Raw genomic sequence first — 144,179 nt, forward strand, 5'->3', positions numbered from 1 at the left:
CAGTAAAAAACAAGGACTTCTTGAATTTTTCATACAAATGGATGGAAATAGAAAACACTATCCTGAGTGAGGTAAGCCAGACACAAAAAGAGGAACATGGGATGTACTCACTCATATTTGGTTTCTAGCCATAAATAAAGGACATTGAGCTTATAATTCATGTTCCTAGAAAAGCTAAATAAGAAGGTGAATCCAAAGACAAACACATAGGCATCCTCATGAATATTAACCTTCATCGGGCGATGAAAGGAGACAGAGACAGAGACCCACATGGGAGCACCGGACAGAAATCTCAAGGTCCAAATCAGGAGCAGAAGGAGACGGAGCACGAGCAAGGAACTCAGGACCTATTTGCCTCTCTTAATAGGTGCTCTCGGTACCAAGGTATTCCCAGTCTCTGAGAGGCACACATTCTGTCTGCACAGCAGGCTGACCTTTGCAGAAAGGAGTGTTTGTAGGCTAAAACACAAAGGAAGAGGAAAGAGTTCGCTGGGTGGCTGTGTGCAGGAAGGAAAGTCATTAAACCAGCAGCCCTGAATCTTCTTCGCATTTCTCCGTTCCTCTCTGGCATCACTGGACTGGCCATATTGCTGTTCCAGGCATGGAGATGATCTTCTCAAGCTCTTTGCCATCCTAAAACTCTCGCCCGGTCTGTTCATTTCCTGGGTCAGGGGGTGCAGAGAGGAAGCAATAGATGGCGCCCAAGCTGTGTGAAATACAGCCCCACTGCTCCCGGGGAAACAGCCTGCTTCTTCAGGAAGGCAGGTGACCTGGGTTACCCGTCCCTGCCTCCAGGTCACACGCATACTATTTTTCTGTGATTATAACCAGATGTCCTCAATTCCCCAGGCTCCAAATACACTTAACCTTTCTTCCCTAAACTGTTCTAAATTCTATACTCTTCCCTTAACTTAAAAAAAGAAACGGCACAGACGGCACTTATCCATAGTCTGACTTTTTACTGCAGCTCTGCGTGCCCCTTTTATATTATTCTCTTTCTTTCTCTGTTCTTTTTCATCTTACAATTTTGCTTTAACCCACCAAAGAGTTCAGTGTGTGAATTAAAAGAAATATTACAAGACAAACCTTCTCCCGGTCCAAGTGCTGTGGAATTATTTGCATATGTAATCTCTTCATGAGCCTTCTGCTAGCATGGGTCTTTTCATCTCCAGGCCTCATGATGTAACAAAAGAATGAATTATGGTATTACTGAAGGAACACTAAGCCCACAATCTACTGAGGCTCCAGCAGTTTTAATGGGAACCAAAGAAAATTCAAATTATACATTTTTTCATGAATTTATTTCTCTTCCCTGTTTCCCTCTCCTCTATTACCAACTTTCTTATCTTTTTGTTATTCCGTTTTCTATCTGCCCAGTAACAACCCTAAAGCTACCTTTGAAGCAGTCTCAAAGCCAGCCAGTATTCATTGATAGAGACATAAAGGATTGATGTATTGCTTTGTAAGGTGGTTAGGTTTATCACTAAAGATTTATTTAAATTAATAAACTACCAATTTCAAAAAGATGAAATGGATTGCCTTAGTGGTTTGTGTTTATATAGCACCATCTAGTGGCAGATAGATTAAAAACCCATTACATTGGGTCTGGTTTAAATCTCCAAGGTTTTGGGGGATTTGGGCTAGTTGGTTAGTTTGGCTTGGTTTCTCCATTTGTTTTGGCTGGGATTGTTTTTTCACTTTTCTCTCCATCCTGGGGTCTTTTTTTATTGTCATCAGGAGTTTGAAAGTCTACTTTGTTTTGTGAAGTACGGAAAAGACTAGTCTATTTTAATATTTAGAACTTTGGCCTTTCCTATCCTTTTACTCCTGCCCTTCAGAAGTATATAAAAGACATGCTTTGCTAATATTAGGGGAGAGTTAGTAATCCGACAAAACAAAAGCTATTGCTACGCTGGTCTGTTTTAAACCCTTCCGACTTAAATCTCTCTTCCTTAACTTTGACATGCATTGGAGTCTTTAAAAGGTGTCTCAATTATATTTATTAAAGAGATGCATCTATGAGGATGATAACCAGGTTTTAGAAGCTGGCTCACTATTAGCAAGATTGGAGATCTTTACTCTGTCCACATGGAAAGAAAACATTGACAATCGTACGCAGACCAGAAACTTCTTAAGATTTGATCTTCTAAGAATTCATTTGCCCATTCAGAGACCTTGAGCTTGTCCTTGAAGATGGCTTTGCTTCAACTAGGAGGTGCTTCTAGGATGAGATCTCTCTCTTTTCCCACCTTCCTGGCTGCAGGGTCTGCAAAGCCCTTCCACCTTTCCTAGGGCCTCTCTTCCATTGGTTCTCACTAGCCACTAGCCAACCAAATCTGCCAGTGTCAGTTACCACCCACACACATGTGCGCGCGCGCACACACACACACACACACACACACACACACACACACACACACTGCTGGTGTGTTCCCTTTGCCCCTGGAGGGCTAGACTTTCTCAGGATCTTTTTCATCCTGTTATTTTTTTTTCAAGGCAGGGCTTTTCTGCTTTTATGCCTTCTTACACTGTCTCATGGTCTTGTAGATAGCTGATAGATATGAAAGCAAATTAAAACATAAAACATGCTGGGAAAGCCTTAAATGTCTTGACTAGTAGGAGAAAATTAAAGAAATGACTTTTAGACTCCACGTGATGTCTGTTAACCTTCCCAGTATAACCCATCCGTGGAATCTTCCTTTTTCAATTTTATCTTCCTCTCAGGGTTCTGTGACCATGGGAAAAGGCTTCTTTGTCTTTTTTTTTTTTTTCATCAGTATGATACAAAAGTGAGTATTCTTTTTCAGAGTGGCAGGTTTTCAGGCACGTGCATTGTGTGCAGTAGGTGGGTGAGGTGCATGGGTCCAGAGGCATTTCTGTTTAAAGGACTCCCACACCTTGCCTGCGATTTCTGCTAACCTACTCCAGCGGTCTCCTTTCAGAAGTGACATTGTGAGTTCTCGATCTCTCCCAACACCGCCCCCAGACTCTTAACTCAAAGGCTCTTATTCTGTAGATGGCATTGGCCGTGATTTCATAATTGGTGGTTAGAACTGACAAGCCGTGGAGTTTAAACAGTTGTTGGGATCCTCGTTGATTAAAGATTTTTAAATTAAACACCAGTGTTATTTGAAGGGGCCAATCTTCCCCAGCAGGAAGTTCTGTGGACGAGCGCCAGGCAGCATTCACTTTCAGCCTTCTCTGCAAGTGCCAAGTTTATTATATGTTAGAAACGGAACGGGATTAAGCAGCGTATTCCTAGAATGTAATCATTTAATTTTCCCATCAAGATATGAAGGCAGTTTAATTATTTTTTAATTGCATAACCAGATTCTGTTATGATACAAGATCCCGATGTGATGAATACACAATCTTGCAACCTTAACAATGGCAAAAAAAAAAAAACCCAACCAGAAACTAAAAAAGCTCCTCTCTTTCTCTTTCTCTCGTGTGTGTGTATATGTGCACGTGTGCAATACACTTAAACTATATACAGAAATTTATTTAAAGTAATAATAATCTATAATCCTTTGTTGATATTGCTCCTTTTCGAGAGGCCATTCACTCAAACTTTTCCTAGGGAATCTTTTCTTTTAAGAGGAAGAGACTTTCTTCAGTGTTGTTCAGGCTATGTAGTTTTGGGGCTTTCTAGAAACCTATTAGATACTTTGTTGGTCAATTTTTTTTGTCAATTCGACATAAAGCAGAATCACTTGGGACAATGGACCCTCGACTGAGAAAACGTCTCCATCAGATTGGCCAGTGGGCAAGTCTGTGGGGTATTTTCTTGTTTAATGATTGACGCGGGAGGACCCAGCCCACTGTGGATGGTGCCTCTGGAGTACACCAGAGTACAAAAGGGAAGTGGGCAAAGTCATGGAGAGCAAGTCAGGAAGTGATGTTCCTCCACCAGTCCTGCTCGAGTCCTGCACGGACTGCCCTCACTGATCCACTGCTATCAGGATGTGTAAGCTGTATAAACCCCTTCCTCCCTGAGTTGTTTCTCATCATGGTGTTTATCACTGCACTAGAAAATGAACAAAGGCAGCTTATGGTACTGTTCGAACAATGAGACTCAGTAAGAGAGAAGAATAACTTTATTTGATAGTACCTTCCCCCTCCAGGAATTCACCTGCTCATGGCTGGCCTCTGTGCCTGTTGGCTGCCTGGAGACTGAACACACATAAAGGTCTCAGGTGGGACTTTACGTCTTCTCCCCACTTCAGAAGAACACAACCATCTTTTTTTTTTTTTAAGTGAGTCATTGTATTTATTTCTAAGTATGAAAAAGAATGGAATGTTTGGGTTTTTTTTTAACTTTTTTTTTATTGAGAAAAGAGAAAGAAAAAAAAAACAAATTTCCTCCTCCTCCCAGCCTCCCATTTCCCTCCCCCTCCTCCCACCCTTCTCCCCCTCCCCCCACTCCTCTCCCCCTCCCTCTCCAGCCCAAAGAGCAGTCAGATTTCCCTGCCCTGTGGTAAGTCCTAGGTCCTCCCCCCTCCGTGCATTTCAAGGAAGGTGAACATCCAAACTGGCTAGGCTCCCACAAAGCCAGCACATTACGTAGGTTCAAAACCCCGTGCCATTGTCCTTGGGTTCTCATCAGCCCTCATTGTTGGCCATGCTCAGAGAGTCCAGTTTTATCCCATGCTTTTTCAGTCACAGTCCAGCTATACCACTATTGCACCAGTGGGCAGGGCTTGCTTGTCAGATCTGTATGCAGGGTTTCACACTCAATAAGAACGCCAAGGAAGCACCACCTTCTGGTACTGTGAAAGCTAACCAGCAAAGACAAAGTTTGCTGCTCAGTTCCAGACTGGTTTATTCATGTTCTACAACCAAAGTATGTGGCATCTTCAGGAGCAGTGTCTTACCATCTAGTTGCGGTGAACAACCAAGATCAATGGCGATAGTTTATGTTGTTTGTGTGTGTGTGGAGGGAAGGTTCTAGGCCTCCCTCACCAATAATTGATAAGGAGGTATCCTAGCACTGAGATTTTCATTTAACTAACGCCTATCTTCTGGCATTGTTTACTCATTCAGAACATCTGTTTAAACTTCTTTTTTTTTAATATCTTTAGTTAACTTATAAAGTACTGGATTTCTATAAGGCTTGGTTGTATATCCATAGTTCTTAGTTTTTTTTCTTTTTTTTTCCATTTTTTTTATTGAGAAAAGGAGAAAAAAAAAAACAAGTTTCCACCTCCTCCCAGCCTCCCATTTCCCTCCCCTGCCTCCCACCCTTCTCCCCCTCCTCCCACCCTTCTCCCCCTCCCCCCACTCCTCTCCCCATCCCTCTCCAGTCCAAAGAGCAGTCAGGGTTCCCTGCCCTGTGGTAAGTCCTAGGCCCTCCCCTCTCCATCCATTTCTAGGAAGGTGAACATCCAAACTGGCTAGGCTCCCACAAAGCCAGCACATTATGTAGGTTCAAAACCCCGTGCCATTGTCCTTTGCTTCTCATCAGCCCTCGTTGTTCGCCATGCTCAGAGAGTCCAGTTTTATCCCATGCTTTTTCAGTCACAGTACAGCTGGCCTTGGTGAGCTCCCAATAGATCAGCTCCACTGTCTCCGTGGGTGGGTGTACCCCTCGTGGTCCCGACTTCTTTGCTCATGTTCTCCCTCCTTCTGCTCCTCATTGGGACCTTGGGAGCTCAGTCCAGTGCTCCAGTGTGGGTCTCTGTCTCTATCTCCATCCATCACCAGATGAAGGTTCTATGATGATATGCAAGATATTCGTCAGTATTGCTATAGGATAGGGTCATTTCAGGTTCCCTATCCTCAGCTGCCCAAGGAACTGACTGGGGACCTTGGCTTGGGCATCTGGGAGCCACTCTAGGTTCAAGTCTCTTGCCAACTCTAAGGTGGCTCCCTTAACTAAGAATTGTGCTTCCGTGCTCCCCTATCCAACCTTCCTTTATCCCAATCCTCCTTTGTCCCCAAGTTCCCCCCATTCTCCCCTTCTCCCTTTACTCTCCCCATCTCCCCTTACCACCATCCCACCCCCCCCCCAAGATCTCAATTTTCTCCCCGGCCATTTTGTCTACTTCCCATAGCCAAGAGGACAACTATATGTTTTTCCTTTGGTTCACCTTCTTACTTAGCTTCTTTGGGATCACCAATTGTAGACTCCGTGACCCTTGTTTATGGCTAGAAACCAATTATGAGTGAGTACATCCCATAGTCATCTTTTTGGGTCTGGGTTACCTCACTCAGGATAGTGTTTTCTATTTCCATCCATTTGCATGCAAAATTTGAGAAGTCATTGTTTTTTACCGCAGCGTAGTACTCTAGTGTGTATATATTCCATACTTTCTTCATCCATTCTTCCATTGAAGGGCATCTAGGTTGTTTCCAGGTTCTGGCTATTACAAATAATACTGCTATGAACATAGTTGAAAAAATGCTCTTGTCATATGATCGGGCATCTCTTGGGTATATTCCCAGGAGTGGTATTGCTGGGTCCAGGGGTAGGTTGATCCCGAATTTCCTTAGAAACCGAAACACCAATTTCCAAAGTGGTTGCACAAGTTTGCATTCCCACCAGCAATGGATGAGGGTACCCCTTCCTCCACAGCCTCTCCAGCAAAGGCTATCATTGGAGTTTTTTATTTTAGCCATTCTGACAGGTGTAAGATGATATCTCAAAGTTGTTTTGATTTGCATTTCCCTGATCGCTAAGGAGGTTGAGCATGACCTTAAGTGTCTTTTGGCCATTTGAACTTCCTCTGCTGAGAATTCTCTGTTCAGTTCAGTGCCCCATTTTTTAATTGGGTTAATTAGCATTTTAAAGTCTAGTTTCCTGAGTTCTCTATATATTTTGGAGATCAGACCTTTGTCTGTTGCGGGGTTGGTGAAGATCTTCTCCCAGTCAGTAGGTTGCCTTTTTGTCTTGGTGACAGTGTCCTTTGCTTTACAGAAGCTTCTCAGTTTTAGTAGGTCCCATTTATTCAATGTTGCCCTTAAAGTCTGTGCTGTTGGGGTTACACATAGGAAGCGATCTCCTGTGCCCATCTCCTGTAGGGTACTTCCTACTTTCTCTTCTATCAGGCTCAATGTGTTCTGACTGATAGTGAGGTCTTTAATCCATTTGGACTTGAGTTTTGTGCATGGTGATAGATATGGGTCTATTTTCATTCTTCTACAGGTTGACATCCAGTTATGCCAGCACCATTTGTTAAAGATGCTTTCTTTCTTCCATTGTATACTTTTGGCTCCTTTATCAAAAATGAGGTGTTCATAGGTTTGTGGGTTAAAATTCGGGTCTTCTATACGATTCCATTGGTCAACTTCTCTGTTTTTATGCCAGTACCACACTGTTTTCATTACTGTAGCTCTGTAATAGAGTTTGAAGTCAGGGATGGTAACGCCTCCAGACAATCCTTTATTGTTATTATTATAGGATTGTTTTGGCTATCCTGGGTTTTTTGTTTTTCCATATAAAGTTGATTATTGTCCTCTCCAGATCTGTGAAGAATTTTGATGGGACCCTGATGGGGATTGCATTGAATCTATAAATTGCCTTTGGTAGAATTGCCATTTTTACTATGTTGATCCTCCCAATCCAAGAGCAAGGAAGTTCCTTCCATTTTCTGGTATACTCCTCAATTTCTTTCTTCAATGCCTTAAAGTTCTTGTCAAATAGATCTTTCACTTCCTTGGTTAGAGTTACCCCAAGATATTTTATGCTGTTTGTGGCGATCGTGAAAGGTGAAGCTTCTCTGATTTCCCTCTCTGCTTCCATATCCTTTGTGTATAAGAGGGCAACTGATTTTTTGGAGTTGATCTTGTATCCTGCCACATTACTAAAGCTGTTTATCAGCTGTAAAAGTTCTTTGGTGGAGTTTTGGGGGTCGCTTAAGTACACTATCATATCATCTGCAAATAACGAAAGTTTAACTTCTTCCTTTCCAATTCGAATCCCCTTGATCCCCTTATGTTGTCTTATTGCTATTGCTAGAACTTCAAGTACTATATTGAAGAGGTATGGCGAGAGTGGACAGCCTTGTCGTGTTCCTGAGTTTAGTGGGATGGCTTTAAATTTCTCTCCATTTAATTTGATGTTAGCTGTCGGCTTGCTGTATATAGCTTTTATTATATTTAGGTATGACCCTTGTATCCCTAATCTCTCCAATACTTTTATCATAAAGGGATGTTGAATTTTGTCAAATGCTTTTTCAGCATCATATGATCATATGGTTTTTTTCTTTCAGTTTATTTATATGGTGGATTACATTGATAGATTTTCGTATGTTGAACCAGCCCTGCATCCCTGGGATGAAGCCTACTTGATCATAATGGATAATTTTTCTAATGTGTTCTTGGATACGGTTTGCCAGTATTTTGTTGAGGATTTTTGCGTCGATGTTCATGAGTGAGATTGGCCTGTAATTCTCTTTCTTGGTTGAGTCTTTGTGTGGTTTTGGTATCAAAGTGACTGTAGCTTCATAAAAGGAATTTGGCAATGCCTCTTCTGTTTCTATATTGTGAAATACATTAAGGAGTATAGGTATTAGTTATTCTTGGAAGTTCTGGTAGAATTCCGCATTGAAACCATCTGGTCCTGGGCTTTTTTTGGTAGGGAGGTTTTTGATAACCTCTTCTAATTCTTCGCGACTAACCAGTCTGTTTAGATTGTTCACCAGGTCCTGGTTTAACTTTGGTATATGGTATTTATCTAAAAAAGTGTCCATTTCCTTTACATTTTCCAGTTTTGTGGCATATAGGCTTTTGTAGTAAGATCTAATGATTCTCTGAATTTCCTCTGTGTCTGTGGTTATGTCCCCCTTTTCATTTCTGATCTTATTAATTTGCAAATTCTCTCTCTGCTGTTTGATTAGTTTGGATAGGGGTTTGTCAATCTTGTTGATTTTCTCCAGGAACCAGCTTTTTGTTTCATTGATTCTTTGGATTGTTTTCTGTGTTTCTATTTTGTTGATTTCAGCCCTCAGTTTGATTATTTCCAGTCTTCTACTCCTCCTAGGTGAGTCTCCTTCTTTTTTTTCTAGAGCTTTCAGGTGGGCTGTTAAGTCTCCAATGTGAGCTTTCTCTGTTTTCTTTAAGTGGGCACTTAGTGCAATGAACTTTCCTCTTAGGACTGCTTTCATAGTGTCCCATAAGTTTAAGTATGTTGTTTCTTTATTTTCATTGAGTTCTAGGAAGACTTTAATTTCTTTCTTAATTTCTTCCTTAATCCAGGTATGGTTCAGTAGTTGACTGTTCAGTTTCCATGAGTTTGTAGGCTTTCTGGGGGTAGCATTGTTGTTGAATTCTAGCTTTAATCCATGGTGATCTGATAAGACACAGGTGGACACTGATTTTTTTTTTGTATCTGTGGAGGTTAGCTTTGTTACCAACTATGTGGTCGATTTTTGAGAAGGTTCCATGAGCAGCAGATAAGAAGGTATATTCTTTCCTCTTTGGGTGGAATAATCTATAGATGTCTGTTAAGTCCATTTGCTTCATTACCTCCATTAATTCTCTAATTTCTCTGTTAGGTTTCTGTCTGATTGACCTGTCCATTGGTGAGAGAGGAGTGTTGAAGTCTCCTACTATTAGTGTGTGCGGTTTGATGGCTGCCTTGAGTTTTAGTAATGTTTCTTTTACGTACGTGGGTGCTTTTATATTAGGGGCATAGATATTCAGGATTGAGACTTCTTCCTGATGAATTGTTCCTGTTATGAGTATAAAATGTCCCTCTCCATCTCTTCTGATTGATTTAAGTTTGAAGTCAACTTTGTTAGAAATTAGTATGGCCACACCTGCTTGTTTCTTAGGTCCATTTGCTTGATAAGCCTTTTCCCAGCCCTTTACTCTGAGTAGGTGCCTGTCTTTGTGGTTGAGGTGTGTTTCTTGTAGACAGCAGAATGTTGGATCCTGTTTTCTTATCCAATCTCTTAGCCTGTGCCTTTTTATAGGTGAGTTGAGCCCATTGATATTAAGTGATATTAATGACCAGTGGTTGTTAACTCCGGTCACTTTTTAAGTAGTAGGGTTTGTGTGTTTTCCTTCTTTGATTTGCGCTGGTGAAGAGTCTCTAGATGTCTGAGTTATTGTGGTCATTGTTGGACTCCTTGGTTAGTGATTTTCCTTCTATTACTTTCTGTAAGGCTGGATTTGTGGCTACGTATTGTTTAAATTTGTTTTTATCCTGGAAAATTTTGTTTTCTCCATTTATAGTGAATGAAAGTTTGGCTGGATATAGTAGTCTGGGCTTGCATCCGTGGTCTCTTAGTTTTTGGAGAACATCTATCCAGGACCTTCTGGCTTTCATGGTTTCCATAGAGAAGTCAGGTGTAAGTCTGATAGGTTTACCTTTATAAGTAACTTGGCCTTTTTCCTTTGCGGCTCTTAATATTCTTTCTTTATTCTGTATATTTTGTGTTTTGATTATTATATGGCGAGGGGATGTTTTCTTTTGATCCAGCCTATTTGGTGTTCTGTATGCTTCTTGAACCTTCATAGGTACATCTGTCTTCAGGTTGGGAAAGTTTTCTTCTATAATTTTATTAAGTATATTTTCTGTACCGTTGAGCTGCACTTCTTCTCCTTCTTCTACTCCAATTATTCTTAGGTTTGGTCTTTTTATTGTGTCCCATATTTCCTGAATGTTTTGTGATGAGAGTTTGTTGGACTTGCTGTTTTCTTTGATCAGAGTGTTTATTTTCTCTATGTTATCCTCAGAATCTGAGATTCTTTCTTCTATCTCTTGTATTCTGCTGGTTATACTTGATTCTGTAGTCTCTATTCGTTTACCTAGATTTTCCATGTCCAGTCGGCCCTCTGTTTGTGTTTTCTTCTTTGCCTCCATTTCAGTTTTCAAGTCATGAACTGTTTCCTTTATCTGCTTGATTGTTTTTCCTTGGTTTCCTAGGGTATCATTCACTGATTTACTCAATTCCTCGAACTTTCTATTATACTTCTCATCCATTTCTATAAGGGCGTTTTTTATATGCTGTTTAACGGTGTCAATCACTTTCATGAAGTCAGTTTTTTCTACTTCTTCTTGATTAAGGTGTTCATGTCCTCCTGTTGTGGGGTCACTGGCTTCTGGTGGTTTCGTGTTGTTTTTCAGATTGTTGGGAGAATTCCTGCATTGGCGTCTGCCCATCTCTTCCTCCCAATACTCCCCTTTGGATCTTCTTTTTTAGGATCAGGTCTTCTTGCCCGCTGATGTACCTTCCCAGTGATGTCACTCCCCAGAGATGTTTCTCCACAATGATGTTTCACTCGGTGCCCAGATCGAAACTCTGAGCTGCTTGGTTAGCTCGCGAACAAAGGGCCCACCCCGCTCGCTGCGGGCAGGCTATGGGAACAAAGGAGCTACCGGCCACCCCTTTGTCCTCCCGGTTCAGATTCGGTCCCAGCGCCCTAGCAGGCTGGGCAGGGAGGCGCTATCCATAGTTCTTAGTTTTGATTAGCCCTTCATCCATCATTCCCTCGCTCCCATTCCCCATCTCTGCTCAAATGTTTAAACCTGTGCTCTTCTTTCATGTCAAATATGCTCTCCTCTCCTCTCCCCGATTATGGCTTCTTCCCTTCCCTCTCTGAGAAGCCCTGCTTTCTGGATTTCTGACCCCCTAAAGATCCTACAAGTTAAACATACAAATCTAAAATTCAAAGCTAGGCTCTACAAATGAGAGAGGAAATGTGGTGTTTGTCTTTCTGGACTTGGATTTCTCACTTAGTATCCATGAAGGCAAAATTACTCATCTTCTCCTTTGTTTTTCTATCTTTGAACCTTTGAACTTTCATCCAAACTCTGAAGTTTGAGGTACATATTAAAATGTTCAAATAAAGGCAGAAGGGAAGAGATATGTTATTTATTATTTGAGAATTATGTGCACATGAAAAGTACTAACATTAAAGGAAAATATTTTAAACTAGAAACATTCATGACTCTCATACAAATGTATAATTACACAGCTTATACTAACCAGGGAAGTACTAAGAGCCTACAACTGATTCATAGGAGGATTAAATTGATACACATATTGTAAATGTGTTCCTCACACTATCTGAGATGGGCACTGTGGTGATTTGGATGAGAATGACCCTGTAAACTCACATGTTGGAATGCTTGGTTCACAGTTAACGGACTGTTTGAGAAGATTTAGGAGGTGTGTTCTTGTTGGAGGAGGTGCATCACTAGGGGTGGGTTTTTGAAGTTTCAAAAGCCCATTCAGGCCCCCTCTCTCTTTTTCTCCGCCTGTTAACTGCAGATCAGAATGTAAAGCTCTCAGCTGCCTCTCCAGTACCATGCCTGTCCGCTTCCTGCCATGGAGATCATGGACCAGCTCTCTGGAACTGTTTGTAAGCTCCCAATTAAATGCTTTATTTTATGGAAATTGGATAAAGGCAAGTTTCTCTCTCTCCTTCCCATCCCCCTCCCCTCACCGTGTATCCCTCTTCCTCCCTCCTTTCCCTATCACATGGCACAATACAACACAATAAGGAACCCCTTGCCACATGAAGACCCCCTTGATTCAGGGATTTCCAGGTTCTAGAATTATAATTTTTCCCCCAAAGACAGTCTTTCTTTCTTTCTTTCTTTCTTTCTTTCTTTCTTTCTTTCTTTCTTTCTTAAGTATACAACATTGTGCCTCCATGTAGGCCTGTACACCAGAAGAGGGCAGCAGATCTCATTACAGATGGTTGTGAGCCACCATGTGGTTGCTGGGAATTGAACTCAGGACCTCTGGAAGAGCAGCCAAAGCTCTTAACCACTGAGCCATCTCTCCAGTCCAAGACAGGGTTTCTTTGTGTAGACTTGACTGTCCTGGAACTAGCTCTGTAGACCAGGCTGGCTTCAAACTCATAGAGATCAGCCTGCCTCTGCCCTCTAAATGTAGGGATTAAAGAAGTACACCATCACCACTTCAACACAAGAAATAAATTCTTGCCTTTTATAAATGACATGGAGTGACAACAGAAGCAAGAAATTATAGAGGGGAAAACAGGATACTAAAGATATGAAGTGGGAACTGAAAGAGTGGGGAGGAGGGCCTCAACTGGGGAGTAGGGAGGGAGGTAAATACCTAAGGAAAGGAGGGAGGAGGGACAAATAACACCAAGGTTGTTTGATAAAGCCTCAAGGAATCTTACTACTTTATACTTACCAAAAACCATACAAAATAATATAAGTCTAGGAGTGTGTGTGTGTGTGTGTGTGTGTGTGTTTACACATGTATGCATACACATATATATTAAAGGCATTTGAACTACTAGGGCTAACAAGGCTCTCCACAAGAACTGTAGACTACCAAAATTTCTTAAGTACTAGGCACGAAAAACCTCCTTTAGAATGATTAATTTTTATATCTCAAGTGACTCACAAAACATGTAAACTATGCTTGTTGCCCTTGGTTGCCACTCAGTAGTTGAAGGTAAGCACCCTTGTTGTTGAAGGCATTGCAGAATACCAGGAAGCCTGCTGTGGAACAGTCTCCTACAGAAATGACTGAACAGTGAGATCTCAACAATGGCAATCTTCCTAGACATGCTGACTTGGCAGGAGTAAATAATCTCCAGGAGAAGGAACGATAGGCAACTGATGATTATTGAAAGAGGGAAAGTTATCCTTACCCAGGAATGAGTCCTCTGGTTGGTTATCTAATACAAAGTGGTCAGCTCTAAAACTACATACACACAAACAACAAAATCAGATTCATAGGTGATATATATTGTACATACATAGATATATAGATGAATATATATGTAATCATAATAATTGAGGAAAAAGAGATTACCATGATATAGGATTCCCCTTTGTATGTTGTGAACATATTTTATTGCCATTGGTGAATAAAGAAGCTGCTTGGGCCTATGACAGGGAAGACTATAGTCATAGTTAGGCTGGAAGAGATATAGTGAGAGAGTAGGTGGAGTCAGGGAGAAGCCATGTAGCAGCTGCAGGAGCCAGACACTGGATGCCTAACAGAACCATATGGTGATACACCTATTAATAGAAATGGATTAAGATATAAGAGCTAGCTAGAAAGATGCTTAAAGCCAAGTAATGTTGTAATTAATACAGTTTCTATGTGATTATTTCAGGTCTGGGTGGCCAGGAAATGAACAAGCAGCCTCTGACTACAGAATGGTACCCACCGTCTGGAGCATAGATCCACATAAGACCTAAAAAAAAAAGCTTAAGAAAAAAAAGAGGGCTTCTATACCCACAGAAATAGGAGTCAATTGGAGCTTGTTGGTAGCCACATATTTTTAGATAGGCTGTTTGCTGGGAGAAGTCAGAGTCAGGGCTCCTTTAAGAGGTTTCCTGACTCAGTTTTAGTGGCAAAACCTGCACAGCTTCTTTAAGGGAAGGGTTTCTGGTTTGTGCTGGCAGCATGAACTCTGGCTCTTCTGGGATGTTTTGTATTTAAAGGGGTTTGTGAGCAGAGTGCTACAATTTGCTTAATGGCAAGATAGACTCACTGTGTGCCTGAAAATGGGATGGTGAGCATGGCTCACAGAGATTTCACTGAGTAGACCTCCACCATGTTGGACTGGGCAGAGCCTAAAGGCAAAGCAGCCTTAGTCCTAACCATGCAGTCTAGGATTTTAAGAAGTTCTCCTGGACAAAAAAGGATTATAGATACCCAATAGGACAGATTCAGACATAAAAGATATCTAGACAAGACACAGTGTGTTCAAAAAATGTATGTAGGGTTGGGAGAGAGAGAAAAAAAGAATATGGTTAGTTAAAAAAAGTAACTAATTTAAAAAAATAAAGTCTTTAAAGAGACAGAGTAAGACAAGTAAGTATTGTGTTTGTGCAGCTCATTTAAAAATGTAATGTATAATTAAGAAATTAATAGTCATCTAGAATAGACCAGCTTGTAGTCATGTTAGATTTTCTAGATGTACAAAGATATATTTTAGATATATTCTTCAAATCTTTCAAAGACCAACAGAGTATGGCATTTAAAATGTTTTAAAAACTTAGGATTTTTCATGATTGTGAGACACATCTGCTCCTGGCAGCATCAATCTACTTCAAGAGGATGATGTGCATCAAAGAGGCTCCTTATGGAGTTTGCTAGCCATTGGGGCAAGAAACTGCTCTTGCCTGGACTGCTTGATGTTATGCTGTATGTCCTGGACATTAAGGACCCACATTGAAATGACTGCTGAAATTATCTAAAGAAGATGAGGCAGTACTTAAGGGTTCCTGCTTCATGAAAGAGTCTGCCAGACATTCTGTAGGACACAGAAGAAAGTGAATGACAAATTGTCAATATAGGTGGCACTGTCTTTGAAATTTACTGTTTCATGGAAAAGTCTGCCAGATACTATGGGCCTATAGACTGAGGATTGATGCAGAAATGTTACAGAACTTTGGATGACTGTCCAGGTAGCGTGATGTCTCTGTTAATTCTAGTTGGAAGTTGCTTACAATGCACTTCCTGTTTACTTAGGTAATATTATGTCCTTCTGGAGTCTTTGATGGTGTTGACGAATATATAGTTATAGTTTTTCTTAGTTATGATAAAAGATAAGTAGATATAAATATTGTAACTGTAATTCTTGCTTGATATCTATTTTGCTATATCTAAATTTGCTATGTTAAATTAAAAACCTTCCTTATTATTTAGAAAGAAAAGGGGAGTTGATGTGGGATTCCCCTCTGTATGTTGTGAATGTGTTTTGTTAATGAATAAAGCTGCTTTGATCCTATAGCATGGCAGAATAGAGCTAGGCAGAAAAACTAACCTGAATGCTGGGAGAAAGTAGGCAATATCAGAGAGATGCTTTGTAGCCTGAGGAGAAAGATGCCTTTGTTCTGGTACCGGTAAACCACAAGCCTCATAATAAAATATAAAATAATAGAAATGGGTTAATTTAAGATATCTAGATAGAAAGATGCCTAAGCTATTGGCCAAGCAGTGTTACAATTAATTCAGTTTCTGTGCAATTATTTCAGGTCTGTGCGGCCAGGAAACAAATGAGCAGCCTCTGATTACACTAACAATTTGAGAGAGATGGAGAACATGGAAGATGGAGGGGACTTGAGAGGTAGAAAAGAGAAGAAATTATGTAATTATATATTAACTAATTACATAAAAATAAAAACATAAAACTACAAAAAGTAAATTCATGATTCAAAAATTTATGTATATGTGTCTATATGTGTGTATTCCACATGTGTGCAGGTACCCACAGAGGTTAAAAGAGGGCATCAGATCCTTTGGAGCTGGAGTTTCAGAAGGTTATAAGCTGCCTAATGTGGATATTGGCAGGCCTTCTGGAAGAACTACAAGCACTTTTAACTACTGAACCTTTAGACGACCAGTGCTATTAACTACTAGCCCCTGCATTTAAAATTTTTAAGCCTCTTATATTTTGAAACACAGCTTAGATCATGTGTGGCTTGATATTATACTGAAATTTCTCCCTCTCCCTGTTCTGCTCCCTCTCCCTCTCTCTCCCTGCCCCCTCTCTGTGTGTGTGCGTGTATGTGTGTGTGTACATGCACACACGTGCACATGCATGCATACATCTGTGTGTTCTCTGAGGCCAAAGGAAAATGCTAACTACTGAGTGTTGTGAAGAAGATGTTGAGTGTCCTGCTCTATCACTTTATACATTTTTCCCTTGAGACAAACTGTACCCAAAGCTTGCTCGTTTGGCTTGACCAGAAAACCTTCCTGTCTAGACTGCCAACAGCACTGCGTTACTGGCCAGGCATGTGCACATGTCCAGTTTTCTGCATAGGTGCTAGGCATTGAATTCAGATCCTTAGGCTTCTGAAGCAAGTGCTCTTAACACTGAACCATCTCCCAACCCCTACACTGAAGCTTTCATGATATCATTAGCAATGTGAATAGACAGGGGGAGTTTAAAATATTTCTGTCAAAACTAGAAATAAGTGCATTGGAACTCAGAAATGGTGGGCATCCCTGCATAAAAGATGCTTGATGTCAATTATTTGTGCACTAAATGGATCTAGAATTCCAGATTAAATTATTCACAGTTTGAGTCAATTAGCTTTGATTCAATGCCTATATCTTTAATGACAAAGTTTTTCCAGGAAAAGTTGAGCACTGGAAAAGTTTTTCCTACCTAAGATTTCCCTGAAGGGAAGATGTGAGTCACTCTGTACTTACATTAGCCAATAAAACCACAGTGCATAGCTGCTCCCTGCAGATTTTAATTTGCAGCAACAATAAACTGCAAGTAATGGGCCTTAGGTTAAATGGTTGAACATGAAGTTCAAGCCAGAACTGGAATAAAAGGTGTCTTGACAAAAGGTGAGGGAAATGTCATAGGCCACATGGTCTGAGACGCCTCAAAGAAGTTCTTCTCCCATCAGGTAGCTGATATTTTCAGTCCCCACCCCAGATGGCATCATTTGTGCTTCCACTTAGTTTTTACAACTAAGTTTCATTGCTCACAGCCTCTGGAGGATAGAACAGAACCAATACATTTTTGTCCTTTCAAAATAATGATTTCTCTTCAATGCTCCCCCTTTTAAGTTACACTTTGATCTACAAGTATAGTGTTTGGGCTGATTTCTCCCATTTATTTATTTGCAAAATTTAATGTTTTTTTCTTTATTATGCTCAATAATTTTAGATTTTTATTTATTTTTTTAAACAAGCACCTATTGAGAATCTATTGGTTTCTCAATGGATGTAACACTAGTATTTTTCAAAAGAGAATCCTTGGTAATAGGTGGTCTGTGATATTTCAAGATGGTATGTGAGTATGAATCAGGAAGAAAGTGAGTCAAGGTGCTATCTTTAGCTATCTCCTTTCCTGGCGCCACCTTGAGAGACATGAAGTTCAAAGTGTCAGCTTTTCTGAGACAAAAGACAGGTTGCTGGTTAGCAATACCCTACAGATAAGAAATTAAAAAGTTTACAAAGCAGACAGGGTTCAAGTAACATACAGGAAAATCTCCAAAGTGTTGGCAACTCATTTTTAAGCTGTGGCTTTTATTGATGAGAAGTTGAGCAGGCCTGGCTGTTTAGTGAGTGATAAAAACTGAAAGCCAAGTATAACAGCTGCATTAAAAGTCATTAAGGCCTTAAGCTGACCCAAAGATAACATGACTAGAAGAGAAGCTGGCAACAATAAACAAAACTAGTTTGTTATTATCCTTGAATTATAGGAAGCAACTTCTAGCTAACAGCCAGACTAAATAATACTATGATAAATCATTTTTACCATGATTCATCCAGGAGAATGGGCTGTTGCCTTTTCACCTAAGACTCAAGTACCAGAAGAGGAGACCAACTGTGCTCCTTCAATAAGGAATAAAAGAAACAATGTCCCTGGGCACTGGTTCCTTTTTTTCTGGGTATGCCCATCTGATCTACCAAGGTATATCTTTTATCTTGCACTATCTTTGTCAGTTTTCCATCTCCTTCTACCTGGAACTTGCCAATACCACCAGCTTGTATGCCTTGCTGTGTTTTTTTTCAATTCCAGTAAACTGTCCTTGAGTTTCCTTTTGTGCCTTTGCTTTAATTCTTTTACCAAGGAGACAAAAACGTGAAAGAGGACCCTGTGCCCCACTACCAGGGCACAGACATGGATTATCCATGGGCTCCTCCTCAAAAAAGCCTTCAATTCCTGAACAACCTGCCCTCTTTGCCTTGCTTTCACCTCCAGAAATTGCAAAACAATTCACTTCACAGTTTGCATTTCCAAACACTGCTGAGGAACACTGGGTAAATAAAGTCCACTGATGGAGGGTATCAGGATGAGTAAAATAAGATTCTGAACTTCAGGAATCTCACAGGAAAAACACATAAGTAAACATACTGCAGGGTGATTTAGGCAATCCACAGCACAAAACACTGACTACCAAAGAATTTCAAAGTGGCTTCTTGGAAGAAGAAAAATTTGAGCAAGAGACTAACCAAAGTCTTGAAGAACAAATAAAGGTTATCTAGACAGAGATTTCCAGACTCAGAAAAGGCAAAAAGATGAATCAAAGATCAGACAAATGGTTTAGGAGAGTCACAAGCAAACTGATCAAACTGGTCATTGACACTGGAGTTGGGGAGATGATGCCTGATAGACAGTTGGAGAACAAACCAGAAGCTATCACTGGCAAGAACGTATTTTGAAGCAATTAGGGCATAAGATGATACTACCAGATCCAAATCTCAGAAATACAGTTCTAGAAGGGACTCTAGGATGTGCCTTGGAAAAAAGAAGTCTGGATACAAGGAAAACCATTTTCTGAATATTTAAGTAATTAATAAAAATTAATGTGAAAGGCACAGGTATGGATTTTAGAAAGTACCTTGATATAGTAAAGACAAAAGTAACACTTCTGGCAAGAACCAACCAAGAAAATATCTTTAATTAAACAAACTGCCTTCATTGCTCATTGCAACATGGAAGCTTCTCATCTTGAAGAACCAAGAAGTTTCAAGGTGGTAGTATTTGTTTTGAGTAATTTGGGGCATAGTTTAAAGATATGGACTTAGACAATGGGGCAATTCTATGTTTGGAAATTTCAATATATCCCGCAGCAACCTTGGTTCGAATCCAAGTTACGGCACCAATGTAATGGATTAAGTAAAATGCTGCAGGATCCTTAGTGGCTGCAGCAGGCAGGGGCCATGAGACCATGCTGCAGATCCCATAGTGGGGGCAGGCAGCGGGCAGGGCTTCCCAAGAGCAGCCAGTTCCAGGCAGGGATGGCACATGATATCATGCTGCAGGTCTCTGAAGGTGGCTGGTCCTAGGCAGGGAGCCATGTGGGTGAGAGACAGATGGATAGGCATGCCATGCAGAGTGAGGTTGGATATTTATTTAGTGGGTTATGGAGGGGAAGGGAAGAAGGGGGAAGAGTCAAGTGGGAGAGAGAAAGAGAGAGAGAGAGAGAAGGGAGAGATGGAAGCTGCCTCTTCAGGAGGGAGACAGAAAAGGAAGAGACTCAGGCTGGAAGCTGAAGATCAACTTTCCTCGGTGGATATGGGGGAGGGAGTGGGCATGGCTTGTTTCTTAAAGGGGCAGGACAGATCATAACACTAAATCTATTAGCTGAAGAGGGACTGGGTTCATTTTTGTGGGTGTGTAGTGACCTTTTTTGAACTTGTTTTGTCATGGTATATATTGTGTAAAGACAACTAACGTTTAGCCATGAGTAAATGAGACAACAGTCAAAAGACAAGGATTCAGTGTGAGGATTGTTTCTTTATTTTTATTATTAAAACATTTGATCAAATTAATAAACTAAGGAAAAATACTAAACAGAGAGAATGTAAATGAATACAATCAAAACACACAGAATCTACACATTTATGTTTTGGTTATATTTATTTATAATCCCATAATTGTAGAAAAACAGAGTCATAAATAGGAAACAGGGTTTCAAGCAGCTCATAAGTGGAAAATACTAAAGAGACACCTAGAAAAAAAATGGTGACCTTTAGTAGTCATGGAGCTACCTCAGCTTTTCTTTTATCTTTAAAAAAAATTTAAACATCCCATGGCAGAGACTTTGAAAAGAGAAGAGAAGAAACAAAAGCAAAGCAGTGCCCACCCCTGACATCCCTTCTCCCAACTCCATTTTGTGACATCTCCTTCAAAGCAATTATGTATGACTTTAAGAAGTGCATATCTAGACTTGTTTTACTAACAAATAATAAACTAGAGCCGAGAGGAAGGGAAAATAAAGCCAACCACCTCTATATGGGTCATTGTTAAGTTCTATTCAAGTTATGTGTGTCTGTATTTCTATTTGTTATAAAGTTTATCAATTTTTTCATAATTTAATTGTAATCTAAGAGCATGAGGTGTAAAGTCCCAACACCAACACAGATTCTATGCTGGACAGTTTTAATTTTCAACTTGATACCCTCTAAAAACACTTGGAAAGAGATTTCTAGTGAAGAATTATCTGTGTGCAAGTCTGTGGAGGAACCATCATGATTGTTAATTAACAAAGGAAGAGACTCAGCCTATAGTGGGTGGCACTATTCACTAGACAGGGTATCTTGAATATGAGAGGAGAAAAACCAACTGAGGTGAAGTGTGGAGGCCCACAGATGTGGGTCCCCTACACCTTAACTAAAAGGTCAGAGAGATTGAGGCTACTCTTGCTCTTTAAAAGTTATAGACAACAGACAATAGGTCTGACTTAAGGTGTGGCTACAAACAAGATATCCTGACCTTGGCTGTGGTTACTTAGTGTTTTGAGTGTTAAGATGGCCCATAGAGGTAGATCTGCTCTACCTTGACCAAAGGTCAGAGAATTCAAGTCTATTCCTGCTCCTTCATTTTAAAACAGGAGGTTTGACCCAGGGAGTGGCTGCCTACAGGATACTTGGTCTAAGGTATATTCACTGCATATCCTGGCCTAAAACATCAGAATGCTTATCTCAGGAAATAGTGGCTTGATGTCTCAAGCATTAAATCAGGTGATTGTTCTGTTTGTCCTGTGTGTCACGTTAAAGCAGTCTTTTGCCTTCTTACCCCACTTTTTGATTGGGGTATATAAGCATATGGAAAATAAATGTGGGTATATTCAGTATTCAGAATACACTGATTTTATCCTATGTCTTTGTGTTTTTTTCATATCTATTCCTCCTACTTAACATTTCTAATCTGCTTGCCCCTACCCTGGAATGTACAAACACATTGAGGCTGGACCCTGACAGGAAGTAAGCAAGTATGTATTCATTCTCACTCTGCTGTTGACTGTGGGTGTGGCTTGACTAGATGCTTTGTTTCTGCTTTGACTTCTCCAAAATGAGGTTAGGACAATGTTGTATATCACTACATTAGTGGGAAAAAAAGGAAGAAAAATTAATAACCTCGGTACAAATGTACACATAAACATTGCAGTTTCCTGAGGATTTCAGAATAACACAAGAGGCTGACAACAGAATGAGGGCCACCAATATCCACAAAGCAATGTGGGCTCCTGTCCATTTTGCTGCTAGGGTTAACAAAGCTGCTGTCATCAGACTCACAGAAATGATATTCCTGAGGCATATTAACTATCCATTAATTAATTCCTGGCTTGTATCAACTTCATCAGTGGCTTCAGTGTATGAAGATAAATTAACTTTACTTATCACTGTCCTAAATCTCTTAGCAGATAATGACAGCTAATTGAAACTATCAGAATAAAAATTAATCAGCATTCAAATCAGCAAACAAGAACCCACATTGTCCGTTATAATCAGAAAAGTAACTAATTAAGATGTAGGAAGCTTATCAAATCTCCAAGAAAGCCTCACAGAGGGTAGAGGAACTGTAATGATTAGGCTACAGGGGTTCAAGTAAAACTCTCCACTCCTGCTTCTAGAGAGGGGGAGGGAAGATTTTACCCTCACACTTTCAACACGGGATTCAGGTTCAGTTAAATCCAGAGACCTTTAAAAATTGCATGCACTTCTTTACTTTGTACTTTGAAAAGAGCAAAGATTCTCAGGAAGTTGCAAAATTAGCTCAGAAAGGCCCTTCCAACCCATCCACTAGTGTCATTCAGTGGTTACTTCTTACATAAACGGAACAGATTTAAAAGAAGGAAATTTGTATTGGTGTGTGTGTGTGTGTGTGTGTGTGTGTGTGTGTGTGTGTATACAGTTCTGTATAACTGCATAGGTAGATAAAGCCCTAACACAATCAGGATACCACACTGCTCCATTGCCATAACGATCTCCTCCACACCTCTCCTTTATAATCATACCTGTCTTCTCCCTCGCCACTAGCAGTCATCCATCAACCTTCATTTCACTCTGTTTTCAAGGTCACACAGTGGAATAATGTGATCTTTGGAGAATAGATTTTAGACTCAGCATGTTACCCATTGTAATGGTCTGTCCTGTCACTTTAAGAGACAATCCATGCCCACTCCCTCCCCTGTCCACTGAGGCAAGCTGATCTTCAATTTCTAGCCTGAGTCCCTTCTTTCCATCTCTCTCTTGAAGAGGTAGCTTCTTTATCTCTTTTCTTCTTCTCTCCCCACTTCTCCTCTTTCCTCCCCGTTTCTCTCTCTCTCTCTCTCTCTCTCTCTCTCTCTCCTCTTCCTCTTTCTCCCCTTTTTTTCCATAACCCACTAAATAAATATCCAACACCACTCTGCATGGTGTACCTATCCGTCTTGGTCTCTCATCTGCCACATAGCTTCCTGCCTGGGACCCAGCTGCCTGCATGGCCTGCCATGGTCTTGGGACCCACTGCCCACCACTGCTTAGGTACCTGCAGCATTTCTGCCTCTACACCCCTCAGGGAATTCACAGCATTTTACTTAAACCACTACATTGGTGTTGTCGGATCCAGTAGGCCCTCCCATCCCTCTCCCAGGGTTGAGATCCAGAACCAGGTATTTTTCCACAACAAACATGTGTTCCATCTGCCTGAACACTGACCTCTATGCACACCTGCAACTTCGGTGGTGAGTTTTCCCTTTCCAGCCCCCAACCACAGCCTTCATTACTATGGTTAAGCCCTTCACTGATTTCCATAGCTAAAAGCATGACCTGGGGTCAGTCCTCCCACACTAATACTGCACATGCTGTGTGGTGCATTTGACTGGAGGCCCAGAGACCCTTGGATTTTTTTCTCCTTTTTTTTCTTTATTTTTCTTGTTCTTGATGAATTAATCATCAGTGTTTTCCACCATGAGAGACCACTTGGAGTGGCCTCTAGCCTCTCTAGCTTCCAAATCACCCAGACGGGAGCCAGTCAGGCTTTACCACCTGGCCTATAGATAAAGGATGCTGAGAGACGTCCCCCTATAAGCTTTGTGGTGTTGCTGTTCTCATGGGTTTTCACATTTTCAGCTATGGTATAAACCCTCACTCTCCTGCTGTCCTGCCAGCTCTACTGGCTCCACTTTTCCTCAATCTGTACCTGCCACCGCTACTGTTGTCAATGAGATTGGCCAGTCCACGAGGCAACTGTTTTCAATTCCAGCCTTTTGCTCCCTGCCACAGCTTATGACATGGAGGCTCAGCAACAGGGTGGATCGCGCCTCTAGATCTCTCTTCCATGCAACATGTGACCACTGCCACTTTGATTGAAGTCAGGTGACCAAGTTCCACCATCTTTACTGAGGTATTCCCTGCCTGGTCCCGGTTTACTTATGTTTTTGTCTCTAAATTCCTCTTGCTGACTCTGTTACATGTGTGTTTTATGCAGTGGCATGCCTCTGGTAGGGCCCACCAAGAGCATCCACTTTGCCCAATTCCTGTTTACTCTGTGTGTGTGCACACATGTAACTTAAACACACCTATGTTTACTGTTAAATGTGATAATTGTCTGTTCATTGTATCTCATTTCAGATTACAAAACAGTAAGTCTCATGTTTTACATGGGTATGTTCTTTTAAGTCTCTTACAAAAAATACTATATATATATATAATCCAACCTTGATTTAAAATATATTAAGCTGTTCTCTGCTATTGTTAGGTTCTGCTGTTAATCTTCTATTGCAAGCAGTTTTTTCTACTTTCTGTCTTTTTACAAGTGTAAATTTTACTTGTTAAGTTGAGAGCCAGTACAGTCAAGCTTGGACTCAGCTCTCCAGGCAGATTCTATACTGTAGTTATACCTGATAAACAGTTTTCAACTGCTCAGAGATCTAGGGAATATGGCATTTAAATATTCAATTATTAAAAGACTTTTCATAACAAAAAGAGACAGGTTGGCTCCTAGCAGCAGCACTCTACTTCCTCCAAAAAAGATAGAAGACAAATGGGCACAGAACAACATCCATCTGTAATTCGCTTCAACTGCCAAGCACTGACCACTGGGAAAAACTGCCTTTCATCTAAACTGAAGATCTCCAGACATGGGCAGAATCACTGGAATCGACAGCATAGCTGCTCAGGTCAAGGTAGACTTGTCTTCCTATAGATTTCTTAGCCCACAGGATTTTTCTGGAGCCTGGCAGGCCCTGCACGAAACAGCAAAAGGCAAATACAACATTCAGCAACCATGGAGGACCCTGAGGAGTAGCTCTAGGTGCCAACCAAGTAAGTTCTCTGTTGTTTTTTAATCAATAACTCAAGTAAAATTTTATCCTTCTCAAAGATCTCTGATGCAGTTTGACAGCTGATAGGTTCTGTCATTTAAAAGGACAACCTCACCAAACAAATTTCAACAAAATACAAATACAAGTTATTAAGGTGTATACCTACAAGTTATAAAGAAGTGAGGACAAACACATACTATGAAATTTCTCTCTCATACCGTCTTTCATAGTCTTAAAAATACTTTTAATTATACAAAAAACATCTGTCACAAAATTCTGCTGCTGTCTAAAACTTCTGTTTTCACAAATCCAAAAAATTCTTGTGAGTTCCAGGGAGCTAAATTGAAGAATCCACCTTAAACAGTTCAGATACACCCCTGTCAATTCCCTTGTCCTAATTTTTTCCCCTAAACTTAACTTTGTTGCCTGTTCTTCCAGTACCTTAAACATGTATAAGAGACACCAGATATTTCCATACCACAAACACAGGACAGGAACAAAGAGACCAGCTACCCCAGGATATGATCAGCACCCAGTCTTCTCATATTCCCCCCCCAAGACAATGCTCACAAATAAGCAGGAAGCAGTCTTGAAATCTGCCACCCCAATTCCTTTAACCTGTGATGCCTAACCTCCTGCCTTTTTTATTATAAAAAATAGATGGGAGTGTAATGGTCTGTCTTGTCCCCTTAAGAGACAAGCCACACCCTCTCCCTCCCCATCTGCCCAGCTTCCGGCCTGAGTCCCTTCCTTCCTTCCTTCTTTCCTTCTTTCCTTCCTTCCTTCCTTCCTTCCTTCTTTCCTTCTTTCCTTCCCCCCCCCCCCTCTCTCTCTCTCTCTCTCTCTCTCTCTCTCTCTCAGAGGCAGCTTCTGTCTCTTTCCTCTCTCCACTTCTCCCCTTTCTGCCTCTCTGTTTCTCTCTCTCTTTGCCTCTCTCTCTCTCCTCTTCCCCCTTCTCCCTTTCCCTTCTATAACCCACTAAATAAATATCCAACTTCACTCTTCATGGTGTACCTATTCATCTCGGTCTCTTACCCACCACAGGCTTCCTGCCTGTGACCCAGCTGCCTTCATGGCCTGCCATGGTCTCAGGACCTGCTGTCTGCTGCCTGCTGCCCCTTGGGGACCTTTGGCATAGTCTAATGGCCCTCTGCTCACTGCCACCACTCTGGCATGCAGCGTTTTACCCTAACATCACCCACAACTGCACTGAACTCTACTGCATCAGAAACCCTATATGTTCTTCTTCCTGATCCCCCCTCCTGCCTCTACCAAACACACCTTGCTTCATTATCAATTTCTCTGTGTCTCTAATGACATATTCAAATTTCTAACTAACTACTCAGGTGTTGTTTCAGGGACTACCATTAGCCACAGAGCTGGAGGTGCAAATACTATCAGAGATGCCCAGGTAGTAAGTTGCAGTAACACTCCAGAGACATTCATACCCCAGACCCAAAAAGAGAGACTCACAAAACCGATTATAACAAGTTTATTATTGACTGCCTTCAGCAATCAGTCACCTGTGTCCCATGATGATGGGAAAGAAACAGGTACCTTACAGTTTGTTTCAGGTGGAGATTAGAAAGTGTAATTGGCAATTCCCCTCTGCCACATCTTGACTGTCCATAACTTTAACACTACCCAATAAAATTCTGATAAGCTATTAATCCAACTCTAGCAGAGTACTAAACTCTACATTCCACCTCTATATCATCATAGCCACAAGCTCAGGACTTTAAATTCCCCTTGGTCGCTTCTTAAGGTGTCTAAAAACTTATCTCGTTTATAAACTTAAAAATTCTTATACTCTCCAGGGAGTCGAATTGGACCCACCTGAGCAGGTCAGATTCACTCAAGGTAAGTTATCATTCAACTTTTCCTTGATCTCAGAACCCCCTTCCCTCACCTTGGGACTCTTGGGGACTGCCCCTCCCCCTTCATCTTGGGACCCTCCTACCTCAATTACCAGGATCTAAGGAAAAGTTTTTTCACTTCATCTTCTGTCTCGCCAACATCTTCTCAGGTCCAAGCTGTCAGTCAGATGATTCTACAGAGCTCAAACAAGGGGGAAGACCCAACCATCTCAGGAGAAGCCTCCCAGAGATGACTCATGCCCACCAAGTCAGCTTGAACAGTTTTGAGAGCCCCAATGCCCCCATTCCTGCTCACCTGCAACCCTTAATTCCTCCCTATTTGTTAATAAACAAAAGGGTGAGTTGTTATTTCTATCACATCTGGGGTCCCATGGTCACCAGCATTCAGGCAGAATGCTTAGTCACCCTAGGCATTAGCATTTCTGGTTCCCATGGTCTCGTATGTGCCATCAGCATTCAGGCAAACTGCCTAGTCAGCCTAGGGCCTCACGCCCTATGTAGCCTATGTGCAGCGTAATCACTTAATCTATGCTTGATGTGATTATGTAAGTCCCTATGCGCATGCGCTAAACAACCTTTAAAAAGTGGATATGCCCACTTCACTCTCACCGTGTTGCTTTCAGACAGGCCTGTGCACCTCCCCTTTTTTCTCCTCCTCTCCCTTCTCTTTATTAATAAAACTCTTAAGGTGGGTTTCATTGTATATCTTGTGGTCTGTTCTCACACATGGCAATATCACCATTCACCACCGTGACAGAAATTGGAGAGGGTACTGTAGGCCCTGAGTGTAATGTCAAAACAGACTTGGTAGCTCCCAAGTCCAATAGAAAAGTAATTGACTTACCTGCTGCCTGCATTGTTACCCAAGGCTCAGAGAGTGCAAGAGGAGTCCCCAAGTCTAGGCTTCATCCTCCACCAGGCTGAGTAGTTCAAAGGCTGGAAGGGTTTCAGGTGCCAATGTTGGTGAGGCTGGACCTTGGTGGTGTGGCATAAAGGATGAGCCCTCATGGGGACATTCTGATTTTCAGTGTCTAGGCAGTGATAGGGCATACCCTTGCTAGGTCAGTGGCTTCAGGCTGCATTTGACACAGGTTCTTGGTGGAGTTGACTTGATCTGAGCTCTGGTGCAATGAGCTTTGTGGTCAGCTTCCCTTGTCTTTGTTATGGGGGCCTGTGGGTGGCTCTATGGCTTGGGTGTAGAGGGTAGCCTTCTGTTGCTGCTGGGCCTGTTGGGAGGATTGCCTCTTCTTGGGCATTGAAAACTTTAAAAGCCATTTTCCCCAACTGCTGTATGGGACTTTGGGGACCTTCCTCAGTTTTTAAAATGTCTTTCTAATATTTAGTGCTGACTGAGAAATGAGTGGCCAGGACTGTGGCTCCCACTGGGTAGGCTAGATCAAGTCGAGTAAACTGAGCTATAGTCTGGTCTGCATACTGTCTTGCTGTTACCAGAACTCTATTTTGCTCCTAGGGTGTGAGAGTGGAGACCCAGATGGCACAGAGGTCATGCCAATTCAGATCACAGGCCTGGGACAGATAACAAAACTTCCTGATATAAACATTAGGCTTAGTAGAGAAGGAACCCAACCACATTTCTACTTGTGAGCGGTCCTGAAAGGGAAGGGAGTATGATCTTCCATCAATTCCATCCGCTCCAGCTACCTCTAGGAGAGGACAGAGGAGGGCAAGGGGTTGGCAAGATGGGGTATGAGAAAAGACCTGGGAGGTTTCAAGGGAACTAGGTCAATGTGTAGAAGGGGGCCAGGAGGTGGGTCGTGGCATGGGAGGGTAGGGAGGGGCTGTAGGAAGGGAGGAGAAAAAGGTCGGTACGGAAGAGGATGTTGGCACTTGACTTTTGTCCCTGAGAGGGTGAAAGGGTGGATGGGGGAGGAATGAGAGGAATGTTGACCACAGAATGGAACAAGTGGCTTTGAAGGAGGCGGTTGGGTAGGGAGGACTGTGGGGAGGGAGGAAGAGTGAGGGAGGGGCCAGTGTCTCCTGCAGCATGGTCAGGGTGGAATTTTCAGGGTCCCATTTCCCAGATAGGTGGGAATCTGGAGGCATCATGACCCTAGGCAACAAGACACTGACTACTAAGGAAAGGAGCAGGGGGGGGGAGCCCAGTACCCAGAAATCATAGACATATGGGAATTCTGTACACTTGGCCCCATGCTGGCAAAAATTTCAAGGTCACAGAGGATGGAAAATTCAAAAGTTGCCTCTGGTGGCCACTGTGTCCCATTGTCAAGAACATACTGAGGCCAAGCCTTAGTGTACAGAGAAATCAGGCTTTCGGGATGTACGGTGTCAGCCCTAATTTACAAAAAATTTGTAAAAGGCAGACCAAGGGCATTTGGGGGGTCTGGCTTCAAATTGCAGGTGCCCATTTCACAAGTTCATGTTGGGACCCAATGCATCCACTGTGGTAGGCTTTGGGTCAAAAAAGGGTGGTGTGGAATATTCTGTTAAACAGAATATCTTCTGAAGAAGGGTTCTCACAGGACAAGACATGTCTTTGTCCCAGTAACAGGTCAGGGGCCTGGCAGGGCACCCCAAAAAGGGCAGGAGGCCTTGAGCCTTTGAGGCAATGGGTTGGAAAGGACAACTAACCCAGCTGAAAGCTCATCTTAGCCTGGTGGAAAGCAGCTGTAGGGGAGAAGGGTGGTTTCCCACCATGTGATGCCAGGTCAGTAGGGAAAAACCAGCCCCTTGATGGGACCTCCAGATGAAAAGTTTCCGGACCCCGGTAAGCTTCTCTGCCAACACAGCAATCCAAATCAGACCAAATCAAACCCAATTAGAAAAAGCCCAGGTTTGATGGATAAAATGCTCCTGGATGATTTTCGAGCCCCCCAGAAAGGAGATGGGAAAGGAAGACCAGAAAAACTTGCCTACTCCCTGTGGGAGTGGTCTTGAGCATTTCTGGGGGAAGGGATCAGATCATCATTTGGTGGACTTTCTGAGGTGTGGCAGGATCTGGAGAGAGATGGTGGATGGGAATAGGGGTGAAACTTCCACTAGAACATTCCAGACTCTTTGGGTCTATGGATGTCAGGGACTGGAATGAAGCTTCCGCCAGAACAGAAATCATCCATTGTTGTTGTACTGGGACCTGGCAGGCCTCTTACATCCATTTGAATTTGTTTTTACGACATTTGGAACCCCAGAGTTTGGTGCATATCTATTCCAATTATTTTATCTTATATTATCTTATTTTTAAATGTTCTTTCAGAATTTCATACATGAGTACTATGTTTACATAATTTCTGCCCAACACTCTCTTCAACTTGTCCCATGTCTTCTTTTACTCCCTCTCAAACTCATTACTCTTCTTTAGTTATTATTGGCGTGTGTGTGTGTGTGTGTGTGTGTGTGTGTGTGCGTGTGCGTGTGATTTGTTAGGACTCATCACTTGGGATTAGAAAATCAGTCAGTGCCTCATCTATGGATAAGCCCGATTATTCTTCACTTAGTAGAAATTAATTGCTGTAGCAATTATCTAGTGGTAGGACCTTGAAAGATTTTTCTGACCAAGTTCACGTGTCAACTGGAATTATCACTGTGCTGTTCTTCTTTGAGTATGTTGTCAAGTTTTCATGCGTACAACACCTTGTCATACATAGCAGGTGCTCTGGTCTTCTGGCTCTTACCTTCTTTCCACCCCCTGTTCCATTATGTTCTCTAAGCCTCAGGAAAAGGCTTATTCCTTGTGTTTTCGATATATCAGTTGCGTATAGGCACTCCATAGTCAGTTATTCTCTGCATTTTGACCAGCTGAGAATTTCTGTGATGGTCTTCATCTGTTGCCAAACAAAACTTCCTTGATGAAGGGTGAGACCTATACTTCCTTGTGTGTATATAGATGGTACTTAGACCTTGATGAATTGTATCCTTTATTGATATATAGCAAACTTTAAAAATCTTTTTTAAAAGAAAATGTATTCTATCATATGTCAGTGCTGTTATACCAGGCTATTTTCAACTTCCACTCATTTGATAAACTGATTTCTATCCTTTGACTCAGATTTCCTGGGTGTTTACCAGTGAGGTGTGTTTCTTAGAGACAGTGGATAATCAAATATAGTTGTTTTTTTTTAAAAAAATCAAATCTAGTTTTTTTTAAAAAAAACTAGCCAGCTAGTCTGCAGCATCTCTTTATTAGTGAGTTGAGATCATTTATATTTAAAATTATTAATAGAGATGTTTATTAAATCCTATGACTTTCTTATTGGGTTGTCTAGTTAATTCCATGGCAGAGGTTTTTCTGCCTCTCCCCTTATATCTTTCAATCCTATCTGTATTAGGAGTGTGCTGGTTACTATGTTGGACATGATAGATTCCTTCTTACCCTTCATTAAGTAATTCCTCTCATGTTTGGTCTTGTGCTTACGTCTATCTTCCTCCTCTACGTATAGTATTTTCATAAAGTATCATTTGCAGATTGGCGATCAAGAACCATAGTACTAGCCTGGTCTACAAGAGCTAGTTCCAGGACAGGCTCCAAAGCTACAGAGAAACCCTGTCTTGAAAGCCAAAACAAACAAACAAACAAAAGAACCATAGTATTTTGTGTTTGGCTTAGTACATCCTTACATCTCCATCAATTTTAAGACAATTTTCCTAAATGTAAAAATTTTGGTTGAGAATTTTCCCTTTCAGGTCCTGAAAAGTATTATTCTTCTGGATTTTAGGGCTGCTCATCTGACAGTGACGCAATTCTGATGTGCTTGCTTTTGCAGATGATTTAGAGTTTATCTCTCACCACTTTTTAATAGCTTTTGTTTTGTTTTCAACATGAATGAGTATAAAATGTCATGCAAAAGTTGTTTTCTGGTTAAGTTTACTCATGGTTCTAATTTACTTGTGTCTGAGAGTCCATTTCTTTCTCTAGAATTGAGAAAATCTCAGTGAGTAGATTTTCTAGATTTTTAATTTTTCTACCAGTTCCTTCTATCCATAGATTCCTCAGATTGGTCTCTTGACTATATTCCAGAGCCCTTGAATGTTGTGGTTATGCTTATTTATTTTTGTTTTATTGATATTTAGATGCAGTAATCCTTTACCTTGTCCTCCATCTCTGATCTCTTTCTCCAGCTTGGTTAAGTTGATTGGTGAGACTTATTCTTCAGCACTACTTTTAAATCTATATTTGCTTCTCATCCATTTTGTTGAGTTCCCCCCTCTATGTCCCTTACTTTCTTCTCTAGGTAAAGATCCAATGCATCTGCTTGTTTGTATCCTCTTTAAGTTCCCTGATATTTTTACTAGTAACCGTTTAAAACCTTTAGCTGACATTGTACCAACTCCAGTATCTTTGGATTCAATAATCGAGGAATTATAGTTGCTAAGGGGACTCTAAGGGAGTTATGTTGCTGTGTTTTTCATGTTTCTTTTGTCTTTTTATGTTATGGTTTTTACACCCCTTCGTTGGGCTATCTTTCAATGTATTTTAGCTGTATTTGAGAATTTTCTTATAGAGACTCCTTCTCCTGAGTGCCCAAGTACTACTTAGAGAGGAAAAGACGAACTATTGGAACAGTAACACCAAACTGTGAAATATAAAAATATACCAAAAATCAATTAAATCTCAGTAGTATATCACCAATGACATGAAACAGAAAATGGCAAAATGAATGTAGAATCTGGTATGAGATAAAGTTACTTACAGTTAATACTGTATTAGATAAAGAATGGAAATAAAATCAGAAAATATAAGCTATTACAACTAATAGGATAAAAACAGAAATATAACTAAAAGTATACTATAAAGATAAAAAGAGAGCAACAGAAACCCAGTAGGCAAAAGTAGGCCCCAAAAGGAAAAAGATTGCCTAGTGGTTAAAACAAAACAAAACAAAACAAACCAACCATAAATGTTTAGACAAAGGCATAAAAGGGAAAAATACTTATATTGCTGAACCCGCAGAAAAATAAAAAAAGGGGAGAGCAAAAGAGATGGGTAAAAAACAATAAAAAATAGAAGAGTTGGAGCAGTGTCTTTTTGTCTCATCCAAAGGTAAGCCAGATATTTATTTACTTTCTGGTATAGTGTGGTTAATTTTCACCTTTGGGTTAAAGTTGGATAGTTTGCTTTCAGTCTAGAGTAAAAGGTTACGTTTTCATTAGCACGGAGTTTCTAAACTGACAGGGCCACCTGTAACCACTACATTTATGACACCTATTGGTGCCAGGAACTAGCACTCATTTCGGGACCAACAGCATATAAAAATATGAAACTTCTACTGTCTGTGCCAGGAACAATAGCATTACGTCAGAGTACCTCTCAGTTTGGTCAGCACCATGGCCACTGTGGCAGGCTAAGGATCACTTTGTAAGCAGTGCTTTAATATTTTCCCCTTTACTTGCTGAAGCAGGACCAGTTCTGTGTCCCATCCCCAACCTCAAATACATTCCTTGGCATGACTAGGTTCTTTCTTTTTCTCCTTCATCTAGGTACCTTCTACTTCTGACCTAGTTTGTGATTTCTTTGGGAAGTCAGATGAACTCTGTAGTACTGTAGCATATCTTTCCACATATTTGTAAAAGTTGCCCTTAATTCTTACCTATAGGATTATGGCTATGTGAACATTTTGTACCTCCAATGTTTACAAGACATGGCAACTTCTAGATGAACGAATACTTAAGACTAATTCAGCTAAGGACACACTTTATGTATAAAAATTAGCCGCGAGCTCATGCACACGTGCATATGTATGTGTGTGCGGTATTATTGTGTTTGGCACTCTATTCAATGCTATCAATACAGTCTCACCACGTCAAATGCACTTTGCGGATGAGGAAATAAGGCTCCAGAAAGCCTAAATGACTTACTCAGGTCTAAGGAAGAGACAGACAAAAGATGTGAACCCAGCTCAGCACATTTATTTACATTATTAGTTTTGGATCACTGGGTTTCTTTGTTCGTTGGTGTGTGATTACCGTACAGAGCTTCAAGTCATTGTTTATACAACACAGACTGGGTTTTGTTACACGTCAAAGTAGGAAGTAGGAAAAGAAAAAAAGTCCTTGTACTGGGAGATCTGGGGAGCTAGGTCTCAGTTTTCATTTCGCCTTCATTTTAATCTAGCAATTTAACGCCCTAGAAAGTCTACAAAACAGGTAATCAAGCGGAGCCAGTGTAAGAAGATACCAAATTTATCTTGGTTTAATAGCGCTGGTGGCTCATACAGCAACTCAAACGTGGCAGAGGTTCAACCAACTCCTAGTGGTGTTTTTTTCTGAGTCATGCTACTCCTCCCTGAACACGTTTACTAAGGCGCGTCTATCAGTCTTCAGCAGCAGTATGTTTCCCATTCTGAACTTATTATTGGTTTGTTTTCCTCCTTACGAGTTTCCAACTTTTAAAATGGCCTTAGAGTTAGGAGTTAAAGGGAGAAAACCTACTGCAAGCCTGGCCTCAGGTACCGAGTGATGTGATTCAAATTAGCAGCTGGTCACACAGTGGCGATCTGAAAAAGCTATGCTGCCTTCTGACAAAGGAAGTGACACTCAGACAACCCGGGTCCAACAGGGGCCCACAGAGGAGCAGGGCCGACTCCTGGGGAGAGGACACCTCTGGTTTTCCAGTCACCCCAGTGCTAGCGGTACGGGAGGCAACTTTGCTAAGATGCCTATGCTTCTACTGAGTGGTGACGGGTGCTTGGGCATCCAGCCTGGTCCTTGTTTCCTCCATCTCAGCTTTATCCTCCTTTCCAAGTCTCGACCTGCGCAGAGACAGATCTACCAGGATGACGTCTGGCACCGAGAGGGTCACTATTAGCTCTGAGACCAAGGCGGCAGCATCTGTCCACAGCCCCAAGGCCGGTAGGGTCAAGTTCCTCTGGGACGCTAGGGGAAGGCCACAGCTGAGGAGCTGCCACGCTAGGCCTTGTGGGCAAGCCCCGACCAATCACTGTAGGGCATACACGAACTCTAGCCAATCAGCGCCCGTCTTATTCCCGAGTCCCGCCCGCTCTAGCCCAGGTCCCCCGAACCCCGTCCCGGCGCCGGCATTCGCGGCTGTCGCTGCAGCCGCCTCCGGAGCCGACTCAGGCAGCCCGGTTCCTGGCTCCCTTCGTTGTCCCCGGTTGCCTTCACTGAAGATGAGTCCCTGCGCGGCCGCGCGCCTTCCCAGCGGAGACCCCCGGCGCACCTTCATCTAGCGACTGGTGAGGGCGGAGGCGACGGCGTCCTGCCAGCCCGGCGGTGGGGGGGAGCAGGGCCCGGGGAGGGGACTCGCGGAGGGGTGGCTTCGAGCTTCGCGCCGCGTGGCACGGCCCGGTGGCCTGGGAGCAGCCCCGCCGCCCCCTCCAGCTAATGAATGGCCTGGTCCCACGAAGTGCTACGTCGCCCTGCCGCCCGACACGCCCTCCGGCGACGCTGCCCGTCTAGTTCCGAGAGCTGTCTGGCGTCACTTCCCTTGGAGCCCTTCCTAGACGCGCCCTTGTCCCTTAAAGCCTGAGTGGAGTTTACAGAGTTTGAGTTCACGCGGGGTTCGCAGGAAGATTTGCTGCTGGGTGGAAAGGGACGGTGTCTGTTCTGCAGAGATAGGATAATGACCCTTTTGGTTGGGAGCTGTCAGATTGCAAGGGGATTTAGTTCAGAGGGGAAATGGTTAACCCAGACCATTGGCCGTGTATCTTGACTCGGTTAACTGACGTACTAATGTAGTCAGAAAACTGGAGTTGTGTTAGCCAGAGGGGATGTTTTTCAAGGAGCGAAAGTTGAGTGGCACCGGTTCCCAACTACCTTGAAGTAGGACTTTTCAAGAAGTTTGTCAGAAATACTGATAAGGGCGGTGCTTTAATTTTTTTTTTAATAGATAATGTAAACTACCTTCCTAATGCACAAGCGCAGGCGTTTTTGGTCAGTTTCGCCCTTCTTGGTTGAATTACTTTCATTAGTTTTTAGTGTTTTAGAGACCTACTTCATGGTATATGTGGACAGACTTCTTTTTTAGAAACGTGTTTTCTAAGAAAGTTTTTGCAAAACTTAAGTCACATCGCAGCTTCAAGAAAAAAATTAATTGGATATGTTGGTTTTCATTTTTAATAAAGCTCGTTTGACGGACTTTCAATATGCTAATTTTTGTGTAATGATTTCACTTCATTTTTAACTTTCAAGATGTTTCTGGATTATAAAATTCTAGAATGAATATACCTATTAAAGGATGTCGGTATGACTTGTTGCTTTCAATGAAAAACTAGTTTCTTATTACACGGGAGTAATTCTTTGTCACACCCAGATCACTTACTTTTTCCTTAAATTTTGGGCAAATATTCTTTTATTAAAACAAGCTATTGAATTAGACCAAGTTTCTATACACAGAGAATATATGAGAACAACATTAGATTACAATATTAATAGACCTAAATGTCCTAACCATTGTAAATGCTTATGTTTAAAAAATATGTTTGGGCTTATAAAAACTTCTCTTTGATTATGACTCATAATCTGTAGCTTGTAACATTTAAATTAGTAAAGATGCAGTGTACTGATATATTATTTGTCTTTTGATAAAAAATATTGCCTGAAGACGAGTTAAAGCTAAAGCCACTAGAGGTCAGGTAATGGTGACACGCACCTTCAATTCCAGGATTTGGGAGACAGAGTCAGATGGATCTCTGAGTTCAAGGCTACCCTGGGCTACACAAGATCAATGCAGAGACCAATCCAGGTGGTGGTGGCTCACAGAGATCATTCATACCACCGCAAATTCTTACTGCTCATCTGAAACTTCTACCTAAGCTTCCAAGGATATTTTTTCTTGTTTGAGAATTTTTTACATACATACAGTGCATACAGTGTCTTTTGATTATCCCCCATTTCTTCCCCTTTTATCCCTAATCCCTTCCCTGTCCTTCCTGTCACCATTCTCTCTTCCCCTTTAAAGTCGTCCTTTTTTTTTTTTTCTTTAACCCACTTTGGACAACTTAATGCTGCCTGTATGCACATGGCCACCTACTGGAGCACGGGTGGCCTCTCAGGAGCCACACCCCTGATGAAACTGACTTTCTCCTATCAACCATCAATTGTCCTTAGCTAGGGAAGTGACTTCATGATTACCTCCCTGCCCCATGCTAGGATTTTGTCTGGCTTTATCAGGTTCAGATCCTGTGCATGCAGTAAGAGCGGCTGGGAATTCATATGTGCAACGATTGTGTTGTGTCCAGAAAAACATTGTTTTGTTATATACTACTTCTGGCTCTTAAAATTATTTCCTTATCCACAGTGATCCTGAGCCTTGGGAGGATAGGATCAAATATCTGAGCATTCCACAGTCTCTTATTCTTCATGCTGACGGGTTGTGGGTCTCTGTGTTAATCGTTGTCTTTTGCTAAAAGAAGCTTCTCTAATAAAGGTTGAGAGATGCGCTGATCTATGAATATAATGAGAAGTCCTTTGAAGTTGGTTTAATGGTGGTCTCATTTAGCAGAATAGCAGTAGTGGATTCTTTGCTAGAACCTATGACTCAGCCAACCATTAATTGGCCCCATTAATGGTACCAGATGTGAGTTCTGTCTTATGAAGCAGGCCTTAAGTCCAGTCAGAAAGTGTTTACTCCATAACATTTGTGCCATGGTTACAGCAGTGAACATATCTTGTCAGGCTGATTGCTGTAGTTCCCAGGGTTCGCAGTTGGATGAGACTGTTGATTACTGTTAGATAAAACTGTAACATGTGAGACAGTGGTTTTTGTTTGTTTTTCTGCTTTCTTTTGTTTGGAATATATTACGGTAGTAGGTGATTAGGTTTGTTTTAAAATATAATTATATTCTTAATTATTGATGAATATAAAGCCTGGGAACCATTGTTTAAGACTCAATGTTGACTGACTAAAATCTTTGTGGCGGGACAGTTGTTGGGGTTGAACCATTGCCAGTAGCTAACCTAGCTAACTATACTTTGCCAATTGTTTCATTTCAGCATTTCAAATGTTGTATATAAAACAAAGATTTGATAATTTATTTGTTCATTTGCTTAGGCTCCTGCCTAATGGAGTAACCGGTGAAGTATTGGTTGTTTTAGTTAACAGTTATGATGTAGTTTTAGGTGATGACCTTTTGGAAGATATTCTGTTGAAGATCATACATATAAATGTGTTTATAGCTTCTGGGACATAGTTTATAGAGTTAAAAATACTTGGAATAATGAAAGTTGTAGCCTTTTTTTTTTTTAAATGAATGAGAGTGGAGTTGCTTACATTTTAAAATATTTCAAGAGAGTTATATTTGTGATTTTGTTTTTGTTTTGTTTTCCTGCAGGTCACCCTCGCAATTATGGATATTTGAAAGGCTCAGACGGTGTGGAGGGGGAGTTCCCCTCCTCACTCCCCCTTGGTGCTTGACTTCAGAAATAATTTATAAACTGGGATTTTTTTTAAAAAAGGAACTTGTATTTGATATGAACTTTATAGAACTATTTATAATTTTTTTGATTTAAGTGCCAAAAGATTATACAAAGATATATAGTTTTATATAATTGTTGTGAATATTTAAATTATAACCTCAAAGGGTCATATCTTCTCGATAATTCTTCCTGAATATTATTTGGGTCCTCGCTTTTTCATTTTTAAAATTTACTTGAGTCACTGTTCTGAAGGAGTAAGCAATATAAAAGCATTTAGGATGGATTCTGCCACCCCTGACTGCACGCCAAAATGTCGATCCCTGAAGCATGCGTTGGATGTCCTTTCTGTGATAACAAAGGGGAGTGAGAACCAGATCAAGGCCTTCCTCTCCACTCACTGTTACAACGCTGTAGCTGTCAAGGATGCCTTTGGCCGGAATGCCCTGCACCTGGTTTCATCCTGTGGGAAGAAAGGAGTGTTAGATTGGCTTATTGAGAAAGGCGTGGACCTGCTGGTGAAAGACAAGGAGTCAGGCTGGACAGCACTGCACAGGAGCACTTTCTATGGACATATTGACTGCGTTTGGTCTCTGTTAAAGGTAAGTATCAGTTTATTTCAAAATCTTATTTAGTCATGTATTTTTCTTTTTTCTTTTATTGAAAATAGCATTTTTCTCTCTTTATTATCCTGATTATGGTTTCCCCCCCTCTCTTCCTCCTGTCTCCTCCCCGTCTCCACTCCCGTCTAGATCCAGTTCCCTCTGTCTTTTATTTAAAATAAATAAGCCATGCCTTGAATCCCAGGTTTATGCATTTATTCCCAGCACTTGGGAGACAAAGGCAGGCAGATCTCTGTGAGTTCAAGGCCAACCTGGACAGTTCTAGCCAGAGCTATACTGTGAGGCCCTGTCTTGAAAAAAAAAAAACAACCGAGAAAAGAAAGAAAGAAAACAAGCAGGCTTCTCTGGGATAATAATAAAATAATGTATAATAAGAGGAGTGGGTGGAGGGTTGGGTGCGAGGGAGGTGTGGGGAACAGTCAGAGGGAGGGAGGGAGGGGGAACTGTGGTTGGTATGTAAGATGAAAAAAAACTTAAATAAAAAATAATTTAAAAAAGAGCACAAAACAAGAAGACTAAGTGGGGAAACCCTCATGCCATCCCCTCTGGTATAGAGGAGGAAAAAAAAAGGATAATAGGATAAAACAAAAACTAACACAGTACGATTAGACGAAATAAGCAGAAGGAAAAGCGCCCAAGAAAAGGCACAAAGAAACAAAGACCCCCTTGTTCACACACTCAGGAATCCCATAAAAAAACCACCAAACTAGAGTCTATAATATATGCGCAAAGGACCTGAAGAGTAAAATGATAGAAAAATATAAATAAAACAAAATTAAAAAATAAAGGTAAAATTTAAAAAGTCCAGACATGATGGATATGACATTATGAGACAAAGAATCTCCAATGTTGCTATTGAGTTCATTTTCTTTTGGCCATCTACTATTGAACCTATAGCCTGCCCTGAAGGGGAATTTCATTCCCCAGTGAGACTCCCTTAAAGCAAACCAAATTTGCAGGTGACTGTCAGTTGGGGTTAGATTCTGGGCTAGGGATGGGGATGTATCTACCAGGACCCCATTTGGTATGTTGTAGGCCCAGTGCATGCTGCCTCAATGTCTGTGAGTTCATGTGCGTGCCTGATCTGTTCTGTCTAGAAGGTCATGGTTCCACGGTGTCCTCTATCTTCTCTGGCTCTTAGACTCTTTCCATCTCCTCTTCCACAGGGTTCCCTGAGCCCTGAGCGGAGGGATTTGATGGAGACTTCCCATTTAGGGTTGAGTGTTCCAAGATCTCTCACTCTCTGCATATTGTGTGGCTGTGAGTCTCTTCTGTATTTGTTTCTATCTGCTGCAGGAGGAAGCGTCTCTGATGCTGGCAGAGCAGGGCACTGATCTGTTTCTCTGGCTGGAGTTTAGGCATGTGATTTTTTTTTTTTTTAATTTTAAATTGTTATCTATTTATTTTTATTTTTTCTTTTTTAATTTATTTTCCATACCACCCACAGTTCCCCTCCCACCTCCTCCTGCTCCCTTCTCCCCCTACCCCCATCCACTCCTCAGAGAGGGTAAGGCCTTCCATGGGGAGTCAACTAAGCCTGGCATATCAAGTTGAGTCAGGACCAAGTCCTTCTTCTAGGCATGTGATTTTCTTAATCTATTTCATGTTGTATTTGTTTAGGAGACATTTATACGTGTTTGATGCTTTTACTGTTCTATTATCTTTAGATTTAAAATCCCATATGTCTTATTTATTTGTACATTTTATGTAAAATTTCAAATAGACATTAAAGCTCACAACATATAATAAACTATTGTGCAATTTTATGTTATGTGTACTGTATGGTAACTGTCAGGAAAAACCTTGAACACAGTTTATTTGAATTTATGATTTATGAAATTATGATTTATGAATTGGGCAGCACTTAAAACCAGAGAAGTTCAATGTGGAGATGTCGCTTAGGGGTGGAACACTTGCCTAGCAGCTAGCGTTCTCAAGGCTCAGGTTTCCACATCCGGTCCCTGCTCCCACCCGAAGAGGCTTAGAGAACTGCTTCTGCAGGTGGGCAGAGGGGAGTCCTCCATTAGATGTTAACTGGTGCCCGTGACTGGTCAGGTCTTCACTTGTTTCTTTTCATGTTAGCTTTCTGCTTGCTTACAGCGAAACCCACTGTTAAAGTTACTTCAGTCTAATGTAATTCCACTGAAAAATTTAAAATAATATCTTCAGGTGTTTAAAAAATGACTTAAATTATCAGTGACTACTTTACCAGGGTTCTGATTGTTGAGTACCAGTTAGGGATAGGAATAAAGGTTTTGAATAATATATCTACTTGTTTAACTAGAATAAAATGATTTTAGTTTAAAAATTTGATAATTAAAATCAGCTTAATTTATATGAAATTTCCTTACACAGTGGATTCCATCTAGGTTTGTTTTGTGAGTAGCCAAATTATGAAGTGTTTTGAGATGTACTCAGTGTTATGGCACTAGTAAATACTGAGTCATGCATTCTAAATATGTAACTTTGCTTTATATATGCATTTTGTCAAGTTTATGCAGGCCCAGAAGATGCTAAATAAGTCTTTCTATCTTTAAGCAATTGGTAGTTAAATTAGGAGTCTTACTATTAGTATTTCCATCTGTTCAAATTTTTAAAAAATAATTACGTAGGATTTTTTTGTAACATATTCTTATCAAAATAATTTCTAATGTATGCTGGTAGTGTAATATCCTTTTTCTGGAACTAAATTGTGTAAGTGGTCTATTTACCGAGTCATCTTGGATATGTTTCCAAGCATGGAGCGTCAGTCATGTCTACAAAAGGGGAGTTGTAGTCTTTCCTCATATCTGCCCCCCTTCTGTAAGGTGCATCACTAACTCCTTTTCTCACCCTTAGGGAAAGCTAAAGAATTGAAACATCAGTTGGCTTCAGTCTTACCTCTGAATCCTTGACAGGAATATTCATTGCTGCTAATTCTGTTGAACTTTTGAGGGCTCTTTGGTTTTCTTCTGTCTGAAAGGTTGCTAGGCATGTCTATATTTAGGGCTTCCATTTGAAACAGTTGTGATTTGGCCTGAATTTTGGACTTAGATTTGCTTTAGATATTCATGGTAGTGTGGTGTGTATTGTTCATGAGAAGCTAGGAAATTGTGCTTTGGATGCCTTGCTTAGCTTGTCTGTCTTATTATCAGAGCCTATTGACCACTGATAGATAGTGAATTTTCACTGATAAAACAATTCTACCAAAATGTTCTTCCAGTACTGTTCAGTATTCTCTTGCTATGAGATACCTGCTCAGCCTGTCCTTTCCTTTGCAGTTCTCCTTTCAGTAACAAGGGGTGCAGGACTTCATTTGAGGGCATTACGTCTGTTCTCTGATGGCCACCATTGTACCTTAAGTGTTACTCATTGACAGTAAAACACTATAACCACAAGTGCAGGTTCAGTGAATTTGCATCTGATAAAACTTCAGAACCACAGAAATTTTATGTCAAATGCCAAAATAAATTTCCCAATAAATAAACACCCATACTGTCCATACTATCAGCCCCTGATTGCCAAATACAGAAGACCTTAGCAGAAACTCTTTGCCTACATAAAGCTACAATAAAGGTAGCAATTTTAGGTGACTTTGCTTTGACACCTTTATTCCATAATGGGATTGAATGCCAAAAGCTTTATGTTTATAGGATTCTTCTGCATCTGTTGCAGTGTACTTCAAATTGTTTCATTTGTAGTCCTGGGGTGAGCCTAGGGCCTCACACATGGTAGGGAAGTACTCCCTGGCTGGATTATACTTAGTCTTTTTTTTTTTTTTTTTTTTAAATCTTGAGACCAGATCCTGTTTAGTTTCCCAAGCTACTGCCTAGCTGGGATTGCAGTCAGAAGTCAACACTACGTCTGGTGCCGTTGTATTTTTATAGTGCTGTTTACTCACTGGTCTGGAAGAACTTGCTTTGATTTTTTTCTATTGTTATGAAAACCTAATAGAATTTCAAAATTGCATGGTTTGAATGACACACTAACTGCAAAGTATTTTGAACAAATGTCTTTTGAGTTTATGATATATGCTATAGAGTGAGCTGTGCATTGCAGACATTGAGTGAACATGACTGAGCTCTTTTTTTGGTTGAGTTTTTATAGTATTATGGAGAGATAGGCAAAAATGAAATAATTAAATATAAATGGAAAGTGCTTTAAAAATATTGTAGTGCTAGGGTTTTGCACATAATAGAGACCAACAGTGGTAACATAAGTGAAAAGATCTCCACAGAGGAGACAGCCAGAACATCCATGTGACTGTAGACCTGTAAACAAAATCAAACTAGAATAACTATAAAGTAATTAGAATAATCGATCTGAAATCTTATCTTCCTCTAAACCCCAGGAATAATAATTTTTACCTTACACTGTTTTAGGACTACATAGTCAAAACAAAAACAGATGTTAGTGTTTCCAGGAGCATCAGTGCTCTGTGATGAAATCCTGTATAAAGCCCATTTGTTCCCTGTAGAAGACAGTCATAAAATACTCAGGCTCTTAAGCCTGCTATAAACTTCAATGCTAGTTTGTAAATTACTCATTTGGGGGATATATACAGAAAGAAATTGATCTTAAATAAGTGGCATATACTTTGCTCAACATGTACCATTAGCATTCAAGATAAATACATTATGAATTATGGTAGTCCATGGGGCTCCAGAGAACAAGAGTCCAAAGTCTCGCTGTTTCGGATGATTCAGATAGTTGCGGTAAGTAAGGTCTAGCAGTAACACCTACAAGATAAACTATGATATGAGTTACTGAGTTCTCATTTGTCGTGTTTATAGTTTGGAATATTGTACCTCTCAGAATGCCCTTCTTTTAAGACCAGGGTAGGTGAGATGAAGAGATGGGCACTGATGATCACATTGTAGGAGACAAACCCTGACTACACACACACACACACACACACACACACACACACACACACACAGAGCCATTGCTGTGCAATCTTTGCTACTGTATGTTTTTAGACTTGAAATCTGACTGTAAAAAGTGAGTGTGTTTGTAGACATGCCTAAAGATGTAGGTCCTTCTATGCAATCAGATCTACATTATCTGTTTGGTTCTAAGTCATTATAACAAATGATTGAGGTACATTACCTTATGATGAAGAAATTTTACTTGGTTTGTGATTTTGGAGATTTCAGACTCCTTGTCCCATTGCTTTGGTCTGTGCTAGTGCAGTACCAGGAGTCTGTGGTGAGCACTCTACTCACCTTGGGTATTTACAGAGCAACAAAGAGGAGGAAACCAGCATTCTGTACCAGTAGTACAGGACCAGAGAGTACTTGGCCCTACCTGTCAAATGTTCTTCTGCCTCTCAATAGTGCCACTAGGTGTTCCACAGTAGAGAAGTATTTCACTTGAAAAACCATCTTATGTACTTCTCTTTGATTTAAAATGTTACTTCGGGCCCGAAGAAATGACTTAACAGTTAAGAGGGGACTGGAGTTCATTTCTCAGCACCCACATAGGGTGGTTCACTGTAATTCCAGCTCTAGTGGATCTGATGTCCACTTTGACATCAGTGGGCACCAGCATACACATGCACACATGCACACGCGAACACACACATGTGTACATAAGCACAACCAAACCAAAACTTTAAAATGTTATTTCTTTTCTTGTACTACCAATAATTGAACATTTTATAATTTTTAGTTCTTTTACATATCAGCGCAAATGTATGTAGCTATGACAGATAATTATTACATGGTTATTTTTCTCTTTTTAATGTGTTGATCATTTGGTTTTTATGCAGAAGTTACTGGTTTGGAGTGAATCCTTAATATGTATTTTTATTTTGTAGCATGGTGTTAGCTTGTATTTACAAGATAAAGAAGGATTGTCACCTTTGGATCTTCTAATGAAGGATAGGCCAACTCACGTTGTGTTTAAGAACACTGGTAAGTATAGTTTCACACAGTTCAGCGAGGTACAGTTTTAATAACTCCTAGTAGTATTTATTCTGATTAAAATATTGAGGATTTATTTGTTTGAATATCTGTAAAGGACTTTTGGACTTTTACTTTCACATCTGTTGATTATTTTTTTATTTTATTTTATTTTGTTCTTTGAGACAGGGTTTCTCTGTAACTTTGGTGCTTGTCCTGGAACTAGCTCTTGTAGACCAGGCTGGCCTTGAACTCACATAGATCCGCCTGCCTCTGCATCCCGAGTGCTGGGATTAAAGGTGTGTGCCACCACCACCTGGCTACCCACACATTTTAAGACTTAAAAAAAAGTATTGGTTCTTGCCTTTCACCTTGTTTGAGATGCACGGCATCACCCACATTAGCTGTTCTCCAGGCTTCTGGAATTCTCTTGGTTTTGCTCATCAGCTTGTTGAAGTGCTGGGATTACAGATGCTCTCTCCATGTCTGGCTTCTACATGGATCCTGGGGATTTGAATTTAGGCCCTCCACTTTGTGGCAAGCACTTTTGGCAACTGAACCTCCTCCCAAGTCCTACTTGCACATACTAATGTCACTTCTTACACTTTTTTTTTTGCCCTTTTGGTTTTGGAAATGTGAATTTACAGTAAAAGAGAAGAGAATTAGTAGAAGTATTGTATAGCTTCTATCTAAGCCAAGTGAGAGCACAATCATTGCCCTTCCCCGACTGCATTGTACGTGACAATCAAAATTTCATTCTAGAATATTTTTAGTCTTCCAGAATAAAACTGAAGACTTACCACAAACTTTCCTCTGATTAAGTTTTATATCAGTTTAAAGGCTCTTTCTTTAGTCATTGTGATTTTGTGTATCAAGAGTGAATTGTAAAAATGAATATTAGTCTTGGGTATGTTAATTTACACGTGTAGTCCCAGCACTTGTGGTGGCAGGGTGAGGAGGTCAAGGCCATGCTCTGTTACATAATGAATTCAGAGGCCTTCTTGCGCCCTGGAAGTCCATCTCAATTCCTCAATTGCCCTAAAAAAGAAAAAAGTTAGTGTTTGTATAGTAACATGTAGTAACAGTGATACTATGCTCACTTTTATAAACACACGTATTTATAAAGCTTATACTTAGAATTTCTTGGGAATAAAGTAGACATTGCAGGTGATGGTTCACTCAGCTGGAAGTTACATGTTACCTTATTAGCTCTCAGTGAGGGCCAAATACTATGATTATTCACATCAGGTTCAGCCTTTCACTCTGCTTTGGATTTTCTGAGTTTTAGAATTTTTTAGAATTATACACTGTATTAATAGATTCATATTTATAAATATACAAGCTAATTTAGTTTCTATTGAGTCACGTTTCAGGTAAACTGATGATTATTGTGTTCCTGTAGTTAGACTAAATTGTCATTCACTTAAATTCTAACAGAATAAAATCCTAACTTTTATTTCAGATCCCACAGAAGTCTATACTTGGGGCGATAACACAAACTTTACTCTGGGTCACGGAAGCCAGAAAAGCAAGCATCACCCAGAACTGGTGGACCTGTTCTCCAGGAGCGGAGTTTATGTCAAGCAGGTATTCTGAAAGATCATCTGTGTACTTTGAGCGATAAGATAAAGTATTTGATAGTTTGGATTTTGCACATTTTTATTCTTTTGAAGGTCTAATAACATCTTAATGAAATTCATTAGAAATTTGCCACTTACAGTTTTTACTGGATTAGCTTCAGTCATGTGTAAGACGTATATGTAAGGGGTGCTAAGCCATTTACTTCTCAAGTCATGTGTCAGAGGTCGATGTTAATTCTGGTACATGATCCTGAATTCTTAAGTGTGAATGAGTGTGCCCTTTCCACTGATAACATGTGAAGCTCTTCTGCATGGTTGTCTGTCCTTCTGCTACGCTGTGTTTTACTTCTGCAGACTGTGCACCCTCAGTGAACTCCTCCCCACTGTCGTCCTGTGTGTGCGCAGACTGTCTTTAATGTCACTCTCCTTTTAGGCTTCTTTTTCATTTTGCTCTGGGCAGTCTTGTAAAGCATTTAATTTAACAAGTCTGAGGTCTTATTTTTGCCGCTCACACTGTACTCACTTTAATGCTAGGACTTCTACATTTTATACCTCAGATCCCATTATTTGAGTTCACCTTTGTCTTATGAGCTGTGTTATTTTTTCTGTTACTGTAAAGAAGTGCCTGGGACTTACTGAAAGGTGGGAAGATTTGTTTTGGATCAAGTTGTGGAGTCCATATTTCTTTGACTGTCTTTGGGTCTGGTGAGATAGCACAGCCTGCCGGAGAGAATGGTGGAAGGCACTGCTCTCCTAAGAGCAGCCAGAAACACCGAGTGTAAAGGAGACTGCTATTTCATAGTCCTCTTTGAGGGATTCCCCTAATGATCTTAAGCCTCCTGCTAGCCACACTTGTTGAGTTTCTACCACCTTTCAGTAACACCAGCCTGCGGACCAAACCGTTACAGTCTTTGGAGGACACTCCAGATTTAAACTAAGTGTGAAGCTGTCTTCCGAGCTTCTTCCCAGCAGTTTCTTGGATAGTGATGATCGTGTCCTAACTTGACTTCTAAGCTCTGCTCTTTTCCTTTCTGTTATTCATGTTTATTCCTTGTTGGTGCTATTTTGTTTTGAAGTAATTAGTTTAGCCGATTCACCTTTGGGTAAATGCAGAGTGCATGACTTAGAATGTCAGGCCTTTTCTAGTCTGCAATTTTCATCATTCCCCCCGACCCCCCCGTGTGTACTTGTATCTGTGTGTCTGTTTCTGCCTGACCCAGAGTAGTAGCCTGGAGATACACCCTTAGCTCATATTTGAAATGGAATACTCAGTTTATAAAATTACTGTGCATGCCTGGCTTTCCTCTGACAGTTCTGGTTTTGATGATTTTCTGGTAGAATTGTTAGTGTCATTAACTAAAAACTATATGGATGCTGAATGATATGACACCATATTAGGCCTCGGTATAACACCACAAAGGCTACATTCTTTATATTGAAAGCCATGCTCTGATGGGTCATAACTAGCAAGATTTGTTTTTTAATAAAAAAGTTAATTGTAGAGAAGGTTCAATTTTGAAAGCTTAGGCATAGGAGCTTGTTTAGGAAGGGGAAGAGACTAGAGAATGTAGAGAATGTATGATGGTGTCATTAAAGCTGTCTCTAGACCTAGTCCATAGTGAAAGGACTTAGCGTGACTGAGACTGATGAACCTGCTGTCAGTTGGTAGTGAATATGAGGGATGAGCTGTCAGAGCAGGAGTGGAGTATATGACGGCCATGTAGTCCCTTGGGCAGTGCTACTCAGCATGTGTCAGCCTGAGCATGTCCTCCAGGGGTTTTTACGATGGTACGGCATTCCTTTAATTGTCTAGGCGCATAAAATAGTAATCTATTCACAGATATTAATGACTGAACACATTTATGGTATTCGAGATGTTTTCCTTTTCTGAATTTTTAGTTAGTGCTAGATTGTGTGGTCTTGAGTGGGGAACTTATGCCACCGGTGACAGGATAATGGTGCTCTTAAGGCACGTAGAATATGACTGTGCTATCTGGTCCTATTATATATGCATTATAAAAAATTCTGTTCTACTTGATGGTATAAAGTTTAGAACAATACATTAAAAAAACAAAAAAAATTTGCTAATGAAAGGAAGTAGAAGTTGAGGATCAAGGAGATTTTATTTACTCTAGAACATGAATAAGGGAAGCTCTGTGGAGAGGTGTGAGAGAAGAGGAATGTAAATTCAGTTCAGGAAGCGGAAGCTGGCTGAGAATGTTTACTGAGCACAGTTAGATGCAGAGCCGACCTTTACTCACTGAAAGGTGCTGGCTCTGTAGAGCAGCACCAGATGAACTGACGCTCACCCATTGCAGATCCTAGAGAGCTGAAGTGAAGAACCTTTCTAATTGTTCAAAACTTCCAAGCGTTAAGTTCTGCTATCATGGGTTCTTTAGTGGTGGGATAAAAATGAATATGTAATTGAAACAAATATATTTGTTTTGACTCAAATAATATTTTTTTTTCTTTCAAAAATTCTAACTTTATAAACTTGGGATTGGTTTTTAGACTTTCTTTTATTGTATTTGTGGTACAAATAAGGGAGTATTTTATTTTGCTTTTTTACTTTGGACAGGCACGTGTTTATAGAACTCTCAGTAGTCCATAGATTTCTGTAGCTCAGCCTATAATTTTGTTATTTTCCAATGGACCATGCTTTTCTGGAGAATGATTCTAGGATTTCTTTCTTTCTCTCTCATCTTTGTGTATCTTAAGAAGGAAGGAGTGGTAGCGTAGTAAGGTGTAGAGAGTGACGTAATGCTGCAGCGAAAGCAGCAAACGTGGCCTCTGTGCTAGCTGAAGCATGGGCCTGTTTAGAGCTGCTGTGAATTTGCTGTTTCTACCCCCTGCTGATGCAGTCTGCCTGCTTCAGTTTGCTTACTATGGAATATGTGAGTGCCAACTGTGTGTCAGTAGTGGGTGGAGGGTTGGAAATGGGAAAGAGAAAGACTTGAAAACAAATACAAAATTCTTTAAGGTTTAAAATGCTATTAAAGCTATATTTAATAAAAACAATTCAAGAAAGGACACAATGCTTCTCCAATGTGTGTTATCAAATCTTTCTAAAAATACTCTTTTGATGTTTCTACTATTTTTATTAATAACACAGATTCTGTTTGATAATCTTATTCTCAGCTCAGTTCTTGCTGTTCGACACCCCATTACACTAGAAAACAAAGGACAGTTATTTTTGCCATTGAAGACCGAAAGCTTACATTCCAGTGTTAATCTCCCACTTCACTGCTCTCTTTGTTCCCCTCCCCTGGGAGTGTTTTTGGGTATAATTTAAAATGATTATAATTTAATTTTTATTTTAGAGCACTTATAAAGAGAATAGTATAGTGAACACCCCAAACATATTGTCTAGCTATACAATTAATTAACAAATATTCCGCTTAACGAATTGAAATAAAGAGGATTTTTTTCAGAGAATTTTTTTTTAATTTTTAATTTTATTTTATATGCATTGGCATGAGGGTATTAGATTCTCAGGAAACGGAGTTACAGCCAGTAGTAAGTGGCCATGTGGGTGCTGCAAATTGAATCTGGGTTCTTTGTAAGAGCAGCCGGTACTCTGAGCTGCTGAGCCATCTCTCCAGCCCCTTTTCAGAAAGTATTTTTTTTTTAAAGAGACTTTTAATAACATAGTTTTGTTTTCTCCTTAGGTGGTGCTTTGCAAATTTCATTCAGTCTTCCTGTCCCAGAAAGGGCAGGTTTACACCTGTGGGCATGGTCGTGGTGGACGCTTAGGCCATGGAGATGAACAGACATGCTTGGTAATGGAGTCACTATATAGTAGACATCAGTAAAGCCATGATAAGTTGGAAGTATCAGTTAATTTTTATATCCTAGCTGTAAAGCAAAATAACGTTCAAAATTAGTAATAGTTTTAAGAAATTTGCTTCGTAGTATATCGCATAAAAATTAAAGACTTAAAAGTGAAAGTATCCAAAAATATTTGACATATAACAAATACTGGGTCAGGAAATATATGGATTTATAATATATGCATATGTGTATATAAAGAGTTTAAAGGTCAGATTAATTATAAAACCCTTTCTTTTACAGGTTCTTATTTCCTTAAAATTTGCATGATCTAAAAAAGTGAACAATATTATTCAAATGTTAGTATTTATGTTACTGAAACTTAAGGTAATTGAAAGAAACCTAGTTTATTATATGCCAGGAAAAGGCTGATTTTTTAAAAATCATCTATTAAAGGAAAGAAAGCAACAACATTAATAGCTTTCACTTCTTGAGGATTTGGTGTACTTGAAATTAGGGTTAGGGTTAGTACTCACAGTGAGCCTCCCAGCGGTCTTGTCTGCTGCAAGCGCTTCTGTCTACGCTGTGTGCATTACACTAACACTAAGAAAGCAGTCGTTTATAGATTGCTAGTTCTCAGATAAGGAAAATGAGGAAAAGTTAAACATTTGATTGAGATCAGATAGATAGGAAATGACTGATGTGAGCTTTGAGTTCAGGATGCGTAACTGCAAAAAATTGAATAGTTTATGTTTGGTTAGTTCTTGAAGGGAAGTTGTATTCTTTCCCTTTCTTCCTAAAATACTGAAGAGCAAAGGGCTCTTAGTTAGGGTTTCCACTGCTGTGAAGAGACACCATGCAAGCCAACTCTTACAATGAAACACATTTAATTGAGGTAGCTGCTTACGGTCCATTATGGTGGGGAGCATGGCAGTGTGTAAGCAGACATGCTGCTGAAGAAGGAGCTGCTACATGTTGATATGCAGGCAACAGGAAGTAGACTGTCTCACTGGGTCTGGCTTGAGCATATATGAGACCTCAAAGCCTGCCTCTACAGTGACACATTTCCTCCAACAAAGCCACTCCTCCTAATAATGCCACTCCCTTTGGGGACCATTTTCTTTCAAACCACCACAGGTTCCTTTTTCTTTTGTTCATGTTACTAACTTTGCATTTGGGATACAGTAGGGCTTAAAAGTCACTTGAGCCGGGCGGTGGTGGCGCACGCCTTTAATCCCAGCACTCGGGAGGCAGAGGCAGTTGGATCTCTGTGAGTTCGAGACCAGCCTGGTCTACAAGAGCTAGTTCCAGGACAGGCTCCAAAACCACAGAGAAACCCTGTCTCGAAAAACCAAAAAAAAAAAAAAGTCACTTGAGAACCAAAAGTTTGGCTCAACAGGTATTTCTATACCTGACATTATGAGAGTGATTCTTGAATTCACAGAAGGTAATCCCACAAGTTTTCCTTTGACCTCCACACATGTGCCATGCTTGCACACACGTGCCTGTGCATACACACACACACACTCACACACAAACAGAAAAAATAAACAGTTTTTAAAAAATGTTTTAAAACTCACTTGAATTATTTCACTGAAGTGCCCTACTGGTCTTATATCGATTCTGCTTAATGTCATTACCTGCCCTTTGATGAGATGCAGACTTTGCCTTTGGAAGGGGCTGTCTTCTAGTCATACCATTTTGGACGCAGTGTCACAGAGTCTGTGTGCATTTTTATATAAATAGTCTCTGTTGATTAGAGTATTAAAATAAAGTCCACTCTGTTTCCTAGGTTCCCCGGCTTGTGGAAGGACTGATTGGTCACACTTGTTCCCACGTGGCAGCTGCCGAGGATCACACTGTTGTACTAACTGAAGATGGATGTGTCTATACATTTGGTCTCAACATTTTTCACCAACTAGGAATTATTCCTCCACCATCCAGCTGTAATGTACCCAGACAGGTAAACTTCTCTTTTTAACCAGTAAGGTATTTATTTGCTATAAAATTTATATGGATAAAAGATGTAACTTATTAATGGAGAAACTGTATTTTCTTAGTTAACTTCATCTTCAGTGCTATGATACATACGTTTCTGATGTGATCAATGCGGCTTGAGTCCTGGAATCCTGACTAGCAGTAGTGAGAATGAAGAAAGGACAGATAGACGTATGTATAAGAAAGCGGGGATCAAGTGTTGGTGCGCTTACCCACTACCACCAGCACCCTGCAACTGCAGCATGTATATTAGGTGCAGCACAGAAACAAGGATTGCTGGTCCTTGAAGAGGTCTCTGTATACAGTCTCAGGTTGTAAACATCCAGAGGAGGAGGGAGCTGCATTTGCTGGCCTTTGCATACACTGTCCAGTTGTTCAGAAACTCTTATATTCAAGCTCCTGAGGGAGGCTTTGCTGTTGCTCTTGAACTTCCCCCAGGTGAGGCTTTGCTGCTTTCTTGCAGTTGAGGAATTAGAGCTGCTACATGACTGCCCATGTCAGCAATGCACATTAGCGCAGGACCTCGTGAACTCAGGGCTTTCTATGCTGCCTGTATTTTTCTTTTTCCGTAAAAAAATGACAGTACAAACTGGCATTCATTTGAAGTTAAAAATAAAAGCACAGGGGGAGGTTATGCACTTGGGAGATTATTTACTAAATTATCTTAGAATTAACTTTAAAGATTAAAAAAGAAATTACTTGTGTGTGTGTGTGTGTGTGTGTGTGTCTATGTGAGTCTGTGCACCTGAGGGCAGGTGCCTTTTGGGCGTCAGAAAAGTCCGCTGGAGCTGGAGTTACAGGTGGTTGTGAACTGTCTAATGTGGTCCTAGGAACTGAACTCAGGTTCTCTGTGAGAGCAATGTGAGTTCTTAACCCCTGAGCATCTCAGCAGCCCACAGATTGGACGTTAAAGTGTTAGAAGCAGAGATGAATGTGACTTGAGTTTTTTTTTTCCTTTTTGTTTTTTCCTTTTTTGATGCTAGGGATTGAAGCCAAGATTCTTGCAAGCTAGATAAGATTTTTACTACTTAATTTACTCCCAGTCCCAGATTTTTTAGTTTGAAGCTTGGTTTATCAACATGCCATACCTGCACAAATGAGACACTAAGACAAAAGCCTTTGCTCTTTTGTCTCCACTCACGTCACACCTGCTGACAAGAGGGTATGTGGGTCAAAGTTCACTATTTTTCCACTCCAGTCAGCACATGGCCACCATCAAAAGGTGCCCGTTCCCCAAATTTAGAAACCTTACATGTACTAGGAGGAGTACTCTAAATTACTGTTTTATTAGACTCATCACCCACAACAGGTATTTTTATTGCATCACACTTTATAACTTATATGTCTTATATATTAAATTCCTTTTTAGTTTGATACTCTGTATCTAAAATTATTAATAAATTGACAGTTTTAGTTAAGCACTTCAATCCTCTTTTCTCTTCTGGATCAGCAGTGTTACTCCAGGATAGTTGGGTATAGTCTCTAGTTGGATACTTTCTGTATTTTCCAACTTACTGTCAATTTGTGGGTATTTAGTTTTGTGTAGTTTTTTAGGAACAACAAATAGATTGCGTTCCATTTTATTGTCATAGTATGGCCATCTTGGAATCCTAGGTTGATAGGGAAGCTTCAGTTTCCCAGGGGTCACATGGCAGTATTTGAAGACAGTTTCAGAAGGAGTGGAATAGTGGTGCTAATGATAGCTAGCTAGTGGGTAGAGTCCGGGTATGCATAAGGCAGTCTTTCATAGGAGGAAATCATCCCTGCCAAAATGTCAAGCGCGCTGCTATTGTGGGAGCCTGCTTATAGCAGATTTAGAAATCACCATTTTTTAGCCGGTTGGTGGTGGCGCATGCCTTTAATCCCAGCACTCGGGAGGCAGAGTCAGGCGGATCTCTGTGAGTTCGAGGCCAGCCTGGTCTACAAGAGCTAGTTCCAGGACAGGAACCAAAAAAGCAACGGAGAAACCCTGTCTCGAAAATCCAAAAAAAAAAAAGAAAGAAAAAGAAAAAAGAAATCACCATTTTTTAAAACATTGCTAAAATTGTAATGATTTTGGTTTTATACAATACTAGTTTGAAAGCTGGTGGCTGAAAGTGGCTGTATCAGTGTGTTCTGATGAGCTGGTCTCAGTGTTAGTCGGGAGGTGGCCAGCAGTTGAGAAGACAGCGGCTGTTTACTACCTGGTGTACTGTGTCTTAGACAAGATTGCATGAGACCTTAGATATCTAGTCTGCTGTAGTCTTACTTGTCATTCTGAACAGATACAGGCAAAACACCTGAAAGGAAAGACTGTCATTGGAGTAGCAGCAGGCAGGTTTCATACGGTGCTGTGGACTCGAGAAGCTGTTTACACGTTGGGACTGAATGGTGGACAACTGGGTAAGAAGTCTTTCATGGCCATATCTGAAAACTGCAGTGTGATCTTAGGATACGTATTTTATGGTTTACTTATTTGTGTAAATTTTTAGGTCACTTACTGGATCCCAATGGAGAAAAGTGTGTCACTACCCCTCGTCAAGTCTCTGCCCTTCACCAAAAGGATATTGCCATGTCTTTGGTAGCTGCAAGTGATGGCGCCACGGTCTGTGTTACCACAAGAGGAGATATTTACTTACTTGCAGACTATCAGTGCAAGAAGGTGGCGACGAAGTATGTATATTCTGGAAAAGAAGCCTGTGCTTCTAAGCTCTAAGACTCTCCAGCTGCTCTCCAGCTGCTCGGTGCACACCGTGCCTCGTGAGATGGCAGAAGGGAGGGATAACTAAGTGTGGTTTTCTTTAATTTCTTGTTTTTTGACAAGGATCAGTGGACGTAGAAAAATTTTGTTTGCAAATTATAAAATAATATTTTTGAGTCATATTTAATATAAGATATGTCCCACCAGGTTAGTTGTTGAAAGGAGGGGCCGCTTGTTTGTCCCAGCCACCTGGCTTGCTTAACCCCGAAATAACCACACAGAAACTGTATTAATTTAAACACTGTCTGGCCCATTAGCTCTAACTTATTGGCTAACTCTTACATCTTGATTTAACCCATTTCTATTAAACTATGTATCACCACATGGCTGTGGCTTACCTTCAAGATTCTAACTATAGTCCTTCTGAGGTGGAGGATCCATGGCTTCTCTGCCTCTGCCCTTCTTGCTCCCAGCATTCAGTTCTCTTTTCTCCGCCTACCTAAGTTCCACCCTATCAATTAGGCCAAGGCAGTTTTTTTATTCATTAACCAATGAAAGCAACACACAAACAGAAGGAACTCCTACACCAGTTAGTTTCCCTTTTAATGTATCTGGTGCACAGAACTAGACAAATCCTCATTCTTGGTTTATAATACAGTGTCATCTACAGACTTTAATATTTTATAAACTGTTAATTAAAAAAAACAATTGTTTACCTTAAATACTCTGCCCAGGCTCACTCTTCACATCTTACTGGTGTGCTGCATCTCCTTGTACAGTGTAGCCTGTTGTGTTTAGCATGCCATAGTAACATGCAGTAAACTAGCTGTTACTTGCGATATCAAAGAATATAGAATCAAATTTAGACAAGGGTCCACATGCCAGCTGTAGCTCTCTGCCTTTCACTCATATACATATTCAGTGTGTCACCTGTGAGTTTGTTTAGAGTGATACAGAGAGCAGTGTTTAAAAATAATTGAAGTAATCTTGTGTTTCTGATATATTTCAGTCTGTAGTAGTTGATTAATCCATATCTGATTTGACAGTAGTGTGTTATCGTAGGTCCTTCCAAAGTATTCCCCTTTTGTAGAAAACCTTTTTTTTCCGACTGATATTTAAGAGCAATATTTGAGCAATATTTTATTCTATTATATTTCATTAGAGTAGGGGCTAGCAAGTGTGGAAATAATTCTTTGCACAACTATAACTGTTTTCTGGAAAAGTATAACAGCTCTTGGAAACAGATTTATATTTGAGCACGGCGAACATGCTATTGCTTATGCATGAAGTGAAGATAAGATGATGACTTCTTCAGGTTGTTTATGTGAAGCCAGCTCTGAGCTGAAGTCAGACATCAGGTTACTGAAGCCTGTCTTCCCTATCTGACATTGATGAAAATGTATCACATGTGTTCCATAGAACCAATTGAATAGGTATGAGTTGGCTTGTGGAATGTTAAGTTGTAGTTTTAATTAACATTTATAAAGCATTTTAGTTTCCGCTGAATCCATTAAATTGTGTTCCAAATTTTCACTAAGAAATTAAATTACTACATGGTAACTTTGAAAATACTAGTTTTTCAAAGCAAGTATCCTTCTGAGAGGTCAGATATCTGTAGAGTAGCACTGGGCAGGCTCTGCACTGTGCTCTGCACATCAGACAGACAGAAAAATACGTGTGGCCGTGGATGAGGGGAGTAGTGATGATGACCTTTATGATATGTGTGACTGGTTAGGATTGGCATATTTAAGCATTTCTATTTTATTTTTAATTTTTTTAATGTTAAGATATGGAGCTAATAGCCTTCCAGTGAATGAGCCTTCCAGTGAATGTGTTCTTTATCAAGGGGGTGTTCACGGTGTAGGTAGTGGCTTTGAGAGGAGAGATGTGCCGTAGGAAGAAAGAGCTGCTGGGAGGAACTGCAGTGAGCAGAAGTAGAATCTTTCTACTTTCCTTATCAGTTATTGTTTGAATAATTATTTCTATAAAATTAAGCATGTGTGCTTCAGAAAATCCTAATTTACGATTTTTTTTTCACTCAGACAACTAAACTTGAAAAAGGTTCTTGTATCTGGAGGTTATATGGAATACAAGGTTGATCCTGAACATTTAATAGAAAATGGGGATCAGAAAATATGTGTCCTTGCTCTGGATGGAGCTGGAAGGGTGAGTGTGTATTTATGTTAAAGCCAGTCCTGTGATTTGTGGAGCTGTGATAGTGTGAACTGCCTGGCTTTGGTGGAGACTGCCGATGCCCTTTCCCTTCTGTGACACAGGACTATCTCTAACCCAGTGGTCACAGGACTGTTGCTAAACACATTCTAAAGCTTCATTTACTGCTATTAAAATAAAAACAAGTAGTTTGAATTATTTGGTGTGTAAACTGTCTGTCTATAAACAGAATTGAAAGGTGTAGATAGAAATAATACTATTTAATTATTTTATAACAGTAAACAGGCAATATATTATACATTTGGGCCATAATTAAAAAAATATTGTTCCTGATTAAAACTTTTGTAAATGTACATATAGATTATGATGCTCTTTATTATATTAAATATATAAATAATATGCTTCTAGGTCTTATTTCTTAGCTGTAGTTTTCTTTCCTAGTAGAAATGTTTCAATACATATCTCATTATGGAATCACTAGTTTTTAATTTTTTAATTATTTATGTGCGCCCATGCTGTGGTGCACTTCTATGGAGGCCTAAGAAAAAGTTGGGGGAACTCTTTCTTTCTTTATACCATGTAAGCTCCGGGTATTGAACTCAGGTCATCAGGCGTGGCAGAAAGCACTTTTAACTGGTAACCCATGTCACCAGCCCTACCTAAAATATATTTTTTAATTATATATTTCAAGACATACTTAATACAGGCTCATAATTATAAATTGTATGTATTTTAAGCTTTAAATAGTATTATAAAGTTTAATATTTAAATTTTACATACTTAACTTACTTGTATTAGTAATACTGATAAAATTATACACAGGGTAAGAAACCAGTTTTCTTGTCATAAAATAATGACATGATAAGATATTTTGTGAGGTCTAAATTGTGTAAATAGTGATATGAAGCTTCACATTTTAAAAGTTGAACAATCACATCTGGACATGTTTGTCAGTACTGCAGAGTACCCCTCCCCTCATGAAACACCACAGACAGGCATAGTGGTGCTTTCCTGCCATCGTAGTGCGCTGGAGGCTGAGCCCCTGCTGGCTGCATAGGAAGATGGAGTGCAGCGTGGCTGCTTAGAAAACCCTGTTTCAACTGCGCCCCTCAAAGATAAACAGACACCACAAGATGCAATTGCAAAGCTCCACCTGCTGGTGTGTTTATAATACAAGGTGTAGCCATTATTTTCAAAAATTGGTTATGAGGAGTCAACAGCCCTTCCCTTCTCTGCCAGCAGTTTCCAGCTTAGAACATGGCCTGTGAGCAGACAGAGGCACGGCCTCTGGAGATGAAGTTTTGCAGGACAGCACAGCACCCTCTCTTACATCCTTCTGTACCTTAGCGCTACTCCTTGTGATATTCCCAGGGCTGCTAGGAGTCCCTAAACTGGGAGACTTCTTTACCTAAGGCCTTGTTTTAGTTTACAGTTAAGTATATCTTTTTATCCTTGAGAGTGAGTTGGATTGATTTTGGTAATTACCTGATATTAAAGTGTTGGATCTAGCATCTTAGTGTGCTATAATATTCCAGCAGGACTGTTTGCCCCAAGCAAGTCATGTGGAAAACAGCTTCTCGTTTGGGGGAGTGCCATGGACACATTTAGTACTTCATATTGCTTAATCTACTTTCTTGAAAGGTGTAGTTCTCCAACATCATCTTGATTTTTGTAGTATCTCTCTCTTTTTTTAAATTTATTTTATGTGCATTGGTGTTTTGCTTGCAAGTATCTCTGTTTTCTGTGGAAGAATAATTCTTGAAAAATATGTGTGAAAGCTTTTATTTTGACTGCACTGCACTGGTTTTCAATTCAAATTTTGCTTGTTCTGATGCTGTATTGCTTTATATTGTGCTGTGGTTTGGTTTCATTTTAGGTGTTTTGCTGGAGATCACTTAGCAGTTCTCTGAAGCAGTGCCGATGGGCCTATCCACGCCAGGTGTCAGTCTCTGATATTGCTTTAAATAGAAATGAAATTCTGCTTGTCACACAGGACGGGGAAGGATTTAAAGGGAAGTGGGTTGAAGATAAAAGAAAGAATTCTGAAAAGAAAGGTCAGTTTATATGACTACTTACATACTCTAGTCAGTCTATAATGTGACGGAACCGCTAGGCTTACCCTGCAATGTTTGTGGATTTGCCTTTGTGGTTAGGTGTGTCTGTCTCCCATAGTTATCAGATCACACGTGACCCAGGGCATGGCTACCCCTCTCTGTTGTTAGTATTTGATGCATTCTCTGGCACATCGTGGTCCTTCATTATGTTGTCTTGAACCAATGAATTAGTTGTTTCATGCTTACAGTATATCTTACAGACATTTATGATTACTCTGAGAGTTACATACTCCTCAAAATTATAGAACGTAAAAGGAATTTTACACAATATTGACTTGTTGTGCTTTATTTCTTTATAGATAGAGACTGAGGTCTGTAATATGCAAGGTTCATAGGCTATGTACTAGGTACAGGGAAGGGTTTTAATGATATGAAAATGTGGGCGATGAGCCCCCTGGTCCCAGGCCCTGATAGCTGATAGAGCTTAGAGACATCTTCTATTCCAATTTTCTTGAGACAGGTAACTAATGTAATGTGAGTTTCTTAAGAGCATAGGGATGGGAATAACAGTGTTAGAGGAAACGTAGTAAAGTCTAGGAGACTGAAACAGACTACATTTGAAAATATAGGCAGAGCACAGGTCTGTCTTGTAAGATTTGTGAGTCTTTAGTTTTATATCACTCTTACTGGTCAGTCAGATAGAATTCATGGCCACTTGCTCCCTCAGCTGCTCTTCAGTGTCATCCCCTCTCCCCCGCCCCCGCCCCCCTGCCCCTTCCTGAACATATAACCGTTACCAAGTTGTGCTACTCCTATCTTAAATGTATTTTTAATTGTTATTTCCCCTCTTCTGATTGATTGTTACAGTCCCTATCATCTTTTATTATTTCCGTGTGTGGAATTAAAGTAAGAAAGTCTTTGTGTATATTCTCTAAGCATTTTTTTCTGCTGTAGCCAGAGTAATTTCTTCGTAAGTGCCATGCCTACCTGGAAACATTTCGATATTTTGTTTTTATAGACTGAATTTGACTAGTTTAGTCATTTCTCTAAAGTATGATCATACTTGATAGATTGGCTTATTGAGGGTAGGGGCGTTTCTGTCCTGCTGACTCTTGATTGGTGATCACTAAATCACAGTTGCACAGTGATCATTCCTGTATTTGCCTAGTGCCTGCAGGAGAAAGGAGGGAGCTCATGGTGACACTTAGGTTCGAACAAAGCTAGTATAGATAGAGTTACCAGGGTGAAAGTTGACTTTGGCTGCAGTGTGGAAGGTGTTTTCTGGGAGAAGAAATTGTGACCAATACTGAAAATTGTCTGTATATATAGTGAGTACGCAGCACCAAATCTGTGTTGAAGATGGAGAGGTTCTAAGTTCTTCAGAAGGACTTCATGTGTACTTTTACAGTTTTCAAATCATTTTTATTCCAGTTACTCCTAAATCTTTTTAATAATTTCATTGCAGCCTTGATTAATGATAGTTCATTTATTTTCTTTTTAGCAGACATTTTACCAAACCTACATCATTCCTCACCAGATGTGTCTTGTGTCTCTGATACAAATAGTGTGTATGAAAGAATTCGACTTGAGAAACTTCCTTTTGCCCATAGAGCTGTTAGTGTCAGCACAGATGCAAGTGGGTGCAACTTTGCAATCCTACAGTCAGACCCTAAAACAAGGTATAATTGTCTTTAATCCATTTTATTTTTAGAAGGAATAATCATTAGACCTTTTTCTGTTTTCAGTAGCTCCTGATGCAAATTAAATTGAGGAGCTGTTACCAAGCTCTAGAGACCTTCAACAGATGAATGTGTTCCAAGGGTGATCAGGAGGGAATGTTGGCTACACTGGGGAGAGTGTGTGTTCCCCTAGATTATAACCTGAATTTGAAAACAAAAATGCACATGCCTACAAAGGGTCTGTCTTTAGTACATATTAGACTTGGAGTTCTCAGATTCTGAAGAATGGATTATAAATATTTTTTCAGTATAAAAGTTTCTGTTTCTTAAATGTGATAATTGACAAAAAAGAGGTGTTGTGGTCACATGTTGGGTAAACATGTTCTGATTGCGTTAGTACAGGGAGAAATGAACATCAGTGGCATTGTTGGGAGGGAGGAAGGCCGGGAGTCAGGTGACCATCCATTCTGGTTTACTTAGGTTTCCAGTTTAGCACTGAAAGTGTCATAAGCTGGGAAAACCCCCAGTCCAAGGCAAAGCAAGAACATCAGTCACTTTCCTTGGTAGATGAAGTGTAGAGAACAGGGTATGATTATAGACATATAGCACTCAGGGTGGTAGAATGATTGTATATATTTTCACTTGCTTGAGTAACTATTCTTGATCTGTGACTTTATTTGCTTAGTTCCTTTTTTTTCACTTGTAAAATAAGTTATGTAAAAAAGGAAAAACTTGGAAACTTTTCTTATTTTTATTGTTTTCAGTTATGTTGTTTGTCTATTAAATATTTAACATTTTTGGGGTGATATTCTTGTATTTAGAAAATGCCAGAATTAGACATTGCTAAGTTTAAGTAAGCCATTTCTTCTCAAGGGAATCAGTTTGGGATCTGTTTTCTTCAAAGTAGTAATTATTTCTTTTTCATTTCTAGCCTTTATGAAATTCCAGTTGTGTCTTCATCATCCTTTTTTGAAGAATTTGGCAAGCTCCTGAGGGAAACAGATGAAATGGATAACATCCATGATGTGACATTTCAAGTTGGCAACAGACTTTTCCCTGCTCATAAATACGTGTTAGCAGTGCGCTCTGACTTCTTCCAGAAGTTGTTTCTTTCAGATGGTACTTCTTCAGAACTGACAGATGTGTACCGGAAAGATGAAGATGCTGCAGGCTGCCATCTCTTTGTGGTGGAGAAAGTTCATCCCGACTTGTTCGAATACCTCTTACAGTTCATGTATACAGATACCTGTGACTTCTTAACTCATGGCTTCAAACCAAGAATACTCATGAACAAAAAGGCAGAAGACTGTAAGGGCTCCTCAGATTCTCATATGAATAAAATGAATTGCCATGCGGATGATAACCAGAAGACAGCATTTGAGGTTTACAAAAACAACCAAACTCACACAATTAATGAAAGGCAGAAAAACAAACACAAATCTTCCAAAAAGGGAAAAGGTGTTGGGGAAGATGATCCTGTAAGGATGTTGCAAAATGTTGCAAAGAAATTTGGCCTCAGTGATTTGAGTAGCAGGTACAGTTCTTGGTCTACTTGCCTTGTCCAGTCCTGCTTTGAAGTGGTTGTTGCCTTTTCTCTCTTTCCTTTCACTTTTGTCTTTGTGGGAGACGTACATGGATGTGTACCTTTCTCTCACTGCTGTTTTCTGGACAGTTACTACTTAGGGACTTATTTCCTCATTTGAAATTGAAGAACAGAAAGTTTGCTGGTGGGTTTCAGGTGCTGTGCTGTGAGTGTGTAACAGGGAGAGCGACTTAGTTCCTTAGAACCTGTTGTGTGCTGGAAAGATCTTGGGTGTCAGAAAGACCTACAGCCTTTCTGCTCACCCTAGACAGGGCAAGTTTCACCGACTTCAGTTCATCAGTATGTAAAGTCCTTGTGTTGTTGATAAAGGCTTGCCATTGAGTTACTAAAGTATCTCATGGCACCTGTCACATTATGAACCTGCACTGATAGGCTGTTCCTCTAACAAGGCTTTCATATGAAGCTGCTTGTGCTGGAATAACCATTGTCATGTATTTGGGACAGGGAGGACTATGTACTGTGATTCTATTGGGAAATACAGAAAGACCATGTGATGGCTTTGGTTTGTGATTTGTCAGCCATGATATTAAGCATATTTTAAATTCTAATGAAGACTGATTTGTTAGAGCTTGAAATGAGGTTTTGAGACTTTCTAGGAGCATGTTGTAAGTGTTTAACTGCAAGCCTGACGGTTAGATTTTTGTTGGTTGTTGCTTTTAGTAGAAGACAATCTCCACCTGTTGTTAATTTATATTTTTCCTTGATAGGTTAGATGGAGTCAGATTTGAAAATGAAAAAATTAATGTTATTGAGAAGAAAACTGGTGATAAACTGAAGCTAAGTCAGAAAAAATGGTAAGTTAGTAGATGAGGGTCAGCCCTGCATATGTAGAGTTTTGGTTTATAAGACAGAAGTAGAGCTCCTTGCAGCCATAAGGAGAAGGGAGATGCCGGTTGTCTCTGCCCCTTCGGGAGGCTTAGGAAGCCATCATTCTAGACAGACACTGCCTGCTGGAGGAGATCATTCTTTCTTCTTTACTCGGATTAAGAAAGAGATTTTATTTGTTGCTTTTTCTTCAATTGTGAATCTTATAAGTAGGGTTTTATGCAGACCTCCTCCCCCATTCAGCTGTTTAGGTATTTTCATTATGATTGTTTTGTTTAGTATGTTTTTTCCCAGAATATATATACTACATGTTAAAAAGTTTTGTGTTAGGTACTTTATAGGTGATGTCTTGAAGAAAGAGAAAATGAAAATTTCTAATGATTACTTGGCATGCATTAGGCTGTTTAATAAGAGAATAAAGGGCTTTGAGCATGCCACTGATTGCCACTAATTCCTTGCCTACAATTAAAAAGATAATCAACGGGGAAGTTTTAGTATTCAGTTCTCTTTTAAAAAAATTAAAAATGATTTGGCTATTATTGTCTTTTTTGAGATATTGAGAGGTGAGGTACATGCTTATTTGTAGTGTGTATACTCTTGCCAACATTTCTCTTAAGATTAAAGTTAAGCCAAATCCATAGACTTTTTTCATCCCTCTGTAAATATGCAGAAAATTGATCTTTGTTTGATTAAACTTTTTTTTCAGTTCATTTCTCCATGATGTTACCATGAAGTCTGTGGATGGGAAGGAATTCCCCTGTCATAAATGTGTGCTCTGTGCCAGACTTGGTAGGTGGAGTCTTGTTAGCGACTGCATCCTGTGTTTGTTCTGCCCCCCTCTTCTCACTGCACTGTTTCTCTTCCAGAATATTTCCGCAGCATGCTGAGCAGCTCCTGGATTGAGGTGAGGTGTAGAGAGTGTAGGCATTCCTGCATATCCTGGGGGTTAGGGTGGGAGTGTTCTATATAAAACATCCAGAATTGGAACTTGGTACTTTGGATTAGTTCTACATTTCGTTTATGTTACATTATGTGTGTTCAAGTTTTCTAGAAAATACCAGCATTTGGAAGATAAAATATTGTCGTAAAGCTGTTAAAAAAAAATCACAATCTCACCACCATTTTTGAGACACACATTAGGACTGTCCTTGTGTGTTTTGTTTTCTGAATTTTCTGTGTTTCTTTTTTAATGTTATGTTTTAAAATTAAGTGTCTTATTTTAGATTTGTATTTTATAAATTCTTCCAAAGGTCTTTGATGTGATTTCCTATCCAAAGTTTTCATGCTAGTAAATCATCTAACAATATGGTAGTAGTTTGTTGTTTCAGATTAATGAGTTGATTTTGTCTTATGCGCTCATAGGCCTCCAGATGTTCAGCTCTAGAAATGCCAATACAGTCTGAGATTCTGAGAGTTATTGTGGACTACCTCTATACTGATGAAGCTGTGGTCATAAAAGGTATGAGCACAAGGAAATTTAGCTGGTTCTGCTATAATAGGAGAATGATAAAGTCTACATGAACCATAGCCCCCTCTTATATTGTCTTTAGAAGCTTAATTTTAAATAAGTAACAGATTATTACAAATAATAATCAAGCAGAGAAATTACATTTTCATTGCCTAAATCATTCTTTTTAGAATCATGTGTTATAGTTAAAATTAGTGTTAGAAGTTTCATCTCTCTAACTTCCTCTATGTTAGGATTGTGAATACAAGGAGTGTAATTTTTGACAAATTTTCTATGAACTTTCCCTCTTCTAATAACATGTCAGCAGTGAAACAGGCGGACTAGAAGGAAGTTCGCGAAGAAACCAATTTGTTCCCATTGTTGAGAAGAACTCATGTTTTGTGAGTCTAATTTGCTGTGGTTCTGAGCGAACATTCGTGGGGTTCATTATGCCATTAGTTTTTAGGCACAGATATACACTAAGGATATTTTAAAGTGAAAAGTCCCTCTTTGCAAGAAATCACAGTCTAGCTGGGGAGAACCAAATTGTGTTCGAAGGCAAGTGTCCATAGCAGGGTAGTTTTCTGACCTATTGTCTTATAGGAAGTACCCCAGTCTGCATGAGGAAATCTGGGTGGTCTGTTCAGATGTGTTTGACTGAGAGTGAGATTCTGGATTTGTGTACTTGATGTGTAACTGAGACTTTAAAATATATACTTATTATTTATATATTTGAAATGAATAATATATTTTAAAAAGATATATATATATATATATATTTCTTTTTGAAAATTGAGGTATTCACATCCAATAAATTACTCATTTTTAAAGTACATATCTGTTGTTTGTTAAAATTTAAAATTGTGCCCTTGCCATTTATTGTACAGTATTTTTACCTGTAGATTAATATGAGAAAGCTGCCATTTTAGCAGTGTTCTGAGTGTAGGTCATGGGGGTGCGGCCATAGTTTTTTATGTATAGGATTTGCAGTTACTACTTTTATCATAGTAATTATTCTCAGAATTCTTTTTGCCACTGTTTTAAATGGAAATATTCTCTTTCTTTACTTTGTGTGTGTGTGTGTGTGTGTGTGTGTGTCTATGTAGGCTCCCCTAGAGACTAGATTGTGCTGGAGGTCAGAATCAATTTTTGGAGTTGGTTCTCTCCCAGTTGGTTCAGTCTTAGGGACTGAACTGAGGTTGTCACACTTGGTGATAAGCAGTTTAACTAACTCAGTCGTCCAGCCAGCCCTTGCTATGTTCAGAAAAAGTGATTTTCTAATTTTCTAGTTTTAGGGACGAATTTTACTGTCAGGACAATCCTGTTTCATTCTAACTCAGTGTCATTATTATTTAAAAATAGATTTTTATAGCCTTTTTTATAGCCTATTTTGTTCTGTTGTCATCATATCTTTTTATAGTATTGTGTGCCATCATTATAGGTCTGTTACTGATGTAAAATGTGTCATCAGGAAAAAAAATACATTTCTACGATTGTTGTTTGGTGTGTGGCTATGTTTATGGTATTTTGCTTTTTTAATTTAATTGAAGTTTTTATTCTTGAGAATTTCATGTATATGTATAATGAAATATGATCATCTTCAACCCTGCTTTTCCCCTCCAACTCCTTCTGTGTATCTCCAAACATTTTTCCCTCCCAACTTCCTTTTCTTATTTATTTATTTATGCCAGACTACTAAGTATAGTTAGTGCTTGACTCTGTACATGACTCTGCAGTGCTCCACAGAAGCACGGGAGACTTGACTCTCTATTTGTTAGTTTTAAGAATATTTCTTACTGGATTTGGAAATCATAAACAAGTCAGACATTCTAGTAGCCTTTTGCACTGAAATAATCTCTTCAGGTTGATGATTTTATGGTCCCATTGTGGGAATGTATAAGCCCAGTATGGCTGTGGTTAATGTTACTGTCAACTTAACAAAATGTAGAGTTAACTGGAGGGAGATGGACCCACCTCTGGACATGTGTGCCTGCTTGGGATTATCCTAATTATGCTAATGAAGATAGGAAGAACCGTCCGCTGTGGGGCTGTATTCCCTGGATTGGGGTCCTGGATTGTCTGAATAGAAAAGGGGGGCTGAGCAGAACTATGCATCCATTACTTTCTTCTCACTGGCAGCAATGTTGCCAACTTCTTCAGTCTCCTGTTGCTGGTGAAGGAGCTGTGGGTTGCATTCCTGCTTCTCTCCCAGCCACCTGGCTAGCTTATGCCCCGAAATAACAACACACAAACTGTATTCATTTAAACACTGCCTGGCCCATTTCTATTAATGTGTGTAGCACCGAGGTGCGCTTACCGGGAAGATTCTAGCCTACATCCATTCTGGGTCGGAGCTTCATCGCATCTGTCCAGGAGAGGGGAACATGGTATCTGAGCTCACTTCCTCTTCCTCCCAGCATTCTGTTCTGTTTAACTCCACCCACCTATGTTCTAACCATCAGGGCCAAGCAGTTTCTTTATTAATTAACCAATGACCTTCCTCCATCATGTTGCCCTGACTCCCCCTGCTGTAATAGACTGTGTGTTGAACTACAAGCCAGAGTGAACCTTTTGTTCTGAGCTGCTTTAGTTGGAGTTTTAGTCATAGTAATAGGAAGAGAACTTTAAATTTCAAGGCATTTTAGGGAATTTTTTTTCTTGTTGTCCACTTGAATGGTGTAGAATATTTGATGAGTTCACAATTTGTTGTAGTTGTCTGACATGTAGAAGAGAATCATAACTTTTTCCTTTTTCTAGTTAAAATGGTTACAGAATAACAGAGTATTTTTTTTTCTTTTTTTCTTCTTGTTAGAGTCTCAAAATGTGGATTTTATTTGTAGTGTTCTTGTAGTGGCCGATCAGCTTCTCATAACTAGATTAAAGGAAGCCTGTGAAGGAGCATTGACTGAAAAACGTGAGTATCAGAATTAGAACTGCCGTGTCTTCAGAATAATGCAGTCTGCTTTATTGTGTTAGCTTTGTTTTCCATTATGGTGAAACGTCATTGTTATGTGTGTCTGCTTTTCAAAAAACTCAAGATTGTTGGGCATGGTGGCACACACCTTAATTTCCAGCACTTGGGAGGCAGAGGCAGGTGTGTCTTTGTGAGTTTGAAGTCATCCTGGTCTATATAGAGAGATCCAGGCCAGAGCTCTTGGTCTACATAGAGCATTCCAGAGCTATATAATGAGATTCTGCCTCAAAAACAAACAAAAAACAAATACTCAACTTAGAAAGCAAATATTAATTTTTATGTGTGGTTTGCCATTTGTGTTCCACTTCTTCAAACTGTAGAAATGACTTGGCTATGCAGGCCATGTGTTTTTCATTTTTCCACCGTTTGGTTCTCACTGTGTTGAGCTCAGTGTTACTGATCCTTTCGGTGCCACAGTGGTCTTTAAATGCCCTTTCTCCTCTCCTGTCTTTATTTAGATAATTTTGTTTATTCTGATACGAAAGGCGTAGTTTTCATAACCTTATGTGCAAGTTTTGTGTTTCTGTTCATGGCTGCTTTGGGAAATATGGAAGAAGTTCTGTTTTTGTTTTTTTTTTTTGGATAGGAGCTTGCCTGACTTTCTTGTCTTTTTAAGTGTTGTGGACTGTCTTTTTTCCTTGATTAGCAATAGGAAAATAGCCCTGATTTTCTTTCCATAATCAAGAAAAGACGCTACTGTAAAGGACTTACTGTGGCATAGTTGTACAGTATATATCTAGATGTTTCCGTTCGCTCAGTGGTCCCTGCTGACCTCCTCGGATATTTTTTCCTAATCTTTGCTGCACAGTTGCTTTAACTGGTAGATGAATTCCTAGCAGAAGGGCTCCATGGAAGTGTGTTCAGTCATTGCGCACATCATTTCCACATGAGCAGTTCACAGAGAGCTTTTGTGTGATCTGCTTTCATTTTCTGAGATGATTTCATCATTGGTTGCAGTTTTAGCTTAGGCAGAGGGAGACTGCGACTATTATTGACTATGATTTTAACTTTTGACAGTTTGGGGGAGGAACTAAAACGAAATGGGAGAAGACTGAAGACCAACTGTAGAAAGCAGCTTATTCTTCTCTTGACTGGACCTTAGTATAAGAAGAAGATGAGAGTTTTAGGTAGCTGTAGTTACAAGCAGATAGAATATTCTTAGAGGGTTTCTAGCAGAATATTGTGTGCCATAGAACATCACGAAGCGTTAGGGATCCTGGGCTCTTGTGTAGTCTTATGCACTGGCATGGACAATACTATAGATCAGTTAAGTTTTAGAATGTCTGCCAGTTTCTTCTAGTCATAATGCCTGTTTAGTTTCTAGTTGTCAGTTCTGAGACAAGATCTATGTATGTAGCCCAGACTGGTGAATGCACAGAAGCCCTCCTCGGCCTGAGTGCTGGATTACAGGGTGTGCACTGCCGTGCCCACCTGTCTTTTTAGTGTTATAGATGTTTGTGCTACATGAATGGAAAGGAGTGTTCGCTGGTGAAAGTGAAAAATATTCAAGGCTTTTGTGGGGAAGAATAGTAGTTCTTATGTATTTGCTTTCAGCTAACACTAATCCCCCTTCCGTATTTTGTTTTCTCTAAAATTTTTGTGTGTCCAAGCTTTTTTCCCTTTGAAACCAGTCAGTTAAACTTACTTTAGCATACCGTAATAAAACTCATTTCTGTATTCATCTCAGCATTCATTTCTTTGTTTAGAGATCGTTTTCTTGTTTTAAATGTTTGAATTGTGTAACTTTAAAATGCAAGTATTTCACTTGTTAAAATAAATCCTTTTCATCTAATTTTGCAAATCTCTTTTCTCTGTAGTTACCCTTAAGAATGCTGCTATGCTGCTGGAGTTCGCAGCAATGTACAATGCTGAGCAGTTGAAACTGTCTTGTTTACAGTTCATAGGGCTGAATATGGCAGCCTTACTTGAAGCAAGGTTGGTTGGGTTTCTATGCTGTATGATTTTTGCACCCACAGATGTTTGTATATAAATAAAAGATGCACCTGGACTTTAAAACTGAATATATATTTACCAAGGTGGGAAAAATTTGACAAATGCTAAGGAACCATCACTTTCAGGATTAGAGGTACCATGGGAACTTCCAGTGTTTCTAACAATAATTTAAAAATTATTTTTTTATTGAGGCAGGTTTTGGCTATGTGGCCCGGAACAGTTTTATGCTCCCTACTCATTAGGATTCTGTATGTATATCGGGCCTATTTACACTTGAATTTTTTTGTTTTTTGTTTTTAATGAAAAATTTTGCACCTAAGGAAGATAAAATATTACTTCTCACTGCTAAGCCAGTGGTCAGAAAAATGAGGCTACATTTGTGAGTGAAGATTTTTGGAATTGGAATCTTTGGTGTCAGTTTGCATTTTAAGATATTTAAGATAATTTATCTTCTCTTTGTTTTCTCTCAATAATAATAATAGTAGCTAATACTACTTATTATAATAATTTTATATATACCACATATATATGTAGTTTTTTATTTTGTATGATAAGTTACAATAATTAATATTTAGTGTTTTATATATACTGGACATTTTTCTAAAAATGGCACATAGACTGATTAATTTTCACATACTTGTGAAATAGTTTTTCTTAATATCTTGTTTTCAAATGAGAAGACTTGGAGAACTTTTGTCTTTTTTAATTTGGGTGGCAAGAGCTGAGAAAATCTTGGTCATTACAAATGGTAGCAAAAGATATGGTGCATGCCCTTAATCTTAGCACTCTGAAGGCAGAGGCAAGTGGATCTCTGTGAGTTCAAGGTCATCTTGGTCTACATAGCAAACTCTAGGCCAGACAGGGCTGTATAGTGAGATGTGTATCAAAGCAACAACGGTGAAATGAATAAACAAAGCAAAGCTAATGATAACAACTTACCCACCCACTTTGCAAATTCAACATGATTTTTAATTAATGTTTTTTTTTTTTAAAACACTGAAATAAAGTGCTGTTTTTCTCTTGAGATGAATCATGAATGGTCTTAATAATCACCAGCTAGGACTGATTTAAAGACAATTCTGTTGCCATTTAAGCATTTTTTTTTTGTGATTAAATTTTTAAAATTCAAATTAAATTAAAAAATATATCAGAAGCTGATTAGGTTTCTGGATTTAGTTTCATTTCTGACATTAGTGATTCTCTTGAGTAGGTTTATTTTTCTATATTGTCAGATTAATCTCATTCAGTTTGTCAGATAAGAGGCTACCAAAAAACAAAACAAATACCAATATTTTCAAAACTAATATCATGGAAAATGCTATATCACATGGTTTTCTATTATCCTGAGACAGATGTTTCCTCTGAGTCACTTCGGGATAGCACCTGCTGTGGTGATGTCTCTGAGTGATTGTGCATGAGTAGACAAGCATAACTGTGTAGGTCAAGTTAACTGTTCTTAATCAGGTATGTGTTTGCTTAAAGTAAAAACAAAACGTACAGAAATATTAAGAAACGGAGGACTGTAACAAAATTTACTTAGCATTGCAACCTAATGTAAGTAATTATCCTACAGGTGCTGAAACTTATGGTACAAATTTGCATATGAAAGTTGCTTTGTACTAGTTGTAGAAATAGCTTTAAAAACAACATAATGCATGTGTATGTATGCTTATTACTTTGTATATATAAAACAACTACGCACACACACACACACACACAAATGGATGTAAGCCTTGTTTTAAATTTTCACTGATGCCTAAAATACCTTCTGGAACCTGTGAGACTTGAATTCATGTTGAATATAATTGAAGTAATCCAAACTTCATTTTATTCTGGAAGATGTTAAGACTCAGAAGCAAAGTGAGTTCCTCTTGGTCATGGAGGTAATTGAGAGCAGTGATAATACGAGGATACCCCGGATACCTGGATGCCCTGGTGCTTAAGGCAGTGTTCCGTTATTGCAGCACTCTTTACACAGTTGGTCTTTATAGTTAGGGAAGAAGGTTGAGAAATGAGTATCTGGTATCATGTTGCAGTTGAAAAGATTATAGTTGTTCCCATTCCAAAGACTTGCTTTAGTTTTATCAAGATATTTATATAATATATTTGCTAGTTACCTAAAATTTATAGCATATAACTATACCTATTTCAAAAGGAATTCTTATAGCTAGTGTATGTAAACTTGAAAAAGAACTTTGTTATTTATTTGACAATTTGAAATAAACATACTTGGAAATTCTTAAGCTAGAATTTTACTTTCTGTTTTTCAGGTCTCTTGATGTGTTAAGTGAGGATGTTTTGAAGGATCTTTCCATATTTTACCGAAAAATGGTAATATTTTTGTTTTCTCAGTACAGATTTTGTAAGCTATGGAATTACCTTTAAAAACAGGGTATTAGACCAGACATGACAATGGAATAGTTTTATAGTGAATGCAAATACATTAACTTTTAGAAACTAGAACCTAGCATTTCTTTCAAGTCTCAGATAAGTGTGAAAATCAAAATTGAGGCATAGTAAAATTAATACATCTCTTATAATTTCTTTATAATAAACATCGCTGTTTCAAAGTTTTAGTTCGAAGGCCAGAATAGGACAGAGCATGGAGTCACATGACTCCTGAGAGATGGATCAGCCTACACTTCAAGAAAGCAGAGCTGCCTTTCAGCCCCCACCACCAACAATTTTATGTAATATGCTTTTTATTGAATCTATTAAAAAATTTTCCCCATTGTATTTGAGTTGTTAGGCATCCTAGACTTTTTCTAGTTAATGTTACCACCTGACATTATAAGTGATACATTTTATCAATTTTTATAAATCTTCACAAATTTTGTATTTAAAAAGTGTTATGTTTCATTCTGTAGATTCCAGCAATGGAGAGAAGAGTCATTACACCATACCAAGATGGACCAGATATTAGCTACATGCAAGTAGAGGATGGAGATGTCTTTTTCAAAGAAGAAACAAATATGGAACCAAATCACTCGTAAGCATTGTTCTCTTTTTTCTTTCCTTCTTTCTCTTCTTCCTTACCCTGTTGGACATTTGACATTTTATATTAATATTGGAATTATAAATTGAGAACTTCTGATATAGGAAGTAAGAATATGCAGTTTTATTTTGAGATAATACATTATACATGATTGTTATTTTAAATCTAAACTGTTGAATATGTAAGTATAAAAATACTGTAGCCTTCAGATAGGCATACAGGTTAGTTAAGTGCTTTTGTCTTAATGCTCTCTTCCAAACCTCCTGGAGTTATGGTAAAGGCACTTAAAAAGGCATGCTGCTGCACTAGAGTGGAAGAACAGCAGAGGTGCCAGCAGTGGTCAGGAGATGAGCCTGGTGTTGGCTGGAAAGTAGTGGCTCTAGAGTAATGACGGCACAATGCTTGAAATTGTTTTAGAAACGCTTGATGTTCATGGCAGCTGGGCTCATGAAGATGAGGACAGATGGGTCCCATCCCTTTCTGAACCCCGTTCAGCCAAGTTATTGTCTCTCTTCCATCTTGGTAGGAGACTACATGTTTGTACTCAGACTGAACTAGAGGGCATCCTGAGAGGAATGCAGCAGCCAGAGATTGGGTGACATTTTCTCAGGAGTCCTCTGTAGACCCTGACTGCTTCAGTAGATGGTCACTACTCTAGCTTTTTGGCATTGTGAAAAAATCCCCGAGAAAAATCAGTGAAAGGTTAAAGGGTTTGCTCTGTCCTCCAGCTTCCGAGGATTCGTTCATGTCCAGCTGGCACCTTTGAGAGTATCACAACAGTGCCAGCTGGCATGGCAGAGCAAGGCTGCTTACCTCGTAAGGCCAAGGAGAGAGAGAAGGGACAGGATACAATACACTCTAACAAGAAATGCTCCAGTGATCTTATTTCTCCAGTTAGAACCTTACTTCTGAATAGATGTAAACTCATAAATTTGTTAATCCTTTGATGAAATTGGACTCCTTATTATGAAAGTCTTTCCTGTGACCCTACTTTTGAGCCTTACTCCATCTGGGGCCACTGTGTCTATGGGAGGATATTTCATAATCAGAACCCAACAGTAATCCACAGAGATTGAGATTTGGAAGTCCATCAACAAGATGTGGTTCTAACAATTTTGACAACCTCTGCATAGAATAAATGCCTAGTTAGTATTTTAGGCTAATACCTTATTAGTATTTTCGGCTCACATCATAGAATTACTTATTTCTGTGGGACAAATAACTTCGTAGGCGAAGTCTTTGGGTGTTGAAGTCATCTACGCTAGACAAACAGCTCTGTACTTCATGGAAAAATTCTTGAGTTCTAGAAGTATTCTACTTTCTAAACTTTTTTCCTGATGTGGTATTATTTTGTACAGTAGAAGTTACACATATTGTCCTAAAATGTATAACACAATATTAAATTATAAAGTTCATTAACATGGAGTTAAATAACTCATTAACTGCCACAAAATGATATATTCACAGCTGACTTGCAGAACCATAGTATATAATGAGATATTAAATATTTCATTAAAATAAGACAGTTGTTGCACTCACACATACCTACTTTCCCTTTCCTGATTTATAGTATTTAATTCAAACAATGAAACATTCACTCAAATACTGTAGAGAAACTACCACAAAGGCTGCGGAGGTGTTTCCATGGGAAGGAACACTGCTGCACAAGCCTGAGGATCTGAGCTGGGACCTCAGCCCACCCTTAAAACCCAGGGCTGGCCATAGTCCTCATAGTCCAACAGCCCTGAGAGGTGAGACACAGGAGGTTCTCTGGGGCTTGCTGGCCAGACAGGCTGCAGAATCAAGGCAGGGGCCTAGGTGTTAGTGTGAAGTAATAAATACAAGCAAACATCTAGAGCTCCAGATTTAGTGAGAGATCTTGTCTTCAGGGAATATGGTAGACGGTGATGGAGTAGGACCCCTGATGCCTTCACATTGTACAAACAGGCATGCATCTCACAAACACATACACACACACACACACACACACACACCAGCACAGAATGTAATTTGAAAATTATAGTTCATTGTTGAAGGAGCTGTGGACTGCGTTCCTGCCGCCTGGCTCCTGGCCGCCAGCTAACTTATGCCCTGAAATAACAACACACAAACTGTATTCCTTTAAACACTGCCTGGGCCATTATATCTAGCCTCTTCTGGCTAACTCTCATATCTTGCTTTAACCCATCTCTAATAATCTGTGTAACACCAGTCTTACCGGGAAAGATTCAGCATGTCTGACCTGGCAGCTTGCTTCATCGCGTCTGCCCTAGAGAGCAGCGGCCTGGCATCTGTCTGAGGCATCTGCCTCACTTCCTCTTCCTCCCAGCATTCTGTTCTGTTTACTCCACCCACCTAAAGGCTGGCCTATCAAATGGGCCAAGGCAGTTTCTTTATTAGCCAATGACCTTCCTCCATCAGTTTATGTAACTGTGTACAGTGCTGTTCCATTTATTTATTTATTTATTTATTTATTTATTGGTAAAGGTTTTATTATGAATAGAAATCTCCTCTACCTGAGATTTCCTTCTTGTAGCCAGGATGCTGTTCAGTTCTCACTTTCTCTTGGTACAGATGTATGTCCTCAGTCTTGCCTTGGTGAAGCTGAGGGTTCCTTTGCCTTTTGAGTTTGTGCTTGACCAAACTCTTTTTGCCTTTGATTCTATGTTTGCATTTTCCTAGGGAAACAATGTTCAAGAAGGCAAAAACAAGAGCTAAAAAGAAGCCGCGGAAGCGTTCTGACAGTTCTGGAGGCTATAACCTTTCAGACATTATTCAGAGTCCACCATCAGCAGGTTAGTATGTTTGAGTATATTTCTGGTCAGTGTGTGGAGGTCAGAGACAACTGTTAGGAGTGATTTCTGTCCTTCACCATTATGTGGGCTCCAGGGATCAAATGCAGGTCGTCATGATTCACCAATCACAAGAACCTTTACTTGCTGGTCCATCTGCAGCCTTAATTTAAAATTTTTTATTAGTTGCTGAAAATATAAAAGATATATGCAGGCACACACATGCAACATATGAACACCTTTACACTCTAGTTAGACTCGCTGTTAATTTATTGCCACATTTTCTTCCTTCTCTCCCCTCACCCTTTCCTTTCTGTGGTTCTGAGGACTGACCTTGGGCCTCATACATGCTAGGCAGTGTTCCTGCATTGCAGCTCTGTATAGATTGCATCTTTTGTAAGAAGCACAGTTGCCTGTTGCCCACCATTGTCCTCTAAACCTTCCATACACAATGCTTATGCTGACAGAGCTGTTTTTAGCCTATCCGCCTGGAATACTCTGTAGATACACTGTTTCTCATAAATATTATAGTAAAACTCTTAAGAACACTCTCCTCTAAAACTCCAATACCAGCATCAGATGGTTAACATAGTACTATAGCTTTAGCCAGTGCTAGCTTCTGTATCCAGAGTTCCATAGTTACTCAACAAACTGTTTTTAGAGTGTTGTTTCAGCCACTGTTTCTTGTTCTATCAAGGTTAACAATGCCTTTGCTTGTTAGTCTCTCTTAGCTAGAACAGTATCTTCCATGCTATTTGTTGTATTGTTTTCTCAGACATTGAGGCTAGTTGTTTTATATGTTGTCCCATATTCTAGATTCATCTTATCTATATTTAAACTATGCAAAATGTTAGTATGACCACAAGTAAGGAGACTCCAGTATGGCCTTTCAGGAGGTAGTGTGCCCACATATGGCAGCCAGACATGACCTGGCGTGTTTTCTGTCACAGCATTCACAGGCACTCTGCCCTGTGTATTGACTTGTGTTCCTTGTGGCTTAAATTTTACAAATGAAGTATTTGATATGTTTGTTACAATTGAAGGAAATAATGTTAAGAATGATGTGTTTAAGTAACACAGAAGATAGTTAATTGTTGCAAGGAACCTGGCTGCTTCTTTGTCCCAGCCGCCCAGCTAGTTTAGCCCTGAAATGACTACATAAAAACTGTATTAATTACAACACTGCTTGGCCCGTTAGCTCTAGCTTTCTTATTGGCTAACTCCTACATTTTTATTTAACCCATTTCTATCAATCTGTATATCACCACGAGGTCGTGGCCTACCAGAAAAGTTTCAGCACGTCTACCTCCAGCCGTGGATCCATGGCGTCTCTCTGACTCTGCTTTCTTCCTCCCAGAATTCAGTTCTGTCTTCTCTGCCTACCTAAATTCTTCCCTATCAGGCCAAGGCAGTTTCTTTACTCGTTAACCAATACAAGCAACACACAGAGTAGACTCCCCCATTACTTAATAGGAGAGATTATCTGCCTAGACTGATTTATGAAGCATTAAAGGTCAGAATCAGGAGATCTAGAAATGAGAAAGATACATTTAAGGGTCTTTCCAGGCGTAACGTTCTGTGATTTTTGTATTCTCTGTTGCAGGCTTTACCTCTGGATAGGTGGTCGGACAGTTAGGAAACCGGGAATCTTTCAGTTACCTCATGACTTAAGGAAGAAGTAGATACTTGATTGGATTTAAATAGTATGATTCGATTGAGTATGTGTGTGTGTGTTTACGTGTGTGTTAGAGTCTTATTCTCATGGGCTAGGGAGTTGTTCTGTGGGTAAAAGCATTAGCTGTGAATGTGAGGACCTGAGTTATAATCCTCAGAACTCAAGTCAAAGCTGGATGCAGAGCAGGAACATAAGTAATCCCTTCTAGGAGATGGGAGACAGACAGAAATCATTGAATCACACAGGCTAGCTAGCTCAGCCTGGTAGACATGGCAGGAAAACAGCAAAGAAATCCTTCTTCAAATAAGGTACAAGGTAAGGACAGACACCAACAGTATCATCATACTCTGATCTTAACACATCTGCTATGATGTGTTCAGGAAATAGTCTGGAAAGCCTGTGAAGATCTGCGATGATGACAGAAGGAACAGATAGTATTTGCTCGCTTGAGCCAAGTTCCATATACATTCTGATGTTGCATGATTTCTGCGGCCCAAGCAGATAATGGTGAAAGGGTGAAAGTGAATTGGGGACCAAAAGGAAGATTTGAGCACAAGGCACATGTCATCAGAAATGACTGTGGAGACCTAACATGGATGCGGATCCTTAAAATTAGACAAGTGGTCCTGTTAAAGCATTTTGCTTTGACCAAAAATATTTGCTTGCCATGTCTATCAATTATTTGATTTTCTTGATTTTACAATCAAGAAAAATTTGTAAAGCATACAATTTTAAGTGTAGTGTCTGAAATAAAAATTTAGTTAAAATACCTATGATAGTAGGAGCAAGGTTGAATGTCATTGCCAAACTTTGTAGTAATGAACAACAGAAGAGAACTACCATGTGTCTGGTGAGCTCCTTAATGGGACAGCACTTTTCTGAATGTGTAAGAGACAGCACACTTTATTTTTAATCAGTTGTATAGCTTTTACAGCTCAGATAATGCCTGCATCTTCAAGTTTCTTTTGGCATGCTATATAGATTCTAATTAGTTTGAAATGTGTGAATTATCACCTGAAATCAAGCAGAAGTTTACTTTGTATTATGTCCGTGGTGAACCTGAACATAGGGATAACAGAGGCAATTTAGGTTCTTTCAGGGGGTAAGCTAATTAAAAATTTCAAACGACAGATTTTTGTTTTGTATAGAAAACAAACTGAGGAACCCTTCGTCAGGCTGCCAGTGGGATCAGTAGGAGCCTGTGTTCCTGGGCTGACTGCTGGCACAGTGGCTTTGATAGCTGAGAAGGGACAGCAGGGGTCAGGTTGCCCTGGAGCCAGTCATCTCTTCTCCCTTCTTACCTTTCCTGAGGAAGGAGGTTAAGTCTCTTCAGAGCAGATCCTGTGGAGTTCTATGTGTTGAGATTTATTGATGAGTTCTTAGAGAGATGAGCCACAGTTGTGTTGCTGTCTCTTCCATGTTGATCTCCCACTTAATGTCTGTATCTCCTTAACATGAGCAGGTGCTGCTGGTGTAGTGAGTGTCATTTCAGTGTTACTGTGCTCTGGGTCTATAAGCTTCTTGCTTTCAGTTTGGCTCACTGAGTGAAATGCATTTATGCTTAATATGTCTGCTTAACATTTATTTACTTTATTTTATTTTATATTTCAGGATTATTAAAATCTGGGAAGACCAATTCTGTGGAGTCTCTTCCAGAACTGTTGACCTCAGACTCTGAAGGAAGCTATGCAGGAGTGGGTAGTCCCAGAGATTTACAGTCACCTGATTTTACAGCAGGGTTCCATTCGGACAAGGTCGAGGTTGGTATGATAAAGCATTGTTTCTTTAACACCATGTTGGATGTGCCTACATTTTACCTTCATTTTCATTATATTCTCTCAAATTTTCTCATACTTCCCTGGTGTTAACAAAAAACTAAAACTAATATGTACAATGTATGTTTTTTATAAGTATATGATTATTCTAATTGTAGAAATTTTAGTACAGTTTTGAATCCTTTATGATTCTAATCTTTTTGCATATAAAATATAATGATGCTGTACATATTGATATAACGTTGAATGTTGAATATAATTCTGAAAGGTATATTTGTAGCTAAATCCCAGAATCATTTTAGGAAGTGGCTGTTAAAATAAAATTTATAAGAGAAAAATAATTTTGATAGTAAGCTTGGTTTCAAATTTTGTCGTTTCTCTCCTGTTCCTCTGGGCTGCTGGCTGAATGATTTCTCAACTGCAGCAGTCCTCCTTATCTCTGAGGAGGCTTTCTCAGGACACCTTTATGCGCCACAGTTTTCTTTCCAGGAAGGAAAGCAGTTACATTTTTAGAAATTGAATCATTTTTGTGCAACCTTTGCCATATTCATAAAACATTTTGGAACATCTAGGAGTTTCTGAGACTATGAATTTGTTCTTCTTACAAAGTGTTCAGGTTTAACGTAGAACTTTGAAGGAAATTGTTCTCATAAGGTTAATCCGCAGGGCAGTGAGTGTAAGGAAGTTGAACCTTCTGCAATAGCTGTGACTTCAAGACTCCTTTGAAGTGTCAATATTATTTTATTGTAGTATTTATTACTTAAAATACTACATCCTAGAGTGGATTATAAAACATTTGTACCAAATTTTCATGTCTAAAGTGGATTTTATTTCTAAAATAGAAATTTTAATATTACTGCTTCATATCATATATATACTGCTTGTATTTTTGTTTGTTTGCTATTTGAGTAGACGTTTAAGGTGTGGGCTTACTTTCCTGTGTGCCGTGCAGTTTGTAGTAAGTGATGAGGGTGAACTGGCTAAGTGCTGGGCCTGGAAACACAACTGGCAAATGTTAGCTGATTGGGTGTCGCTGACTAGACATGCTAAGCTACTAAGTTAGACGCTTGCCATTACAACTTAGGCTCTCCTTTTTTTTCACAGGGGAAAGCTAAACCGTATGTGAATGGTACACCTCCTACATGTGCTAGGGAAGATTTCAAACCATGGGAAAAATCACCAACATCTAAATCTGCTCCCCAGTTCATTCCCAGTAACAGAGTCGACACTGCAGGCTCTTCCAGTTGGGTTGCTGGCTCTTGCAGGTAGGATTTTCTTTTTTCTTATTTATTTATTTTATTTTTTTTTTTATATGATATATTCTGGTCATTGTTTTTCCTCCCAGATTCTCACCCACATCCCTACCCATCCAACTCCATGTGTAAGTTCTTTCTTTCTTTAGAAAACAAACAGGCAACAAACAAAAATTCAACAAAATTAAACAAAAAAGAAAAACCACAGGAAATACACATAACAGATACATACAAAATCCAAAAGCCATAAAAACACAAAATCATAAACTATAATAATACAAGTAAAAGTTCAGAAATATTAAAAAAAGATGCCCAAACAAAGCAATATGAGGCAAAATATCTACAAAGTGCTATTGGGTTCATTTGTGTTGGTCATGTACTGCTGGTTTTGGGGTCTGTGCTTAAGAGTGATTTGTTTCCCTAGTGAGACTCCATTGGAGAAAACTATTTTTTGCTTAGCAAGCAGTTGTCAGTTGGAGATACTTTCTGAGTTAAATACGGATGATCATGCCTATGTTCCCCTCTCACTGCTGGGACGCTCTCGGGCTTAGACCTGTGGAAGTCCTGTGCGTTCATCTGTGCAGCAATTCTGTTATGTCTGGAAGATGCTGTTTCCTTGGTCTCCATCCCCCCTGACTCTTAAAAGATCTCTACCTCCTCCTCTTTCACATGGTTCCTGTAGACCTGCAGGGCAGGGGGAAGCTTTGTTTAGGGCATGCCATTTAAGACTAGGTGTTTCCAAGTCTCTTCTCTGCACATGGTCCAGTCGTAGGTCTCTGTCTGTTCCATCTGCTGCAGGAGGAAGCTTCTCTGTTGATGGCTGACACTCATGTATAAGTATAGCAGAATGCCGTAAGGAGTCATTTTATTGTTCATTTAGCAGAACAGTAGCTTGGCTCTTCCCTAGGCCTGTGGCCTATCAAGTCTTATGTTTTTAGCTACCTAAGCAGTGTCACGTATGTTCCATCTCATGGAGTGGGTCTGAAGTGCAGTCAGATAGTTGTAGTGGAGGACAGGAGAGAGGGAAAATCGCCTACCCGAGTCGCAACCTGGTATGGCCACTTACGGATACGGTTTTCATCCTACTCCTCTAAAAGATTGCTATATATTTTTAGCCAAGTGAATATATTCAATGAAGAGTATTAATTTATACAGAGAAAATCATCTACAACTTAAAAGTTGCTTACCAGCCTTCCCTCTTCCAGGTATAATTTATTATAATATCTTCAGTGATACATAAGTTGTGTGATACCTAGAACCATCTTTTAATTATTTTGATAAACATTTAAAAAATGGCTGGTATAAAGTCAACAGTGAGACTGACTCTCTGTTTCAGCACCATGCACATTCACAAAGTCCTTAGCAGTTGTAGTATTCTCAATATTAGTGTGTACACCAGCATTTTTACATCAATGTGAAGTATTGCCTAGTGAGAATTATAGTAGACTTTGTTTTAAAACATTTTTACTACTGATATTTTATAATTTTTTAATTTATATTGTTATTATTTTGAGAATTTTCAGATACCAGTACTGGATTAGCATATTTTCACTGCTCTTCAACAACTCCTCCTGCCTTTCATGTTCAAACTCATGATCTCTAGCTTTGTAATTATTATTGCTTCATATGTATGTATGTATTTATGTACGTACATTTACACACTAACTACTGAGTTCATTTAGTTTTCCTCATATGTACATGTGATTAGAGCTTGGGATTGGATAGCCTATCAGGGAGCATGTCCCTAGAGGAAACTGATTCCCTTGCTCTCAGCAGCCATCGATTGCCTGTAGCTTTTCATATGTAGGAGGAACCTTCTGAAAGTTCCTCTGCCCGTGTTGGCTTGTGTCCTGATAGTGTCATTATGCAGGCCTTGCATAGACAACCTTATTGCTAAGATGCTATGGGTACAGCTTTTCTGCCATGACTTAAAACATCTAGCAGCATAATTTTTTAGTGAAAATAAATAAATGATTCATGAGTCTTGAATATATAATATGGATTATTCTTAGCTATATCATAGATTTCACTTGTATCAAAAACTACTTTTGGAGATTGTAGAATTTTTTTCCCCTAACAGTGCAACTCCTATAGTCCCAGGACCTCCTTTTTTTCCTTACAGTGCAGCTGCCCGCCCTCCAGTGGGAGGGAGTTCTTTAGTATTGTTGAGCACTGCCATATTTTCTGAAAAGTGCCTGTTTTTGTTAATAATAGATGGTAGTATTTCATTTGTTTTTGAAAATGAAATGATTTTTCAGCTTCATTTATCTTTAAGGATAAGATCTTAATTAGAATTTAGTGAGTTCTTTTGCCTAATTTAGATGACGTAGGACTCCTTTTGTTTGGCTTTAGTTTTATTAGAATAATTTTAGGTTATTGCTCAACTTGAAGACTTTAGAGTAATCATATACACATCTATGAGAGTAGCTGCCATTCAGAATACCTTTTTTGAGGTTGGTTGAAGCTAACAAAATTATTACTTAGACTACAAATTAATTATCATCAGTCTTACATATAATTTACAAGTACGGTTAAATTTGGTGTTGGGCATTATAAGTAATGAATGCTTTTTTTATCTATCTGTTTGTCTGTCTATCTGTTTATTAATTTTTGTCTTTTAGCCCTGTGAGTCCTCCTGTTGTGGATTTCAGAACCATCATGGAAACAGAAGAAAGTAGACAAAAATATGGCGCAGCACCAAAGTCAAACTTAGGGTTGGTTAAAAAATATTAAGACAAAAGTCTGTGTTGTATTCTGTCCTACAGAATTGGAATGACATACTGGGTCTTTACTCTTATTTTTATACAATTGATATAATGATTATAAAGGTACCTATCTCAGTGCTGTTTGCCAGCTGTGTGCTAATGACTGAGTTGGTCTGATGCACTAATGCAGTGGAGTGGGGTGTTGCGTGCTAGAAAGCTCGTAGGCAGTTGTCGCTGAAGTGATCACAAAGTCTCATTTCTGCAGAAATGCACAAGTCCGGTGCGGGGTCTTGTGAAAAATATGGTGTTCTGGGGGCTCATGTTTAACCATTATGTGATCATCAGCAGTATAAACTGAAACAATTGAAAATTAATAGAAAACATGTTACGATGATCTCCATTAAACAGACGTTAATGCTAAGGGGTTTGATTTTTGTTTCAAGTACAATGATTTCTTAGGAAACTGAGATTTCTTAGAAGCAGTGAAGCCAGTAGAAATAATTGGTTTACTCTAATTTAATTTTTAGAAAAATTATTTCTCATGGAGTCAAACTTTCTCAGAGGCAACGGAAAATGATTGCATTGACCACCAAAGAAAATAGTTCAGGAGCAAACAGCATGGAACCAGTTCTGACAGCTCCTTCAAAGTCCCCCAAGCCTGCCAATGCATGGTATGCTCTTATTGTTAAAGTTCAGACATCTTCCCTTGGCTTTTGAGTTCCCCTGCATGTGTTTCTAAAGTCCTAAATATTTCATTTCCTTTGTTTTTTAACTTTAGTGTTGGAACTTGTGCAGTACAGACTTCTAAAAGATGTTTTACTATAATTTTAGATGTATTGACAGACATCATGGTTTCAAAACTGTGGATTTATGTTTTACTTTTGGATGTCATTCTTGCCATTCTGTAGTTTCTGTTGAAGAGAGATTTAGTGTTTCAATTTAAGGAACAAATACACTAAAACTTCACAACAGCAAATTTGAGTTTTAATAATATGGTCCTTTGGTCCTTCTGTGTACAGTCTTGGTTGTTTCCCATGGTACATCAGTTGTTTGAGCAGTGCTGTTGACTTTGTGTTGCATCTTGGGAGTTTGCACTATCATAATCTTCCCATGGTGGTCACATTGCTAGCAACCATTTCCAAAGATGAGTTGTATAAAATGTTATCTTTGCCTCTTTTCTAGTTTCCCTTTTTGGAAGCTCGTATCATAATGCTTGGGACCCAGTTTAAGAGAAAGGTACATGAGTAGAGGGCAGGGTAGGATAGGGACAGGAGAATTCTGTCAGTGTTCATGACTGCCACTCTATTCCTGAAGTTTTGTTGTTGTTTTCTACCACTGAAAATAGAAATTATTTTGAAGAGAATAGCAAAAAATTGATTTTGCTCTGAGTCTGCCTTCCAGAGGAGCAGTAGGTGTGAATCAGGGCCGGTGAGGAGGGAAACAAAGGCACAGGAACTATGAAAACCAGCTAAGAGCTGTTGGAGATTTGATGTGGTCCTGTTGCAGCACTTGGGGTTTCTCTAAACACAAGCAAAACCGGGTTTTAAAACTGCTGTCAGGATTCTAGATGTTACTATATCTGAGAGAGGTTGTTAAATACTTGAGGATACTTTGAGCCTCATAATATGGACTTTGCAGTGGCATCAGTTAGCTTATTTTAAAAGCCAGCAGCAAACAAGGACAGGGAGTTTTAGAATCTTTCCTGGCAACAGCTTTCTTGGCACCTATGTTCTGTGGTCTGTCTCATTTGCTGTGGTAGTTTGTGGCCTTTATATAGTACTCCCAATTCAGATCCTGCAATCAGTCCTTTCAGTGTGTAAATGATCCTCCCGTTTGCTGTGTGTGAAGCAGATATCCACGTATACACTGTATATACACTGCAAGAATGTCCAAATTGTCAGTACTGCAGTAACTAAAACCCGATACAGCTTTGTCATCTCTCATTGATGCTTGGCTAAACATTTTTAAAAAGTACAGTGCTGCAGAGTAATGAAAGGGAGGAGTGTGACTAAATATCACCATGTAGCAGTATATTGACAGGGGAAGTCAAAAAGCCATACTGTATGATTCATTCATAAAAAGTTAGAAATAGTGTTTGATTAGCACTGCTGTTTGCTTCAGAGGTCTCTGTTATGGTTCAATTTTATGTCTTGTATTAGTATGTTGATTCTTTGCTTTTCTGCTCCAGTTGGATATACTTTGTGCCTACGTGTATAGTTGTATGATTCCTTACAGTCTCTCCTTTGGGATCCCACATATATTGATGATCTTTGGTGTCTTTCCCTTATTTCCAAGATCTTAGTTTTGTAATGGCCAACTTCTGCTTCTACTGACAAGGTCTGCATATTTAGGTGCTAGAATTCTCGAAGCTGAAGGCGGTGACCACTGGTGCTCAGTTCTCAACATTTGGTATAGGTTTTCACATGCTTTACCATTTCAAGTTTAAACTTTACGCACAGCACACAGCTTATTACTCTTGTTTTCCATTTCCCTTGTGATTTCAAGTCAACTTTTCCTTGTACTACGGTAGGTGACATCTGGCACCCCAGCCACACCAGGAGGTCTCGTCCGATGGGTGTCTGCGGAAGATAGGAGTTTGTGAGGCTCTTTCTGTCCCAGCTCAGCTTCTGTTTTCCTCCACACAGAGCAGTTGTCCCTGGAGCTGCCGACTGCTGCAGTCATGCTGACCTCAGGCTGCTGTGCATTTATGTCTTGTTCTGATAATTGTGTTTAGGGAAAGCCATGAGGTATTTGAAACCTCAGATTTTGATGTTTAAATGTAGTCAACTCTTCCCCCGTGATCATTGGCAGCATGAGCTGAATGCCGTGCGCATGGCACTATCTTCCTAATGCAAAGGAAAGGGAGTATTGCTTATTAAGGAGAGTTCAAGGAATATGAGGAAAAAAATGCCATTAAATTTGGCAGAAATATGTGGATATTTTATTGAAAAATAATTGTGTCATGATTAAATATAACTGATACTTATTACAAAGTCTTTATGAGAACACAACTGAAAAACTTAAGTACAAACAAATGAGTGATTAATTTTATATATCTTAAGATATCAAGACAATTTATATAACTGACAACATACAGATTATTTTGACTTCTAAGCAGAAGTAGTATCTAAATTTATTCATGATTGAAAATAAGTGATTTATGTTTAATATTCTTTTATAACTTTAGACTCAACTATATTTCTTCTTAAGACTTTTTCCCTCCGTGGTGCTAGAGATTGAACCTAGGCCTTAGGTGTGCAAGGCAAGTGCTCTGCCGCTGAGCTGTACTGCAGCACTGCCTAGGAACTTTCAAAGGCTGTGTTTCTGGGAAGTTCTTAGGATATATTATACACTGCTTTTATTTCTACTCATTAAACACTAAATTGAAACAACTTTTAAAATGTATATGCAAATATGTATGTGTAGATATCTATTTAGAATAATATACATAATATATTATTAACAGCCTTGACATTATATGCATTTTATCTTAAGTTATTGGCATAGATCAGAAAGTATTTGTTAGAAATTTAAAGAATACATTTATATAAAATAATTAGTTAATGATTAGTGTTTAGAAACATCGAGGCATGTTTAGTATAAATTGAAATAAATATTGTGATTTTTCTTTCTTGAATTAGTATATGTCTGTAAAGTTTAAATTGAGCTTAAGACAAAAATAAACTTTTTGCTTTTGATATATATTTTAATTGTTAATTATGTACAAAATGCATAAAGTACAGTTAATCCCATTATTCAATATAATACATAATTTCATTTTTGAATGAGACACATGAGCTGTGAGAACACATATGTGATGTCTGCTGACTACTGCTGAGACAGCATCCCTTGTACATGCTAGTTGAAAAATAGTTGACAGAGTTTAAATTTTATTCTTGTTTAGAAAAGTAGAAAATAAATCTAAAGTTAGCATTTTAATCTGCCTTGTAGGTGAGCTTTATAGAATGAATGTAGGATGGTAGTATATTTTTTAGCTACTTGCATTTCATTATCTGTAGATTCACCTAATAAGGTTTGACTTTTGTAGATATTTTTATATTTGTCTTTTAGATTAATGTAAAATGTGCAGTTAACTAAAGCACAAATGAGCCTGCTAAATCTTAACACTGTGGTTGGGGCAGTGTTCACAATGCATGAAGTCATTCTCCATGTTCCCAGGATATAGTTGTGCCCTTGCTACCTACAGTTAGGTGTGGCCATGGAGAACGCTAGCTAGAATGGGGTTTTGCCTTTGAACGAGGTTCTAGCCAGTTGAATTGTAAAACTACTGTGAAACTTTGAGTGTGTGTGGGATCTGGGCACTTCTCGTTTTCAAATGTTTTACTTGGAGGAATATGTTTTTCACTATCATCTTGTGGAAAATATATAGTCTGTGTGGCCTGGCGTGATGTCTAAATGTAAATTCTTTTGAGCTAGCTTATATAAAATAATTGCAGTTATTTAGCCTTTCTGACCTGAAAATTATTATTCATTAATGTTGCTGGGGCTAAGGAACAAAATCCTGACTAATTTTTTTATGGGTATAAATTTCTGCAAATATTTCTCCATAAATTTTCTGTGGTTTTTAGAATGGATAATAACCAACGCCCGAGTTTGGAAAGTAAAATTGTGGGAAACACGACACTGTTTTAAATCTGGGCATAACCAGTGGAAAGGCCCGGGCTTGCTTAGACCGCTGCTTAGCTGCTTTATAGGTGGTTACTGTGCATGGCTAACGAGAGCGCGAGTTTGAGATATTCTGTAACCGCTCTTATTTAGTAGTTTTATTACCCTAAGCAGGGAACTGTTTTTGTCTGGAAAGAACTTGGCAGGGTGTGTGCTGTTTACTACATGTGGGAATTCCTAGACTCGTGAGTGAATCTGACAGCTTGTGCTGTGCTAGCAGGAGTTACCGAGCTCCTGTATTTACAAGCGAGCTGATTGTCAGGATCTTCAACAGTGTTCCCAGTCCCTCATGTCTCTCTCTGTCCTTTTTGCCATCCCTACCTTCAGATGTGTATGGATTAGGGCCAAGGCTGCAAAGGAAATGAAGGTGGTTTTTCTAAATGGACTTTGGATTTTTGTATTGTGTATGTATGTGTGTCTGTGTTGTGGACAAGTTATTTATGATAAAGCCAAATCCAGATTAATTTTTTTTAAAGTTTTTTTTTTAACCCAAATACTTTATTAGTTCATGGTTCCAATACAAATTTGTAAAGAAGTTTTTTTTGTCTCCTACTGCTTGAGATTTTACTTAAAGTAAGTGACTTTAACTGCTGGAAGTGAGTGTGGGTCTAACTGTAGCATGATTAATAAGAACCCAAAGAACAGATGTTGGGGTTCAACCTGAAGGCCAGAAAAGCAAAACAGCCAGCCACTGGCTCTTACCTCTGCCTTAGTCTGAAATGGCGACCCTGCCTCCAGGAATCTCAGAATGAGACTGTGCATGAGAGCTGTCTTCCCCCGTTTTATATTTCTCTCCAGGGCTGGAGTTAAAGGCGTGCACCACTGCCACCTGGTTTCTGTGTCAGACTAGTGTGACTACTGGGATTAAAGGTGTGTGCCACCACCGCCTTTTTGTACAAATAATCAGTGGGGCTGTTTTATTTTCTGCTCTTTTGTCAGGTTTTATTAAAATACAAATGAAATACCACTACATCTAATCTAGACTCGTTACTGAGTTCTCTTAAGTCTGTTTCTTCCTCTTCTACTCCACCAACATGAGAAGTGTCTGTCAGCATTGAAATGGGGGACCATTAAGTTCTCAAACTTTTTCCAAAATTATTTACTTTGTCTTTTACATGTTTACATGAATTTTGTCAAAAGTAAATATAAACAGATAAAGAAAAGAATTATGACCTTTTTTTTTACTCATTATCTTAAATCTGTAGATCAATTTGAGGATTGACAATTTAGTATGCTCCGAATTGTGAGCATAGCAATCTTAGTTTTTTTTCCCAGCAGTTTTTATAATGTACAAATCATATATATATACACACATGTATATACATACATACATGTACACACATACATATATACACACACCTAAGGATTTTGTTTGTGAAGCTTCTCTTGACTGGATCATAGGATTTTTTTCATGGGATTTCCTCATTCTGTCCTCTTTGTATGATGAATTATATACATTGATTGAGTTTTGGTGGGTGATTTTATTGTTTCTGAAATAAAGCCCTCTTCTTAATTATATATTATTGTTTTTATAAGTTACTGGACATTACTGTTATCTTAGAATATTCTCACTAGACTCCTCCTTATAATCGTTGTTCCCTTCTCCTCTCAGAGTCAATGACTGGTAATTTTCTTTGTTGCTGGTAGTTTAGTTTTATTAATCTATAACATAATGTAATTAGAATATGTGTATTTGGTATATAATATGTAATTTCAGTAGAATTGAAACAGGTGCATTTTATGGTTTCTTCCACTTAGCCTGTTCTTCAGATTTATCTCTGTTGGACATATGAGCCTTTAATCTTTGGTAATTTTTTTTTTTTTTTTTTTTTTTTTTTTTTTAGTATATTTGCCCATATGCTGTAAAACATCATACTTTTCTCCTTCGGGTTGTTTGCCGTAATTTGTTACCTTTGTAATTCCTGTGGTGCATCGTATTATCTATTGCTCCTCTATCTAACACAGTTAAGGCCTGTTCATGGCTTCAAAATTTTTTTGGAGATATAGGCTAGATTGACATTTTTGTTATTCTTGGTGTGTTAACGATTTCTTTCCACTTTGGACTCCCATTGTTTTTGATACAAGCTAGCCATGTTCATATTGTGATGTATTTCTGTGTCTGCATTCAGGGCACTCCCATGGCCACCACCACCAAACACATACACACACCCCTTTCCCAGTTTAGGTGTCAAACTCAGGAGCTCTTGCATGCTAGGTTAAGTGTGCTGGGCCCCAACTTTTCCTTTTATCTTTAATTTAAAGCAATTTTTAGTTTGCCTAAGGGTGATTTTTTTTGTTTTTTTGCATTTGTCGTTGGGGTTTGCTAACATTTTTTAATCTTTAAATTTATGTTTCCTACCAGTTGTGGAAAGGTTTGGCTATTGTCTGATTTACATTTTTGCCTTTTGTATCTCTTTGCTGGTTCTGGTTCTCTAATTATGTAGGTTAGCCACTTAATGTCTCATAACTCACCAAAACTGACTTAAATTAATGTCATCTGTCTGTTCTTCACAGTCATCAATTCCAGGGATTTCTATCCTTTATTGACTTTTAGTGCGTGTCCATTCAAATAAACCAGTTTTGAACATTGTGTTTCACTTTTGAAATGCCATTGTTATTTTTTCATTTCTTTTTCTCTGCTGAGTTATTTTTATGTCATTTAATTCATTTGTCAGAGTTAGGGTTTCTGTTGTTATGATAAACACCATGACCGAAAGCTCTTTGGGAAAGAAAGGGTTTATTTCTTCTTTCAGTTCCACATTGCAGTCTGTCATTGAGGGATGTCTGGGCAAGACCACAAGGCAGAAGCTGAAGCTGAAGCCAGGGAGGAATGCTGTTCACTGGCTTGCTCATCCTGATTTTTTTTTAAAATGCAAACCAGGACCACCTGCTCATGGTGGGCTGTGCCCTCCCACATCAGCCATGAATCAATGAAGTGTCTGACTTGCCTATAGGTCAGTTAAAAGTCTCTCTTTCAAATGACTCTAGCTTGTGTCAGTGTGACAAAAAGCTAGCCAGTACATACTCCAAACATAAATTTATTGCATAACTATAGTAGCTATTTTAGTATCATGACTAATTTTTAACATCTAGAATTTATCTCCAGTTTTGGTACCTAGTAATTCCTTTCTCTTATGGCATAATTTTCATTGGTGCAAAATCAACAAAATTCCAATGCCACATTGAAACTTGTAATTAAATAATTGTAAAAATTTTGAGTATATCCTCCCCTCTTATTTATTGCATACTCTTCGAATAGTCCTTTAATGAAAGTGTTTTTCTGTATCTTAGTTTGCTTTTCTTTTGCTGTGTTGAAGCAGTGATCAGAACCAACTTGGGGAGGGAAGGATTTGTTTGACTTATGTGTGCCAGATCATAGTCCATTACTGAAGGAAGTCAGGACAGGAACTGAGAGGCAGGAACTGGAGCAGAGGTCATGGAGGAAAGCTGCTTATTGACTTGGCCCCCTGATTTAGGAGCACCTGCCTAGGGTAGTCCAACAGTATGCTGGGCCAGTCTGCATTAATAGTTAAGAAAACCCTCATAGATTTTCCTACAGGCTAGCCTGATAGAGACATTTTGTCAGTTGAAGTTCCCTCTTTCAAAATGATCTTAACTTATATTGAATTGACAAACAAAACAACAAACAAAAAGATTAAGTATATCATGTCCTTTTCAACCGTGTACATTGAAGCTCTGTTTGAATAAATAGCTGTAGGAGAAAAAAAATCTGGGAAACTGATCTGTTTTTACATATTTTTGCTGAAAAATCTATGAAATCAGTTTTTACTTTCTTTGACTTTTTTTGTAGTATATACTGTCTGGTTGTAATGCCCCTCTGCAAAGTGTTTTTAACATGATCTTTGCTTTCTCTGCAGGGCTTCTCTACCCTCATCTTCATCCAAGTCATTCTGGGATTTCTTACCAGGAGAAAAAAAACCTGTTACTGGCCATGGTTTAGGAGATCATGTCAAAAAAGTTGTTTTTAAAGGAATTGAAAACTCTCAGGCCCTAAATGTTGTGAGGTAATACATTTAAAACTAATATATTTTCTACCTTAAAATAGTCTGTGATGGCTTCATGTTCTGAAATGATGTTAAATGTGTATAAGGCAGGCACTATAGCTTCTTGTACATTCAGGATTAAAGTTAACAAGTTCATTTCCTCTTTCTCTGTTTTTATTTTTACTTTTGGTAGTGGTTTTGGAAATATTTGCTTATAGTAAATATCATGTTGAAGTTACAGTTTGGAGCTTTGATATATGTCCACACACAAGACATGGTCACATACACACACAAGAGTGAATACAATCACTGATTCCAGAATCTGCCGCATGCCCCTTTGCCCTAGCAGTTACCCACTGACAACTCAGAGCTTGTACACTCTCTGAACCGTCACTGCAGTGGAGACCAGGGAGGATGTGTCCTTCATAAAATCCGACCTTTGCTTGTGTTAATGATTTTAGATCTCACCACTGTGGCTGAAGCTTGTCTCTTTGTGTATCTACCACAGCCTACCTCCACGTATCAAATATTAAACTTTGGGTGTTTCTGGTTGTACCTCAAGTTATTATTTATTTAATTCTTACTTTTTTTTGAGTTAAGATCTCATAGCCCAGGCTAGCCTGAAACTTTTTTTGTTGTCTTAAACTTGGGATACTCTAGCCTTAGCTTCCTGTGTGCTGGCTTACAGGTATGTACTACCTAATTCAGCTAGTCTTGGTATTTTTTTTTATATTGAGTTTTGAAGATGCTTCATATTTTAAATGCCTACCTGATACATGAAAATCTATCCATAATTTAATAGCAGTATTTTAATTAAAATTCCTTCTCTTAATATGGTGTGTATATATATTTGTTTTTGAGACAGAGTCTTCTATAGTCTAGGCTTGCTGGTCTTGAACTTACTATGTAGCTGAAGGTGACCTTGAGCTCCTTGTGTTCCTGCCTTTGCCCCCCAAATACAGGGTTTACAGGCTAAGGCATCACACCTGGATTCTTTTTGTTTGTTTGGTTTCTCGAGACAGGGTCTCACTGTGGGATGGTCTGGCTGTCCTGGGACTCGCTTTGTAGACCAGGCTGGCCTCGAACTCACTGAGATCTGCCTACCTCTGCCTCCCAAGTAATGGGATTAAAGGTGTGCGCCAACACCACCCTGCACACTTCTAGTTATACTTAGAAATGAAATTCTTGTAGAAATAGAAAAAGTGTCAGGCTGGTAGGAATCGCATGCACATCTCCTTAGACTGTTAAGTCTAGATTGTTAATAGAAAAAAAAGTAGTGTCATTTGTGGTCAGATTAATGTGTTATACAATGATGAACACTTGTGGTTTTGGTTGTCAAACCATTTCTTTTCCTCTCATAAATCATTTTTAAGAAGTTGCAGTAGGCCTGGCATCCTATTGTTAGATGGACTGAGGTAGGATTGCCATGAAATCCATGAAGCCTGGGCTTCATCATGAATTCTAAGTAAGGTGGCTTGGACTACAGATAAGGTCTCAAACAAATATGACAGCAGCAGCGGCAGCAATTTTCTGTTCAATTTCAATATATCAAACAGATTATATAAACTCTGGTTAAACCAAGTAGAGTCTTAGAAGTGTTTGACCTCAGCTTACTTACTCTGCCATGAAGATAGCACCTAAGGGTCTTACCAGAGACTTTGAACAACACTTGTTTCTGAGAACTTCTTTGATGTGGGAGGGTCTTCTGTCTATATGTTACTTTCATTGGTCAAATAAAGAAACTGCCTTGGCCTTTTGATAGGCCAGCTCTTAGGTGGGTGAAGTAGACAGAACAGAATGCTGGGAAAAAGAAAGCAGAGTCAGGCCGTCTCCATAGCTCTCCTCTCCTAGACGAACATAGGTTAGACTCATCCCCGTAAGCCACAGTCACGTGGTGATACACAGATTTAATAGAAATGGGCTATTTAAGATGTGAGAGTTAGTGAAGAAGAGGCTAGATATAATGGACCAGGCAGTGTATAAATGAATACAGTTTCCATGTAATTATTTCGGATATAAAACTAGCTGGGGAGCCAGGCGGCAGGAACGCAGCCCGCCACTCCTTTTACTACACTTCTTGTGTATGCAAAAATTTTAAATATATTTTTGTTGATATTATTGATTTTCTTACTGCAGGCGTGAACATATAGAAGCACTGTTTTTGAGTAATTTTGTTATAGTAAGGAAAATTAGGTAGAAAGAATCAGGTTCCTATTTCCCTAGCTCTTCAAATAATTTTAGAAAGGTAATGTTTTTTTAAATTGAATTTATGCAAATAAAAAATCAAGCTTTTTCACGTATAAATGACAAGTTAAAGTTTTAATGTTCATAAATTGCCTCTTTCTGCTTCTGAAGCCTTCAGTTATTAATTAACCCTTTCTGTTCTTGTAAAGATTCAATTTTCTCCTTTGCCCTGTATTCTTGCCATCTGTGTTCATTTGCTGCAGCATTTTAATATACAGAGAGGAATAGCTAATCTTCCATCCACCCATAAATTTATTCTAGTGATTGCCTCACCATTGTGAGCCTCACATCTGTGCGTCTGTCAGTTCCCACTTTAATTAATTTAGATTCTGTTCCACTCCTCAACTAAAGCAGTCCAGCTAACCTTAATAGTGCCCTGCTATGGAACTGCTCACACCAGAACTGGAAGTGCAGGTCGTGTCTCTTTACTTTCTGCACTATGCCTATCATGAGCATATGTCCTGTTATTAGTTAACGTATTGCAGGCCACCTTCATATATGATCTGAGCATCAGTCTTACGTGTTCTCCTGGCCTTTCCATCCTGTTTAGGTCTTCAGAAGCACATCAGACCTTTCTTATGCCTGAAGCCAAACTTCTTGCTTTTTTAGTAATGCTCTCAGAAACCCAAAGTCAGACAAATTGTAGATATATGGTAAACAGCCTTTTCTTCCTGATCTTTATTCCTTAGTAAGTTATGCTTGCTGGTCTCTTGTTAGTTTTTCTCAGGAATGGCCTGTCATCAGGATATGGTTCATTTTAGCTCTTGAATGTTTAATACTAACACACTAAACTTCATTACTTCAACCCTAGTTGTGAGTATGGCTCCATGCTGTGTCTTCGTTCTTCTTCCCATTGCTACATTGAGCCAATGTGTTCTCTTTTAAGCAGACGAAACTTACTGCTTTTAGGATAAAAACTAAAATTCTTTTTATTTTGAGACAGGGTTTCTCTGTGTTGCCTTGGCTGTCCTGGAACTAACTTGCTCTGTAGACCAGGCTGACCTCAAACTCACAGACACTCACCTGCCTTTCCTCCTGAGTGCAGGGATTATAGGTGTGTGCCACCACCACCCAGCAAAAGCTAAAATTCTTAATATGGGTCTACAGAGCCTGGCTTCTGTCAACTTCTTTTACTTTGTCTTAGGAAATAATCTCTGTATTATAGTATTGTTGACTTTTTCTTGTTCACAGCTATCCTTTATATCACCTTAACTTGTGATTTCAACTCCTCATTGCTGTGGAAGGAGCGGCAGGCTGTGTCCCGCCGCCTGGCTAGCTTACACCTGAAATAATCACATAGAAACTGTATTAATTAAATTACTGCCTGGCCCATTATCTCTAGCCTCTTATTGGCCAACTCTCATATCCTGATCTAACACATTTCTACCAATCTGTGTAACGCCACGAGGTCGTGGCTTACCGGGGACAGATTCTAACCAGTGTCAGTCTCAGGCAGGAGATTCATGGTGTCTGCCACGCTGCCCTTCTTCCCAGCATCCAGTTTGGTCTACTCCCTATCTAAGTGCTGCCCTATCAAAAGGCCAAGACAGTTTCTTTATTCAACCAATGAAAGCAACACATGATAGAAGAACCTTCTACACCACCTCATCGTCTATTCAGTTGGGTATTGTAGAAGGTCTTCCTTGCTTTGGTGAGTCAATTTCTGTTACATATTTCTGCCATACTTCTGTTACATGAATTATGGTTGTTGCTAGTGATTCTTTTGTTTGTTTGGAAACAAGATCTTGCTATAGAGTTCTGGCTGGCCTGGAATTTGATATGTAGCTCAGACCAATCTCAGATTCACAGAGAACTACCTGCCCCTTCCTCTGCCTCCCCAGGGGCTAGGATTAAAGGTGTGAGCCAGTTTATTTTTAATGTACGTGTGCTGTATTTGTTTGCGTGTCAGTGTTATTAAAGCAAGGGTGTCTGTCTTTGCTAGTCATTGCTCACACATGTTTAGAGTGGGTATTTAATGGGTATTTTGGATTGAATAAATAAATGAATGAAAACTGTAACTTCTTTTCAGGTAATATTTCTTTTGAATATAGTGAATTTTATTGGGTATCTCTGATGCACAAATTTGAAAGTATAAAAATTAAGTTTATTTTTTATAGTATTTTACATTTTGAATACTAACAGTACATTAGATTGTAATTCTTCATTGACTAAGTTGCCATTGGTCATGGAACTCAGAAATCTTTAAGGATCTGTGGTTTGCTAGTTGGTCACTAGAGTGTGCTGTCACATTGGGACTTAACTGTGAGAAGTATGTGCTGTCCTATGATTTTGGAAGTTTGACTTGAAAGATCATATGTCAATAGCCTGATGGTTGATGTGGGAACTAATATTTATATAGATGACTCTCATTGATAAGGCTATGGAAAAAGAAACATAGGTTGTGTTTTGTGTTTTATTTAGCCATAGAAAACATGAAATTCACAAGTAAGTTTTTTCAAAAAGGACATATAAAACACTGCAGGCAAACAAAATACTCACCAAATTATGAGATACCTGGTAGGGGCATACATTGTACTGGCTTCTGTTGGGCATATATAAAAATATAATATGCAGGCCTGGCCCTTACTGGATTTGAAGTCTGGTTAACAAATAGAAATGCATACACATGGAGTTAGGTGCCAAGGCGGAGTGCAGTGGCGATGTGGTACAGCAGAATGGAAGAGGACACGGAGAAGGGAGCTCACACACACCGGAAGTCTAGGAAGAGCAAACGCTCCAGCTGCTGCTGCCTTCACTGTCCTCTTCTCATGTGTGACCAGGGGAGCAGCAGAGAAACAGGCCATGTTATTATGTATCCTTCTTACTGTCACAGGCTTTGGAATGTGGGCTGAGATTTTTAAAGAAGAAATTGAAAAGTAGGAGAAAAGACAGCGCAAACAGGAAATAGTGGCAGAAAAGCAGGAAGACAGGAATGCTGGTGGTCCCAGGGGTTAGAATGTCAGGACTGAGACTCAGCTGAGGAAGGTCTGCATACAACACATTAGGTCTTAACTGTACAAAATGTGACTGAAAAAATTATTTGTCCCCAAGGCAATGGCAAATAAAGAAAGGCAGCATCATCTGGGGATATTAAAATGCAGAAGGGAAGGATTTTGTATTATTTTTTTATTTTTGTTTGCTGTGTTCGTTTGTTTTTCATTTTCCTTTCACCTAATTAGCTCTCCATCTCTGTACTGGGAATGTGTGCTGTGTTTCTCATCATTATAGAAACTGTCTCTAGAACAAAATTACAATTGTAATTATATTAGTTCTAATATTAGGTAAATTTTTAAAACAAAAGAAATATAAAATCTTACAAATAAAAAGATTTTATCTAAGCAAAAATAGCTTAGTTATTTTAACTAAAATTGACAGTACTTTTTAGTTTAAACAAAAACCTTTTTTAGTGTTTTATTTTTTTTTATTGAGCTATATATTTTTCTCTGCTCTCCTCCCCTTCTATCCTCTCCCACGGTCCCCATGCTCCCAATTTACTCAGGAGATCTTGTCTTTTTCTACTTTCCATGTAGATGAGATCCATATATGTCTCTCTTAGGGTCTTCTTAGTTGTCTTGGTTCTCTGGACTTTGAATTGTACACTGGATTTTCTTTGCTTTATGTCTAAAAGCCATTTATGAGTGAGTACATGTAATATTTGTTTTTCTGGGTCTGTGTTACCTCACTCAATATGATGCTTTCTTGATCCATGCATTTGCCCACAAATTTCAAGATGTTATTTCTTTCTGCTGTGTAGTAATCCATAATGTAAATGTACCACATTTTCCTTATCCATTCTTCGGTCGACGGGCATGTAGGTTGTTTTCAGGTTCTCTCTATGACAGACAATGCTGCTATGAACATAGTTGAGGATATATCCTTGTGGTACCATTGAGCATCCTTTGGGTATATACCCAAAAGGGGTATTACTTGGTCTTGAGGAAGGTTGTTTCCTAATTTTCTGAGAAATCGCCATACTGATACCCAAAGGGGCAGTACCAGTTTGCACTCCCACCAGCTATGCAGAAGTGTTCCGTTTACCCCACAACCTCTCCAGCATAAGTTGTCATCAGTGTTTTTAATCTTGGCCATTCTTACAGGTGTAAAATGGAATCGCAGAATTGTTTTGACTTGCATTTCTCTGATGACTAAGGATGTTGAACATTTCCTTAAGTGTCTTTCAGCCATTTTAGATTCCTCTGTTGAGAGTTTAGGTCTGTACCCCTTTTTTAATTGAATTATTTGTTCTTTTGATGACCAATTTCTTGAGTTCTTTGTATATTTTAGAGATCAACCCTCTGTCTGATGTGGGATTGGTAAAGATCTTTCCCCATTCTGTAGGCCGCCTGAACAAAAATCTTTAAAGAATATTTTAGGTAACCTTCTAGTGTTTTTTTTTTCTTTTTAAGAAGGCTAATTATGTACAGATTATATATTGGAGTGTCTGGTTTGTTTTTAATATCTGAAGCTTAAAAATTTTATATTATTTGAAAGTTTAGAATTCCTAAAAATTCTAGCTGTTTTATTTGATAGCTTTTTTTATATTTTATAATGAATTTTGATGGACTCCCAAGTTGCTTGACTAAAGAAATGTTTAATTTAATTAGCCATTAAAGATTATTAATAGGAAGAGTTATGGGATTATAATCTTATGAAACAGATGTTTGCCTTTTTAAATTTTTTTGGGGACTTTCTAGCTAAGTGATCTCTATTGCACTATATCTACAGTTCCCAGATTGATGCTTCAGCATAGCATTATGGCCCTTTCTGAATATAATCACGAATGAAGTAAGGGCCATACAGCCCTGTCGTAAACCACTGAAGCTTGTCGTAAAATATGAAATGTTATGTGCAGTTATTACTCTTAAAGATTTAGTTTACATTGATTTAGTAGGTCCTGGGTTTGAAACCTTCTTAGATTTATTTATTTATTTATTTATTTATTTATTTATTTATTTATTTATTTATTTTGTTAGCCAGCAAAGCTAACAAAGGATTTTTTTAATCCTTTATTTGCAAATATTAATTGTAGAAAATAGTGGTTTCCTTGTGTCATTTCCATATACAACTATGTTGCACTTTGATTATATCTATCCTTTATTTCTCTTTAATAGTTGGTAACTACTGATTTGCTGTAGTTACTTAACCAGCTAAGTAATTCTTGCCTCTACATTATTTGTGCATCTTTGAAAGCGTCAATAAATTTTGAAAAAAATATCCCAGAACCACCAGGATAATTTTCAGCATCTGAAGTGTGCTTATTGAATGAGTTGTCTCCAGTAGACTCAAGCATTTGGATACTTGTGCCCACTTGGAGATATAGTTTGGTGAGGCTTATGAAGCATGGCCTTGCTGGTGGAAGGATGTTATTGGACACACGCTTTGAGAGTAACTTGGGCCTTTTCTAGTACACTCTTACACTCTTTCTGCTTCCTGTTTGTGATTGAAGATGTGAGCTCTTAGCTTGCTGCTCTAGTCACCATCTCTGCTCTGCTGTCACAGACTCTTTTGTTTGTTTGTTTGTTTTTGTTTGTTTGTTTGTTTTTTGAGACAGAGTTTCTCTGTAGCTTTGGAGCCTGTTCTGGAAATAGCTCTTGTAGACCAGGCTGGCCTTGAACTCAGAGAGATCCTCCTGCCTCTGCCTCCTGAGTGCTGGGATTAAAGGTGTGTACTACCACCATCCAGCTCATCACAGACTCTTAAATCTTCAAATCTAGACAAGAGGGTAACATAAATGGGAAATAATCTGTATTCTGATGGAAGTAACTTGGATGGAGATCAAATGCAACTTTCCTTGGCTAAGTCCCAGGGAAGGTCTCACAAGTCAGACCAGGGCTAGAGAACTGGCTTGCTAGGGTGCTAAAACACAATGAAAGGGCAAATGCTAGCAATACCTTCAAGTATCAGTTACTTTTCCATTGTGATAAAGCTCCACAACCAAGGCAGTTTACAGAGGGTGAGGTTTATTTGTGCTCACTGCTCCAGACCGTGTACTGTTTCCCATTCCGTCTGTCATCTAGAGCATGTCACAGTGTCTTAGTACTCTGTGATAAGTATTCACACAGGCCTTTATATTTCTCATGTATGCCTGGTTACCATACTTAATGATATATGTACATCATTAGAAAAAGACTGCTTCTTACGATGCTTTCCCTGTGGTCCAGTTCTTTGTAGATTGTTTTCTTACTTGTCCTTAAGCTAGGCCTGACTGCAGATGGTGATTTGTCTCTGCACCAGGAGCTTAATGCTCTGCTATATCTATTAGTAAGGAGTTTTGCTAAGATATTATTGAAATCCTTAATCCCAGTTTTTGGAATTTATTTTACAGATGTCCAACTCATGGAACTCCAGGACTAGAAAGCAATCATGTTTCTGATTTTCCAGTTCTAGAGAGTCCCAAGTAAGCTAAATCGATTACCTGTGGGCCTCAAAAGCTAGGCCAGTGTTTCACATTGACACAAATATATATTTAAGAAATGAATAATTGGGTAGTTGAAGTTACTAGAATGTATTGTTTGAATATTCTCTTTTCTAAAATAAGAGTTAATTTTATCATTTCTGTTATACCTTTTCTTTTTAGAATTTTCTAAAATTTAACCGGTAGCTCTTATTAAGGAAAATAATAATTTTCCTTTTCTGTATTTTCACCTCACCATTCTGTAATTTCTGCAGAAGCTTCCAGGTTGCATTATGTGTAATAAATCCCTGGGTGGGGGGGGACAGCTAAATAATATTTCGTAGGAAATTTTGTGTGAAAACTCTGAGGACATGACTCAAAGTCATTGTTGTCATTCTCCCAGCCCCTGGCTGTCCTCCTCGCCGGCTGCTCCTGCTGCCATCGCTCCTGTCACATTCGCATCGATTGTAGAAGAAGAGCGGCAACAAGAAGCTGCGCTCATCAGAAGTCGGGAGAAACCCTTGGCTCTCATTCAGGTGAGTGCACACCCTCTCAGCTTCAGCTTGCTGAGGACTGTTCCACATTCCAGTCCTAGGTCTGTAGTTATGCAGGCTGATTTGAACTAGCACATTGTGATCAGGTTTCTGTTTTTAGTATTGACAATGCTTTGGGCTGTTTAGATGGTGTTTGCTGCTCTTCTCAGTTTCTACCTCAGCTTGTAGATTATAGACAATAGATTATCTTTGGCTTAATTTATGGAAAAGAGAATTTATTTGAGAGATGAAAGATTTTACAGACATATGTGAAAGATGAGAGAGGCAGACTGGGAAAAGATAAGCCTCATGACACTGGAGAGCGCAACAGCAAGTTGTAGAGCATTGTGCAGTAGCAGAAAAATACCTCACAGGGCAAAGCTGCCAGCATGAATGGATCCCAGAAAGAAATCCAGTTTTTTTTCTCTTAACTTTAAGATTCAAATTGAGGGACTGGCAGATGGCTCAGCAGCATGTAGTCCTCTCCTACAGGACCTCGATTTGGTTCTTAACGCTAGTATCGGTAAGCTTACAACCATTTCACTCCAGTTCAATGACTTCAGAAGTTCTCTTCTGGCCTCAAGGACAGTGCACGTGCACACAGGTGGTGCACAAACATGCACTCGGACACTCACACATAACATTTTTAAGAGGTCGAATAATAATTGCTGATTATTCTAGCAAGGCTGAGGGACTAGGAAAGTTTCTGATTCTGTTCTGCCGTGTGGTATCTTTGTGAAGCCTCAGCTCTCCAAGGAAGTCGGACTACTACTAATCCCACTAATCTGTTCTATTCCAAAAGAAAGAAGCCAATCTTCTTTCCTTCTTTCTCCCAGGTTGAGGAGCATGCGATACAAGACTTGCTGGTTTTCTATGAGGCATTTGGCAACCCTGAAGAGTTTGTCGTCGTTGAAAGGACACCACAGGGGCCTCTGGCTGTGCCTATGTGGAACAAGCATGGGTGCTAGCTTACTCGAGAGAGGACGCTGCCCCCGGGGTTGTGGTCGCTACACTGACATGAAGAAAACCCATGCACAAGCATTCTTGCATATTTGGTAGCACATTGTTTTCGTCAGAGAAAAAGTGGATATGATTTCTTCCTGTAGTTTATAATGTTTGTATGACTAATGAGAAACTTTTTGAAATTGTGATTTTAGTAACTTTTATGTGAAGATGTGTCAGGAAAAACGTTAAGCTAAGGTTGCTTGGATTGTTTCTTCTACATTATCTTACAAAGGAAAATATGGGTGAAGTATAAAGTATAGATATGATTCATTAAAATATTTTTTTCATTTGAGAGTATGAAGTAATTTAGAAGAGTTTACCACTTATGTTTTTTAAATAAGACATTGATGGGATTAAGGCAGGAGCTTCAGTCATTACTTCTGATCCATTGATAGCCAGAATGTTCTGTTTGCACAGTAGATGTGTCTATTGTTGCTTTTTCATTGGGCCGTTAATTTTTTAGGCCTCTTTAAAATTGGGCCTGGTGAAGTGCTGTTCTTCCTAATTATTCTGGACAGTTTAGTCAACAATCAAAGCTTCTCTGGGAGACTTGGATTCATGAAGTTTTGTTGGGGTGGGAAGGTAATACAGAGGCCATATAAATGCCTGATTGTGAAAGAACCAACTTCTTAAAGTGTTAAGATTCTCTAAAACAGACATAGGATTACCGAATAGTTTGCCAGAGTGCTTGTTTATAGTTACTTTTTAGTACTGTGTAATCAAAAGTTCTGTGAGCCTGGATTATATGTGTACATGTAAATTTTGATTATCTTCTTTATAGTATGCTGTTTGGTTTGTTCTTGAGTGTTTAAAATTAAAAGGAAAACAATGTTAAAATGTGTGCTTTAGTCTATAGAGTTCTGGGAAAGAATCCCTGGGGATATGTAGGCAGTTCACGGCTTGATCTCAGTCGATGGGAAGTTGGCTGAGACTAACTCAGTGTTTCAGTTCAACCACACAGCAGCAGATGTGCAAGCGAACATGCAATAAAAAGTAATCCTGATCTACTTCACTACGAATGTGTGTTTGTTGTCCTGTGTAGCCCTAGATTGACAGCTCAAGGGAAGAATTTCTGGCTATTCCTAGTTATTTCCCTTATGCGCCACACTGATAGGCAGCACATACTTTTACTCTGCTAAAAATCCTGTTTTCTATTCTGTATGTTTGAGTAACTTGAGAAAAAATGAATTTTACAATGTCTTTTTGATATCAGTAAAGAAGCTTTATGACGTCATTGGCTTATGGGAAGCTTTGATACACTGAACAAATGTAAATGGAGGTTTTCTTCGTGTCTTCCTCTCGGCCTGGGATGCATCCTCAGGTGTTGTTGTAGTCGGAAAGTGTGAAGTTGGAGCTGGGGCTGACCGAGCTTGGACTCTTGTCCTTTTTTTCTAAGCCATGACCAGATTGCTTGTAGTTTATGGTCTGTTTTATATAGTGAGCTACTGTATAAAATTCCATATGGGAAGAAATAGTCCTGCAAGACAAGTGAAAGATAAGCCCTGCTGTGAGCTGTAGTTTTCATGAGTCCATGAAGATGGCAGTTATTATATTGCCTTGAAAACCCAGGAGGATGATGGTAGTTTTTCCCAACAGTACTTTCTTCCTGTAGTAACCCATCCATCTCTAGTTGTATAGATTCAAGAAAATCCAGTAGAACTGAAGAAAGTCTGAGGCATCGATTGAAGTGATCACTGGGATGGAGAGGCCTTTTAAGACTCACAAGCCCTGTGTTTGAGTCTAGAAAGATGATGGTGTACGAAGTATTGGGGTGAGGGAATGAGTACCAGCAGTAGATGTGCTTAAAGTTTGTGAAATCAAGACACTACAAGTCAAATCAAGTCAGTTTGTTGACAGAATGCTAGGACTTGTATCTCTTAGATTCTAGACATGTCTTTTAGACATGCTTTTTCCCTGGAGACAACTGCAGTCTGAAGCCCAGCCCTGGGTGGGCAGTTTATCTGTGACTGTCTTGGCATGGTGCATGTTTTTTTTTTTTTCAAAGATGGATTGAGGTCCATTTCTTACAATATTAGGTCTAAAGAAGCTCTGCTCATATACCACAGGCAGTTTGTTTATGTAACGAAGAAAGCGAAGTCCAGAAATGTTGATGAAGGCATGCTCATTTGTTTCCCAGCCACTCAGAGCAGAAAGAATCACTCAGAAACTATTATTTCCAATGCTGTTTGGCCAATAGCTTAAGCATATTTCTAGCTAGCTCTTATATCCTAAAGTAACTTATTTCCATTAATCTGTGCATCACTATGAGGTGGCGGCAAGCAGCAAAGTTACAATGGGCTCTGGTGGAGATGTCTGTCTCCTGTGGTGGCTATAAGGCTTCTCATTGACTCCGCCTTCTTTCTTCCAGCATTGTTTAGTTTTCCTGCCTAGCTCTATTCTGCTAAGCTACTGGCCGAAACAGCTTTATTCATTAGCCAATAAAAGCAACACATATACAGAAGGACATCCCATCCCACACCACAAAAAATGGCCAATTTGAAATATGTCTTCTATCTTTGTAATATGATTCTCTAACTACAATAGGCTGTCTCTTTGAAACTGTCATTTATCTATACCCAAGAAAAAGAATCATAAAACACCACTTAATAAAGCAATTATATAGTTCAGAGACTTCCAGATTTGTCAATGCAGAGATGTTTTCAGAAAAAAAGTATAGCTATATGATCTGAGGTGTGCTCAAGTCTAGGTGTCCTTTCTGAAGATAATGCCAAGCTGTGACAGATATCAAAGCCACATTGGTCCTGTATGCATTACCCACCCAGCTCCTAGGCATCGGTGGTTCATTTTTCTAGCTGTTTCTCGTTTCCTCACCAACCTTTGATTTGTGTTGAAGTGAGATTTCTACTATTCCTATTCTTTCCTTGTACCTGAGCATCTACCCAAATCACTGAGGCGGAGCCTGTGGACATTCCTTGCTTCTCTGTTTCTCCATTCTGTACACTTGCTGGTCTCAGCTTCTATCACTCTGTTTCCTCATCTCCACTCTAATTTGTCCTGTGCTGTCTTTATACTGTCTTTATTGTATTTTACAGTCTTTAAAATAAACTCAAACTTTTGATCTCAAAATCCTTCTACTCTCATTTTAAAAGGATTTATTTATTTGTATATGTGAGCATTTTGCCTGCATCTCTGTCTGTACACTATGTTTATATTGCCCACAAAGGCCAGAAGAGGGCATCAGAGCCCTGGAACTGGAGTTAAAGATCGTTCTGAGTAGCTATGCCAGTGCTGGGTATCAAAGCTAAACCCACCCCCATCCTCTTTTCCTTGTTCTGAGGTGATTGTCTACTGAAGTCTGAAGATGTTTTTTTCTCTGATGTCCTGAACTAGAAACTCTTCTGCACACTCAACGGTTCTCCAGAGCCTCTACCTGAACAAGGCACAATCCTCTGCAGTCTTTTGTCTTCGTCTCACCAGCCAGCAACTCAACCGCAATCCTTAGTGTGATGGGGGGGCGTTCTCAGTCTTCCGTTTATTTTTGCAGCCAGAGGAGGAGAGTGTGACTTTTGAGCTAGGGAAATAGTCCTTGCATTCCTACACTTGGCGAACTTGGATGCGCAATTCCTGCTTGACCAGAGTATGAAATATTGCTGATTCAGATAAAGAACATGGCAGTTGGTGAACCAGAGATCACAGTTGCAGCCAGTCCGGTTCCTCAGCGGAGAAAGACTTGAACTGTGGTATATTGGAGGGCAGCTGCTTTGTAAGAGAAAATAACTCCATCTCTTTTGTATGAAAATGCAAAAGATTTTTTGTATTAAAATACAAAAGATCTATAAAATACTCATGATTTATAATTCACTGTTAAGTTGGGTGTTTTCATATGCATTTATCATGTAATTTTCTTAAAAACTGCTGAGTTCGCATGTCCCTCATGTCCGCCTGTCCCTTGGTAATGTTCTCCCAGTTCCCTTATTCAAGCACATGGAAATGCATCCATAGTTTCTTCTAAGGGAGAAACTGGCCACCAAAGACTTACCTCAACCAGTCAAAAATGTTTGGCAGTGAAAGGCTCCATTCTAAATATGAACAACAAGCTTCAGGCCTAAACACGCACGCACGCACACACACACACACACACACACACACACACTCCACTATGAAAACAATTTGATTGCAAAATAGGGGAAAACAACTGCTATTTCACCATATGAGGGGGTAGAGTCAACAGGTAAGCTTATGAAAACATGTTCATTAGCAGGCAGAAAAGTAGCAATTAAAACCACAGTGCCATATCATTGTACACCTACCTCCATGGCTAAAAGGAGAAATAGTGAAAAACACCGAGGGTTGATGCGGACCTGGAAGGACTGGGTTTCTTATTTTCTGGTGGGAATGAAAAAATGGTACAGCTCTTCTGGAAAACCGAGTTTGTAACCAATGATTGCACTTAACTATAAAAGTTTATACTAACACAAAACTTGTTCATGGATGTTCTTCGATTAGTTGTGATAGGGAAATACTGGAAGCTAACCAGATCTCAACCTACGTCCCCTACATTGTGGGTGGATTGTTTTCAGTCCTTGCTGGCAGGAGACTGTGACTTCTGAGATGGAAATGGTCCCTGCATTCCTACACTCTGCAAACTTTGATGCATAAGCAATGGAAAGAAATGAGCTGTTGGTACAAGACTCAACCTGGATGGACCTCAAGGACTGTATCGCTGCTGAAGAGGTCGGCAGATTTCATATTGTATTTAAACAATAACATCAAAATAAAATGATAGGGATAACCCGAGTGATTGCCAGGGAGCAGGTGCCAGTTATGGCAGGAACCAAGATACAAAGTAACTGCCCAAGAAAGGTGGAATGGTTTCTCTGTCATGCCTTGGTCCCAAATGATGTACCTATATTTTGTTGAGAGCATTGGGCACAGGGCTCAGTTCTTGATATTGGTTGGCAAGAACCATCAGGACCCCATCTCCATTAACTCCATTAATGCCAGTCTTTGAGAACAGAAGATTTAATGCACATGAAACTATCAAAGAAAATACCAAAGGGCAACCTTAGCAGAGACCCGGTATTGAAAACAAGGCCACTTTGAAGGAACACATGAATGAACTTTGGGTTAGGCATCGTCTTAGGTTTCTATTGCTGTGATAAAAAGCAATTTGGGGAGGAAAGGGTTTATTTCATCTTACAGTTTCACTGAGGGAAGTTAAGGCAGGAATTCAAGATAGAAACCTAGAGGTAGGAATTTAGGAGGAGCCATGTCAGAGTGCAGCTTACTGGCTGGCTCCCCATGCTTATGGTCAGATGCCTTTCTCATACCTCCAGGACTGCTTGTCCAGGGATGGCACCACCCATGGTGGCTGGGCTTTCTCATACCGTTAATCATGTAGATGCCCCAGACCTGCCTACAGGCTAGTCTAGAGACTAGCTAGTCTCAGTTGTGGTTCCCTCTTCCCAGAAGCCTCTAGCTTGTATCAAGATGACGAGGTGTCGGAGGGTGCACAAGCAGACCCCAGCAATGTCTCCAGGGAGAATCTGAGCCAATGGGGCCTGTGCAGGTCAGTGAGACTCAAATCCTACAGGTGCCTTTCAGAAGAAGATGAAGTGAGTAGATTCTTAGATGGTCTCTGACTTGGTGGTGATGGAAGATGAGGCAAGTCACGCAGAGGTCAGAGCACAAAGCAAACCAACCCTTTGGCCTTCCCCAGGAACTCTACTTTGGCGTCCCTTCCACATGCTCTCAGTTAAGAAGTGACTGCAGAGTTCTCATACTTCGTTATATAGCAAAGCTACTAATGTAAGGTTATATTTAGGTGGAATCAAACCACATCTGTTGAGTACAGTCACTGTGTTTTGATGTGTGTGTGATACATTACTGAATGTCAATGTCCTTCATGGTCACTGCACAAGGAAACAAGTTTAGTTTGTAATTTGTGAGCCGGTATTAGAAGTTGCTGTCAGAAGAACTGAAATTTCGACATTGATTGAAGAGATCAAAATTTTTTTGTTAATTAGGAAGAGAATATATTTAAGAGTGGTGCCTCCTTTTCTACCTGGCACAGATAGGCACATTCTATGACCTGCCTACAAATCATCTACACTATCTCAGTAACTGGGAATGCATTGTCAGGCTTTGCTAACTAGTGTATGTTTTAACTAAGCAGTTGCAATTCACCAGGAATCCCAACCAATCTGTTCTGAACATTGAATGAAGACTTTAAGGGTCTGTGGAAACTAGTTAAAAAATCTCATTAGTTAAGAGTGCTTGCTGCTTTTTTTTTTTCTTTTTGAGCTGTGGGTTTGATTCCCAGCACCCACATGAGGTAACTCACAGCTGACTGCCAGCTAACTTCAGCCGCAGGAGATTGGATGCCCCCTTCTTGCTTCCAAAGACATCCACACACACGTGGCTACACACAGGCACACCACATACATATGAGTAATAATAAAGTAAATCTTAAAAACAAAACAGACCAACAATCAGGCAGGTGATGAACTGCTTCATTAACCTGTCTTCACTGAGATAACCTTTACTTGACTAAACCCACCAACAGATGTTTCTAATCTGCACTGCCGTGCAACTGTGGGATGGTTTGGTTGGATAATATCACAACGTCTTTATTGTCATGGGCGTGATTGCATTCTCTAGATGAATTTGTGCAATCGATCTCCTGCTGTAAATGCCTTTCATTGCAGGGATAATATAACCATATTGTATGTACCTACCCCAGAACTTGCTGACAAACTAGGTTTCAACAAATGCTTGCCTTCCTAGAAAGCGTCCATTAGATGGAAAGGCCTAAATCAAAAAGGGTGTGAGGGGCTGAGGTGTTTCAGCAGTACTCACCGTGGATGAAAGCACAGCAGAATCCCAGGAAGACTCCAGTTTTATTTTTTTCTGTATTAGTTATGCCACAGCACTGACTATGTGCTTTAAAAGAAGATTACATCTTGATAACTAAAGTAATCTCTGATGTAGGACTTCAGGACTTCCAAGAACCAGCTTTCTCCTCTGTGACTTTATGCTACTTTGTCTGTAAACTATCTAGTGGAAGCTTTTACCAACAGCACCTGCTCATGCCATGACTTCAAAGTCCACTCAAACTGAAGAGCCCGAGTGGCCTGGTCATTTAGAGTCTCAATGCTTTGGACCAGAAGTCTCAAAGACTTTCCAGCTCTGAGGGGGCACTAATAAGGACTCCTGGTGGCCTGCCCACTGCTGGCCTTACAGGAGGGTTGTGAGAACTTGTGCTTGGTCATCTTCTTTTTCTGAGCCTCATTGTGAAGCAAGAGGAGATTCCCTCAGAGCAAAGGAGGCTTGCTAAGCTCTCCTTGCACTTGTAGACCCTTGCGAGCACGGTTAGCTAATTGCACAGACTCTAGGCGTCCTTCCTGGAATGCCAGAAATAGCATCTGATTCTCCGACTATTTCGAGATGAAGTGAAAAAGTGTGCTGAGCAGCAGTACTGTCACCATGCAAGCCCAGTACATATGGGAAGAGTTAAAGATGTGGTGCGCCTGTGGGTTATAATGGATGTGAGCAAGATGCTCATTTACCAGTTACAAAGAGTGCTAATGTTTGGGCTTCAAACTGGAACTCTTCCTGGGACTTGCTTATACTTGCTTTCGACTTTCTTAAAATAGTTTTGGAACCTATAGTTGAGATGTGGATAGTAATAATCACAATATTGATTTTGCTTTTAAGTTGCTTCAAGAAGTAAAGTTGACTGACGTTCAAGCTAAGAAGGGTAGACTCACAGCCTATCAACACATTTTCACTGGATTGGGCCTGTGTATGTGTGGGGTGCATTTTGAATGTCTTCTGTTAGAGTTAGTTAGGCAGGGGCTATCGCCTTGTTTATGCTCTTGCATGGTGACTGTCTAGAAAGGCAGTTCCAACTTCCTCTAAATCCACTGAAGCTGTAATTCCCTGGGAATGTTTCATACCACATTTTCTGTCCCTCTTTCCCTGAGGGACAACTGTGGGAACCAGTCTCTCTGGGGCTTTTTCATGAGTCAGTGCGCAGTCACCTCTAGCAAGAGCTCTTTGCGGGTGCTGGTGTGCCCACCCCCTACAATCCTGGGAAACACATCTTTATCACTTGCATCTTGAGATATTTTTTCTTTAAAGAAGTCTCTGTCTCTCTCTCGGTGTGTGTGTGTGTGTGTGTGTGTGTGTGTGTGTGTGTGTGTGTGTTGTGTGTGTGTGTGTGTGTGTGTGTGTGTGCGTGTGTGTAGAAAGAGAAGGAGTTATGCAAATAGGCGATTCCATTTGGTAGGGGAATAGCATACTATTTCCAAGACTGAGAGAGACATCCTGTGAGAAACAGATTTCATTCAAGAGCCTGAAATGACAGGGATAGTTTAGATTTAACGTTGGGGAGGGAGTGCTGCCTCTAGGTAACATACAAGTAAAATGATCCCGAATGCTTGATCTGATTCCAGCTGTGCAGCCCTCTGCATACACCTCAGAGGGTATAGTGCAGTGGGCCCTGTCTGCCTCAGAAGACAAGCGGCCCTGACAGTGCTTATCATCCCAGGAGGAGTTGTTCCCTCAGGCCCTGTCCGTCACAGCACTTCCTGTGCTATCCCCTCAGCTCCAAGCCCAGTGTGGTACAGACCAATCATCTCTGCCCGTTGGGACTGTGTTACCCTGAGTACACTAGCCATTCACTCCTACGTACTTTCCTGGGGACCTGGTGAATCATCTCTTGTGCCATTGTACGCTGTGTGATTCATTTCAGGCTATTTTTTGCCCAGTCTTAGAGCCATGGATCATTTGGGGGAACAGCTTGCTCGTCTGTTAAATGTCATGGTTCACAACATTGCACTTCATCGGAACCCCATGCTTGCTTCGCTGGGGATTAGCGTAGTTAAATAAGAAGATGACAAAAAGAAAAAAAAAATGCTTTTGTGTGGGTGAGACTATCCAGGCCTCTGAGGCGCTTATTTTAAGACAGTAACTTTCAGAGCTCTTTATGGTGATGACATTGTCAGGCTTTATAATTTCATTCCCTTTGCTTTTATCAAGAGACATGTGTGCTTCAAATGCTGAGCGTGAAGTCGGCACCCGCTTAGCACTGTCCTCAGAATGAATGTGGTTAGTGGCTCTTCCCATTTCCTGATGGCCTCCCTTATGCTCCCTTCCGATTTTTCCCCTCTTTTTTCTTTGTACATTCTGGAGCGAGCAAATTATTTCTCCTTGTGTGCTCTTTAAAATTTATGACAAAATAGTTTTTCCACAAGAAGCCTTGCTAGCTCCATCAGAGAAAAATTGATTCCTCTAGTATGTGCAGAGATGATGGAGTTCATCTTCTTCAGAACTATTAAAGAAGCTAATAGCAGTTGTTTCTATCCAAGGAGCAGAAAAAGGCCAGAAATGTCTTATGGCTGTTTCTGCTAGACAGGGTAAGCATGGCTGCTTTCCTGCCTTGGCCTGAATTCCTAATGGCCAGGCTGGCTGGGGTCCTCAGGCTCTGTCGAATTTTCTCAGCAGAACAAAGAAAATATTTTTCCGGTTGCCTTATTTAATCATACTTGTTTTTCAGGACAAATTTTAGTTAGGTTTTTTTTTTTTATTATTTTGTTTTGTTTTAAAACAGGGGTAAGATTCAGCTTTTCCTAGATTAGGAAATAGATTATAAAATATTTTCCTGGGTCAGAGAAAAAAATATCACTTCTCCCTAGGATGAAGTCAGGATGGTGTTGAGGCCCAAATGCTTGGAAAGTTTAGGGAAAATGGGACAGGAGACAATTTCATCTCCTTGCTTGACAGTTGCCCAGTGAGTAGAAAGGCCTTGTTGTCTGCTCGAGGGTTCTCTTGAAGAGAGAATTACTTTCACAGAGAGCTCCTGCCCGAGCCATCACTGCTGAGGGATAAGCTGCCGTTCCCGCAGCTGCAGTCCAGAGAACCTAAGAAAATGGCATGCTTTTGCTGTGTGTTTTAAATTAGCTTCGTCAAGCTATAAATATTTTTAGTAATTTCTAAAAAATGAAATACTTCTGTCTACAGCAGAAGACTGAGTTGTGCAACCCAAATTAATTTCTTATGGAGGTGAGCACTGGGGAGCGTCATGGAGGGGTTTCCGACTCTGGCTAACCAGATTCGGGTTGCGCATAACAGCCGTTAGCGGTGTGCAGCTTAGTTTTTTGTCAACTTGACACAATCTACAGTCATCTGGGAAGATGGAACCTCAATTGAGAAAATTCTTCCATTGGACTGGCTTATAGGGAAGTCTAGGACGTCTATTTAATGATGGGTGTGGGAGGGCCCAGCTCACTGTGGGCATTGCCACTCTTGGAAAAGTGGTCCTAAGTTGTATAAAAATGCAGACTGAGCAATCTGCAGGGAGCAAGCCAGAAAGCAGCTTCTCTCCATGGCTTCTGCTTGGGTTTCTGCCCTGACTGCATTCACAACAGACTTTAAGCCGTGAGATGTAAGAAAGCCTTTTGTCTCCAGGGAGCTTTTGGTGGTGCTGCTCATCACAGCAGCAGAAAAGTAACCACAACACTGTTCTGGGGATTCCTCAGGTGTGAAACTCAAATTCCTGCAGGTTGATTCTAATGAGTTCTGTGGAGCACACACAAGGACCTCATGGGAGTGTCCACTACTTAGGCAAGCATCCTTGTGAGCTGCCAATCTGACTGGCTTTGTATCAATCCAAGTTTTTTTTTTTTTTTTTTTTTAACTAGCATCATTCCTGTCTTCCTGCTCTCATGTTTGGTGGCTCCATTCTCCTTATAATATCAGTGGAAATGCTCTGCTCCCAGGAACCTTTTCTGAAGAGGTTTAAGACATACATAATTATTCATCCACACCCCAGCTCTTTCCACCTTGTAAGCACATGGGTTATGTGTATGGTCCACCTGTGTTGTTCACAGGAAATCCAGATCGATGCTCTGTGAACACCAGACTGCTCCAAACTGCCTTCTGGCTTAGAGCGATATAAAGTTTGAGAGGGTGGAAATAAAAGGACACATGCACTCAAAGAAAAAAAAAAAACCTCAGAGTAATTCTTAGTTCTTTTTTTATTTGCTATTCCTCCAACCACAATATATGTCAATCTACTTCCAAAATATATCCCAGAGACGTCTCTTTTTGTCTCCATTGCTACCACTACCCTACCTCAAATGGAAGGTTAAGTCAATGACTGTTTTAATGACATAATCCTAATTCTCTCCTCTCGTTTGAAAACAAAAATAGGAAATGGCCATCATGATGTAAGGCTGTGCGGCTTCGAGGCTCTGTGCACCTAACGATGTCTATATTGCCTCTTGTTTTCCCTCCCTAGACCCCCGAAAGGCATCAAAAAAATGAGAGATATCTTTTTATTTTGTTTCATAATTTTTTATTCACTCATTTGAAATTGAAATATGTCTTGCCAGGGAAGAGAGAGGAAAATAAGATGCTTGGTGGCTTTGGGCATGGTGGGCTTTCCCCCTTCTGTGGTGATGGCAAGGCTTATGAATTAGATTGCATGTTTATGGGTCTCTGGAGGTGTGTTCCTTTCTCCTTTTCCATTTTTTCCCTGCCCGAATTCCCCACTCCACACGACACCATCTTCATCCAGGAAACCTCAGAACACAATTCCTATGATTCCGTCATTTCCCAGACTGGGACTTCCAGTTGAGAACACTTGTGGAGGGAAGAATACCAAGATAACACTTCTCAGTCTCGGGGGAAATCCGTTTAGACATGGTGAAAGATTGGAGCTATTTTGTTTTTTTCCTCTTTTATGTAGATTGGACTAGAATAAATTTTTGATGAGAGTTCATTTACTATTGAAGAGGCTTTTTTCTCCATGTGAGTTTTTGGCTCCATTGTTGAGGGTCAAATGGGTGTAGTTGCATGGATTGATTTCTGGGTTTTTGATTCTACTCCATCAGTCTACATGTCTGAGCTTGAGCCAGCACCATACTGTTTTTTTTTCCCATATGACTTTGTAGGCTAATTTAAAATCAGGGTATTATGATATCATCTGCATTGCTGTTCTTGCTTAGTATTACTTTGGCTATTTGGGTCTTTTGTGCATCCATATGCAGTTCTGACTTTCAATTACTTGATGGCTGAGGACGATAAACATTTTTCATCTTTTTCCTTTTGTATTTCATCCTTTGAGAATCATCAGTCATCTCTGTCTTAGAATTTCTACTGCTGTAATGTAACACCATGACCACGAGTCACTTGAAGAGAAAAGGGTGTATTTCAGCCTACAACTCTCAGGTCTCACTCCCTCACTGAGGAGAGCGAGAGCAGGACTCAAGGCAGGAACTTGGAGGCAGGAACTGAAGCGGCTGACATGAAGCAATGTTACTTACTAGCTTGCTTCGCATAGCTTGCTAAGTCTGTTTTCTTATAGATCCCAGACCACAACCCCAGGATGAGCTGATACCATCCATATCAATTATTAATCAGAAAATGTACTACAGACTTGCCTTTGGGCTAATCTTACGGAGACATTTTCTTAGCTGATATTCTCTCTTTTTAGATGACTCTAGCTGTGTCAAGATGCAGTAACAATAGCCAGCACAGCACAATTTTATTAGTGCACTTATTGATTGGATTCTCTGGTGGGGGAGGTTTTTTTCTCTTATTCTTCATAGTATAAATTTTAGTCACTTTCCAGATATGGAGCTGACAAAGATTTCTCTTCCATACTGTAAAGCATCTCTTCACTCAGTTCATTGTTTCTTTTGCTGCGTAGAAACTTTTTAATTTTATGCAATTCTATTTATTATTTTTTTATATTTAAATTTATTTATTTAAATTTATTTTTGCTATTACCGCACTTAATGATAGAATGGCTATCATCAAGAAAACAAAAGTCAAATTCTGGTCAAGGTGTTGGTGAAAAAGGAAAAGTGTTACACTATTGTTGGAGATGTAAATTAGTCTAGCCATTGTGGTGATCAATATGAAGGCTCCCTCAAAAAATTTAAAACTAAACTAAAACTACCATATGATTCTGCTATACCACTGCTGGGGACATACCCTGAGGAGTCTAGACATACTACAGAGGTACCAGCTTGTCTGTGTTTTCCATGGCACTCTTCAAGTTATGAATCAGCCTGGATGTTCATCCAGCTGTTAAGGAAGATGTAGCATAGACACACATGGTATTTTAATCAGCTATGATCAAAACTCGGTCATGTTATTAGAAGGAAAGTAGATGGAACTAGAGATTATTATTTTATGCAAAATTCAGAAAGACAAATATCAAATTTCTTTTCTCATATGTTGATTTTAGATATATGTCAGTATATTCTTTGTCTCTGTCTGATTTTCTGTTTCTCTGTCACTGTCTCTGTCTTTATCTTTCTCTCGTGTGTGTGTGTGTGTGTGTGTGTGTGTGTGTGTGTGTGTGAAAAGGACAGAGACTAGTGGGGAGAGAGGTGGGAAAAACATTGAATTAAATATGGTTATGGAACTCACAAATATGTACAGTGAATATGAACTAATTTGAAGACCTATCCAAAAGGATTTCATTTATTTAAACTGCATACAGTTAAAAACCCTCTATAAAGAATTCAGGGCACATCTCATTTATTTAATTTCAACTCTAATAGAATTGGGGTATTTTGTTTTTTGTTTGTTTGTTTGACACAGGGTCTTATTATAGAGCCTTGGCTGTCCTGTCACTCATTGTGTAAGCCATACTGCCCTCAGAGTTACAGGGATTCACCTGCTTTTGCCTCACAATGACCACCCAACCCAGCATGAAGACTTCTTCTTAAGAGGACCCTACTCCAGGCAAAGTAAGCCAATGTCAACTAATTTTCATAAAGTAAAAGAGCATCAAGAAATTTTAAGTAGCAGGACAGTAAGATTGTTCCATACCTGAAGAACTTAATGTATTTAAGTAATTCCAAGATATGTCTTAAAAATGTTAAAAACGTGACAAGTCAAAGAAATTGACCGACAGGATTTTATAGCATTAGCCTAGCCTCCACAGCCATTTTTAGAGCTGAACTTGTTCCTTATTCAGTATGCATGCTTCCACTTTTCCTGAATCCAAAATAACCTGACATGCTTTTTATTTGTTCAATTAAGACTGAGATTTATAAATAAATTGATTTTATTCTGACATTTTGAGAAAATGTATTAAAAGCTCTGTATTAGCAATTATCTTTTTGGCACTGTTAATGTTTGTATGCATGAATGACTCTGATTATAGTTTAGAATACCTTTTCTAAAATTTTTTTAGAACCCACGAAAACAGAGTAAAACCTACAGGGTAAGAACACCTAGACAGTGGCCTTGGAATCAGACACGCAATAGTTTTAGCATAGATGTGGGATATGGGACACATAGACCCTACTGATGGACTAGATGGTGGGATGATGGAAACCAAGTCAAGTTAAAATAATCTCTGAATTATGGTCATCAATAAAATGACAAGTGTTACCATTTATTGGAATATAGGAGAAGATGCTGGATACAATGATGGCAGAAGACCAATGAAAGAGGTCTAGCCTGGACATCTCACATTGGAGAATGAAACATCTATTTCTGGAAATGATGTGTGGGGTGGAGTAGTGGCCCCCTCTCCCAATATTGTTTGTTTTCTCATTTCCATCTGTGGCACCTGTCGTATTTGGAGGGCTCTGGGTTTTTACTTGGAGACTACTATAAATTTTATGGTTGTTTCTCAATCGGGTAATCTTTCCTCTCCCATATCATAGTCATTGACTCATATGGCATAGACTTAAATCACTCTTCATATGACGATTTGTTCAAGAGAATTAGAGTAAAAGTAAACCTGTAAAATATTTGGCAAATAAAATATTCATAGTCTCATTTTCTGTAAGCTTCTAAGGAAAGAAACATTTCATGTCCTTCTGAGAGAACCAAGAAAGCTGCCAAAATTACTCTTCCTAATAATTTCATATGCCATGGTTTATAGATATGGAGTTAGACCTATATCTAACTCCATATCAGCGTAAGGGGTAGTGCCTTGAGGATGAATCTAACAGCGAGAATGGATACAGAGATGCAAGAAAATTAACCTCCTGATGATACCATGGAACTTCATTGGAGGGGAACGGGGAACATGAGCAACATGAGCATGTCTTTGAATATGTTGGAATAATTCAGAGGAAAAATAACTAGAGGAAATTAGAACTAATTGCACAAGTGCCATCCTTGCAACGAGTTCCCCAAGAATAATTTTCATGGGGACAGAGACATTTTCCCCATAGTTAAAAAGGAGGTGGAAATGGCTGTTTTATTTTCTGAGTTATGAGCTAAAGAGCCAGCTTTGCCAAGATGCAGAAAAAGTTATGAAACTGCCCTTGATGTCAACCATCAGCAGAGGACTAGATAGAGAAAGTGTATTAAATGATCACAGTGGAGTGTGTACAAACATGATAATAAAATTATGTCATTTTCAGAAGCAATAATGAAGCTAAAGGTCATCACGTTAAATGAAATAAGCCAGACTCAGTCCAATGCCACCTGTTGTTTTCTCAGATGTGTAATCTAGATGATAAGAAAATAAGACATTAAAGTAGAGAGAGATTATTTGAGAAGAGGGAGGCCAGAAAAAGGTAGGAGGAGTCAGGAGAGACCGGGAGGTGAACATTGTCAAAGTACATTACCTACATGTGTGAAAATGTTACAGTCAAGCCATTGCTTACTTAATGAATATAGAAATTAAATTAACTTCCAAATCACTGCCTTTCTATAGAACCGAAATTGTCTTTACTACCTTTTTTATCTTCATGATTTTACAAAACTCTTTAAAGTAAAATTGTTACCAAATTTTAAAGATTTACTGTGAGGTAGTTTGAACACTTTGCTATGTCTGAATGGGGTTTGAGAAGTAAAGGACGGTAGCTGTATTTTTGTGATATAAGTTTGAGGATTACAAAGCTGGATTCAGATTCCCTTAAAGATAGTTTTAGCCAGAAGAAAATTTGAAAATTTTCACCAAAACACAGAAAAGCCAAGGAGGCATGCATTAGTTTTCCTCTGACTCAGAGCCCCTATTCACTGTGGCCGGGTCCACATCTGGACTCTTCATTGAGTCCATCCTCACCTTTTCTTCATTTCTGATATTTCCTCCAGTTCTTTGATTAGAAAACCTTTGTCAAAAGTTGGAAAAATAATTATAACACTTTTCCAATGCTCTAACTAAAATACCCATCCTCTAAGAATAGACAATAAAACAAAATGCCTGTTCTAATTCTTTGCCTGGGTTTATAATGAGCATCAAGTTAAACTAGATTATATCTCAAGATGATGAGTTGTGACTTCTAGTTATAATGTAGTGGGAGGCTCTTATTAGTTCAATTACACACTTTATCTCATAAAATAATTCAAGTTAATTAAAGTATTATGAAACCATGTGGAGGAGGAAAGCGTGGGTTGCTGCTTTGTGAACGCACTATTGTGTTTGTGCTCATTTTAGGTAATGTAAAAATAACTTGCTTTGTATGAAGCTGCGTGGGGACTCAAAGCGCAGCTTCTTTGGTGTGTAGCCGGCTTCATTGATGCGCCAGCTGGTACACAGGCCTACCTGCAGATCTGCCATCCATTCTGGTGAGAACAAAAGATCCATTTTATTTGGGTGACTATTAAACCTAGGTCATTTGCATTGTCCATGAGCCAAGGAAGCTTTGACAGAACTGAGAGTATATAATTTCTAAGTTAAATTGTCAAGATTTTGCTTCATAAAGGAATGAAACTAGACATTTATGATACCAAATTACTTTGAGGATGCTTAGTTCAAGCAGAAGGTTTTGGTAACTGCCTACTAATGCAGAGTTTTTTTGAGTTGCAGAAATGCATGTGATTTCCATGTATAATTTGCAATAAATTGAGTAAGAAATATATATTTATAATTTAAATAATAGTTTATGTTGCATATTATTTAAAATTATAATTTTAAATCAAAATACAGCTTTAACTTATATAACTATGTATACAATTGTGTGTATTTTATTATGACTATGAAATAGTATGTATATCATAATGTAATATAAATGTTTATGTGCTTACGCATACTTTTTATGTGTGCATGCATGCTTGCATGTGTCTGTGAGTGTGTCTTTATGTTTACTTCCTTTTGGAGATATCTAAAATTTTATTAGTTATAATAAATTATATGCATATAATGATAGGGACAGTGGTAGGTAGAGTCCAGGCAGCTGTGGTCTGGATTTCTGACTTTGAAGGTAGTTCTCTTATGACACCTTCACATCATAGGTGTAAAAGGCATTTCTTGAAGACATGGAACTCATTTGAGTAGTGAGCTTTACTCTCAAAATATTTAGTATGAATTTTTAAATGTGAAGTTGTTCTAGGGAATACTCTTAAAAATATTTGTCATGCTTCTGGGTTTTAGCTAGAAGACTGATGTTTATAAGTAACTAGCTGGTTGGTAATTATAGTAAACTAAGTCTATTACTTTAATTTTAATTTTTTTAGTTAGAGCAAATGATCTTTGTTCCAATACACAAAAATAAAGGAAGTAAGTGCAAGAGATGAGGAGAGAAAAAAAATCCCCAGCCATTCATTTGTGCCTTTTCCTTTCATCCTCCTTTTGACATTTGTTTAGTGTGTGTGTGTGTGTGTGTGTGTGTGTGTGTGTGTGTGTGTGTATACATTCCATGACTCCCATGCAGTGGTCAGAAGACACCATACTGGAAAGTTTGAACTTTATTTTCACCCTTTGAGGTCTGGGGATCAGACTCAGGTTTACACTAGCTAACTCTTCACCCACTGAACCACCTCACCAGCCTCTTCTTTCTCAATAAGAGAAGGCCATACTCTATTACTGAGATTCCAAAGCCTCTCACTGCTTTGTAGCTAGATCAGAGATAGCTGAGAATCAAGTTGTTATTCCCATCAAATCATCTCACCCTATCTGCTGTGACACATTGTCAGGGACACAAGGAGAAGCGCACACCCTGCCAGATAGCTGACACTTGAGCAAGCAAGGCCTGTGGCCCCTGGGGATTCAGAATGTATGAAACTCAGTCACGGTAGCATAGAGAAGACATCCAGATGTATACTGTTTCCTTCTGAGAGAAAAGTATGTGGGGTGTGTGTCCCCTTATCTGGTAATAAGTTTTAGGTGGAAGCTTAAAAAATTTTAATATTTTTTTTTTTTTTTGTTTTTTTGAGACAGGGTTTCTCTGTGGCTTTCGAGCCTGTCCTGGAATTAGCTCTGTAGACCAGGCTGGTCTCGAACTCACAGAGATCCGCCTGCCTCTGCCTCCCGTGTGCTGGGATTAAAGGCGTGCGCCACCATCGCCCGGCAATAATTTTTACTTAAATTTTTATTTTTTGCAAATCTCATCTATGAGTACTAGATTTACATAATTTCCACCTCCTATTCCCTTTCAGTTCCTACTGTGTTTCTTCCCCACTTGAATTCATGAACTCTTCTATAATTATTATTGACCCCCCCACATGAACGTGAATGCACACACACATAAACATGAATGCACAGACACATGCACCAGTCAATTGAGTCCATTTAGTGTTGTTTGTATGCACATGTGTTTAGGACTGCCCCCTTGAGCACATGTCCCTGAGAAAACCCATCCTCCCTTTCCCATCAGTCAATGCTTTACCTCTAGCTCTTCATCTAGAGGTGGGGTCTTGTGCAGTTTCCACCATCCACACATGGCCGTTATGCAGGTCTTGTTTAGGCAAACATGCTGTTGAGACTTCGTGGGTACAGCACCTTGTCATGTATGGAGACAATGTCTTGGCGGCAGACATCTTGGTTCTATCTCTTCACTCGTTCTGCCCCCTCTCCCACACATGTCCCATGAGCCTTAGCTGTTTGGGTTGTACTGTAACGACTGTGGCTGGCCCCCACATTGTCACTTCCTATCAGCCTCTTAACTGGTTGTGGATCTTTGTAATGGTCTTTGCTGTACAAAGAAGTTTCTTTGGTAAATACTGACAGCTACACTCATCTGTGGGGATAAGGGTAAGTATTTAAAACACAGTTCGAAACCATATTGATTTAGGAACATGGCAATGGTAGGTTTTCTTCAGGGGTCTCTGACCTCTGCAGCCATGGGCTGGCTAGGTTTACAGTAGCAGACATGAGTCCCCTCCTATTGAGTAGGCCTTTCACAGGAATACAAGGGGTGCCTACCCCAGGGAGATTTTCATTGTCTGTACCTGTAATAAAGACTCTTTAAAAGTGTGGTCTGAGAATCAGCTTGGCTGGCTCATTCCTGGGAGAGGGTTGCAGACATGTACACGATTCACGTCAGCTTGGCCATGCGACTTATTTTAGACAGCGGAATGGCATAGGAAACACTAGGCCTTACTTCCAGCAGCAATCCTGACCCCTGAGGAGCTCAGCTTCATGCTTCACCACATTAATGACTTCTTCACACGCAAACCCCTACCATGATGCTCTCCGTGTGTCATGCGTGGCTCAGCTCGGGTGGTGTTTATCAGAAGCTGAACAAGATGAAACCACCCAAGATTAGACAACCACTCTACAGAACAGCACGATCTGTAAATCATTTCTTTGTAAAATCTCCGGACAGAGGCAGTTCACTATAGCAATGGGAATGGATTGATAAATGGTGCTGATTTCTGCAGTTTCGTATTTTGGGGCACATCACCTGGACATTTCCTCGGTGACCCTGACAATGTTTCCAAGAAGGCAAGCTTGGTTTCTTGCTTTAGGGCTGTAGTAGGCAGAATCAGAATCCTATGATGGTCTCCAACCTTTCTTCCCAGGGTATACACGTCTCTCCTGAGTCATCCAACCAAAGAAGAGAAAAATAGCCGATGAGTAATATCCTTTAATAATATTCTTCTCGCAAAGCCACCAGCTTGAGCAGCTCTTCAAATTGCTTTCACAAAAGCTGAAGAAACCAAGGGAGAGCCCGTGTCTGATCTTAGCACAATAACAGGCAAAGACGCATTAAAGAGCAGAGGAAAGGAGACTTCCTGTCAGCCCTTCCTCAACTCCGAAGAGATGATAAAGACACTACTGGCTGGGGAAAGAAAAGGAATTCAGTTCAGACCTTTTCTTGAAGCCAGATACCAGGTCTCCAGAGTGAGTCTCTGTGCCAGCAAAGAGCCCAACAGTTCCTAACACCAGGTAAGTAGCCATAGAAGTCACCAGAACTTACCAACCAGTGTCGGACTGATTCCTCTACTCCTACTCCAGCTCATTCTGATTCTACAGCAGAGACAAAACTATCGAGGGACAAAACTAACTGACGAGGAGTAGGAAATGGAAGAGAGCCTAGGACTGTGATGATGGGCTCAGATAGATCCTTGATGGTGAGAAGGTGGGCCAGAGAGAAATGGAAAGTCTCTACACCTAGGACAAAGTTCACGCATGGGGACTTCCAGATCTGCCTGGCAGAGGATGATGACCTGCACACTGGTGGGAGACACTTAGGTTTTAGCCTGAATCATTGCCATCCTTGAATTGAGCCTAGAACATCAGCAGCCTCAGGTGTGAGTCAGCTTAGCACCAGCCTACGTGGCCAAATGTATATTCCATCATGCATTCCCTATCCGTATGCAGAACAGCAATCTACAAAACAATACTTATGGGTGGAGCTTCTAGACGGTCTTCCAGCATAAGATGGAGACCCCCACCCAGTGGGACTGACTCATAGTTTGGCCTGCATTACTATCAGTTGGTGCAAGGGGCTGGGTGCTCCCTTGAGAGTATGCAGGTCCTTGTGGCTAAGAGACTCAGCTATGGCCCAGTTTAGGATTAACCTCAGTGGCCAACACACTACTTGGCTAGCTCTTCCAACTTGAAGTAGCACGGTATGGAGAATGACTTTTCGTTGTGGGTTGAAGAGGACCGGACAGCCAAGGACTGTTTTCAGACTTAGTGATGGGCTGGTGAAACCTCACATGGGATATAACCTTAGGACCCTATCTTCAGGCCTGCTGTGGAAAGAGCCACTGGCACAGCCCTGCTGCTTGGTAGACACATGTGGGTCTCCTCCATCTGAATATTATTTGTGTCCAGATGACTTGTGGCTGCTCATAGCAGTGTTGAGCTGTGATTCTGTCTCTGCAGAAGGCAGCCCATAGTGTTGGTTTTGTCTAGCTGGTTTTATCCTGCGCTGCTGTTGGTGGGTTGTGGAGTGCAGGTGCCCGTAGTTATAGCATAGAACCTGGGACTGGCCTTGTGGGAGTGATTTCTTCTAGAGGCTAGACCATGCAGGTCAGTGGCTGAGGATGAGGATTCAGGGGTATCACATCCGTAGGCAGAGCCTTGGGGACATTTTAACTTACTTTATATTGTTGCGGTAAATGCCATGGTCAACAGCAACTTAGGGAAGACAAGAATTTTTTTTTTTATTTTATTCTTACAGGTAATAGTCCATTACTGAGGGGAGCTAAGGCAGGAATCTGGAAGCAGGAACTGAAGCAGAGGCCATGGAAGAACACTGCTTCCTGGATTGCTCTGCCATGACTTGCTTAGCCTGCACAGGACTGCCTTCCCAGTGGTGAGACTATCTACTTATACTCCCATATAAAACTTCACTTAAGGAAACACTCTCCAGACATGACCACAAGGCAATCTGGTGGCTACAGTACCTTAATTGAGGTTTCTTCCTCCCAGGTGATTCTAGTTTGTCCTAGATTGACAAAGACTGTTCAGCCCAAGGGTGCACTACCCTGTTGAGGTATTATTCTAGTTCATGCTGAACAAGTTGCGGATTAGGCCTTGGGTTGTTATGTAGTGCTGAAATGGCGACAATACTCATTACTAATGCATTTGCTGCGAACCTGGATTTAGGGTGTCATCTAGGCCTGAAATATGAGCTCTGACTTCTAGAGAAAGTAGGCAACTAGAGCAAACTTCCTGCAAAGGGCGGCACCACCAAAGCCCGAACACGACGACGGGAATAAACATCTAATTTTCAATTCTGAGAGAATTTTGCACACAAAGAGTTTTCAGGAAACCATGACCTCACCCAGTGGTAAAACTGAGGCACCAGAAATTGACCAGATTATAACCAGTATGGCTGGTCTTGGCTCTAGAGTTAAAACAGATGTTTTCTTTAAAAAAAAAAAGTTACTGGCGTTTTCTCTTTCTTAGAACATCTATGGGAGTCTTAACTGGGGAGGAGGGGAGGAAATACAGAAAATGATGAAGGAAGGAGGGAGGGATAAGTAACACTAAAGATGCTTGAAACACATGCACGGAATTGTTATAGACATAGTTACATTGCCCGGTCAATCACTAAATTACATGGATTTCATGCAATCATTTTCTCAATAGAGGTTCCCTCCTTTCAGATAACTCTAGCTTGTGTCAAGTTGACCTGAAATTAACCAGAAGAACATCCCAACCTAAATGGGGGGGGGTGATTCTCACTGGCCCCACTCCTAGATGAGGAGCTATGGGCAGTTAATGATGGCGGAGAGAGGGAGAATTAGTCTCCTCCAGGGATGAACCCTGTTGTTCAGAAGCATATGCATGCAGGCAACGCAGGGTGTGAGTGATCTAATTATAATTTAATTAAGTTACAGACAATGAAAAGGTTGCTAAGCTGTAAGGAAGCACAGAGAATATACTTACAAAGGGCCAGTACTTATTCAACTTCCAAAGTAGAAGCAGCTCAGATCTGTTGTTCTCATTCTTACCAAATGTTGATGCCCTGTCTCAGGTCCAGTCTTAGTCAAGATAAAGATTGAGGGTGTGGTCATCAGAACAGATCTGAGGAGTAAGTTAACCCAAGCGTGGGTGAGTTGTAGGTCTGAACTTCATATGAGTAAAACATATTCCAACAAGTCTCAGTTAGTAGAAGTAGTGTGTGTGTGTGTGTGTGTGTGTGTGTGTGTGTACGGTGTACATGTGTAGTATAAATGAACCCCTGAATGCCAGAGGTGGACTTCCGTTGTCATTTTTTATTGCGCTTCCCTTCATATTTTCCCCCCTCATGTATGTCTGTGCACCACGTGGTGTGTATAGCGTCCACTCAGGCTACAAGAGGGTATTGGATCCCTTGGAACTAGAGTCGTGGATGATTATCAGCTGCCACGTAAGTGCTGGGGTCTAAACCCAGGCCCTCTGCAAGAGTAACTAGATCTCTTAACTGCTGAGCCATCTTTTTGGCTCCTCCGCCTAATTTTTTGGGATGAAGTTTCTTGTGGAGTTTGGAGTTTGTCAGTCAGCCTTTGAGATGCCCAGGCCCTGAGCACAGGTGCTCAGCTTGCACAGCACTTTTCTCACCTAGTCATCTTCCCAGCCTCCACAGAACAGTTTGATTGTCCCTATCTCCTTTGGTTTCCAAAAGCGCCCCACCTCCCGCCCATTGAAACCATTCCCCAGGAAGCGACTGCACTGGAAACCTTTCTTTCACTACCTGACTCTCATCCTTCTGCATCAGGTTATCCCTATCCGTGTGCCAGGTGGTGCTCTTTTCTCTCCTTTCTGTATTAGTTAGAATTGTCATTTCTGTGAAGAGCCACCGTGACCATGGCAACTCTTTTAGGGAAAACATTTAATTGTGGTGACTCCCTTACAGTTTCAGCGGTTCAGTCCATTATCATCATGGCGAGGAGCATGGCTGCGTGTAGGTGTATATGGTGCTCAGAGTCCTACATTTTACAGGCAACAGGAAATGAACTGAAACACTAGGTGGTATTCTGAGCATAGGAACCCTCAAAGCCCACCCCACAGTGACGCACTTCCTCCAACAAGGCCACACCCACTCCAACACAGACACACCTCCTAATAGCGCCACTCCCTAGGAACTCATAGGGGCCAATTACATTCAAACTACTACATTCTCCCTTCCCTTCCGTCTCTGCTCCGCTTCTCTTTTCCTTTCCTTCCATCTTTCTTTCTCCTTCCCTTTGTTCTCCCTTTCCCCCCGCATCTCTCTCCCTTTGTCACCCCGCTTTCCCATCCTGGTTTTCCTGACTCTGGCCTGCCTTAGCTATCTGATTGCAAACTGGCAGGAGTAGTAAGCCTTCAGCATGCTGAAAGAAAATAGCCCCAGCCCCTGGTTGCACTGTGAACTCTAGGAGGCACCTTTTTTTTCCCCAAAAGAACAATGACATCACTCTAATGCCATAGCATGGTGTTGCTACTGACATTTGAAAAGTGAGGTAGCTTTAGATTCTCTGAGAAAATTCTCAGCAGCAGGTTCCTTCCCTTTGATTTTATACCAATGTTCCCACTTAGGTTTAGTTTCAGAATAGTGACCCTAAAGCACAGGAAAAATAAAAAGGAAAATGAACCACACCAACAAAGCCGAGACAAAATAGTGCCCTGTCCCCTAATGCTGCCTGCTGCCTGTCTGTTAACCTCTCTTCTACAGCTGGGAACATAGAGGAGAGGTTAGGAAGGCTTCCTTCAAGAGGTAGGTCTTTTGTGAACACTGGTGTTTTATTTCAGATCCATCACAGCATCTGCCATTACAAAGATGACTCGGAATACGAGCCAACAATTAGCACAATGGATAGTTAATATTTATCAGTTAAGTTTTTAATAACCTCTAATCATCATTTATCATGTAAATTCGCCAAGAATGCCAACATATCCATGAGGAACCATTTCTTATGGTGATTTATAAAACCACAGAGACCTTTACAAAAATTTTAGCAAATTATTCCATGAAGAGAAAATGAATGTGTATAAACAAAGCAGTGTCTTATTGTGACCCTGGTGAACTGCTAATAACGAATTCTCAGAGGCTGCTTGTTATGTCATGGAAAAATAGCTTATGTTTTTATTATTAATAATACAGAAAATTCACTCAAATATTCACGGTTCTGAAAGGCTTACCAAATCACCGAGGGAGTGTTTATGGTCTGTAAGACTCAAGGGAGAAGAGCAATGCCCAGGGCTGTGAAATTTGTTCTGCCTTGTCTCGGTACTTACTCACCAGTGACCAAATTTATACTAAAGATATTTGCCACAAGAATCAATGCATCATGTGTCAAAGAATTTTAATCCATACTTTTTCTAATTTGCGTGTTTGGGGCTTGGAAAACAATCACTTTGAAAGGCAGCTTCTGTTCCCTTTCTGCAGCCCACCCTCTCCTTGTCTGCAGCCCACTTTCTCCCCTGCCTACAGCCCACCTCTCCGCTTTCTGCAGCCAGCATCCTTGGTTCTCTCTGTAGCTCACACCGGCACTTTCACTTGGCGGCATGTTCCACAATGAAAATGCTGATTTTCTTCTTATAGGGTAGAAGTTCCTGTGCATGCAATTTAGGACAATGGCAGGTCATCCTCACAGCCAGTTACTGCTTCAGCCTGTTATGGAGGAGTGGATTCCATTTCAAAATAATGGCGTTTTGTTCGGATAAAATTTGCATAATTATAAGCCAGCTATACAGATCACTTAAAACATGACTCTCGTTAGATTTCTGAATAAAAAAGCTAAGATAAAAAATTGGAAATCTCCTACAAATTTAATGATCATAAAGGTCAGAGGAAATCCCATCCTGGAGAAAACTCCTGCAGCCACATCGCACATTCTGTGTGTTTTTCTCCCCTTTTTCTGCCTCAACCAGTTATGACCATGAGAAATACATAAATTATTATGAAAAGTAAAGGTGCCCAGATAAATGTGAACTTCAGATAAACAATAAATGCCCTTTTAGTGTTTATACATCCCAAAGATTATGTTACATTTATAACAGAAAAGTTTTCATTGTTTATCTGAAACCTAAATTGAACTGAATTGGAGTCCCCTATTTTTGTTTGTTAGACCTGGGCAAGTCTAAATAGATGCTTATCATAGCAATATTTTTAAAAATACAAAACAAAACAAAAAGAAATAGGAGCTTGTGCCTACTGTCTTGGTTCATTCGCTAAGCCTGTGGATGAATAATTGAAACTAATTTGGGTGTTTTTCTAACAAACATGAATGAAAATATTTCAAAAGTAGTAGCATCTTTGGCTCCTTTGGGTCTTCCTGCCTTTCTGGAAGCATTTTGTTAAGAGGAATGAACAGGTCTAAGGCCAGGACAGGGTAAGCCTGAGCAGGGTAAGCCAGAAGCACTACCTGAGCCACAAATTTTCAGGTTGTAGAATTTGCTAAAATATTGATCAGGCGATCCAGGCTACAGACAACTTATTCCCTTCCATCTTGGCAGCTGGCACGATGCTGGGGCTGTATTTGCTGTGAGGCCATGCATAGGTGGGTGTGTCTATTCTGTCTGATGGCAATTCATTGACAGAGAGGGGTTGGGGGGGACACATTCTACACCCAAAATGTGGAGCTGATATTCTTGCCTGTGCATGCTTCTAATAATCTGAGTGAGTTATCTCTGCTAAGACCAAATGGGAGCACTGCCATTCATTTTCCAAAGGACTTCCTGTATTCTTCTTGATACCAGGATACTTGCATGAATGGAGAATTCTGTGTTGGCAGAGGGCTCTGGCTGTGTCATGGGAGAGAGAGACAGAGACAGAGAGACAGAGAGTTATTGTGATTGGGATGACTAGTCAGATAGGAAGGAAGGAACACAGCCTGGGGTTTCTAGGTAATACTTGAAGATATCAGGGTACCAATGCTACTTTAACAATTATAATACTATTTTGGGGGAAGATGATAGTCACATGGCTTTCTAAAATTCATTAAGTAGGAAGAGTTTTCAAATAAAATGCTCAAGACTTCTTTTTTCCTGGTTCTTTCTTGTCCAGAGTCAGTGCAAGGAGATGCTGTTACCATGGGAGCAAAGGCTTTTTCGTTCTACTGTCCATACAGTAGAAGAGTCAAAAATAGAATTGCAAAAGGATTTAGTCTCTCTCTCTCTCTTCTGACTTATATTCAAAGGGCAAGATATACTTGAGACCTTGGGAACAAATGCTCGTTGATTTGTGGCATTTAGTTGAAGGAGAGGGACTCTCCTGCTTGCTGTGGTTCCTCTTCAGTCTTTAAACCAAAAGATAGCCAGTTAGTTGTATACATTCTTTTAAAATGTCAACGGTCTAGAGAAGACCTATTATTAAACCATTGACCTGCTTTTATCCATCTGCTGGCCAACCTCAAGGTCATGCCTAATTAAAGAGATCCTTTTCCTGTCTGGGCAGGGATTCAAAAGAAAATTCCTTCCATGGATGGGTCTCCCAGTTTTTACTACCTGATCAGGGTCAGAAATAATCCTTTTCTGTTCCAGGGGAAGAAGCAGCTTTTGGAGAGAGAAAAAAAATGAAAGTCCCAGTACTTGCCCTCAGGGATCACATCTGGTTAAGAAAACAGACTGTGGAAAAATGGTTTCAGGTTGAGTCTTAGCAAAGCCCAGCCGTGCAGATGGAATTGTGTTGGGAGTGGTTTGAGGCCATTTGCTGGAAGAGGTCTAAGGCTAGGTATGTAATGTAGTGGTAGAACACTTGGCCAAGCATTTGCAAGGCCCTGGGTTCCAGCCTCAGGACCACAAAACCAAAGCAAACCACTGGAGATGAAAAGATCTGCAGTAGTTAGCTAAACAGCAATACTATGGAGAACGGCACTGGCAACACGTGGAATCAGGGAGGTGGTTGCACATTTGGGAAAATGCAAATCAGTGCATCTGGATTTTGGAACAAGAGGATAAATAAGTGGCCAGGGCTTTGGGGAGGAGAGTGGGAAAGATCTTGAAGGGCTTGTGAGCTGTGCTTGTGGGACATTGGTTTTGTACTGAACTCTGTGAAGAACTTAAGAACATCTTAGTTGTATTAAAATTTCAGAAAAATAGTATTTACAGTAGCAACAATAAAACACCAGAGAGGGATAAACAAAGACTGGAAGACTAGTTAGAAGAATTGAGAAACAAAGGCAGAAATGACTGGGGCAGATACACAATCTGTTTATAGCAACAGGATTTGGGAGTAAACAGGCGAGGCAAACCAACTCATTCCCAAGTTACTCATTTATGACACTGATGGATGATGATTTTGTTCACAAAGAACACAAAGATGAATTGACTTGAGTTACAACTTTAGCAGCTGAGCTTAACACATGTGAAGTATTGAAATGAGTCTTCGAATTTAGAATTAAGGCTAGCCGAGTCAATGGGTTTGAAAATCATAGTCGTTTCAATAAGAGATGTTATACTATATTTAGATGAAATACTAAATCTGGGGACTACCTGGGTGTTTAGGAGTCTAGTGTTCAGGAACAACATATATATATATATATATATATATATATATATATATATATATATGCACACACCTGCAATGGCATGTGTGTGGAAGACAGACAACTTGGGGGTGGGAGATTCTTTCTTTTATCATGTGGATCCTGGGGATTACACTCAGATTGTCATGTTGGTAGCAGATGTCTTTATCCTCTGAACATTCTCACCAACCCCCAGTATATTATTTTTGACATTATCTTATATGGTGTTTCAAAGACATAGATTTTTACATGTCCATATTTTTATTTTTAATATTTCATTATGGCTACAATTCAAGAAAATGGTAAAACTAGCACTAATCTCTTTTAGAGCAGATGATGTCATCTCAATGGCTTCTCTGAAGTTACTAGCTACTAAAGTTATTCTGGCCTTCTGGGGCTCCTGTCACGATGGGACCTCTTACATTACAGTATTCCATTGCATAACTAACCACATCCTTCTTCCTGGAGATGGCAAATGTGGACCCCTTAAGAGTTTTCAAGCTTGAAGGTAACAGAACGCGCATGAAGACGACAGCGCAGTGAGCTTGCCGTGTGTGGAAGTTGCCATGTGTGGAAGAGCAAGTCCTCATTTTGTTACAAAGTGCACTCTTCATGCATGCTTGTTATTTGGAATATGCTGCAAAAAGTGCATGCTTCCATAAAGGATTGCAGTTCTCTGGGCCCCATCTTTCTTTTAGTGCCATGGCAAACACAGAACGCTGTCCCTCCTACGGCTCCTCAGCAATGACTGGAGGCCCTGGAAATGGGCTGTGTGTGACATGGGAAGACTGCCCTATTCCTTTTCTTAGGTCAAGAAGCTGTGATTGGGCTGGTAATGGGCTCAGGGGATAAAGGCACTTGCTGGTGAGCCTGGAGACCTAGGTTTAATCTCTAGAACCCACACAGAAAGGGAAATAGCCAATTACAGGAAGTTGACTTTTGATTTCCCATGTGGTTATGATACTCACCATGTTCCTACACACATACACACACAATGACGATGATGGTGATGCTGATGTAAGAAGCTAAGATTGCTTACTGTTACTAACACTTCCACTACACCTGTGGATAAAACCTTAGATAATGCAAAAACCTCCCAGGGTATCACTTGCGTATTTTTCATCCACCATCTCTGAGCTCTGCTGATCTGGTGGTTAGGCCTTGTCTGTCTCCACTGGAGACACACTTTGGGTTGAATACCCTGAACTAGTCTTTGGCTCAACTCCTGAAATTCCAGCCTTTTGCAGACCTTACCTCACATGCTTCCTGATTCCTGGGTGCCCAGGCCAGCAACCATGGCTTCACTACAACAGAGAGACACAGACAGCCAGGCAGAGCAGGAAGGGAGTGGCCCTTGGGCTTTGTCAAACAGTTTTAACACCAGGTGGGTTTAGAAATTTGACTAAACGTTACTCTTAAGTTTCAGCATAGGCTACTTACCCATTTTCTTGACATTGTCATTTAGCTTATCTATAACTTCTGCTTAAAGGTAGTGTAGTACAGCTATATTTTCTCAAATAGCCAATTACTATGTTTAATTTTAAAAATTTATCATAATTGGAACAGTTATGAGGAGTTCTGTAAATTCTGAAGAACTCCTTAGCACTGGGATCCTGTCTTCTGCCTAGTCCCCCAATAGATCTATTTTTCCCTTTTCCTCACTGAAGTAATAAGAGAGGCGGGGCTGCATCCCCAGCACCCCGGCTGCCTGCTCAGCTAGCTTATGCCCCGAAATAACAACACACAAACTGTATTCATTTAAACACTGCCTGGCCCATTCTCTTCTAGGCTAATTCTCACATATTAATTTAGCCCATTTATAATCATCTGTGTGTAGCACCCCAAGGTGCGCTTACCAGGGAGATTCTAGCCTAGTCCATCCTGGGTCGGAGCTTCATCCCGGGAGCGGGGCATGGCGTCTCTCTCTGAGGCCTCTGCTCCCGAGCGAGCTGTGGAGACTCTGTGCTCACTTCCTCTTCCTCCCAGCGTTCTGTTCTGTTTACTCCTCCCACCTATCCTCTAACCAATAAAATGGGCCAGGGCAGTTCCTTTATTAGCCAATGACCTTCCTCCATCACCTCACCATTGCTTCTGTTTTGTGACCTTAGTCCAATGTCATGTCATCCTTTGAACCACACTGTTGTCATCCCCCTAATCATCTCTGCCTCAGTACCCACATTCAAACATTCATTCTATCACACCTTCTTAGAGGTCAGTTCTTCTAGCAGACATCTAAGTGTAGTTTTTCTCTGTACTGCTGGCTCCAAAATAAAAACAGAGATTTATTATTAATTATAAATGCTCAGCCAATAGCTTAGTCTTGTTACTAACTAACTCTTACAACTTAAATTAACCCCTCTATATTAATATTCATCCTTCCTTGTGGCATTACCCCTCTTTCATCTTGCACCTCCTGCTTCCTCTACATGTCTGGCTGGTGACTCCTCTGACTACATCCTCTCTCCAGTGTTCTTAGTCTGGTTCTCCCATCTAACCTTATCATGTCCATCTATTGGCCAGTCAGTTGTTTTAAATTAAATCAATCACAGTGACATGTATATATTCACGCAGTGTAAAGGAATATTCCATATTTAATACCTGAAGAGACTCCTCTAAGTTTTCAGGAGAAGCCCACTGAATTAATTTCTCTTATATAGTTTCCTAGCCAGCCACTTGTCCACAGTCACTTACTGATTACAACTGTGTCATCTGGACTTCTAGAGTTATAGTCTTTTCTCAACTTTCTGAATTGTTTTCTGTGTTAGTCAGTGTTCTATTGCTGTGAAGAGATACATTGACCATGCAACTCTTATAAAGGAAAGCACACATTTATAAAGTGTGTCACTAGGGGTGACTTGCACTTTGAGGTATAGTCCATTAACATCATGGCAACAAGCATGGCTGCACACCATCAGACATGGTGTTGGAGAAGTAGCTGAGAGTTCTATATCCAGTCTATAGGCAGCAGGAAAAAAGAGACAGATCTGGTTCGAGCGTTTGAAACCCCAAATCTCACCCCTAGTGACACACTTCTTACTCCAACAAGGCCACACCTGCTAATCCCTCTTAAGTAGTACCCTAATGACCAAGCATTTAAATATATGAGCCTGTGGGGGTCATTCCTATTCAAATCACCACATTCTGTAACTCAGTTTCTGCCTCTTCTTCATTGTTTCTTCTTTTATATGTTGTCCATAAAAAGAATAACCAGGCAATATCATGATACTCAACTCTTTATTTCCACCCAGGCCTCCTAAGAATGTTCTTCCCTTCCCTATACTCACCTCTTAGCTCAAAAAAGCCTTAGTCTCAAATCAAACACCCCAGAGACAAGTGTGTTTTAGAAAATGGGATCAAAGGAATAGGACAGTTTTCTGGGTCTACAGATTACACGATTGATTGATTGATTGATTACTTTTCAGTTTTTTTTTTTTGACAACCTTGCAAGCTTGGAGAAGTTGGAGAGGGCAGCAGAAATGTGGTGTTGACTCTTTAGTGACCTACGATAAAAACAGTACAAATAATAAACCATGAAAAACAAGCCTGTCTTTATCACAACCATCCACCCCTTTCAAAGTGCACCGGTTTCCTTCTTGTTTGGCAGCAATCTTGGTGGTGATTATGGTCCTAACAAATCATCACTGCCTTCCCTACAGGTGCCACAGCAGGACTAACTGTAAACTCCTCCACCTGGTCACATTTTCATGAGAGAAGAGGAGAAAGGAAAGCATGGATTATATTCTGGCCTTAAACCCTCTCTTCTGGGAAACTTTAGATCTCATTTAGAAAGTGATTGTTCAGGTATTCTATCTAAGAAAAAAAAATACCTTTGTTTGTTTTTGAAAAAAAGGCTATCTCTCTCTCGGCTTCCTTCTGCAGCAGTGTGGTCATGCTCTCGTTTGTTCCTTCTGCCACCCTCTTGGCTACCGTGTTCTTCATGCAAAATGACTGGTGAAGCCGCAGAAACCATCCCTGCTACAGAGCAGAAGTTGCCACTGCCGCAAGCTGAGGCAGGGTCAGGAACAGAATCTGACAGTGATGAATCAGTCCCAGAGCTCAAGGAACAAGACTCCTCAAAGACAACCACACAATAAGCCCAGTGGGCAACAGCAGCTGAAATTGAGGAGGAACCAGTCAGTAAAGCAAACCAGAGTCAGGGTGAAAAGAAGGCAAAAAAGGCTATGTCCCAACTGGGTCTTCAACAGGTTACAGGGGTTACTGGAGTCACTATCCAGAAATCTAAAAATGTCCTCTTTTATCACCAAGCCAGATATCTACAAGAGCCCAGCTTCAGACACCTACGTCATATTTGGAGAAGCCGAGATTGAAGATTGGTCTTAGCAAGTGCCGTTAGCAGAGGGTCTATCTATGTAGCCCTGGCTTTCCCCTTCTCCTGACTCACCCAACTTCAAGTTATTTCTCTCTTTCACAAACAAACAAAACAGGATTAAAAAGTTAACAAAAAGCACAAACACACACACACACACACACACACACACACACACAAATGAATATGTTTCTTTTTTGACAGTCTACTGGAGAATGTTTATATGCCCAGTCTCACTCTATTGGAGAAAACTAATTTTTCCTTTCCTAGTAGGTACCAATTGCAAATAGCTCTTTGGTTAGGGCTGGGGATGTAGGCACAAGTCCCACCTCTAACCAAAACTGTTTTTGTGTTAAGCCTGACTGATTTCCTTTGCTTTGTAGACACTTAGAGCTTGTGGGCATACGTTTACAAAGACAAAAAGAAAAGAAACTCAAGGTGGCTTGGTGTTTCCAAAGCAACCAGTGAATATTGTACTGACATAAGAAATTTGTGCTGGATAACTGGATGATTCACCTCACACTATAGGAAGAGAGATATGACAAGGGAATAGAGCAGGGAGGGGGTGACATCGTTTAATAAACAGGCTATTGCCACTGCCCTTGGTCATCCACCAGAACTAGATGGTAAGAATCTTGCTGAGGGTATCATTCACTTAGGATACAGGACACAGAGAAACTAATGGGCCTGGTCTGGAAGCTTCCTCCCTGATGGCTGGTTCTCATAGTACTGGAAGAGGCTATACTAGGTCATGGGGGAGAAAAGTCACCAATGGTCTTTCCCACCTATGTACCCTGAAGACTATACTACTGACATGCCAGGCAAGATGTTCCCACTGTTACAATACTGTCTAGAACATTTTGGGGTTAATCAACTGCTCTCCAGTTGCATTTGATGCCTGCTCATTGGGAAAGAATATTTTTTTGGTACTGTGAACTTGCTCAGAAGCTTTTGACTGGAGCAGTCATGAGTCCTAGGAGACTGTATACATTGCTCATGTTGCAGAACAGACACATAGCCGAAGTTCATCTATACATTTATGTACACACCCGTAGGCTAGTGCTTATCTCAGCCTGGGCCAGAGAAGCTTCTTTTGTAGAGAGTGATGGAAAATGCAGAGACTCCAACCAGCCAGAGTGCCAAGAGCAAGTAGTGACCATTGAAATCTCAGCTCTAAACAAGATATCTAGACCACCCACTCCCAAATTCAAAGAATATCATCAAAGAGGTGGCCAAAGGAATACAGAAGAGGATACAGAAACAGTGATTGCCTTCATAAGACCACACACACACACACACACACACACACACACACACACACACATACACACTGGACATAGGGTAGAACTGGCCTTGTTTGGAAGAAGAAAGGATTCAGCAAGAGTAGGGAACAATGCAAGAGGGCAATGTGGCATGAGGATGGACACAATACACTTTAAATGCGTGTAATTGTCACAAAAGATTAGTACACAAAAGAAGCCTGTTGGTAGAAAAACTGGCATGCTACAATAGGCATTTTTTTGTTTTGAATGAATGAGTTTATTAAGTATAAAGAGTAAAAATAAAAAAAATAAATAACAAGCAACAGACGGATGAATGGTAGACAGACAGGTAGGAAAATACCATCAAATTGTGTGCTCAAAACTTCTAGCAAAAATTGACTGGAGAAGCGTCTTCATGACAGTAGCTGGAGAGAGTCTAAGACAAGACAGAGCCTCCTTCCAGGTGAGAATTCCAAGCCAAAGTAAGCAAACAAACGAACTGCAGAAAAATAACATCTTCAAATTGGGAGCAACAAACATTCAGCACAAATGATCTGAAGCAACCCCATTAAGGCAGCCAGGTGTAGCTCCTCACGGAGAGTCGCAGGCAAAGCAGGGTACCCACAGGTAGAGCTTCCAGGTAAAAGAGTAGATAGCAGCAAGCAAAGATCACGCTGTGAATTCAGGAGTTTACATCCAGCAGAAACTGACTGGGGAAGCTGAGGCAGCCTGAAGTTCCTCATCGAGCTTCCTCCATGGCTGAGCCTCCCATGGCTGAACTCCCACACCTCTTCCCCACTGCGGACACTTTTATAACATGGGATAAACAATGGTAACATCTGCTGGAAATTTTTCACCTTCCAGCTGTTTTCAGGGACATGGTGTTTTGACTTTTGGGCTGTTTTATCTGTCCTATCAAAAACTTAGGGTTGCCAGCCCATCTCCAGGCAAAAGGGCCTGGGAAGACTCTTTGAAACAAACATTGGTCTCAAATAGGAATAGGGGAACAACCGTGCTTCCAGAGCCAGCTTCTCAGCACATAAAAATTTACCATTATAACACACATAACAACTGGAAACCCCTCCCAGCAGGCTTACATGTAAGGGACGACTCTTGTGCCAGAATAGTGCATAACACGCACATATGGGAGAAAGTGGGTGTAACATAAATAACCCATAAGGGTCATAAAATCCTTGGCTCACAACATTTGAATACAGAACCTTTCCCAGCTCTCTGTTCTGCTTCGACATTTAAGAGTGTTCTCTTTCTTAATAAATTGCTTTAATTTCTACCATTATTCATAGTCTCTGGTTGAATTCTTTTGTTTTGGGGGCATAAGAGCCTGTAACCCTCAATAGGTGCTCTGTAGACTTCCGTCAATGCTGCTATTAATGGACCAGTGATCTTATTTCCAAACTTTCTCTATCAATACCTAGTCATATGTTAATTTTTATATAAATAATTCTATATGCTTTAGGTAGCTTGAAGATAGAATGAAATAGTATAGCTAAAGGTAAGTAAAGCTAAAACCATTAAGGAGGTAGGTTATTACTATAGATGATTTTTTAAAAAATAGTGTATTATTCTTCATACTTTGAAAAGCCTACTCCAATGTACCATTTATCTTTATGGAAATAATTAACAGATACTTTGAATTCCAAACTGCTATCCCTTAATCTGTTCAAAATTGAACAGGATGTACATACCACAGGACACTTTATTTTTCCATGATTTTCATATCTAGGAAGGTTATAAAATTTTATGGAAAATGGAGGGGTCACGTACCAAGCTTTAACTAAGATTTATTATAAGAATGAAATAATTGCAAAACTTTGGTTTTGGCATGTTAACTGAAAACCATTATTTTTTTCTAATAATTCCCAGTCTTCATAGAACACAGTTTTATATAGTTTACACAATAGTTTCTCCAAGGAAGAGAAAGTGGAGGCTTAGATATGTTTTTACTCTTTCTCCCAAGGATATAGGACTTGGAGCTCCAGGCCTTAGTGTGACCACATTGGGAGGTGTGACCACATTTCAGAGGCTTAGTGGAGCTCTCTGGATACCAATGGAGCTCTCTACAAAGGGAGTATGGAAGTACTTGGGAGATTTTAAAGTATTTCCCACAAGAGCCGTTTGTCATAACACTGAGCCCAGTTGCTGAATGGCTCATTGGTTCCTGCCTGCACACAGGACACCTCCTTCTCCTATATGAGTCACCTTTTATGATTCATCTTCAATGAGGTCCTTAGCAGAGCTGGCACCATGCCCTTGAAGCCCCAAAACTATAAGGTGAAGAAACCTCTTTTCTTTATAACATAGACTATTTCAGATATCTTGTCAGAATAATATAAAAAATATACCAATAAAGCCTATATAAAGAAAATCATTGTGTGTGCTGTTAGATCTTTTCTATACAATTTTGTTCAATATTTCCCCACTCCAGAATAGTATTTTGTCTAGAATTCATAATTTTCTGTCATTGGTAGTTGCTTAAAATTCAATCTAGTCCAAGTATAAACCTTCATTTTCAAATATAACCAATTTTATATCTTTCTCATGTTCTATCTAATTTCTATAATCTTTGGAGATCGATCTTTGTGGGTAGTAAAATTAGTTGGGCCAGCATGACGTTCATTAAGAAAGCAGTGGATAAAATGCTACAGAGCTCCGAGCCTAACTCACAGAACACTCATATACTTCTTATTTTATGGTTTTGGAAGCACGAAGCTACCATGTTAGAAGACCTATGTGTCACCATTGCACATAGAGCCAGCCCAGAGAGGTCTGCATCACTGAGTTAGTGATGGTCTGTCCCTCTTGCTGCTTAGACATACTTGCTTCTGGAGCCAGGTCCTTCAGGATTCTGGTCCTCTTCTACTCTCCAGGGACAGTATTAAAAGAGACCAATCACTCCTACAGTTAGTCCCTGGGTGATAAATGATACTCATTTCCGCTCTGCTCTACCAAACCACCAACCCCCACTTCCTTGGTTGGTATCTCGAGGCTTCCTTAATGAGGGACCTGGATGCTCATTCCTGAGTTTTTTAGTTCTGCTTTCTAGAGATGAGTGGACTTTTCACCAGAGTCCTAAATTGGTGATGGAGGGATAAGGGAAGCCCAGGAAGGTCAACTGGCTACACTCACTTACCCATAGTTAGAGGCAGGTACATCATGGCATTTGGAGAGATTCTTTCTAGGTCCTCTGGGTAGACCCTGTCCCCCTTTAGGATCCAAAATTTTGGATGACATTTTTGGAAATGTGTGTGTGTGTGATAAAAGAATAATTTATCTAATGGAACTCTAGGAAGTCTTAGTGAGCCTTAAATTAATTAAGTTTTTGTCATGCATCTGCTTTTTGTATCACTGTTTGGAATTAGAAAATATGGGACTTTTACTCTATATAAGATGACAAGCAAAATATATCTACAAATCCAATCTCTAAACAAATATAGTGAAGCAATAAAATAGAAAAGGAAAACTTCAATTAAGTAATATGAATTAATGTGAACATTTTTGTAAATAAAATTCAGCAGTAAAAAGTTGGCAGCTGTTGATGATCGTGTGTTGAGATTTAGCTCTTTGGTTAGATTCCTTCCCATGTGACTAATCAATCAGACAGGAGGAGCCCAGAAAACATGAATTAGGAGAAAGAGAATATGTTTCTTGGTATTTACAACACAACACAGTCTTTTAATTATCATTAAGCCTTTAATTGGTAATTTTTCCTGACTCTTCTTTATGTTTGGCTTTGGTTTTCACGTGTGGACGAAGAAACCAACAACACTTGTCTGAATACATGCAATGTTCTTTCCTTTGCAAAAATAGAATTCACGGCCAATAGGATACTGATAATAGTAAATGTCATTGAAGTTAGATAGACAATTAGTTGTCTATCTAACCCATTTTAATTCTCACAGCAGCTGAAGGAGGAAGCTTCATTCTTGCTGTAGGGCACAGTGTCTTAGAAAGGAAAGGAGGGATGGGTACCACCAGAAGGGAACAAGAAAAGGGAAGAGGGCATAAAGATCCTTTGTATGTTTTACTGCTTCTCATTGGCTGCATTGCTTGGGTCTCTTCAGTTCAGTGGTTAAAATTTCCAAATCAAAAATGAGGACAGACGACTCAACACACCCTGTTTCTGTGCTTGTGGTGACAGAGCAGGTCTGCTATACATAGGAGGAAGTGTGGAGCACATGTGGAACTCAGAACAAGTGACCCAGTCTAAATACTTTCCTGCCTGCACCATGAGGACAAAGAAGGGTTTTTGACAATCAGGTATATACCTAATTGGAAACACTTACCCTGATGCCCTAGGTTTAGAGCTTTGCTGTTTGGTTGTTTGGTATCATTGAGATTTCTAACGCAATAAGGATGACATGGGAATCTGCTTTAGAAAACGCAGGACTCTTTATGGTGCTGTTTAAACTTACGTTCCAGGTCCAGCCAGGTACTTGCTGCATGGGTCTGACCAGTGCTATGGTAGTGGGTTCTGTGCCTCAAGGGCACTAGGCTTGGATTAGGCAATGCTGTTGCTGTGAACCCTTCCTCTCAATCATTTTATTATTGAATTTGAATTTTGTCAATGAAGTCCCTCAGCCCATGTCATATACACCCAGGGCTTGGAAGGTGCTTCTTGAAAAGTTGTCACTCTTACCATATGGCTGCCTCCCTACACAAGTTCAGTTACCTACTCTCTGGTCTCTATGGCTAGAGAATTGTAGTCCCCACCTGGACACAGCCTGGGCACAGTAGGAAAGATACATTGAGGCTGAGTGTGGTTTGGATGATCCAAACCTATGAAAGCCTTCACACTTGCTCAGTTAGTATTCTAGAGTCCAAGGAACTATGATATTATATAACAAAGTACGACGAAACAAACTACTTGACGGTTTGAGAGGGAAAAGCTCAGAGGGAAAATTGTTCCCTTAAATACAATTCTCAGTTTTGTAATGGGGTCATGAAAGTGTTGTCACCAACTCTAATGTACTCCAGGTTTGTTGACTTTATGCCTTGTCAAGTATGTCATTAGGCTATCAATGTTCCTGTTTTCAGTACTGATCAAATTCAGAACCTCTGGAGACTGGCAGGGCTGGGTCTGTCCAAGCCCTGTGAAGCAGCAGCTGTCCATTTTAGTTTTGTGGCCAGTCCCCCTCTCTGTTCTCTCCCCTCCCTGGTCCCAGCCCAGTGATAATGTCAACTGCACCCTGTAGAATAAGTACAGTCTCTTAGTCTCTTATTGCTCCTCATTTAACTGCAAGGGTGAACATACACATTTGAAAAAATAGTTGGAAAAGCCTAATTCCCAGAGAATTGCCAACATTCTACAATAATGGGCAGAATGCAGCAAACTCTTTGATAGGATAGTTTTATACCCACTTTCTCTGTTTTCTTTTATTATTATCATATTAATATTATTATTTACCTTCTCTGTTTTCTATTATCCACTTATGTACTGCCACAATGCTGTCTCAGGTCAGAACACCTCTCTGTCTTTGTTTCTCCTTCAAAAAGGACTTCACAGAGAATGTTCTTTATCCTAGGTTAGCTGTTCCTCCAAAGCAGTCTCAGGTTCCTTTTCAAGTTTACTCAGGCAAATATTTGGGTTCAACTGACACAGCTCCTCCCAAGGAGCTTGGCTTGTTTTTTTATTAAGAAAAGTCACTCTGAAAGCTCTCACTGTACTTTGTGCAGGAGCTTCTAACTCCGTCCTGTGTCTCTGAAAGAGGCTGAAGACAAGTGACCCTAGCTCTCAGTTTGAGGAAATGGGTTCACCTTAGAAAGGACATGCCATAGAGTTTACCAAACAGCTTCCAGGAAGATTTCTAAACAAGGGCACAGAGCCAATGTGTCATCTTAGTATTGAACTGTTGCTTCTGAGACCTGGGTTCTGACCTTGGCCTTGTGATCAGAGACTTGTGGGTGAAAAGACATGTAATATATGTGCTGGCAGAGCCAGTAGGGTGTATTGAGCAAACGTTTATTGCCAAAGGGAGTTAAAAGAATTATTTTAACTTTATAATTGACAAATTCATATATTCTTTGGGATACAAGGTGATATTTGGTAAAGTCTGTACATTGTTCAAGAGCTAAATCAAGCTAACTATCATGTGTTTTATTACATCTACTTATTTTATGGTGAGAACATAAAACTCTGTAATATGACACATTGCTACCAACTATAGTCACGGTGTTATAAGATAGACCCTAAGCTTATTGCTATTTAGGTATAATGCTGATACATTTTTCCAATATCTTTCTCAACCCCTCTACCTATCTGCTGTTGGTGATTGTAGCTAGAGGCTTTCTCTGTTCTGCTGGTCCCCCTGGACCGGTTTTTCTCTGCCCACCTATTCCTGAAGCCACTTATGAAATAACCACTTTGAGGCTTATTATTAGTTACAATTGTTTGGCCAATATCTTAGGGTTCTTATTGGCTAGCTCTAACTATTAAATTAACCCATTTCTGTACATCTGTGTATTGCCATGAGACTATGGCTTACCAGTGCAGCATGTTATTCCTATGGTGTGGTGGCTACACAGCATCTCTTCTCTATCTCTGTTTGAATTTCCTGGCTGGCTTTCCTCTGCTAAGCCATTGGCTGAAACAGCTTTATTCATCAACCAATAAAAGCAACACATATACAGAAGGACTTGCCATGTGCCACCTAGACACTTGAAAGCTGTGTTGTTATTTGCTTTGGTGAAACCTTCTTTATTTTATGCACTTTCTGTTTGCAAGTTAGAAAGGGAATAGGGTCTTTTATAGGCTCTACTCTGTTATCAATAAATATTTGACCATGGCACTTTTCACTTTGGTTGAGCAAATGAAGAATTTACGGGAGCTTTAAAGGTATTGCAAAGGTTGGTGGAACAAGTAGGGAGCAGTCCCATGATTAACCCCCAGCTGCTTCACATTTTCATATTAGAAATTTAACAAAAGGAACATTCTAGCCAATTTTGACTGCATGTAAAAATAGCATATAGACTTTCAAAAGAAGGAAATACATTTATATGTAACAATAACAGTTACGAAGAGGAGGCCATGAGTTTGAAAAGGTATGGGGAGGAGCATGGGAGGAGTTGGAGAAAGAAAAGGAATGGGAGAAGTGATGCAATCATATTTTAATACAAATATTAATAAAAAATAACTTTATTGCAGTGTTAAATTCTTTAGTTTCTTATGGCAAACACTTCTTCTCTGTTCACTTTCCTATAAATAAGAAAAAGACTTTGGTAGAGGGCAGCTCTCAGCTGGCTGTGACTACGCTCGGCAAAAGGGCTGTCAAGCCGCCAGGGGGACTACACTTGCAGCCAGCAGCAGCTGTTTTGAAGCCTCTTCAGTTGCCCAAGAACACTACACTAGGATCATAGCTGATTGCTTTAGCTCCTGAGGAGACAGCCCTGGCCAGAGCTGTTTTAGTTTATTCAAGATTTTTTTTTTTCTGTCCCAAGACTAGGTGAACTCCAGATGATCAAGCTTTTCACTTAGTCTAGAAAAGAAGTTCTTTCACTGTTGGTGTAGAGGAGGGAAGGCTGAGACCAATGCTGTGATTGGTGTAAACTGAAACTTCCATTTGTCTGTAAGGTATATTGTGATTGGTGCAAATCCTAACTATCATTTGCATGTAGTTGGGCTGTGATTGGTCCAATGCCTCTTTCTGTTTATTTATGCAGGCTACCAGATTCACATAGTGTGTTGCCTGGGAAGCTTTCTCTTCTGTTACCTCCCCTGATGGTACAGCATGAGGTTCAATGTTGTGTTGTTATTTGTATTGAGAGGCTCCTGCTAAAACACCTCTCAAGTGGATTTTCTTGCATATTGTTAGTAGTATGGACTGGGCTGATAATGAAAGACACAAGAAGACCAACAAAGGCAGTGAGGACGGAGGTGGGAGGGTAGCTAAGGCAGGGGCAGCTGAGCACTCAGAAGGCTGAACTGCAAACACGAGAAGCCATCTCACTTCTTGACAGCTGAAGAGGAGGCAGCTGTACCGTTCAAAAAAGTGACCAGTGTGAGACCAAGAAGGTTTATGGAAGTGGTGAGGATGAACAGATGAAGTTGAAGGACTGAAAGCTGCAAGAGCCAGGGAAGAGAAACCCCAGGCCCTGATTCCTAGAAATGTTCCATAGAGCTGGTCAGCCGTGTGCCCAAAGAAGCTGAACACTGGTAGCTGCCAGGGGTCAAGGAGTGTTAGTATCTAGCCCTGCTACTTAGCTGGCTGCTGCCAAGGGCTAAGGAACCCCAACTTTCTTCATCCATATAAGAGCTATAAACACTTGTAGGTGAGCATGGTGGTACACATTTCTAATTCCATGAACCAAGAGGCAGGAGGATGATAAATGCAAGGTCATCCTGGCCTACAGAGTATATTGCAGATCATCCTGTGTCAAGAAAAAAAAGAAAGGAGAAAAAAGAAAGTAGAAAGAAGAAAGGAAGGACAGAAAGAAAGAAAGAAAGAAAAAAAGAATGAAAGAAAGAAAGAAAGAAAGAAGGGAGGGAGGGAGAGAGGGAGAGCGGGAGGAAGGAGGGAAGGAAGGAAGAAAGAAAGGAAGGAAAAAAGGGACGGAAGGGAGGGCAAAGAAAATGTAACACATGTAAAACTTAGAATCTTGACCCCGAGGCTTGTGTGTGACAGCAGAGGTGCCACCTGCTTGCTTGCTGCTCCAGTTCCTGCTAGCTTGCTGCAGCAAATTGTTTCATTTGAATGCAAAGAGTTGCCAAAGATCAGAACTCAAGCTTCTCTTTACTCACAATTTCTATAGAATTAGGTCTTTGCTAATTTTCACAGATATTTGAAACAGTTTTCCATAACCATTAATGAGTGGAATGTTAAGTAACAAGATGAAGTTAGGAACTGGTTGTCATGGTGAAACACTTAAACCTTGAACTGGCTAAAATCGTTTTAGAGGCATTTTCCTCTTGTAAAGGAACAACTTCTTGAACATCATTTAGCAGCTTCTTTACCTTCAGCTGTCATTGCCCTAGGTGTTGATGAAGGGTGGGGTCACTCTCTTCTAGATGGCATATAGTGAAAGAGTTTGTATGGATTTAAGGTGCCTTCAAACTGG

At 39.8% G+C, this 144,179-nt stretch overlaps 1 protein-coding gene and 1 pseudogene across 2 annotated transcripts; both read left to right on the forward strand.

The window, feature by feature from the left end:
• Positions 1 to 34,805: 34,805 nt before the first annotated feature.
• Positions 34,806 to 102,480, forward strand: Ibtk (inhibitor of Bruton tyrosine kinase). Of its 2 annotated transcripts, none has more exons than XM_041679557.1 (29): positions 34,806 to 34,991; positions 38,088 to 38,771; positions 44,590 to 44,686; positions 46,137 to 46,261; positions 49,923 to 50,033; positions 51,815 to 51,985; positions 54,285 to 54,402; positions 54,492 to 54,672; positions 56,743 to 56,866; positions 58,749 to 58,926; positions 60,428 to 60,605; positions 61,537 to 62,139; positions 62,916 to 63,002; positions 63,740 to 63,822; positions 63,900 to 63,937; positions 64,396 to 64,492; positions 67,293 to 67,394; positions 69,272 to 69,389; positions 71,678 to 71,738; positions 72,275 to 72,396; positions 75,085 to 75,197; positions 78,481 to 78,629; positions 79,749 to 79,909; positions 82,519 to 82,611; positions 83,130 to 83,273; positions 91,167 to 91,313; positions 99,862 to 99,933; positions 100,334 to 100,466; positions 101,300 to 102,480. In XM_041679557.1, exons 2-29 carry the CDS (start codon positions 38,451 to 38,453, stop codon positions 101,429 to 101,431), a joined length of 4,059 nt encoding a protein of 1,352 aa, XP_041535491.1. In that variant the 5' UTR covers positions 34,806 to 34,991; positions 38,088 to 38,450; the 3' UTR covers positions 101,432 to 102,480. The 2 variants fall into 2 exon arrangements, with proteins under 2 accessions (XP_041535491.1, XP_041535492.1); XM_041679558.1 differs by having other exon boundaries at positions 60,431 to 60,605.
• A 30,982-nt stretch (positions 102,481 to 133,462) lies between these two features.
• Positions 133,463 to 133,859, forward strand: LOC121465944 (annotated as a pseudogene).
• Positions 133,860 to 144,179: the final 10,320 nt, after the last annotated feature.

The sequence above is a fragment of the Microtus oregoni genome, unplaced genomic scaffold (genome assembly GCF_018167655.1).
Source record: "Microtus oregoni isolate MIOR12 unplaced genomic scaffold, Mior012 000032F_ref0000030, whole genome shotgun sequence".
Taxonomy (NCBI): Eukaryota; Metazoa; Chordata; class Mammalia; order Rodentia; family Cricetidae; genus Microtus; species Microtus oregoni.

Coding starts and splice junctions, on each gene's coding strand:
- Ibtk (XM_041679557.1), top strand. CDS start 38,451: ATGGATTCTGCCACCCCTGACTGCACGCCAAAATGTCGATCCCTGAAG. Junction 56,867..58,748: donor CTCTGGATGGAGCTGGAAGG/GTGAGTGTGTAT, acceptor GTTTCATTTTAG/GTGTTTTGCTGGAGATCACT. Junction 72,397..75,084: donor AATATGGAACCAAATCACTC/GTAAGCATTGTT, acceptor GCATTTTCCTAG/GGAAACAATGTTCAAGAAGG.